This window comes from Gallinula chloropus (assembly GCF_964237585.1).
Source record: "Gallinula chloropus genome assembly, chromosome: 3".
In the NCBI taxonomy this organism is placed as follows: Eukaryota; Metazoa; Chordata; class Aves; order Gruiformes; family Rallidae; genus Gallinula; species Gallinula chloropus.
The window spans coordinates 26,222,706-26,366,884 of record NC_140087.1 but is presented as its reverse complement, the minus strand read 5'-3'; positions in this window follow the sequence as shown (position 1 = coordinate 26,366,884).

Below are 144,179 nucleotides of genomic sequence, written 5' to 3'. Positions count from 1 at the left end.
AATTTAAGCTTATGAAAAACAAGCTTCTAATCGATAAACTGCAGTCTTGACCTATCAAACTGCTACTGTTAGTTGAAGAAGGTGGTTGTTACTGCAAGCTTTCCTCCTCAACATTCATTAGCAATTTTTCTGTCTGATTCCTTATTTATGTTTTAGCTTCCGGCTTTACTGACCTCAGCAGTCTGATTCTGAAGATCTAGCAGAACTAGAGAGGAGGAGGAAGGGAATCTTGTTTACCTTGGAAAGTACTGTTACATCTTTGACAGGTAATGGCTCTAAAATACTTGGCAATTAATATGTGACAATCCCAAAGAAAAGGAACATACACAAAGCTTCTGCTCCTTTTTTATGTCTGCCTCAGAATTTCAGGCAAATCTGAAGAATTAAAAAGCGGATTGGAACCTCATGACCAGTATTTATCTGATGATCACCCAGGTCATTTCTTCTTCAGTCCACTCAGTAATGGTAGTACAGGGTTTCTACCTGTACTACGTGCGAAAGCAAAGCAAAGTATCCCCTGAAAAATACAGCATCCTTGGAGTTCTCTTTCTGTAATAGCCTGTTAAAAATATATCATGTGCTTTCATTTCTCTCTCTCTAAATCTACATGAAACTCCCAAGAAGTGTTTTTCAGGGTTCCTGTCCATGTGATATAACGAAATCATAATACAAATGCCATTAGCCTTGTGGTAATGACCCAGGAGAAAGTTTTCTTGCTTGCTTTACATACTTCATGTCTCTGTGCTGTACAAAACTACATGTCTTATTGAAAAACATCATTAATTTTCATTGGCAACTGTTAGCAATAAAATCAATGCTAGTAGTAATAAATAATAAACACAGAGTAAAGAATGAGATTCAGAAGAACCTCACTTTTTCTTTGGGGGTAGTGAGGAAACAGGTGCCAGGTTTTTCTTAATGGTGTCTCGTCAAAGTGCCAGAGGATATGGGCACAAATTAAAGCAAGTGAAATTTCATCAGAACATTAAGACCCACTTGCTGGGTTTTCATGGACTCTGCAGTTTTGTTTCTACATTCCTAAGCAGAGAAGAGGCCTAACAAATGTGCAGCTCATTTTTTTTAAGGCTAAAAAATAGATATTATCCTTTTCTTATAGTAAGCATGTGAAACCATAAAAGTGTCTGGGCTTTTTTCAGTGGATGACCATTTGGCTCATTGCATCCTTCTGATACTACTTCTTCCTAAAGTTGTATGACCTGTCACTCCACCTCAGTGGTAAATTCATCAAGGCCGCACTTACCCATTATCATCTGTACAGATTAATTTTTAATTTATTTTTTCTTTCCTTGGCATACCTTCAGTCTATGTCATGTGAAACTCTGAGAGAGAGCCTAAGCATGACTTGAGGAGTACCTCAGGCCTGAAACTCCCCCCATTTGCTAGAGTGCACACAGGTCATGCTGTGCCACTTGCTCTTACAGCTAGAGGAGTGGTCTCAGTCAGACCTGTTAAGTTTGCTAATTGAGATATAGCATTAAATCACAGTAGCAACTTGGTGGACCCTTCACACCTATGCAGAAAAGTTTTCCCCTATTGTAGTGCATGGGGCTTTCCAAAGTCTAAACTCTGGCTCAATGGACAAGTAAACCATTGCAGTAGCTGAAGACACTAGTAGCCTGAAGTTGTAATATTAACTGTCTGCTTGCAGTTATGATTCCTCTGGCAGATTTCGTAGAGTGCAATGTGCCCTGGCACTTCAACCAGTTCAGCATGTATCTTGACACTGTTCCCCATTTCCCACTTACCGCTAAACTATTGCACTAACCTTTGGACTGAAACGTCCAGCACATGCATTTTTCTTCTCTCTGCTCTGCTAGAGAGATGCTCGCCTCCAGAAGATATACTGGTGCAGCAAGATCAGCCAGAGTTCATTTGCCAAGGACTTTGAAGGAAATAAGAACCAAGATCCAAGTGGACTCCTTTGGAAAGTGCCATCCAATACCTCTTGGAATTTCTAGTGATCTGTGGTGTAAAAGATACAGTTTATCCTGAAGGAATGGTGATAGCATTTGTTCTAAATGTTTCTTTTTACATGTGACCTGCATATTTTGCACATGGTGTATTGTGCCACCATCAGTCCAAATCATTACATTCACAGTTAAAATAATGGAATAACCCTAACTAATAAAATAGTTTAGGGGAAGGAGAGTTACGAATGTAGAAATTAAGGCTTTATTACAAATGGCTAATACTTGCCTATACACCAGTAGGAAAAAAACATCAAGAAACTTCTCGTGATCTGTTGCAGATGAAGAAAGCAATTAATTCTCAGCAGCAAGTGATTTTGACAGATGCCATAATATGCAGGTAGCATTACAGGTTGGTGAATAATTTAAATGGCAATCTAGACAACCTCTAAATACATTTGAAAATAGAAAATTTATACAGAAAAATGTGCTGCTTATTTCATTTTTCATCATGCATCTTTGAAAATAACAGTAATAGTCCTAACATGACCTTAGCAGGAATAAAAAATTGCTTATGGGAAAAATTGTAATTCACTCATTAATTCTGAAGCCTTGCTGTAATAAATTGAATTACATAACAGACATCAGTTCAGTTTTGCATGGTTTAGTTTCTTAAAGTGTGATGTAATCTATCTTTTTAAGTGTTTTTGAACATGAAAGAGGAAGTTCTTAAGAGTGTAAGGATTTTATACCAGAACAGAGCAAGAGTGTCTCTACTCCAGGAGTCTACTTTGAACAGATGCCACCTAGAAACTTCAATGGGAAAAATAACCTTTATATAATGCATAGAATTGTCCAATTCTGTATCATGAAACGAAATTTCTTCTTGATTCTAAATGGTGATCACTTTATTTCCCAAGGTATTAGGGTTGATTGATGGTTTGCATTGTTTGGCCTTACTTGAAGCCCAATTGAAGAGAGAAAACCCATTTATCCCTATTAATGTTGTTTATATTCTCATCTTAATTACTCTAGCATGATTCGAGGGTAACTCCTTCAAGATGAATTCATTGCTCTGCCTTTCAATTGATGTAAATGCATCTGAAGTCAAGGGTCCATTTTTGAAACTTTCATCAGTATTTAATCTATCTCCCAAGTAAAGGCAAAATTATATGGAAGTTAATTCCAACACAAGTCTACAGTACATTTTATGCTTTATTTAGACAGCACCTCTGATTTAAAGCAGCAGTAAATGATAAATAGTGAGCATACAGAGAACCAGAGTCATACAAGGAAGTAGGAACAAGTTATCAAGAGTATGCATAGGAAGGAAGCAAAAAACTGTCAGGAGGTCATTAAATCTGATTCAAAAGCAGTGGTAAAACAAGGAAAAGAGAAAGGTTTAAAATAAAAGTACAGGATTAAGTTAGGGAAATCACCTGGAAAATATCCTCTTTGGGAAAATATCCCTTTGTGGAGATCAACACTACTCAGAGTGTAACAAATAAGAACATTCATTAAAGAATTGCATTTATTCCGCACTGCCTTTGGTTAGTGAAAGGCAAATCTCATGCTGCCAGAGAGAAATAATTGTCTTGTTCAGGAGGAAAATTTGTAAACTGAATGTTTGCATCTTAAACACTGTTTTTGCATGAAGACATGAGCATTAAATACTGACAAGGCAAGAAAAATACTGAATTTCTTAGAATACTAGAGCAAGAGAATCTGCCATTCTCCATTACCATACCTGCAAGTTATCAACTGCAACTATCAGGGAGAAGTTGTCAATCAACTCTATTGCAAGGATGAAAGAGTAGATGGTACAGTTTAATTTTATTATGGAAATTGATTTGCATCTTTTATATGTCTTGATTGAAATCTTTCCAGGTAATGGCATTGAAGAATACTCATAAAACTGCCATGACTGTGGTAATAACTATTATTATGATGGAATTTAATAATAAAAAAACCTGCCTGCAAGATGGGCAATATGAATAATTCATGTACAGTGTTGCTTAAAATGTGATAGAGAGAAAAAGACTTGTAGGAAAATTCTTAATGTATCCAGACAGGGATGATAATTGGTTTTTGCAACTAAATGAGTACTTCATGTACAAGACAGCACTAACAAGGCAGGAGAAGAAATTTACACATTGGGGAGACAATTTCATTTATCTGGTTACAGCAGGATAAGTGGAATAAATGGTTTTCCTTAAAGGAATTGACAGAAAATGCATATCCTGATAATAATTAGTTTTGTTTACAAGTAGAGAACAACAGAATAGGAGACACAATAGCATCTTTTCAATATGTAATAACATATGTACCATGTGCTTGTGTAGGCCTTACTTGTGCTATTAATCAAATACCTGAAAACAGTTGACCAGATCCTCTTCCAATGCTGTCTTTTAGGTGTAAGCATAAACAGGAGTCCACCATATGGAGAACTGTTTCACAGTTGCACTTTATTTAATTTTGTTTGATTTCTTTTAAGTATACAGTATCAGATAAGCTTGTGTTTCCTGCTTTTATTGCCTACCATCTGGTGGAAAAAGCATGCAATAGCATAAAGAGGGACAGATGACTAAGACAATATTTTAGTGGCAGGATCTGAAGTTACAATGCGTAATTCATCAAGGATGTCAACTTCACGGACAGAAAGCCATGCAAAAACTCATATCTCTGTCTCTGCCCAAAGGCATTGATTAGGTTTGAGAGTTGTCACCTTACTTGTAGACATGCCAAGTAGATTTTCTTATAATGTCTGCAGTGTCTCTCTAGAGCAAGAGAAGCTTGAGAATAAGCCATCCTCACAAGTAGCAGTCTACACTCTCCAGTTTGAAAGTATTCTCTTTGACAAGGTTTCTTCAGTGCTGAACAAACCTCAGGACGATCTGCAAAACCAAAAAAAAAAACAAAAGTAAAAAAGAAACCACAACACCGCAAAATAAACAAAACAAAGGCCATTATAAAAACGATCTGTACATTTTTAGGTGTGAGAAAATAGTTCTGTGCCAAGAATCTTTCTACTGGTATTTTTGTAATGCTTTGATTTTGTCCTTCCTGATGTTCATGCATAGACACTTCAGCATTTGACTTCCAGATAACGGTCCCATTCCTTCTGCTCTCTATTTATAACCAGGGCTAGGCATACATACGTAAAACCAGAAAGCTGTAGGTCCTTGTAAGTAGCAGCATGGAAGGGAACATAAATCCATTTGGAGTGCACCACCTTCCCAAATTATTAAAAACAAATGAAACTAAATGTCCTCCCTCCAAAATGCATGAGACAAGCCACTTGCAATAACATACCAAAATCAGTTAAGTAGACTGAAAAAAAGGCTTGGGAATTGGATTTAGTCAAAATGTGCTTTATCCATTTCTAATTCTCTCTTACTTGAACCTGAAATCAATCCTCTTTGTTCTGGCTTGCCACCAGGGTCTCCGATCAATGTTGATAAAACAAAATGACAATACAGGAGGTTTGAAAGCCACTGTGGAGAACTGTGGGAAAAAAACAAACCAAAACAAAACCGTATTCTATAGTTACGACTATGGTCTGGGCCTCTGTGTGTTTGTTTATGATGGATTACTTGCTATGGTGATAAAATCTAAAGGGAGTTACACTTGAGAAGCTGTACAATAATCTAGCTAAGAGACATCTCATCAAGTACTAAAATACAGTAGCCTCGCTAATATGCCTATGGTTGCTTTGCCAAGATTGAGATCTGGAAATGATAAAGGGCACAGAACCACTTTATCAGTTAAAAAAAATCTGCCCCATGAAGTAGTTTCCAGGATGACGCAGAAAAAAAAGATCAGAGCTTGAAAACTATAAATTGGTTCCTAAGAAACCCTGGGGGCCTGAAGGGAATGTTGTCCAGAACCCAGGGGAGAGATCAAAACACATAACTGACAGCTGCAGACACCCACTGATGTTTGCCTGGCTCTCAAGAGTGAGCTGTGGGCTGGATAGCTGCAAGGAGAGGTGGCACAGCAGGACTGGTTAGGAGTAAGAGTCACTGCAGCTGCCAAGCATGCAGTTGACTAAGATTTGTGGTAGCAACCCACCATCCCAAAGAGAATCTCAGTTCCAGATGTCGCAGTGAGAGCTCCCTATGTACCTGGTCTCAAATCAACAAGTTGCTGTAAGCATGACCAGGCCAGCTAGTAGCCCACTGCAGATTTCCACATGTGATCAGTGCTGCACTGAGCTGCCTCCACATGAATGACAGCTCCTTCCAACTCACATTTTCAGGAGCCTCTCAAAAGTAACAACTTCTCTGTGGGAAGTGTGCAAGTCATGTTGAATACCTTAGGTTTCTGTGTGCATGCTGTGGGTCATTTATGCACAGCTACAAATGAACTTAAGAGTGTTTCATGTTGATAATGAGTAATAAATCTGCCCAGAAGATTGAGTTATCAAATTGAATAATCTTATTAATTTTATTAAGTGGCTCATGTGGGCCAAACGCAGGCATTTCAAGTATGGAGACTGCATTAACTAGAATCAACATAACTTGACAAAAGATATATTTGATGTTAGCTGCTCTTTTCTCTGAGTTTGAAGTCCAGAAGGCACTCCAAACTTGTGTTCAGGATGCAAATATCTGCTATCAAAGCTGTATACTTACTCAGGATTTGGTTTTACTGGAAATAATTTTACATTCTTAGAAGAAAAGAAAGATCTGAGCAACATCAGGTGTGCTGGTTTTGCTGGAGATAATTTTGTTCATAGTAGCTAGTATGGGGCTATGTTTTGGATTTGTGACGAAAACAGTATTGATAACACAGAAATGGCTTAAACGTTACTGCTGAGCAGTGCTGACACAGAGCCAAGGCCTTTTCTTCTTCTCACAACACCACAGCAGCGAGGAGGCTGGCGTGCACAAGAAGTTGGGAGGGGACACAGCCAGGACAGCTGACTACAAATGACCGAAGGGATATCCCATACCATATGATGTCATGCTCAATAACATAAAAAAGATGGTTAAGAAGAAGGAGGGGGGGGGGAATCTAAGTGCTAGAATTTGTCTTCCCAAGTAGCCATTACACTGAACAGCTGCCTGATGATGGAAAGTGGTGATGGAATCCCTTGTTTTCCTTAGAATCATAGAATCACAGAATGGTTTCAGTTGGAAAAGACCTTCAAGATCATCGATTCTAACTGTCTATACAGCCCTACTAGGTCCAACACTAGACCATGTCACCAAGTACAACATCTAGTCTTAAACACCTCCAGGGGTGGTGACTCAACCCCCTCCCTGGGCAGCCTGTTCCAATATCTAACAAACTTTTACTGTCATTTTCAGTATTTTTCCTAATGTCCAGCCTAAACTTCCACTGAAGCAACTTCAGACTGTTTCCCCTAGTCCTGTCACTAGCTACCAGAGAGAAGAGAAGAGAAGAGAAGAGAAGAGAAGAGAAGAGAAGAGAAGAGAAGAGAAGAGAAGAGAAGAGAAGAGAAGAGAAGAGAAGAGAAGAGAAGAGAAGAGAAGAGAAGAGAAGAGAAGAGAAGAGAAGAGAAGAGAGGAGAAGGGGAGAAGAGAGAGAACAACCCCAACCACAACACACAACCAACAACAACCACATTTTAGGCAGTTGTAGAGTGTGATGCGGTCTCCCATGCATCACTTAAGTGCATGGCTTTTGCTTTATCTATTAAACTGTCATTATCTCAACCCATGATTTTTCTGTTTTACTCTTCTGATTCCCCATTCCACCAGGGGTTAGTAAGCAAGCATCTGTGTGGGGCTTAGTCACTGGCTGGCATTAAGCTACAATATCAAGTATTGCATGTTCTGTCATTCAAATACAAAAGTTCTAGGTAACTTTCGTGAGTTAGGTGAACATTCACAGAGAGCTTTATGGACATGCTCAAACTGTTTGAACAGCTCTGTGGGGCTAAAAGCATAAACCATCTGTCTGAGCCAAATCACTTCTGAATTTTGACTCATTGAGTGGCTACTTTTCACTTAAACACATTCTTATAAACAGTGTTTCTGTTACTAACACATGTACAGAACTACAGTTAGAAGTCTGACTCCATCGTCTTGTTCTCCTTTGCCATTTTTAAACAATGCCATCCTTCTGGATCACAAAAAAGTTCTTTACTATAAAGTTGGTGAGACATTGGAACAGGTTGCCCAGAGAGGTGGTGGAGACCCCATCCCTGGAGACATTGAAGGTTAGGCTTGATGAAGCTCTAAGCAATCTGTTCTAGTTAAATGTGTTCCTGCTCACTGCAGGGGGGTTGGACTAGGTGACCTTTAAAGGTCCATTCCGACGTAACGCAGTCTATGATTCTATTCTATGATCCAGATAGGCTTTCCATTCCACTGAGAAACATAAATTTCATTACTTGTGAAACCTCTATAAATTTAGGATCAGTGTGTTCCCTTCTGCTCACAAGAAGTACATTCACATTGCGTTTTGTGACTCAGAGTGAACATGTCCTACCATACCCTTTAAAGCATATTTCCATTACAGATCAAATATGAATCCCACAAAAAATGAGGACAGTTCTTATTGGGAGGCCAAGCTGTGTTATGGGCTCCCCACCATAAAAAGGACATTGAGGTCCTTGACCAAGTGCAGAGAAGGGCAACCAGGCTGGTGAAGTGGCTGGAGGGCAAATCATATGAGGAATGGCTGAGGGAGCTGGGGATGATTAGCCTGGAGAAGAGGAGGCTGAGAGGAGACCTCATCACCACCTACAGCTACCTGAAGGGAGGTTGTAGAGAGGTGGGCGATGGTCTTTTCAGCCAGGTGACAGAAGATAGAACAAGGGGAAATGGCATGAAGCTGTGCCAGGGCAGGTTCAGATGAGATGTTAGAAAAAAAAATTACTGAAAGAGTTGTCAGGGCCTGGAACAGGCTGCCCAGTGAGGTGGTTGAGTCACCATCCCTGGATGTGTTCAAAAAAGGGTAGATGAGATACTTAGGGATATGGTTTAGCATAGGATGGGAATGGTTGGACTCGATGATCTTCAAAGGTCTCTTCCAACCTTGTGTGTGATTCTGTGATTCTGATTCATTATGAGAAATAAATTCCAGGTCATGTGGTATTCTTTGCCATACCAAGGGTTTACAGGAAGGAAAATGTGATGGACTGTCATGCTGTGTTTTTTCAAAGGTCTACAGATGAAGTTCAATACATTTTTCAGTCCTTTTTTTTCAACTTTCAATATTTTTAATATTTCAGAGAAGGCCAGGATGTTCTTTACTGAAGAAGGAGACATGGATGTTAGCTCACATTATATGCACTACAACAGTTTTTCTTTGGCAATGGGTTTATGGTCTCATTTCATACCTCTGGATATGTCCCACATTGAAAGTTACTACACACACATCCCCAGGCTGGGGAAAATAAATTTTTTAAAAAGTGAATCTTTTGCCATTCAGAAATGTCATTTCTCTGAAATCAGTATGTACTGCACAGAGATACAGAACAGATGGAGGAATCCAACATGGAGAGAGGATGGTTTAGTAATTTGTGAATTCAGTAACATGAGACAGAGATCCAAGCACAAGTCCCTGACCTTAAAAGAGGAAGTATCACTTCTGGGTGTTCAAGGAAGAGGTTTGTGAAGGAATATGGGACTGGACAGGAGTGAAAGTATTGTTTTGTTTCTCTCAAAAATCCAGAAGGTCTTATTCTGATCCCAGCTGTGATGAAATAAAAACAAACAACACATAAATTTTCAATGTATCTCACAAATTTTTTTTGGAACAAACTAATTTTTGGCTCTGAGACAATTGACAGTAAAAACTCTAAAAGCAACACAAACGTGTGCTGTAATGCAGCACATTTGGGTGGGTCAGTAGCTACAAGGGACAGAACCTGAAATCTTTTCAACTCAAAAGCACAGGACTGTACTGTCCACTCTAAAAAAAATCTTTCCTCTGTCAGAGTAATCAGGTGCCAAACCCTCTCCTGAATGCCAATAGGAATGAATTTGTTACCTGGAAACACATATAAAATACATGGGTGGTCTGCTTTGAAGTGTCAGAGCCTTAGATTTAATATGCTAATAATTTATGCATAAAACACAGGTTGCATTGAAGGAAAAATCCAATATTTTCAGTTTCCATGACAACCAGTGTGCTACCAGATTACATTGTCTCACATCAGATGGTTGCCAAGGTTGTGACCTATTTCTTAGTTCTAATCATTTTGTTTGAAGAATTTGGAAATGCTACCTGGAACATAAATGATAAAATATTCCACATGGTAAGTATAGTCCTTAAATATAGAAGAATCTGACATGCTAAATTAAGGATTAGGCTCAGAAACTGGGAAAGTATGAAGTAATAATGCAAAAAGTGATGGAAGACTTGGACAGTTGTGTGAACTGGCAGTGGGATGGTGTATGACATTTCAGGATTAAATCAGTGGTTATGTACAGTCCATGCCAGTGTCAGGTACCTGAACATCTCTACCAATTGTTTGTGTGAAAAATACCTCATACTTATGTCTTAGAGGCAGTTGTGCTTAGTGTAAAACCTACCAGTGATACTTCCTTGAAGTGAAATTGGCAATGTAGTCAGCACCACTTGGTGCTCTTACTATCAGCAAAGAAATCAAGAGGGAAAGGATGCAGGAACTGAATCATGCCCCCAGTCACTGACAGTCCTTCATAAACACATCAAGGAAGGCTGCCAGCACTGATGCCCAGGTTGCTTCCTTCTGTGCAGACAGACACATTTTGCCAAGTGTTATCACTCTGAGACTTTTCCCATGTATGACACCAATTATTAAGAACAAACAAAAAACCTGATAGTTGGCATCAACCTTTTCCTAACCTCAACTGCAATATTCTCCAGATAGGTCAAAGGAATGATCAGAACTTTCTGGAGATGATTTTTAAAAATGGGTGAAGAAGAGATCAGAATTTTATAGGTTGTGTGCCAGAGTATAAAAATAAATCAATTACTGTTGTAGTTACATGAAAAGGAGCATTTTCAAATACAAACATGTGCTAGTGTACTAGATGATGTCACATCTTCTGGATTTTTCACTGAACAAAGTTCACTACAGTTTGAATAATATTCTCACTCACTATGGTTTGTGGTTTTGCTTTGGTATTTTTCATGCCCAAGAAAAGTATCAGGTTGCCTTTCTTAAATAAATATGTTGCAGTAGTACCTTGCAGGGACTGACTGTCATTTCAGGTAGCAAACAAATGGTCCTCCACCACTTACGCGTTTTACACAATCCAGGTAGGTAACAGTTTTTTTCACCAGGACTGTTAACTGACATTTCCTAGTTGAGCAAAGAATTTGTCTTTTATTTTTCTCTCTCATCCAGCTACCAGCTTGGAAAGCAATCACTGTCAATCATGATGGTGAGATCAATACCGTAAGCCCCAGTCCATACTACTGAAACCTTCCTTGCTTTCTATGGTCCATAAGACAAATAGTCCATCTGCTTGTTTACTTAATTTGATCTGGCCAGATCAGTTGAGGCAAAATGGAAAAAATCTCAAAACATTCTTTTTTTTTGCAGGATTACTGAAGTCCAATCCAACTGCTATCAAGTGTTAAGAGTTACAGTAACTGCAGCAGAGATATGTAACCTCAGTAATCCACTAGAATTGGACTTCAGTTATCACAATATAATTAGAGAATTGCAAATACTTATAATTTGAAAAAAATGATGCTTCTACACCAGTATTTGTAGACTTGCTTTGTGGTTAATTTTTGTACTTTTTCCTCCACTTATCTCTTAAAAGATTTCCCATCATGGTTAAAGTTATCTTAGAATTGTAGGCTCTTTTCAGGTTTGTTATGCTAGATTTATTTTTTTTTTTTGTAAGAGAGGCAAATAATATGCAAAATGAAACACTATAAAATCCGTTTCATGATGTTCTATTTTTCCTTCAAGTTGTTATTCTTTAACCTATTTTGTTCATGGCACATACATTTATAACAGGCCTTTATTGGGAGGTGAATTAACTCTAATGAATAAATACGATAACGGATGTTCCTGCTTCCTTCTGCCCCAGGCTGGTCAGCTAGTCCAAACAGAAAGATTTGCACAGAACAACTGTTGGCATTGATTTGAGTGATTCCCTCCCTGCCTGCTTTATACAGAAATGCATTTCATGTAAATAAATGTTGTTCAACTTCCTCAGAAAACTCTTGTTTCTCTAGATCACTCTAGTTTATTCATATAACTACATTCCCATTCTTAGGATTGTCTTGCTTAGGGATCTGGAAAAAAAACCCTCATCTGGGGTACTGCCCCCTTTTATTGATATTGTAACTTCTTTAGTGGATTCATTGACTTACTTGAGAGAAGTTAAAGTATAGCATTAATGGAAGTAAGAGGAAATAAAAAATGGGAAAAAATGTGTTTTGCAACATACAAGTAGCATGGCTCCTTTATTTCTACCTGCTTCTTGCTATTTAGTAATAAGTTGGATAAAATAGAAGTGTCCCTGGAGAGACATGGCAGCTCCTAGAACTAGTATCTATGACTTTCTGTCATTTTGTAGAATCAATTCACCAGCTCACTGTGACTCAGCCCACATACACAGGAAAAAGGGGCTCTCAGCAGGAGATATAAGGGAACAGACAAGCATAAAAAAAGACAAAATATCTAGATCATTTAACAGCTGAGCACTTGGCATAGTACTCTGGTGACACATGAACACTTATTTGGTGTGTGGATCAGAAAAGGTGGAATGGTATTTTTTAAAGTTTCTCATGGGTAAATATGAGCTGAAGACAAGATGCTGCTGTTTGCTCCCCTGCTATTACAAGAAAAGACATCTACTTGGCTCTACATTACAGTATCAAATTTCAGTGCTCTGGTCAGCTCCTATGAAGGAGTGATTTGAAAATCCCTCCCCTTACTGTCAACCTGGTTATGAGATGCTAGGAGCCAACTTGGGCTGGCAGGATACCCTGGATGTAAAGTCTACACATCTATTTTTCTATTCTGTCAGAGAAGCCCAAACTGAGCCCAGGCTAAGTGAGCCCAGCAGTGTGGCTCCCATTTCTTTATAACTGTGCTCTCCAACATACTTTGGTGGACCAACATTGTGCTGAACCTCAGCAATTTACAAAGTATTAACAAAGAAGAATATGAATACTCCTCCATCACTGAAAGGACACAGCTAGGTGAAAAACAGGCAGTCAGTAAGGTTGTGGAAAGAGTAAGCAAATTGCTCTTTTCCCATAATCATATGCAAATCACTTCAAGCTACTCAACCTTTTTTGTGGCTGTTTTGTTAATGCATTGTTGCTTTTTTCATTATTCAAAATTATTTTTTAAATAATCCCACAGGACTCGCGTGAATATAGATTTTTTTGCTAGGCAGGAAAATATTTCCAACACTTCTGTTTGCATGGTCCTCTCTTAATAGGGTAGGAACAGAAATATTTACTGCACTTTAACCTCTAATAGCAAGCCTGCTATCCCTGTGAGTGACGGTGGTGTGGGAGGAAATCCATCTGCAATTCCCTTTGTGTCTCTCATGTTTGTACATAAACCAATAAATGAAAAAGTGGAAGACGGTCAGTATGTATGTAGTTAACCATTGCCAAATGGTCAGAGATCCATAGTTTCTACAGATATACACAAATACATATATATACACATATAAGTGTATGCATATCTTATGACAGTTGGGATTTAAAAAGAAAAAATCAATTTGCCTCCAAGATAGTATCAAGATCCAGTATAAATAACTCACTCTTGAATAATTCTGTGGTCATCAGGAAAAAAAAAGAAAGCTTCTACCTAGGACAGACTTATCCCAAGAAGTACAGAACTGAGGAATAAGAATGTCTGGAACCACGGAAGAACCAGAGCAAAACTCATTTTTAAGCAGTAAGGATCAGGAAAGAGACCTGATTTTGTGAAGGTACTAAGTCAGGCCCCAGTGGGAGTATTGTACATGTGTTCAGCTACCATGCAGAGACATGTGCACTTTGTTTTGTCTTGGGGGAAAAAATGCCCTTAGTGCAAACTCTCATACTTTTTGTTTCAGTTGTCATGTGTCTATGAAAGGTGCAACTGCAATGCAGTTGAAGCTTTGGGGAAGGGGACCTGAGCTAGACCTGGAGGTCAGCTGAACACATGAAATCATAATAATGTTTAAAGACTATGCCAAATGTTTATGCCATGAAGAGAGTCTGTCTGGCACTTCGACTCTGGAGAGCTTAGCTCTCAGAGGCGTGGTGAGCTCACGAATGCATCTTACTGTGATATTCATGTATGCTGCATTAGCAACAGTGATAAGAATAAGAAATAAGACATAATGATTTCAGTTTGTTAACACATTGCAGGTAATAATTTATGCATTACTAGAACAGAAAAGAAACCCTAATGGAAGCTATTGGTTTATCCAAAGAATCTATTACATTTTAAGCAGCTGTAAGGTAGAATATTAGGTAGTTCTCAGTGAAGTTATAAGATGAATCTTACTTATTATTTGGAGGCAGACATGTAGTTTCCCGATAATTAAATCTCTGATTTCTTTTTTGAAGTTTTAGACTTGACTAAAAGATTCTTCTGTAGATTAGTGTAAGCAAGAGACTGAGTTTATCAGCTTACTAGGTCCACTAGTGCCAAGTAACTGATGTTGAACACTATCTCTAGCAAGATAGATGTTATTTAGTTATGTGGACAAGAACTATAATGCCTAGAATGAAGCTGATCATTACACTGGGTGCTTTTAAAGCATCAAACGTAGATACTTGAAGAATATGTGAGTATCGGACATACTGTTATGAGGGAAAGTATTTTGAAAGAGCAGACTATGTGATCCAGGCAAGGTTGTTGTGAAGTCTGCCAGTTTGGGAACAAGGAGGACTGAGCCATGCAAGAGTTACAGATAAAGAAGGAAAGATGTGAAGATATGGAGAGCAACATTTGATTGTGCTAAAATAATTTTGATGCAATCGTAACTTTTAATTTTTTTAGTAGAACCTCCATGGACAGTTAGCATTAGGAAGAAGTAAAGCATGTAAAAGGTAAGGATAAAAATGTTTTTTGCTTTTGCAACAGGAGAGCATTCAGCACAAAAGAAAAGCAAGTTTGTGGCACATAGCTACTATAGAGAGGTACACATTTTCATCAACTTGTTTGCTCTTGAACTTTGTATTTTTTTCCCCTACATTTATATTTGCAGAGTTTTGAAAGGTGTATTTATTGACAGGCAAAACATGTAGACAAGGCCATTCAGTTGTTCGTGCCTCTTTCAGTAGCCCATTGCCTAAAATATGACATGCAGACATTTAATTTCCAACTCAAATTCCTCTAGAAAGATTCAGTCAGTAACCATCAGGGAGAAGAGATTATTTTGGAATGGGGAACAGGATGGCAAAGTTGGGAGAATTCTGAGGGTAAAGGGTAACTTTCTTTACACCAATGATTTTGAAGCTGTAATTCTCATTCAGACTACAAAGTTGAAAGAGCTATGGTGTTCTATACATGCTATTTCATTCTTAGTTTTTAAAGAATAAGCCAGGTTTAGTGAAATATTCACCCAGTTTTCTATGAAGTGTGAGTTTCGCTCTGCAGTGGTAGTCACAATTCAGTGTCAGACCTTCTCATGGGATGTCACTAAAACTCAAACCAGGAGAACCAAAGAGTTTGATTTCTTGTGGCATCAGACCCACAGTGAGTAGAAAAACTCACTTTCTTACCGCACACTTCTTATGTAACATGGACAAACAATCTAGGTCTAGATTTTTTAGAGTATCTAATCTGTGTACCATTTTCAGTAAAACCTAGGCACTTACACAGGAGATCACTGTCTTACCTTTGCATTATGGGCCTCATTTTTTCTGTGCCTGAGTTTCTTATCAAGGAAACGGGATAGCAGCGTCTAGCTGAAAACGTTCACTGAAGATTGCAAAGCACTACTGTCACAAGGGCTTGATAAGCTGGCAAAACAGATGAAAGGACAATAAAGGCTTTCTTTTCCTAATATTTATCAAAGAAAATCCAGAGGTCAAAGAAGCACCTCAAGGTTTTTCCAAGCATCCCCACACATCCGTTTCTTTCCTTAAAGCCGGCTTCACGCAGTCTGTGAGATCTGTGAAAATCCTGTTCTTTTGCCTCTGCAGCAGGGAATATAGGGGTAGATCTGGCTGTGAGAAGACTCATGTATTTAGAGGTGTAGAGCCCTTTCCCTTAATAAGGAGGATGACAAAACCAGGTATAACAGGAAGCTTTGTACTATTGGAACAAATTAAACCATTTTTATTAAAACAAACGAGGCTGCTGAGGTCCTTTGATACATCCATAGTGCCTCCATCCTGCAGATGTCTCACTTCAGTCAATTAATCAGCCATTTCCCAGAGCATGGTAATTGTTTATGCAACCCACTTTGATATGTTTTATAGCATTTTGTTTAATAATCCCCAACTTTTCATCCCTGGCAAGAGCTTTATGGTAACATAAACCGTAATTGTGCAGTAAAGAAAATCACCTTATGTTACAGTCTACAACTGCTTTATCACCCTCATCCTGCCATACATAACCTACACTCAAACAGCTAAACATGGTGAGTGAGGCTGGGCAGCATGCTGCTTTAATAGCATGTAAACACAATGAGTTCTTGACAAAGAACTTAACCTCTACCAGGAGATGGAGTCAGAACTGTCTAGAGGATTTTTATATTTCTCAGTCAATGACAAGAAAGGGAATATATTGCCATTATAGCTGGCAGAAATTTTTCTGCATACAAAAACCTTTCTTAAAGACAAAAAGGAAGCTAAAAGTCTTCTCCAAACCTCTTTCTCCTTCCTCAAAAGACTTTTTTTAAGTGTCAGCATTCTGAAATAAATTATTTAATGTTTAAATTAGAAATAATTTGTTCATTAGATTCTTATCTTTTTATTTAATGAAAAACAGAAATCAAATTAAATACTAATGAAAACTTGTACTAATATAAGCAGATTATAAGAAATAGCTCACAATCTTTTGCTAACGTATTCTATTGGAAAAGTAAAAAAAAAATAATTCGCAACTGAAACTACTTTCAACTTTTATTTAAGTAAAAAATGCATTGGGATCAGTCAGGCTCTCTGATCCTTTGTCTTATTCAGAGCTTTATTGTCAGAAAAAAATCCAGAACAGAATAACAAAATGTCTAATCAGAAACTTTTGGCCAACACAACCACAACGCACATCTGTGTATGTCCTTAACAGTTGCGGTCACCAGAGAGGTGGAGAATCGTTGACATTTGTGGTATCCTCTCTCCAGAAGTAGACTTAGAGTATTTCCAGATCCTCATCTGCCTATGTAAGTCTGCCGACAGTAGCTGTCCACCTCTATATAACATGTATGGCTTTAGGACATAGGCTGCATACCTCTCTTTGCTCCTTTTTCCTTTGCCGCCACACTGATAGTTTATCCCTGTGCTCACTGGTGTGAATTTTGGACAAGTCTTGGCTTTTCCCCACCAGCCTTGCGTATCTATATGTGGGTAGGAAGTGAGAATGGCTCAGACTAAAATGGTTTCTCTGCTGACCTTGTGCTGGTTACAGACCGAGTCTTTTTTTATTCTCCAAATAACTCTGAGCAGGAGCATGGCAGTCAATTTGTGACAATGCAGGAAGAGTCTTCCTGGAAAGAAGAAATTATGAGATAGGACACTCATTGACACTACCACTACTTTCTGCCTGTCACACATAGAGCACACTTGTCTTCCTCCCTTTACAGGAGAGAGGGTTAGGAGAAATGGTTTGTTGTCTGCCAAAGCCTGTGTGTCTACCGACAGTGCCTGCAACCATTGCTGATGGCACGTTGCTAAATGCAACTCAGACCTTGAAAGTAGGAAAGCAACTGCAGTGACAAATCAAATTCCATTTCTTCAGTGGCTAGAGATGTAAAGAAACCACTGTGATGAACATGGCAAAATAAAATGTTGGGATTAAGATATAAATACAGGGGACAAAGCAACTCCCCCATCCAATTCCGCTCCCAGATGAGGTCAGTGCCTTTGAAGTTTGTGCCTGCATTACTACAAACATTTTCTGATCTGTTTGGAGGTGCTGCAACTAATCCCTGTGCCACCCACACTGACTCTGGTAAAGAAGGTGTTGGACATGTGAGGGGTGCTTATAGGCATTCAGGAATCTCCTCTAGTGTCATATCATAGAGCATAAACCTCCATGACCACTTCATTTTGTAGCACACCCACCCTCGTCCACGTCATAATTGTTGAAAACTACTGCACTGATTCCCACTGGTCAAGAAATAAACTTTCATCTTAAAACTCAATCTCTTTCCTCACTCCTTTTCCTCCTCTAACACTTGTTGGTTACCACTCATAAAATCTAAGCCTGTGAAAAGATTCTCTAGGATTTATGACTAGGATTTTCATGCAAATTAATCTATGTCAGCAGGTTTGGTTTTGTTTATACTTCTCCTCCCCATCCTGAAGAACAGATGAGCTGTTTCCTCCTCAGCACTTGGCCACAGAGCTTGATGATATATGGCATCTGTAATTCTATTCTTTACCCTAACGCTGCATATTTTTTGGCTATGGTTTTTGTTTAGTTGTTTTGTTTGGATTTTTTTCTTTTTTCTTTCTCTTTAGGTTAGAGAAGTGTTATGTATTACATTTGGATCATTTCCAGACTTACTGTTGTGTGCTGTACTAAGTACCACAATGATCCTTAATTGGCAGTAAATAGAGAAAAAGCAGTCATCCTTAGAAAGCAGCTGTTCTATGAATATATGGTGTGACAGGAGTGTGGAGGCTGTGGTAGGAAGGTTTCAGGTCACAGCTAGCTTAAATGGAGGACTTTGACATACGACACTAATAATAACTCCATTCCAAATCTGAGGACACAGTATGGGCAGGAGCATCAGACAGGCAGTCTCATCCTGGGACAGAGATGAGTCCACTCTATTCTATGAACTAGACTTTGCTCCCTTTGTCCGTCACTGCATTAATTGGATAAAATTTTACTTTTGAGTACTAACCATCATGCTGACTTTGTAGCATTTCATACTGGACTGTTTTAGACATCACCAAAAAGAGTGGAACATTGGGACCTGGATGTTGAATATATTTTGCAGAGCTTTGCATAGGAAGAGTTTGGCCTGTTTTTCCATAGGGGATGCTCTCACTTCATTGTTAACATGATATGAGTGGGTTACCATTTTTCAAAGACAGGAAATAAATGTAATTTACTTGGTAATTTCTTTTTCTTATCACAAGGCAGAACATAAGTTATCTCCAAATTCAATTTGTTTGAATAATACTGTTAAAAGAAACAGAGAGAAGTGTGCTCCTTTAATTCTGAAATACAGCAAACCTGGAGAGCTTTTTTGAGTGAGCAATTGCAACCAGGTGGATGCAAATTCATTGCCCAACAACAAATTAATTTACTTAGGTATGATACATCTTCTTCCTCTTCCCATTATGGTAATTGAATATTCATCACATAACAAGTGCAGTTAATTAGCAGATTACTCATTTACTGGACAAATAATGAACATCTTATTCTGAACAAAGAAAGGGGATAGGAAAGCCAGAGGGAGAGAAAAGAAAACATACATTTTTATAAGGCTATTATTTAAATTTGTCTTCTTTTAAATAAGAAAGGAAAAAGGAATCACCAAAAATATGCAATTAACTTTTTATATTATTATTTAATGATAGCTATGCTGTATCCAGAGATAGTGTAGCTCAGGCTTTGTGCACAATAGGGAGGCTGTTTGCCTCTGTGGTCCCACTGAAAGCCTCCCACAACATCAGTGGGGCTGAGGAGTGAAATCCAAATACTTGAAGAACAGAGTACTACCACCACTTTTTAAAAAAAAGGGTAAACCTCTGTGACATGTCAAAATCAATAGATTCACATTTTCTTTAATTTATTATGCTGTTTCCTGAAGCTTTTTTCTCTGCTTGCCTGTCAGCATCATTCTTTTTTCTTTTGTCTAATGTTTAGATTGTAAAGATCTTTCAAAAGACCATTTTTTCCCCTTCTGTTTGTGCACAGTGCAGTCCTTGCCCATAATTCAGGCTCTTGCATGCTACATTTTAGCTATTCCTAGCCAGAAAGAAATGTTTTATTGGTATAAATTGGCATGGCTCCATTAAGGGGAATGGAGCCAACAAAATTACCTTGATGGGGAAGGATCCTTATTATTGAAGTTTGCTTATTTAGACTTGGGATTATTTTTTTCTTTTCTTCTTCTTCTTTTTTTTTTTTTTAAAGCAGGTGCTGTAAAATAATTCTGTTTTCTTGCTGAGCTACCTATCCATTACCTAGAAATTTACCAGAACCTTAAATGCAGAAGAGGCAAAATGAATCTCTGATATAATTCTGCTAATGTCAGTGGACTCATGCCAGATTTAATTGCATTCAGCATCTTTAAGCTGTGCCAAGTATAAATTCTTGTTGAAAAATTCAGCAGTGAGAAAAAACAATTCAGTTCTCCTGGAGGAAGCTAGAGTGGGATTGTGTGCAGTTACGTGGCACGCACCACTTCTGGGAGGTTTTCTCATGTGATAGTTTATCATTAAAGCACAACCTGTTAGCACCTCCTATGAGAATGTTTCTGATATTGGCTAAATTTCACATGCTCATGACTCTGCTAAAGCAAAGATACTGGACCAGAAAAATCATGTTTGGAGGAAATTTTGACAAATTGAATGACTGAGGCAGAGAGCAAGGAAGGATGAGGGAGCGTGGAGGGGAAGAGGACAGAATAGAACAGAAAACACACAAAGCTTTCAGCTGGGTGGATCAAGAAATACAGGAAAGGGGAAGGAGGCAGGAGATGATAACAACTTTATTTTATCAACTGCCCATTTTCCATTACACTAGCCCAAGAAGTTCCTGCTATCCAAAAAATGAGAATGAATTTTATTGAGCGACTGGAAGTAGTTGCATCAGCCCTAAATTTATATTTAGCATCACTGAATGACTGTATATTAGTACCTCATAATTTACTCAGTAAAAATTGATAATGATTTAGAGCTCTGCTAAGCTTTGCACTAAGTTTATACAAAAAGAACTGAGAGTTATGATGTCTTTAATGTTTGTGAACTTTTAGTGGCACTGCAAGAGGATTCTGACAACTGGTCTGATATCACTGCTGCAGTGGAATGTAATAATTTCTAGATTAAATTGTTACATGTAGCAATTGCTGTGTCTTTTAGTGATTTTTTCCACTTGCAATTTCTCTTGCCATAGACTGGACAAGATCAGCCCACTGTTCAGCTTTCTTTCTGTCCTTGACATTTATTAGTGAAACTCCTTGTTGTGGGCAATGTGCAGAACTGCAGTGAGAGCTGAGGAATGGGGCAAACCACCAAACAACTCACAGTTCAGCCCCATGCTAAACTCCTGGGTTTGAGACTTTCTCTTCCCTTCTGTTTCCTTTCCCACTCCACCACCATGTTGACTGGAGTTGCAGCAGTAGAAATTGAAATTGTCTTCAGTGGTTGTTAAATGTGAAATAACGTAAAAAAAAGTGAGAGACTGTGCCCATTTCTAAGGAGAAGGGAAAAGATAAACATACTTTATGCAAGATTATTTTCTACACTTAATCTTCCACTACGTCTCTAATTATTGATCTTCTCTTTACTGATCACAGAAGACTGCATTAACTAGGTCAGATGCTGCAGCCTCCTACGTATGGGAGGGTAAGTACCATTCCTGAAGGGAAATCTTAGTCTCACCTCAGATAAGAATTGATCCTTGAGGCTATCATAGGCAGACTGTCTGTATTTCAAGGTAAATATATGGTTTTTTTCCCCCACTGAAATCCTAATATTTTACACTAAATAAAGGTCAAAATTAATGTTTGTCCCAGCAACAAAATCAGATGAAAGTTATAACCAGAAACATCTCAGTGTTTATAAATTACACCATGCACATATCTTCCCTTATAATTCATGTTTTTCAAAGATAAATGACAGTTTTTTTCCACATAATCCTGAAGTTCTGTCAGGAAATCAGTCTGTATGTTACTCCTGTCTGGATTACCAGCCACAGAAATTTCCAGAACCGTGGTAAAAGGCTCTGATTTTGAAAAGATTTATTAAAAAAACCCCAACATTTAAAACAAAAACAACCCCACCGCTCTTCATTTGACCTCCTTTGGCTTATGTTCTGTTTTTGAAAAATACTTAATATCGTAATGGGCAATTGTACTGAATGGGAGAATATTGTTTAGGTGCTAGTTCTATGGAATAGTAAAAGAATTGTTTTATTCCTTGAGTGACTTGAATATTTTTCTCCATTAAAATAATCCATAATTCAGAAAATATTGTTATTTACCTGTTCCATATTTAGTTCACCTGGAAAGAATGGAAATTTATCATGGCAAGTCATGGAGCACAGGAGGGAAAATACGGTTTGGAAAGAAATTAAAAATACTTTTGAGCTATGCAAGAAGAGGTATATAAAATTTTATTTAAAACCACTGTTTTAACTCCATGGGCAGATGCTGGATATAACATATCTGAACATGCTTATCCTAAGGGTGATACATGGAAGAACAGGTTGAAAACTGCCCTCAGGACATTCCTTTTTGAGACAATGGTGGTGAGCTTCATCATGCTAGATTTGCACTCTTCATCCCTAGCAGCACTTTTGGCTAAATCAGCTGGTAATAGCTATGTCCTGGCATTCCACTTGCTGGAGTTAGAGTAGACAAATTACAAATGGCTTATAAAGGGGAACAGGCAGTCATGGTGAATGGCTTCATTAGCAAATAAACACGGTGCATATAGCCGACCTTCAGTGAAGAAGTTCCTGTGCTGATGAATGCTGCTAGCTGGCACAGTGCATCAGGGAATGAGCCATTTTGCACTGGCATTGTTTACAAAAGCAGCTGCTTTGAGACCCAGCCAGAGGCAGGCTAGGCAGACTTTTGCTCACTCCTGCCTAGATCAGCAGGGGTTCACCGCTAATACTGTATTATAATATTAATTGACTGAATCACTCAATGGGAACTGTTAATGACTTACTTCAAACTTGCATGGGCATTCACATGCCCAAGCCCTCACTTAGCATGCTGTTTCACCCTGACAAAATGGTCTCCACCCACAGCAAAGAAGGATTGTAGGGAGTTTAAAAAATAGCTTTTTGAGAAATATCCAGAGGAGCCACGTTACAGCCAGAAATTAAATGCCACTAAAAACATGAGACAGAAATATTTCCCAAACTAATGCTTTAGTGTCAATTGTAATCCTCACCATGGTCTGACAAACCCCATGGATTTCAAGATGTAGTTAGTATCCTACATCCATCTGCATCCAGAAAATGTAGGAAACTGTCCTACTGGGATGTAAGTAACTGCTGCACTCTTTCACGTATGGTTCCTTTCCATAAATGGTCAGTTCTGTGTCAAAAATCCCAAAAATGTCCTGGATTTTTTTTTTAAATAAAAGAATAAAGCAAACCAGGTAATTGGTTATGTATTTTACCTACCACCCTAATGGCTGTGTGTTCAATGGCCTTGGAAGAAAGGGAATCACCAAAAATATTACATATACATGTTTGATTCCTAACTGCAGAACAGGAACATAAGCCCAACTCACATGGAAAAAAACCTGTTCTGCTCTCCATGGGTTTGTGGGTCTTCCTCAAGACCAGTTCAGAAATCCCACTAGTTAAGAAACTTTTTCCAACAGAAAGTACAGTTTTGATCAGGAAATATTTTCAGAAAGTTGCATAGGCATGAAAGGGTTCCTGAATTCTCCTTTAATTCATACCCAGAATCTTTTAGTTTGTGACCATGATTTACTAGTGCCGCTTTCTGCTGGTTTTCCACATGGGTTTGCAAGTAGCAGGGAAGTATAGTAGGGGTCCGAGGCAGCTGAAGGAGGTAAAGGTGGAGCCAGTTCAGGGACAGAAGGGTTAAAAATGTAGTGGAATAGTTCACTCAAAGTGTTAACAGCTACTGTGAGCAGGTGAATGGATTTAGTGATCTTGCCAGGTGCTTGGCTGAGGGAGAAAAAAACACCAGAGGTGGAGCCTGAGGGAGAGATTTAATGATAAGGGCTTACCATGAAAATATGTGATTCGTATCTCATCTGTTGAAACTCATACACATGTTGGTTAAAGTTTATATGAAATCCTGCCGTTTTCTCAAAGCCTCAATTATTGCAGAGTCATTTCAGAGGCTGCTACACTGGTTTAATTGCTATCAGATGTGCTATGTGCAACTCTTGCCAGTTCAGCTAGGTGAAAATCTGGGAATGTGGCACATCCTTTAGATGAAAAGAAAATTTTGGCACATAGTGAAATATGTAAACAATGCACCAGCTCGAGTATTTAGAGCAGAGTGCAAATGAGAAATTCAAAGTGAAACATTCAGAACCTCAGGATCCAGTATATGGACTATATGAACAGCATGAAAATCAAAGCTTCTACTCAGCAACACCACTTGTATATGTCCAGGGAAGCTAAACTGTTGGACTAGACACTCTGACTTGGGAGAGAGGCAGCAGAAATATATAATGCAGAGGGTACAGACAGATACCTTAAGAAAGTTGAAAGTAAAGTGGCATGGGTTTCATGACAGCATCAGCCAAGAGGAAAAAAAAGCAATCCAAACAAAGAACTCCCTCCTTTCTAATATTTAAATGATTTTGCTGATGCATATTACTATCTGAAGGATTATTAGTAGGATGTGAAAAGTTCAAGGGCATTTCCTATGCTAGGAATTGTATTTCCTTTCTAAACAATAAATTAAGTTAATAAACAGAGATGACTTGCAAAGAAGAGATTGTGTCAGAATGCAAGCCACGTAGCACAGATGATCAGCCTGTCCTCTATTAATCTTTCTATACTCCATATATCTGAATCTATTATTTTTATAGTGTTTATTCTTTAATAAGATAAAATCCTGTATCCCCAAGAGTTTAGGCAGGTCACCAGTGTGAATTAATCACTAAACAAGTGAAAGAGCTGTACTCCAAGGAAATTGTGATCAATTCTGATCTGCATATTAATTGATGGCTCATTCAGGAAAGTGTTAAAAAGCAATTTTCAGTCAGACAAAATGAATTAATTCAGTGGAAGTGTTCCTATGATAGATACATTACTGTCCAGGCTGGAAAGGAAAATATTAGAAGTCGTATCTATAAATATACTGCCACAGAAGAAAAAAGAAGAAACTGCATGTATGTATGCGCTGCAAAGGGGACTGGTCTGAACATGCATTCCCATCATTATCTCAAAGAAGGCTGGTCCAAAGAACAGAGGACATGGAAAAAGGATGGATGACTCCTGCACAGTACTACCTGGAAAGAATGAATAAACATCAGAAAACTTGCACCATTAAAATCCGCAAAGTAACAGGAGTTGCACTTTAACCGAGCAAGTTTCTATGATCTTATTTGCACAAGTGGACTGATTTTTGAGTCAGACAGTGTAATTCTTTAGAGTAATGCTACTTTCCATTGAATAAACAGACCCACAAAACCCCAATGGTTGTCTGTCCTGGACTGTATCAAACATAATGATATTCAGGAGTAAATCATCAGTACTTGCCAGTCCCTTGCAGGTTCCAGGTCAATGACTTGAGTGCTCCATCAGCCTTCCATCTTGAAAACCTAAGACTCACATTGGGACCAGGGACTGGCAGAATCAGGTGGTTTCAGATGAAGCAAAGTGAGCCTGTCTATGTGTGCATGTGTGTCTGCATGTGCATGTTTCTTCTAAGATAGAACCCCTTGCTAATGCACATCGTGGTGAGTGCTCTGCTTGCTCCGTGCTTCATACTGAAAGAGTTTCAGCTGCAGAGATTTGATAGCAGCAACTGCAGGGCATAAAGGAATTCATAACATCTTCAAGAATATTTGGGTCCGCTCGCATGCCAGCAGGCAGAAAGCGAGAGTGCACTTCAGAGCACCAAGCGCTTCCTTTACAATAGTCTGCTTGGGGAGAGGGATGCTGGGTGCTGCAATAGGCATCAGGCTGAGGGATGGCTGCAGGGAAAATCTCTGGCCCTATATAAAAATTGGAATAAAAATGTCTACTTGGGGTAATAATGTCCACTTGGAATAAAAATGTCCACTGGGTACATCTCTGGTAGTAGTTCGTAGCAAATTCTAGGCAGAAGCTGTAAAGAATATGCATAGTCTTTTTGCTTCCAGCAGTTCATGCTTTTAGGACTTGTTGAACTAAGTGGAGTACATGGTTGTGTTTGATAGATGTTGATTGATCTGCTAATCATACTCCATAAAATTGTCTAATAACTAGCTGATCCAATTTACAGTTTTGGTCTCTACAGTACTGTCTATCAATCAATTCCAGGTCAAGCTATGCTTTTAATGAAAAAAGTATTTTCTTTAAACATAGCCTATATGGTTTTTTCCCTTGTAAATTCATCAAAGAATGTGAAAGACTTCAAAATCTTCTGAAAGCTACATGTACAAAAGAAATGGGATTGCCATAACCTACAGGCTCATTGATGCTTCCAAAGAAATCTAATGGGCTTTTTGGAGATAAGAAATCCCATTTCTAGAGAGGGATTACTTCAATTTACAGAAAATATTTTGACTCTTCCCAGATATATTATGCTTAAGTACAAATCACTTTTAACAAAAAGAAATAATAGCTCAGGTTTCCCAGTAACACTGGAATCCCTTTGTAAACATCAGCATCATATTTTCCATCTTCTGTTCTTCTCCAGTTCTGATCTTGAAATCATATTGCAACATATCTTGTGCTGAGAAGGTCATTATCTGTTTAGCAGTTCAATCATGAAACCCACAAGTCAGAGCCATAGGAACAGAGCAGGGTTTCTGCCCTGTAAAAAGCAGGGCAGAAATAAACATATGCAGATTTTTACAGCAAACACCTGAGTGAGGTGGCAAGATTGGAGAGAGACATCAATGTGTGGTGCAAATGTCAAGCAGAAGGATTTGGCACAAAAATGTAGTTAATAGTAATTATGTTGGAAAGATCAAACATTTACTGTATCTCAAAGAAAAGATTACAATCACTTAACAGTTTTCTTTGAGAGTACTAAAAATACTGTCTCAGCATGCCCATAGGATAGGCATCCTTCTATCTCCATATATTTGTTTTAACCAGCCAGCTTGCAGTCATTTCTCAGTTTCATCCAAACATTACCAAATGGCCATTTATTAAATGGCTAAGCAAGAAAGATATAACTGCAAGGTAGGTAAGGAAGCCTACCAGAACCAGTAGTAGTCTCAGGACTTTGGACAGAGAGTGAGACCACTGTAGACACAAGGAACTCTTTGGGCAGTTAACTGAAGGATGCCAAGTAATTGCCTAACATTAGTATTCTGAAACTTGGATAAAAAAGAGATATTCAATCTACTACCTTCAAACCTTCATGAGTCCGCAGGATTCACAACATTTATTCCTTTTCCTTGGAAGAAAGATGAAATAAATCAGGCTAAGACCATTTTTGACCAGTCTGATTTCCATCTGAAACATTGTTTTAGGATACACTCCATTTTTTATTTTAAGTTTAAAAATAAACAATATTGTAGGGAATAATTAAAATTAATAGAGGATTAATGTCTCTAGTGCAAGGAGGAGTTTATCTGGGAGTGTTGTAGAAGTGTTTATTGCATTGAAACTACCCTACACTAACATAAGTGCAGTTCAGATCAACTGACTTTCATTTGCAAAGAAATCAGAACTACCTTCAGAATAAAAGAGGCTGCTCAGTCACTGAGAGATGACTATACAAGCTGTTTACCTCTTGAAAGAAATCCACTGATCAAAACTTTGTAGATTCTTCAGACATAAAGAACCTGCTGCTAGCTTTCATTTTTGATATTTGTTAGTTCAGCTTGTGTGGCTATAGTACAAAATAATGGGTTGTCATTAACACTGTATTACTTCACTCAGATGAATGACGCAGTCCAATATACACTATTAAGGGTGAGTAAATTTCTTCAAGTACATCTGCTCAAACAACCCTAATTAGAAAGCAACAGATTATAAATTTTTATTTAGGCTGAGGGAGTCTTGTGGGCACAGAGCAATAAAGGAGTACTAGGTTAGAAATGCTTGGTAGTGCTGGGAATGTAGTAATTGTGTGAGTCAGTTTTCCCAGCATTGGTTTTTGCAAATCTAGTTTGGAAACGAGAAGACATTTCAAATGTCTGCCTGTCCCACAAGAGAGCCCTTCCCACAGGGCCTCGACTCTGCTTGGATATATTTCTTCCCTTCCCTTCTCCTGCAGCTTTCCTCTCACCATTCTCCAGAAGAGTGTTGCATATACAACTTGTCAACTCGAGGTTGAGGATGCTCACCAATTCATCTCCAATGCCTGCTGGATATCAGTTACTGCTGTTTGATACTCAACAAATAGAATATTAGTCCTTATGCATCACAGCTCAAGGATCAATCAAGTAGGCTTCTGGGGATTAGAAGAGACAAATTGCAGTCTCAGATCTGAGTTGATATCCATCTAGTCTGGTAACCTGTCACTGACCAGATGTTTCAAAGGAACGAAGGAGAGACCCTGTGGTACATGCACACCCTGAGTCAGAATCAGACAAAGACAATTTAAAAGAATCTATTTTTGTGATTATAAAACACCATTCTCCTCCTCTTCAACCACTGCGAAAATTCAGGATTTCCTTTCTCTCTTGTTGCACAGAAAGGAGAAATGGGAGTTCTATCCGCTTTAGCTTCGCTTGTCTTAGAATTTTCATCAGTTTGTAAAAAATAAGAGTCATTATTTAAAACTGCTTCTTTCAAATTATATTTTAAATTGGTCTGTCTCCCTTCAGCAATTATAGATACTTGAAAAATATTGAGGCTTATTGTAACGGTTTAGATCAAATGAGAAAATTGCACTGATATCACCATGTGTACAGGGATAGGAAGTTCAAACTCAGTGGGAGGCATCTTTCAATTCAAAATGCTTTTTCTCCGAATAGCAAAAGAATGAATAAATGTTCAATTGATAATTATATTTAGCACCCTAAAATATTGAAATATGGTTTTGTTCAAGAAGCAAAACAAAATATGCAGAATTGCACCAAATTTGGATGAATCTGCCTCTGCTGTAGATCTTACTTGCTGATAGGGAAGTATTTTTTTTCCTTTTCCTTATGCTCACATTCAGATTTATTAATAACATCTTGAGATAAGTTAAATATCTCACAAATAAAAAATACAGTTATATTTAACAGAGATATACTATAAAATTTAATTGTATATGTACTGTATCCTTAAGTGCTGAATTATGGGGTATAATGAATGCAAACTATTATTTTAATAGTAATAAGTCTGAGAAAAGCACTTAGTTTACATATACTGTACACATTAGTTAATATACTGTATTACAGGTGAAAAGAGAACGATGTTGTGACTTCCTTATTGTATGGTGCTTGTAAATATTCTTTTCTTTGCATGTCACAAAAAGTCATAGCCAAAACCGGTCATGGGTCAAGCAGAGTACATGTCTCAGATCTGAAGTTTGTCATTCTTCACAGTTTCAAATCTCAGGCGGTACTATGGTTGCGTTCTCACTGCAAGTTTTTGTAAAAGATATAAAAACTTTGTTTCTTAAAGCCACAGCTCCCATATCACATAAGCACTTTCTGGTGAAGTAAAGGCATCTCTAAATGTTAATGGAATCAAGATCACGTAAGGAGGCCAAAAGAGTTCATCAATAAAGATTATTATTGAAAACTCACAAGTGAGGCCAACTTACAGAATTTGAATATTTAGGTTTCAGTACTCATGTTCTTAGTATGATATTTTATAGAAAAGGATACACTGATTCTGATTATATTTCCAGCTGGTTCAATATCCTGTCAATAACAATAGCAACAACAATAACAATAATAATAATAATAATAATAATTATCATGGGAAAAAAAGAGTATTTCTGTTCTTATATAATGCCTGGACATTCACAACTCCAAGATTTTCAAAGCTAGAAGTAGTATCTTTGTTATAAATGCTTTTCACAGATATTTCCTATCTAATTTCTTTGGAGATACTGAATGCCTTCTTCACTTCGGTCTTCACTTCAAAGGCCCCCCAGGACCCATAGACACTGGAAGAAAGTAATAGAGTTTGGGAAAAGAAGAGCTTCCCTCTGGTTGACGTGAGGGTGGTCCAGGAGCATCTCAAAGGGATTAACACACATAAATCCATGGGCCTGGATGGGATGAACCCATGTGTCCTGAGAGAGAGCTGGTGGAAGTCATTGCTGAGCCGCTCTCTATCATCTTCGATAGGTCTTGGAGAACAGAAGTGCCTGAAGACTGGAGGATAGCCAGTGTCACTCTGGTCTTTAAAAAGGGCAAGAAGGAGGATCCCAGCAACTATAGGCCAGTCAGCCTCACTTCTGTCCCTGAAAAGGTGATGGAACAGCTTGTTCTGGATGCCACCTCCAAGCAGTTGGAAGAGAAGAAGGTCATGAGGATTAGTCAGCATGGATTCACTAAGGGGAGATCATGCTCTACCAATCTCATAGCCTTCTGTGATCTCATCACTGACTGGGTAGATGGAGGGAGAGCAGTGGATGTCATTTACCTTGACTTCAGCAAGGCTTTCGATACTGTCTCCCATGACATCCTGGTAGCAAAGCTGAGAGATCATGGGATAGATGAGTGGACAGTGAGGTGGGTTGAGAATCGGCTGCTGGACCGAGCTTAGAGAGTGGTGATCAGTGGGGCAGAATCTGACTGGAGACCTGAGACTAACAGTGTTCCCCAGGGCTCAGTGTTGGGTCCAGTCCTGTTTAATATCTTCATTGACGACCTTGATGAGGGAATAGCATCCACCCTCAGCAAGGACACCGATGATACAAAGCTGGGAGGAGTGGCTGACATGCAGGAACACTGCGCTGCCATCCAGAGAGACCTGGACAGGCTGGAGAGCTGGGCAGGGAGAAACCAGATGAAATTCAACAAAAGCAAGTTTAGAGTCTTGCACCTGGGAAGGAATAACCACTTGTATCGGTAGAGGCTGGTGGATGACCTGCTGGAGAAGAGCTCTGTGGAGAAGGACCTGGGGGTCCTGGTTGATGACAGGTGGGTCATGAGCCAGCAGTGTGCCCTGGTGGCTAAGAGAGCCAATGGGATCCTGGGGTGCATCAGGAGGAGTGTGGCGAACAGATCTAAGGAGGTGATCCTCCCCCTCTACTCTGCCCTGGTCAGGCCCTACCTGGAGTATTGTGTCCAGTTCTGGGCTCCCTGGTATCTGCTGGAGAAAGTCCAGAGAAGGACAACGAAGATGATTAAGGGCCTGGAACATCTCCCCTATGTGAAAAGGCTGAGTGAGCTGGGACTGTTCAGCCTAGAGAAAAGAAGACTAAGGGGGGACCTTATTAATGTTTATAAATATCTTAAGTATGGTATGCAGGGGGAAATGGCCAGCCCCTTTTCAGTGCTCTGTGGTGACAGGACAAGGAGCAATGGCTGCAAGTTGGAGCATAGAAAGTTCTGCACCAACATGTGGAAGAACTTTTTCACAGTGAGGGTGACAGAGCCTTGGGATAGGCTGCCCAGGGAGGTGGTGGAATCTCCATCTCTGGAGATATTCAAGACCCGTCTGGATGCCTATCATCTGTGCAATATGAGCTAGGGAGCTGCTTTGGCAGGGGGGTTGGACCCAATGATCTCTCGAGGTCCCTTCCAACCCCTATGATTCTATGATTCTATGATTCGATGATCTCACTATGTGTTGCAGGTAACAGGAAGTGCTTCTGCTTTTTCTGAAACATGTTGCCTGTTAGTTGTGTTTGGTGCTCCTCTGTTCTTCCCAAAGAGAGTAAAAAAGAAATGTTCCGTGTTCATGTTCTGCATGTTATACATGATCTTATACAGGTTTCAGTAACATCATCCCACAGGTATCTTGTCTAAATCCTAGGCTACATTCCTTATTGGGAAAACCTTTCATATTGGTGAATGGCTTTTGTTCCTTTCTCTGTTCCTTTTAAGTCACAGGTTATATGTCACAATAGTTGAAGCATTTAATCCCAAATTCCTTAAGAAGTCTTACATAAACAATAGCTGGTTAATTCTGTTGATTTTATAGTGTTCATGTTGTAGATTTTTAAGGTGGATTCAACCACTGCTACTTCACTGCAAAATGCTTTTTCTGCCTCATCTGCATCATCTCTTAAAAAAAACCATCCAATTCCCAAATGGGTGAACATGAGTCCAATGTATTTTTCCTACTGCAGCTTTATGCTTTCTAAATGTTTCTTTAATTTGATCCTCTATTGACAATATTAACTCTGTTTCTGGCTTCTGGTCCTGAGATGTTTCTATGCTATTGGCATCACTGGAGCTTTGTTTCTATTATCTCACATGGCCACACTTTTGGCCTTCTGAAGAATGTGTTCCTAACTGCATAGTCTCCATTCTGCCCTTCTACTGAAGCAGAGCGCTTTTGATTTAGCTTTACTTAAGTCTTTTTGTTAAGACCGCTTTAGCATTCTCAAAACTGCTTGTGTACATTTCACTCTTTTGACCTTTTAATTTATTCTTTAAAATTTTTCTTTTAGTAAAAAAAAAATATTTCAGTGCATGTTTTGACTTCTGCTTTTGTAAGAATCACAGACACATTGATAATAGAAGTTTGAACAAAAATCTGCTGTTGGCTGAATTTTTCCTTTCCTTGTAAATTTACCTTTGAGAATATAATACTGCTCCATTTCAGGTGTCTAAAAATCTATTTTTCCTATTGTGTCTTAATGACTCCATCTTAATTTAACACTCTCTGCAACTGAATGCTCCTTTTCTTACATCTTTCTGCACCAATGTGATTTCCCTTAGTATGTTTCAACTATTCTCCTCCTGGCTGGCTGAACTTGTACTGTGTTTTCATTTTTTTCTGTTTGGGATTTGAACCCATAGGGATTCCCTGTTTTCTGTTAAGACAAAAGACTTTTTTGTCTGCTTGGCTCCAGACTTTAGTAGAGTACCACGTCTCCCAAGAAGGGGGATCTTCTTGGTCTGAAACCTTCTCCTCCATATCTTGTATCTGTTAAAAACATCTGACTTCCTGGGGATAACTATCTTCTCGTCTCATTGGCAAGTGACATTCAAAATGAAGAAAACCGAAGAAGGGAAAGACTGCAGGTATGCTGGCACATATTCATCCCTACACTCCCCACAATCCTTGTGAGGGAAAAGTTTGATACTTAACAAAAACATGAGCTACTCTCAATGTGAAGACCAGCCAAGGTTTAAGACAGCCAGCATTTTAAAATTCTAATAAACAAGGGAGAAATTCCTTTGAAATGAAAACATGCCCAAATAACTATTGTTTCTTGTTCATTTTTATAATAAAACAGTTTGACATGGGTCAATATACACCAACTCAGAAATGATGCCCTTACAAGGAGGTTATGGACGCCTCAATTGGACTGGAAGGGAAGCACCTGTATGAGTCAAGATGCCCTAAAGCACTGGGAACAAGAACGCGTCTCTCCAGTTGTTTGCTGGAGTCTCAGCATTATTTGGAAGCTGTTAAGAAACGTTTCAAAACAGGGGATATGTGAGAAGTATTAGAATAGGTCTGTAGTGTGAAGCTCTCTATATTTTTCATCCTGCATCTGCAAAGGGAAAAAAAAAAAAGAAAAGAAAAAGAAAAAAGCAGCACATTTTTATAAAGTGTAATTGTGGTGTGATTTGAATGCCAGAAAGCCAGTGCCTAAGTGAGATGTTTGTTTCAGTTGTCCCAGCTGTATGTTGCCAGTGTAGACTTTAGTTTAATTGCAGGCGTTCTTTAAAGTAAGTCATTATCTATCATTGTCATTCCAAAATGGTAAAACATTAAAATAGATGCAACATTCAGCACTATTTAGACAGATCTGAAAACATTTTAAAAGTACGTATTCTGTAGTCTTTAGATCACAGATTTTTATGCATTTGCTAGAAAGACCTTTCAGATCAAAATATAAGCCAAATTACCCATAAAATATTGTAAGCTGGAAGAGGAAAAGAGACTAAGCCTTCTCACTTCCACATTCGTATGAAATTGGAAATTTTCTAGAGATTTTTAATAATTGTCATTTCATCAGGATGTCTTTTCAGTCAATGAATGGAGCAAGGATGGTGAGATATCATATACCTTCTCTCGAATAGTGGGAAATCCGAAGGTGTCCAACAAGATGTGAGAAAGGAAAAGTGGATGTGACATACAACTTGTCATTTCAAGAGAGTCATATATATTAGATATATATATGAATATATATGAAATATATATGAATATATATATGATATATCTATCTATATATATATAGAAATATATATGAATATATGAATATATATATTTCTAATATATATATTAGAAATATATATATTAGAAATATATATATATTAGAAAAATATTCTCTAATGACCAAACTCAAAATTAAGGAATCTGTATTTTGGCACCCTAGGAAAATTTTAAAGTTCCTTTGTGTAGCACATACTACAAGCATAACATGCCACAGAATTGTTTGTATTTGACTATGTGTTAGCAAAATTTAAGTTTATCTGATAACTCCCGCCCACCCTGTCCCCGAACTTCTTCCCTTTTTTCTGAATCAGTATCATAGTTTCTGTAACAGAAACTATATTCAGTGCAAGTATTGTTTTCCACAGCTTCTTTGCTACATCTACACTTACTATCTGGTTTGGGAGCAGTTAAGGACACAGCATGTTGCAGGCACACAATGGAAGACAGCAGAGTCACTCTGTAGCTGAGAGAGGTGAGGAGCAGCAGGTTGCATATGCTGTGAGCAATAAGTGGATTCCTTCAGTGACCATGGGATCTATATTGAATCTCTGTGTCACTCTGACTTAGTGGTTCTGACATATTGCTCCTTACAGTACCTTATTGTTGATTTAAGCAAGTTTCCTCTGTTGCTGGAACTTTGCCTCAAACTGTTTTCCCTCTTAAAAATCAGAAGAAAAAAGAAAAACCCTGTTTCCCTGGAGGGGATCATTCTTCATCTAACCCACCTGCAGATTAAAATGTAATGCAACTCTGCATAAGGTTTTAGAACCAAGATGTACTAAAATAAATTTTGCAACAAAGGAGCAATACTACCACAGTTTGTAAGACTGTGCAGTAGAAGAAAGTGAAGACCTGAGAAATGTATTCCCCTTTTCCATGTAAACACAATCACTTTCTTGTAGTGAGAAGAAAGGTAATATCCATTATCACTTGGCAACTTAATTTATAGCAACTGCACTCGGGTGGAAATGTTTATGCTTTGCACCAGAAATATATTGGACATCTTCATGCCATATCGTAGTTTCAAAAACATGAAGATGCTTGTGTGGTAGGATTCTACGGATGACCTAATTAAGTCTTTCTAACTGTATCTAGGGACACTTTCTACTGAGATTGCTTTTCCTATAGATACCTGAGACTGGGTGCAATCTGTTCTATTGCAAACACAGAAGTTAAACAGATTACTCGGTGTGTACAGTACCAGTCATGTTAGACCTGATCTGATTAGATACAAGATGTGCTCACATCATGCAAATAGTAATTTACTTTATGAGCCTCAAGGATAAGTTGTTTTAAAGGCAGGAGTGATTTTTTCACAACTAGGACGGGCATAAAATCTGCCAATTAAAGCAGAGAAATCAGGTCTACCTAACTACTCACTGTGTTGGGACAATTGCCCAAGAGGTTTATGCAGAGCACTCTGCAGGAAGAAATACAACCCTTGTTCTTACTCTATGGAGCAGTGTCCCAGTGTGCTCCTCCTTCTGGACTCAACCCAACTTTGCTGTTTAGACTGGTATGCCAAGCCCATCTGGTTTCACTAAGATTGTCTAGGTTTTACAAGGCTCAAGCCACATTCTTTGGCTCCAGCTTGCAGAATCTGCTTCCAGGGTAGAGAATCTTTGTCTGTTATCAGTTTTTGGAAATGGATCTCTATCTATAAAAGCAATACTAAGTCCCCTAAGGGCACCTCTACATTCTTAAGAAGTCTAGCTCCCCGGTTCACTCCCAGGTCCTGACATCCTGGTGTAGAGGTCAGAATAGATAGTTTTGGCGCTCTAGACAAAACCTAAAAATGTGGGAAGGACTGTATGCTTTTTCCTCCACTGTTTGGGACTCCAAATTGTGCAAGTGCATGTTATCTGGAAAATGGACATGCACATTTTTCAAATGACTTCTAAGCCAATGACTCTGAGGTTTAGATGACACAGAAAATAGTGGAAGCAAACTAGTAAGCATCTATTGAATATTTTTTTTTATTTTATTGTTCTCATTCTCTGCCATATGATCAAACTTTAAAAAAAAAAAATAGTAGTGCTCTTTTTTTTTTTTAAAATTTTAAATGGAGTAATGTCTCTTATCTTCCAGATTAGGGTTTTGCTTTAAATACAATTTCCTCTCCGGTCCCTGAAGGCAACATCCCTCTGCACATCTGGGCACAAGACACAAGACACATTCTCCAATTAATTCACCTACACCTAGAAGTTCCCTTTCTTGGCTGTTGTGTTTTCAGACACTTGACTTGGCACACTTATCTGCTTTTATTCTTTCTCTTCCCCCCTCTCTAGGGAATTTTTACTCCCTAAAGAGTGGGTTCCCTACAGAGGAACTAGAGAAAATTGCTTTTGCTGAGGATGCTATTATTGTGCTTCTTTGGGCAAGATATGCTCAGGTGCCGATGGCCATTAGCAGGTGTTCTGAAAGATTCTTCTGTGCCTAATTTATAAGTGCTTAAGTCTTTATTGATTATACCCATGATACATTTGGGATAAAGAAAATTGCTTTTCCCAAATAACTTTTTATTACATATTTGTGCAAAGTAATGACCCAAACAGAAGATAAAATTTAGGTAATCCCCAAGTTACATATACTTTGCAAACCAGAATATTCACTGGGGATATGGGAAGAATACAGGCATTAATATTCCAATCTTTGTAGCTCCAATTCCAGTTAAATCTGTATTTCTGTGACTGACAGGTTTTAATTTCCCTCTCAAATATTTGCTTTACCCCGTGACATAATAGAAACATTTTCAAAACTAACTTCATTTTGTTCCCTGCATGTTTTTGTGTTGAATATCAAATTGGGTTTGAAACCTTTCCCAATTTTCTAAAAGATCTCTATGTAGTTGGAAAATTACACATATTTTTCCACTAAAGCAATAATAACACCAGAGGAACGATATGGGTAAGTAGTTGGAAAAGTCCTTCTACGACAGTAAGTAGAGTAATATACATTGTGCTGAGAATGTAATGTCCAACCTAGATCCATTTCAGAAGTTGATCTTTAGGAATTACCTCAGTCTAGTCCCATTTACTGAGTTTCCATTTGAGAATGAAATGCACTGGGCATATGCCTAGAGTGTTGCCTCCAGCTGATAGAAACGGGTAAGAAATTCAGTTCATTTAGTCCGAAATCGCTCCAAGAGTGCTGCACAAGACCCCTAAGACTAAAAGCACAGATCCAAACCACAGAAAATTATGACAATCCCACTTAGCTTTGGAAGTATGCTTCCAATCCAAAATAAACAGTTATGTAGATGAAAACAAGGACAAACCCTTCCCCACAACAGGTTAAGAGCCACGGGTCACTCTCAAAATATTTTAAAATAGCCTTCCCCTTGGTTGCCTTCATGACAGAATAAAAACCATGAACCTTTTCACCTTTTATCACTCAGCCTTTCCCCAATAAAAATGCACTCAAAAACCAACAAGTGAAAACATTCTTGAACTAACTTCTATGAGTGAGAGGGTAATTTTTGCTTATTTTCTTATATATTCCTAGTATGTCTGACATCATAGAATGGTCAGATAGTGGCTAACCCTGTCTTGACAGATGACCCAAATCAGATATGAAATTAATTTCCTTTATGATTTAAACCCTCTCCCCCAGATTTCAGAGAAATAAGCAGTGTCAAAACTATGAATTTCATTGCATCCAAAAATATCAAAGGGACATTGTTAGACTGTGGTGTCAAATACCCTCTATACATTGATTCCTATGGAAGGAGCAGGAAGGGTCTGATTCTACTGGACCTGAAAGATCAGAGCAGTGGTAATGGCATGAGGACCAGCATAGGAATCAGCCAGAAGAAATATGTTAAATGTCCTAGAATTTTAGTAAGACCTGTAACTATGAGAGACACATACGAGACCATTTTTCCAGTGTTCATCACTTTGACCAGGTGTTATTTTGGTGCAAACATTATATAATATACAGATGTACTATTCACATTTTGTCTTTCTGTAGGATGCCACTTACAGTCAGTGTACAGAATGCATGATGCTCTCTTAGACAACATTTCCAACCTTTTCCTATTCACTGCTCAGTGTATAATTCTGTAGGTTACCAATTACAGCACATTACTTTGAACTGTTCCTCATGTAAGTTTTTCTATGGTGTTTACCACTGATATATATGAGTGTTTCATAAACAATTCCTTTATCTTCACAACACCTCTGCGAGAGTGCTACCACTTTTTTATACACAGAGAACTGAGACATGGGGAGACAAATGTGAAAAGTGTACGCTAATGTGGAAAGGTTAATCTGAGATGTTTTGAACCCGATTATTTGCATCTTAAGGTATGAAATAGGATTCTATTAACTCAAACCGCAGCTTTTGTTGTCTACGAGAGTGTCTAGTAACAAAACAGACCCCAAGGAGGAGATGAGCACTAAGAAGAGTGTCTAACACTGTGGGGACACGTGAGCCCTTTGGCTGTTCTTTGGCTCTGTGGCAAGAGCTTTCTTTCCCTCCTTGAGTCATTGTCTTGGCCAGTCTTGGGAGGCCACTCAGGGGAAGGCTGTCTGGAAAGAAACTGTGTCACATTCAAACCAGGCAACTTTCTGGGCAACCTGGGTGTTCATGACCGTATGGAGCAGAGCAGATTTTACTAACCCCCTGGATAACATCAGCGACTCACTGTGAAATTTTTGGGAAGGACAGTAGTAATATTCCTTACAGTAAGAAGCCACATTTGCAGAATAAATTTCACAATTTTTAACAGGTCCTTGGACATACCACCCTGGGTATAAAAAAAAATATGTCTGGATGGAGATTATGTCAGAGTAATTCCTGATGGTTTAATATTAAAACCTGAAACTTTAATTTACATTCACTATGATACATTTAAATGAATATATATAAGTATAAATGTACTGGAGCATTTCACTGGAACACTTGAAAAAGGATGTAAATTGTAAGGTTTTCGCATGCACAGTTGAAAATAATAGTTGATGTTTTCCTCATTGTGCACGTTGTGGAGGAATGTTCAGATTCACTTAAAGGAATCCTTGAGAGCCTACATCCTCTCACTTATGTCAGCAAGTAGTGTCAATGATGTACATTTTAATTTAGCAACACCATCCCAATTAAGAAAAATGACCTTGAGAGCTTTGAAATGGAAAAGCTTTGAAAAGGCAAGACTGGAAAAAAGACCTTAATTTCCAAACAGTCAAATTTTGGTCTGCTCTGTAATGTCTTAATGTCTATGGCAATAGGAAAATATTTCTGGTTTTCATTTTCAGCCCATGAAGCTCAGGCTGAAAACGGGTATCATGGAGAAACTGGCTAACTGACGCATGATCACCTGTCATTTCACAGGAACAAGATTACCTAAATTATAATTGCAGGAGAGGGAGAAGCAAAATCTTGCAGAAGTGCTCAAGACCCAAATCATTTCTGCTTCTGCTTCGCGACAGCCGCAGAGGCACCCGCTCTCTCTGCTTTCTTTGAAAACCCCCTCCCTACATCTGTGCATGCAAAACATTTTTTGTTTTCAGACACACATTAGCCCTGTTTGAATGCCGTTTTGGGTTTTTTTTTTTTTCTGTGCTTCACATCATTTCAAGCGGTTTCTCGAAGTCTCACTTGCCTTACCACCGGCTCTGATACAGAACTACCCCACGCGAAAGCGGGTTAGAATCGGTGACAGAGGAGAAGAGAGCGGTATGCAGATAAGCCCGGCATCCATGCAGGCAGGCTGGGGAAGGTCATTTGCTCTCCAGCGCTAGGGACACGGGAATGCCAAATTCACAAAGGGATGCTGCTGGCTGCTACGGGAGGACGGGCGTCACTAGGTGGCAGAAGCGCTCCTTCTGCTGCTCCCCCTACTCCATGTGGTGTGGGCTGTAATTAGGTCAGTGTATGGTAAAGTAGGACTGGGTGATAAATAAAGTCGTTTTTTCTCTTCTAGTACACGCTGCAGCTTAATTTTGGTTCTTTTTAGGTAGTGTTACAAGGTGGATTAAAACTTTTAAAACACACACACACACACAAAAAAAAAAAAGCACACCTCTTGCCAAAGTAAATGAAATTTAAACTCACTGAGGAGTAACGGCAGAAAAGGAAGAAGGGAAAAAAAGGAAAGATGATTCCTCTTTGGTGACATTGATATTCTGTTCAGAAGAACACTGAGGAGGGGGAGGGCTGTGCAGAGATGTGTGTTAAATCTCAAATCCAAACAGGCAAAATGTGCAGTTTTGCCAGCTCTGGTGCAAAGCAATAACAGGCACTTTTTCCTTGAGATATTTTTGTAATTTTGTTATGAAAAAAGGCTGTTTTAGTCAGCAAAACATGACTGATTTGCCATTCCAGAGATCAGAGTAATGTATCTCACTATGGAGGTGGTATTGAAGGTCAAAGATGAGATAACATCTCCTGCATCGCTTAATCTCCATCTAACTGGGAGCCCTTACCCCAGAGCTAAGTGTCAGCCCAGTGGAAAGGAAGGTACAAGTTGTCGGAACAATTATTACAGAATGTGCTTAATCAGATTCACAAAGCTGTTCTTTCTGGGTTAAATCATGTTAAGGACTTGATTCTATTTCCAGTGAAGTCAATGCAAACCTCCCTTTGGTTTCAATAAGAACATATTTTGCCCTCAGTGCAGCATTTGACTTTCCAAAAGGCATGAGAGAGATAAGGTGTTTTGAGGAAGAGGAAGACAGAGGGCAGGAATAATCCTCTTCACCTCTCGAGGCTTTGCACCCCTAAACATGCCAGGAGAAAAATAGATACACTAAAACAGAAGATGACCTGGCTCAAAGGAACAGTTGCAAAAATATAAAGAAAATACACAACAACATAGGTACTAAAACATGATTTAGGCAGAATTTCAGATCTACCTGTAATCCTTAAATATGGTATTGCAGAGGTCAGGAACTCTGCAAGCTCAGATCACTTCTCTGTTCGGTTCTCCAGTTGCTTACCAGTGCTGTTTTGGCTTGGGGGCTTAGATAAGAAACTTCTGCCTAAAACCCACTGGGAACTTAAGATAGGTAGAGCGCTGCATTAAACCCCCAGAAAGTCCTGATTTGTTCAAAATCTTCAAGTATGGACAACTTACATTGACAGGATCAGATCTTAACAATGCACTTTTATTTACTTTGAGTTTTAAGCATAGTAAAGGACAGTGCCTCTATCCACTGTTAACACAACATCGTACTGATGGGTAACCATGATGGAAGAAGAATTTTACTGGCATCACATTAAACGTGCATGAGGATTTCTGGAATATATCTCAGATATGGTCAGTTGGAACTGCTGGAGCCAGGTCTGTCTGACAGTGGGACAGTGTCTTCCCTTGGAGAGTTCTTGCTATCTCCTGTTTATAATCACTCCTGGAGTGGCTTCCTCTAAGGTATTGCATAGGATTTATTTTTTTATGAAAGCTGAGTGGGTTGGTCATTCCTGGCTTAGCTGTTTGCAAATTCACTTAGAAAGGAGGAGCTTTAAATCCCACACTGAAGAGAGTGTGATACCTACTGTAACACAGAATTATCCTTTTTATCCCATTTCTTCACAGTGCTTGTAGGGATCAGCCTATATCTTAGGGCATTTAAGCGAGGAAAACCTCATTCTTCTCACCTTTTGTTACCTGAGCCTGAGCAGGTCTCGCAGTTTCCAAGTGAATTCTCTAACAACTAAACAGTTCTATAAATGGTGGGCATGGGTTCTATAAATCACCTGACTTCTAAAAGCAGTGCAGTGAACTCTGGTCCTTGCAAGGGTACATGAAAGCAAACATTTCATGGACTCAGGTTTCCCTTGTTCAAGTGAAGTGTGGGAGCTGAGATTTCCCTTGCCTACTGTTTTTCAATGAAATCCGGTAATTTGGGGAGGGATCACATTGCATGGTATACTGTGTAAATCTTTGTGTATACCAGATTGGATGGCGGTGCCTAAAAGACACTGCTGGCTCTCTTTTTATAGACACTTAAGTCCTGTATTGGACCTAAGGCTATAACTTTGTTTATTACAGTTAATGAATTTAAGTAGGACACCAGCTACATTAGCATATAGATTCTGCTGTGAATTTTAGAGGTCTGAATAAGTTTCAGAGAGGAAGCGAAAAGAGGGAAAAACCCAATGTATTCCTCATATCCATAACACCATTCTCTCCTTCTAGATGTGGGTAGGCGTGCTATGGCGGGATTAATAGTTATCACAGTGCAAAGATGCTGTGTACCTGAAAGGCTAAATGAGTTAATATTAACCACATCATTCAGTTGGAGACAACTATGAAAGAGCAGTTAAAATAGTATAGTCCCTCAGTCCCCTTCTATCATCTGTATTTCTCATGTACTTTTTACTACACAAGTATAAACTATAACTGCCCGTCTCAGAGAAAATAAAAGTAAAGACACAGTGCAGACTAACACGCTTTCTCAAAGAGGTTTCCATATTGGTTTTGGTTTTGTGTGGCTCACCATCAAACATCTAACAGCATCACAGCAAAATATTTTTTTTACCTAAATATTTTGTCAGGCATAGGAGAGATTTCACCAGTGTCTTTAGTTTCCCATCTCCAGCAACAGCTGATATTACCACTGACTTCATCTACAACTTGCTGTCCTTGTGTTTAACCTGGAAACCATAAAAAGGTAATTGACTGGTTTGACTAATTTAGTCAACTTGCTTGAAAATAAGCTATGTTGAGGACTTGATTTATTCCAACAGGAGTGCTTTTGCCACCACCTCTAGAAGACTAAAGAAAAGGTGAAAGATGATGGTGGCAATAGTTGTGTCTAGTGGACTCTTGCCTAAATGTGGTCACTCAATGATGACAGTACCAGAAGAAGAGAATCATAGAGATTTCTTTCTTAGAAAACCTCAGCATAAACAAGACCTGACTGTAGATTTTGAATGCTAAACTTATTATTTGTCAAGTTAAAGTCCAAAAGGATTATTTTTGTTACTACTAGGCTTGAATTTGATGTACAATGAGGATTGGATTATTTTTTCTTGATATTTTTAACTGCTCTTGAAAACATTTTGTTGAATAGTAGGAGTGGTTGGTACTTTTCCAATTTGGAATTGCTTAGCTTGTGAGCTCATAAAATAACAGCTACAACTGAAAAGTACTGCAGCATCAAAAAAAAAAAAAAAAAGAGAGAGAGAAAGGAGAACTCTGCAGACTTATAAACACATTATTTTCTCTTTCTAATTGAGGTCCAGATGCTGAAAAGAAAACACAAGGAAAGAAAACAATTTTGGTTTTACTTTTAAACAAAACCAATGCATCTTGTTTCTTTAACTTGAAGAATTTTATAAAGCTTAGAATTTCTAATTCACAGTTGTGTTATGGTGATGCACACTGAATGTTTTGTTTGAAGTTACAAAATCAGTGGGACAAAATAAGATGCACTTAGCTTCATCATCTCTACTATTTTCTCATAAGAATAAAATCATTGTGGTAAGGGAAGGATTTGTGCATTGTCTATTTAGTGCTCTGCTTCCCTGTGAGAATCAACTCAAAAAAGAGCTGCTTAATCTTTTAGACAGTTCTAGCCACAGAGTCTATGATAGGACCATGTCAGTCCCTCATGATGTAACTTCTACTCAGCAATATGTCATAGCTTTGCCTCATGATCTGGTATACACATGTACATTCCAGACATATCATGAATAGAAATGCAATACCTTCCTTCTTGCATGAATTATCATATGACCAGCTGTGCCTGCAATGTTCCTGTGTCACTGCTGGATGTGTAGGCTTATGGCAGAGCATTCTGAAAACTATATACAACAGCGAGCAGGCACCAGCTGACATGCCAGACCTGAGCTACTCCTGACTCAAGATGTGCAGGAAAACTGCCCAGTGCACAAACATTTAGGGACAGCATGTTGTGGCTGGTACATCATTTTAAGCAGGTGTATTAGTTTCCATTTGTAGAACAAATGGACTTTTCTGATAAAAGATAGTTACTTGATTTCATAATCAATGTTATTGTGTGCTGAACAGGTGAATATTGGTCCACTCATTCATGAACTGCTGCATGGGAATTAGATTGTTTGTTCAGCAGAGATATCAAACTGCGGTGAACAGGTTGCTGCAGTTTTAGTGATGAACTTAATTGGCGTCCAGTGACAATAAAATAACAGAGGGTACTGCAGGTCAAACTTCAACTCCATCAGCGGAGCTCTATGGGGAAGCTTCCATAGTACCTGCTGCACTATTGTTTCCTCTATTCAGTACTATCAGCATCTCTCTTTCTCGTGAACACTAGGCTTTTTACTTTACACCAAAAAAAAAAAATATGCACAGGGGGTTCTGTGTGCCAGGATGGTGTAATATACGATTTGCATAAGAAAAGGGTGAATAGACTCAAAATACCCCCTTGAAAGACAAGGAGTTGAGTTTTCCTTTTTAATGATAAAGTCTCATGTCATACTCAGTATCTCATTGTGAGCCTTCTACAAAATCATTTGATTAGAAAAGCAGAGGATAATTGGCATGACAAAAACAAGGACACAAGAAGTGAGGCATTATGTGCTGTTTCCACAAATATTACTGCTAATTGTGTCAATTAAATTATCTAATTAGTCTACAGTAAATCATTTGAACACACACTACCACAAATTCAAAGCATATGTCTCTATAGAGAAACTAATAGTTCCTAAAGGGTCAGAGTTTATGAAAAGTCATCAGACATGGCATAAGCAAAGAGTAACTGATTTGAATTTTGTTAATAATCAAACGTACCTGAATTGTATGCAGGTCATCCTGCTGCCTGAGAAATAATCTGATAATAAGCATTATATGTGGCATGCCAAAATCGGACCTGGACACATCTGACCTTTTTTAAGAAACAGTCCACAGCCAAGGCTTTATCATGGAAAAGCTGAGGCCACATTAAAAAGCCTTTATGAAAGCCAGTATATGTGTGCTGACCTGTGCTGGGTATGCCCACCTGCAACGTGCTGCATAGGCAGATCAGTGGAGGCAAAAGTGAAAACTAGTCAATTAAATGTTCCCAGGACCATGGTCTCATCCACTGAGACCAGCTGCAAGGGAACAGCCCATGCCCATACTGCTAAATTCTCTTGCAGCCCCAGGCAGTGTGCCCCCCATTGGAGTACCTGTTGGGAATGGTCCCTGGCCCATGCTGATTCCCAAATGTGCCCAGGATATGCTCCCACAAGCCAAATCTGCCTTGGGTTACTCTTTCACTTGGACAGTTCAGGCAGCCCCTGGATTCTCCAGCACTTTTAATTTGACAGTGCACGAGTAATCATGAGGGTTATTTTATGCTCTTCATGATACACTCTTACAGGATCACCAGCATTTTTACACAGACACCATAAGTACATTGCAGGCATTGGGATCATCAATTTGACTAACTAAGAACCAACAAACTTAATCCTTTATATACATAACGATCATTATTTGTAACTAAAAATAGAAACCTTGAGCTGACACTACTCTCATATTCTTCCTACTCACATACCTGCCTCAAACTGTCAGGCCAATAATCAACTTCATTAACAAAATCTCACTTTAATCTGTGACAACATCCATAGTAAGATGAGGTTCCACGTGTGAAGAAAAAGAATGGCCTTGGAAAATTAAGGGGGCTAAAAACGTTGCATTCTGATATTTGATAGTATCTGGAAATAATTCTTTTGAAATATTGATGCGATGTATAAAATAAACAAGGAGTGTCTAAAAAGTAGTCAGCTACAAAATGTTTGGAGAAATCAGTGTTTGGAGAAAGCTTCTGCAAAGTAATGAACAGGAGGCTGTCATTTTTCATTTGGCATTGTTTGATGTCATTGTTCATTGATGGTTCATTTGTCACATTTCACATGTTTAATATGAAATAAATGAAATTCTTATTTAGTTGTGGTGTGATAAAGCCACCTGAAAAACATAAGCACACTGATATATTTTAAAGCTGGACAAATTAACCCTTTCATCTGTCAAGGCGACTGAGTACGATATGGTCTGTTTTTAATTGTATTTAATCTTTTGTATAAGAGTCTCTGAATATAAACTGAAAACCTGAATCTTCATAGAAGGGTACTTTGTTTGTATCAAGAGGAATTTTTAAGTGTAAAAGTGGGATATGAGGCCAAAAATAATTTAGATTACTCAGTTGCAAATATGAAAGAAAAATGTTAAAATTAGTGAAAAGCAGCACTGAAAACAGATTTTGGATGACAGGAACTTTTGTCTTCTGTTCAATAACTTGCCATTCCCCTCTAAAAATTGTTACATACACACTGTACAGAGAGTATCTGACCTTCATAACTGAAATTACTTCCTCATTTGGCATCCTTAGTAGATGCACCAAAATTTTGGAATCAAATTTAATCTCTTTTTTTTTTTTCTTTCTTCTGAGACAATCAGATTTCCCTTTCCCTCCACCAGACAGGGATATTTACAGTCAATAGAGATTCATGGCAATTTTGCAAATTGTGCAAGGGGTTTTTGTAATTTTTCCAGAAAGCTATAATAACTTTGTATATAAGTTTGTCTGTCTGTAAGTGTGGGAAGGTAGTTCACAAAAGTGTAAGTTTCTAAATTAAGTACTTATCTAACTTCTCATTATCTAAATGTCATAAAATTATATAAACTAAACAGTTATCAGGTTCTAGTTCATGTTACCTTTCTTCTTTCAAACTGAAGATATTGTCTTATTTAATGACACAGTTGCTCACAAACAAGACATTTACTAAAATAATATTTGTAGAGGTGCTTCCAAGGATTGGGTGTGTCTTGTAGCAAGAAAAGAATAAAACTTCAGCAACTCTATGGATAGGGAAACATCCTACACCTTCATCATGGTCAGTTCTTTCTGAGTAGGAATTGTAATGTTCTGTTTTCCTCTCAGCTATATAATTTATGGACAATGATTAATTTTTAATTTATTATTTTTATCTTGTTTTAGGAATTTGTAATTGTAACTGTGGAGAAGTGCATGCATATTGACTGTCCAGAACAGAGGAAAGTGGGTGTTTTATGGGTGAATAGATACTGAGAGTATCAGTTTTAGAAAGTAAGCCAAACCTGTGTTGAAATGAGTAGCTTAGCTGTGTGCTGGTCAGTCAAAAGTAGGGATGGGCATGGGACACTGCTTGGAATGATAGCCTGGCAACATTTGTTTTTCTGCTACATCACCTTCCTCAAGCAAGGTCCACTAAGATAATTGAGGCTGGAGCACTCACCTGATGAGAGGCTGAAGGATGGGAACTGGTTCATCCTAGTGCAGAGGCAGTTTTGAAAGAACCCAGCAGCAGCCCCCCACTACCCGTGGGGGGAAGGGTCAGAAAAAAAGACAGCTCTGGCCTCTTCACAGTGAGTCTTGGTGGGAGGATGACGGACAACATACAGAGGTTGTAATAGGGAGCTTGACTGGGTATTAGGAAAGATGAAGGCAGTCCAGAGTGGAACAAGATGTGCAGTCCCCACCCTCAGGGCATTCAAAATCTGACTGGATGAAGACCTGAGCAACCTGAACACCCAGTCTTGCTTTGAACATGAGATTGGAAAAGAGATCTCTCAAGTTCCTTTCCAGCCTTAATGACTCTGTGACCTTGTGATCATAGAATTGGAAATAAAAATGGTTGACACATATTATTCTGCCAAAAATTGACCAGAAGAACCATTTGGTTTAATAATCACCAGTTAATTCTTCATTCTTAACAGCTTAGGAGTTCTGCACACTATTCTTCAGTATGGAACATTGTTTATAAGAAATAACTATCTCTTAAAAATAATCGGCACCACTGTACCATAGCAAGGCAATGCTATCATAAACAAAAGGGAATACATTTTATACTGTGGTATCTTAATGGAACATATTCTTACAAAAAAAAAAAAACAAATACATTTTTTTGTCTTGATGTAGTTAACTACCTTTGATGCTACAATTAATTTGGGCTGGGCTAGCTGCTTTATAATAATATACAAGACCTCAGGGTTTATATTATTGTAAGAATCCTTCTTGTGCCAGGAAGCATGTAATGTTCCAGGCTATCTTTCCACTGAGGGACAGGAAGATGTTTCCTTCTCTCCTAGTTTCCCATATATGTACCTTACCCACTATTCACTGTATAATGAGTTATTTCAACAATGACCATATTTCCTTTACATTGTGAAACTGGTGTCGTATCTCCAAAGCATGGGTGATCCCAGCTACACAATAAAGGAAGTTACACTTGTTTTTTGGGACTACACTACCTCTCCCCATCCAATAGTGCTCTGTCTCTTCTTATACAGCAGCAGTTGTACAGTTGTAGAAGCAAGCCATCATGTGCTGAAAGATGAGCTGGCAGTGGAAAGACCAGTGTGACTGAATAGAGAGCTTTGGCTGGAACTCAGGGGAAAAAAGCACATCTAGAACTTAATCTAGCCGCTGTCATAAAAGACAGTAAAAAAATGTTTCTATAAGTACATTAGCTATGAAATGAGGACCAGGGAGAATATCCATCCTATTCAAGGGGAAACAGCAAATGCTGAGGCTTTCTTTGCCTCAGACTTCAATAGTTTTTCCCCAGGGTATACTCATACAGGGATGAGGAGCAGAATGAAGCTCCCATACTTCATTGGAAAATGGTTAGTAACGTGTTACACCACTTAGACACACATAGGTCTATGGGACCGGATGTGATCCTGCCAAGGTTACCGAGGGAGTGGGCAGAAGTGCTTACCAAGGCACTTCCTGTCATTTATCAGCTGTCCTGAAAGACAGATACTGCTTAACTAACCTGATCTTTTTCTATGACAGGGACCCACTTAGTGGATGAGGCTGTGGATGTTGTTTACCTGGACTTTAATAGAGCCTTTGACACTATTTCTCTCAGAATTCTCCTGGAGAAACTGGCCGCTCGGGGGCTTGGACTGTTTGTTGAGACCAGGCTCAAAGAATTGTGGTGAATGGAGTTAAATCAAACTGATAGCTGGAAACAAGCTGCCTTCCCCAGGGGTCAGCACTCTTTAATATCTTTATCAATGATCTGGAAGAAGGGACTGAGTGCACTCTCAGTAAGTTTGTTGATGACACCAAGTTGTGTGGGAATGTTGATCTGCATGAGGATAGGATGGCTCTACAGAGGAATCTGGACAGGCTGGACTGATGGGCCAAGGCCAACTGGATGAGGTTCAACAAGGAGAGACAAATTCTGGGTCCTGCACTTGGGTCACAACAACCTCAAGTAAGAGTGGGTGGAAAGCTGCCCAGCAGAAAAGGATGTGGGGGTGTTGGTCAAGACCCAGCTGAGTATGAGTCAGCAGCATGTGCAGGTGAGGAGGTATAGTTCAGATACTAGGAAAAAAATTCTTCACTGGAAGGGTTGTCAATCATTGGAACCGGCTGCCTAGGGAAGCGGTTTTGTCATCAACCCTGAAGGTATTTAAAAGATGTGTAGATGTGGCATTTAGGGACATTGTTTAATGGTCGACATGGCTGTACTAGCTTTGCGGTGGACTCGATAATCTTAAAGGCCTTTTGCAACCTAAATTATGCTGAGGTTCTGTGATGTCCCACAGGGAGATGTGGTAGGCAGAAGGCAGTGCTTTGCTGTTTCAGCAGCATCTGCTAATCCAGAAAATGGAGAAAAAATAATTGGGAAAAAATATAACTATAGGTAATTCTGGTATCCTGAGTGCAAAACAGAGGTACTGAAAAGAGGTAAGCCTTGATATCACAAGCAAATGCATGTGGCTGTCTTTTAGAGGCAGATAAGCAACACCTAAAAATCCTGCATGTTTGTGGTGCTGTGCAGAAACTTCCTGAAGCACAACTGAACTGCGTATTATGTAAAGAAAAAGAGCATCAAGGTCAACAAAGACAGTGAAAGGAAGACAATGTATAAAAGAAGAAACAGATCTCTATTTTTCTTCTACGAGACTGACTTTCCTTCTTTTCTAGTGTTTTAAGATATTGAATGCCCCTGGCACATGACCAGGTACATCATGAATACATTTTGACTTTCTATTTTATTTAAAGGTAGATGTCATTGATTTTATTGACTACTCTCCTTCACAGCCAGTGCAGGTGTTCTAATGAAACTTAGCACAAGTGTTGCAGTCTTTTAAAATTTGCTTTCTTTTCTAACTACTGGCTTGCATAATTCAGTAATAATTAAGCATTCATGTAAAGGCATTTTACAAAGCAAGCTCAAATATAGTCATAAATATACATACAGGGCATTTTTTCCTCTTGGAAGGAAACAAATAGACTTAGTGATGGATTTAATTTATTCATAATAATCATCAGAAATTTGCATATGATAAGCAAATTTTCCAAATGCAACATGTTGCATGAATTGCACTATTTTTAAAAATGAAATTGCTGGAGCTTTTAAACAAAAGAATTTCTGAATGGCAACTAAGAGGTATTTACTTAAAAAACCCTGTGGTTTTAATGAAAATCAGAAATGTGTCCATTTTCTGAGAAGAAAAGGCCTTGTTTGCTACGAACACTTTTTTAATATGGATCAAGGGATTGTATTGTCTTTACTTGCCATTTAGCATAAAGGTCTAAAATTAATTTGGATGTCTCAAGTTTCACTCTTTAATGAGCTAAAATTTTTCCATTACAGGTGAAAGAAATCCTACTGATGAATAAAATGTACACTTCAGAAAATGCCTAAAAAGCTGTAGGAAAAGTTTAGAACTATAAATTTAATCTAGACAAAAGTTAATTGTCTTCCTGAATGGTACTGGATTTATTCAAGGAAGAGCTATCCAAAGGACTGCCTTCTAAAACGGTGATTGATCACGAAAGGTGCAAAAGCAGCTGATTGCACGTATGTGTTTGTTCTTATGGTGCATATGTACCACAGTTCATGGTTTGCATTGCCATTGTTCAGGGCTAACCCTGTTTCACTAGATTTTGTGGAAGGATTAGAGACTCCTCGCAGCTTCATGCATGCTTCAGTTATGTCCAGATATCAGTGTCCAGTACTGCTTCTCACCTCAGAGATCTGTGTGTGAGATTGTATATGCTTTGGAAGAGGATGACTAGAAGGGTAGTGGTAGGACAATAAATTAAAAAACTTAGCTGATACAGCTCAGTATACATGTGCTAGGTGTAACTTAAAAGGAAAACAAACAAACCAAAACCAAAATTCCTTCCCAAAGAGCTTATAGTCCAAACATGGGACAGAAATAGAAAGGCGGGCAAGTAGGAGGTAAGGGAAGATGATCACTATTAGGTGGAACTAATGTTTTGGGGCTTTAAGTTAACTTCCTTCCTTAGCAATAGCTAAATATTTTAAACATAAGTATAATACCACATTGCCTACTCAAGTCTAGGGAAAAGGAATCATTTCAATACTTTTCAATACTGTCTTCTGTAGAGTATTTGTTGTAAAGTTGGATTATATGAGGTTGGGTGAAACGTGAAATCTCATTAAGAAATAAGAGAGAAAAGATTTAACTAATGAGTACAGTGAATGATGAAATGACTAAGAGGGAAAAGAAAAAGGAGAACAGAACACCTGGATAAACTGGTAGGAATAAAATACCTTTTGTGACTGGAACTTTCCTTTTTCCATCCTGTTTACTAAGGATTGTTTCTGGAGCAGGATTTGCAATGCTACCCAGTATGTGAGAACTCCAGCTCCAAAACCTGGTATCTTCCTGTATCAGGGAGTTTGTGGCAACGTACTGGTTACGTTTGGACCACACTGATAAAATAGTAAATTACACACCTTTAATAATAATAATAATAATTATAACAACAACAACAATGAAGAATGTAATGAGGTTATGTCATTATTCCTGGCTGTATTACCGACTTGAAGTGACACTCTTTTTTGCAAGGCTGATTGCATTCTACCAAGGTAACTTCTGCCTGCAGCATATTTAGCCAGTAGCAGAAAACTGCATGTTGGAAAGCAAATACAATGCTTGTCATTGTTGGTAGAAGACACAGCTGTAGCTTCCCACTTATTAGACTGAAAATGTATCCTGTACTGTATTGCTTTGGGCTTTGTCAGCACACACAGTGTGCGTTTTTGATACAACACAGGCTGATCTAACCAGACACAATGTGACCCATGTAACAAACGGCACTAAAGAGGGATTTGCTTCTTTAATGGATAAAAACAGGCAATTCCTTTGACAACAGCATTTGCAGCTGCCCTTTCATATTAAAGATAACTATGCTTATTAATAAGTACTTGACACTACATTCATATTGAATTTCTGCTTGTTTGTTCATTCAGAAAGCAGAAACATCACCAACATGATGTTTCGGAGACATTTGCAAGCTTCATAGAACACCACATGTAGATCATACTCTGTCTATTGGGACCTACTGAAACATCACAGTAGTTTTCAGCCATGCAGTTACAATTTGTCCATTTCACTCTTGGTAACAGCAGCGTATTGTAAACATGGGCAGCCATTAAAATTAGGAACTGCTTTCTGCATATTGGAAAAAATGTTTATGCAGCTCTTTTTGTGTGCAGGGAAAGAATGTCCTGACCTAGTCAGTGCACTTCTCTGGCATCAGCTGTGCTAGTTACAGACCTGGCAGTACAAAACCCAGTACGGTGCTTGTTGGACAATTGTTGCCAATCTGGCCATCCACTGAGTCAGCGTTTCTCCTCTTGCAGAATAATCATGAGACTGGAAATGAGGACTTGGTCTCCTAGCCATTCTCATTTGAGGTATTTGGGAAAAGATTCTGCAGTGGCTCAGAGGTAGATGAATATCCCTGACAACACCTCATCTAAAGACAACTACTTTTAGATTTGCTTAGTCACCAGCAAAATTCTCAGTGCCTGCAGGAGTGAACAGAAACAAGGGGCTAAAGTCTCAGTGAGCCATCTGCAAGCCATATAGCTGCTGCTGTCGAACAGAGTCAAGAGCTAAAGGAATGCTTATTATGCATAGAAGCATAATGGGAGACAGCAAGAGAAAAGCAAGAAAAAAAAAGTGAAGGCATTTGATTCATGCACTGGTCCAGCTCCCAGGAGTTTGCTGCTGGCACAACCCACCCAGCTCAAGGTACTCCAAGTACAGCTTGCACTTTGTAGTAAGTGTTGCGTCCAGTTCTCCCATGACCCAGCCTTTCTCTTGGTTAGCCTACAGAGACATTGTCCAAAGCCACTTAAATGAAAGAAAATTTTATTATTGTGATAAATCACACTGGAAACAGAAGTTAGAAGCAATATTTTTCTTCTTGTCCAGGAGAAGCTGTTGACTGTCTTGCTTTTGACCATCTCATGTGAATCAGGGAAACTTCTGAATTTTATCAGAATCTTGGGTGCCTGATTCTGAAAAAGAAGATTGCCCTATTATGAAGAAAATGTCAAAAGGCAGTCCATTTTAGAACCAGGCCCAGTCTTCAGTGACATGTTTTCATTTTATGGAAATTTATCATCTATAAAAGGGGGATTAATAAGTCAATACAGATGGTACACAACTTATAGACAAACTTTTCTTAAGACAGGTTTGCAAAAAGCACACAACGCAGACAGGCAGCGAGGCAGACACATTTCATGATGAGCGTCAGTGCTTCCTCCTTCCTCTCCTTCTTTGGAGAAGGACAGTTTACATGGACATGTAGTGATAGGATAAGAGGTAATGGTTTTAGACTAAATTAGGGTAGACTCAGATTAGATATAAGGAAAACAATTCTTTATGAGCAGAGTGGTTAAGCAATGGAACAGTCTGCCCAGAGGAGCTGTGGCTGCCCCCTTCCTGGCATTGTCCAAGGCCAGGCTGGATGGGGGTTTGGGCAACCTGGTCTAGTGGAGGGTGTCCCAGCCCATGGCAGAGGAGTTAGAACTAGATGAGCTTTGAGGTCCATTCCAACCTAAAGCATTCTGCGATCATATGAAATCTTGCCATTAGCTGTGGTCACATGCTGTAAGCCTTCTTCTATAGTTCTTCAAATAATGCACATATAACCTGTTACTTAACAGAAATTAAGATTGTTGCATTCATTGTTATAATCAGTATTGCTGATTCTAGAATGTGAAATATTATCCATGGTAGAAGCACAAAGTGGTAATGTTCCAATAAACTGCTTAGAGGAAAATGCTGTGTTTAAGGAAGATAAAGGGTCAGATTTAGGTCTGGAGTGCTGTGTGGTTGAACAGCTTCTTGAAACTGTCACAGTAGCTTTAGTCAGTGAGCCACAGTTTAATACTGTCTGAGTGAAAGGGAAGTTTTCTTGCATGGTCAGGGAGAAAAACACGTTGTTTTGGGTAGAACATGGACTGCTTCCATACACTTTGCCCCTGAAGACAAAGTCATGAATTAACTGTATGATAAAACTCCAACAGAATGTGCAAAGGTCATATTTAATGGACTGAGAAAAAAACCATGGAATGTAAATGACTGGGACTAGAGAAATAGGATTAGAAGCCACTGATGTCTGTATATAGACTTGCAGGTCTGTGCAGGCAAGAGGAAGCACTATATGTTGGGGCTTGGATAATGTTTAGTCCTTCTGAACTTGGCCAGCACTATGGGAATGGAATAAGTGGTGGAGAACATATACGTAAAGGAAATATTTATGCAGAGAAAAATAGCTGTGTTCTCAAATGCTTTGTATAGCTTATGTTTTTCAACCCTCAGCACTTCCTATGAACCAGAACATTTCTTATTTATTGAACTTCTAGTTGGAAAACACTGTAAGGTAGTAACATTTAGTTGCCCATTTGCAAACCACATTACTGTGTCTGTGAATTTCAGAGTTGGGAAGCCAATTTGGAAGCCACATAACTATCACCATTTATCCCATTCTCACTAACTGGAAACAGAGTTCTTGAGGCCTTTTAGAACTTTCTTGTTGTGTTTACAGTTTTAAAGTTTCCACTGTAGGTTATGCTTTCCAGTTTTAGATGTTTCTGCATTAGGATTGTGGTTTTAGTTGCATTCTTACCAAAGGGTAAGTACATAAGCCTGTATTTCAAGCAATGCTAATGTTTTCAAAAAGTGCACCTATTTGGTAGTCCAGGCACAGGAAGTTACTATTTGCTTAAAATACAATGTCTGGACCTATTTTCTGCAATAGATCCATCTGCTCAAAATACATAGCCACAGGTTAGGCTTCTGGTTACAAGATGCATGTGCAAAAATTATACAGTTATTTCAAACATGATAAAATCACTAAACACAATAAACCACACAGAAGTTACAATAACAGGATAATGCTGTTACTTGACTGAAGTTTAGCATATGTTTTCAGCCAACATTTGTGGTTACATTAGGTTTTGTTGATGAAGTTAAAGTAACTTTTCTGCACTGGATGGCAATGCAGTGCACAAGTTTATGAGAAAGTTCTAAAAACTTTTGAGTTAGTGGTATGGGGGGAGAGGTAAGAAGAAAGAGAGGGCAGTGTTGGGATTGATTTATTTGGAAAAAAGAAGGGAAGGGAGTGGTAAGAGACAACCAGGTGACAGGCCCAGTCCTTTTTCTTCTCATTACTCTGGAGTTACGTGGTGACATTCTGCATCTTAAAAAGTAAAAAGACCCCACCATATAATTAAAAATACCATTTACATATGTGTACATGCATATATACTTATCTATGCATATAGTTGAAATCTATTTACATTTCTTTTTAATGAAGAGTCATTTGGTATTAGATAAGCAGGCAGATTGAACTGCAAAATGATGTAAATATAACACTGTTTAAGATTTAAAAAGAAAATTTTAATATGTCAGAAACTACCGTGATTTTTAGCCATTCATGCTTTTGCACAGATATTTCTACAGAAGTATGAGAGTAGTGCTCAGGCTAGTCTCCCCTCTCTCAGCTATTTGTACCACAGCAATCATAATATCTAGGTGCCAGTTTTGACAAAGTTTCACCAAGAACGAAACTGTTATTACAGGTTTCATTGTGAAATAACTGGTTATGTGTCAGCAGCTGCCGTAGAGAACTGCAAATACATCAGTGACTGTACTGAATGAGTGTTAGAGAGATTTGGATACACATTAACAGCGTACTGGAGAGATTACAGGCACTGTGGAAGACCATACTGTATTCCTAGAATACTGCAGATGTATTGCCCCAGGAAACACCTTTAAGAGAGATCCTCAAAGGGCAAAGACCTATAAAAAGAGAACAGATTCCGGTAAACTAGAATCTCAGCAGGCTTTTACGTCCTTCAGAATTCATGAGAATAAAATATACCTCATGCAATTATCGCTGAAGGGTGTTATGGTATTATAATTGGTTCCCTAATTCTAGGAAAGACTCAAATTGGGATGACAATGTTCACTTGGCAAAAAAAACCCTGGTGATAGTAATAGTTTGATGCAGCAATTAATATTTTAATAGATTTTATATATGTTAATAGTTGCATTATACTGTAGCTACCACTAATGTATATGTTTGTTATTGGAACCATTAGCTAAAGTAGGTAGTCATCAGATATTTGTTTGGGATCTTATGAAAATGGATCATTGAATCAGTTACCAAGTAGTACATAGCACAACACTTGCAACTACAAGCTACATGGGTATGTGTATTTTCTGTAGTACCTCTGTACTTTAATTCCTCCCTGGTAATTTATGATGCTAGAATTTTGCTGCTAAAAGATTTGTTAGAAAAGTAAGATCTACATTTCTTCATGTTGTGTTATGTGGAGAATATTATCCATAGTAATTATAAATTGTGAATCGACGTATGTCTTTAACATCCAGGACTCTTTCTACTGATGGACTCATTGAGAAAATAGTATGTTATCCTACATATTTTTTCAAAATGTGATATTTAATTATTCTAATAAAAAAAATACACATTCTAACATAAAGTGCAAACAGGCAAAACAGAAAGGTTTTATTCTTATCTGAAACATCAGCTTGTATCATACTTGCATAGGCAGAATGCCATTGTCTCTGTAGCCATTATCCTCAAGAATACTTTAGCTGTTTTCTGTCATGGGGTGATTTTCTGAGTGAAAAAACCCAAAATCCATTAAAGTCTAAAGCAAAGCTTCCGCAGATAATTTGAAAAGTCTAAGGAACAACAGCAGCGAAGATGTTCATGCTATAGAATACCCTTGCAGCTGGGCACATATTACAAGCTTGATAATCAAGAAGTCTGACTGATTAAGGCCTGAAGGTATCATTATGTCATTCAGATAGTCCTGCAAAAACTGTGTTGATGCAATTTTGCTTATATTCAGAATAGTGTTGCGTAGCTTATCAAGTACCATGTGTTGCTTTTCACTCTCCTGACTACTTAGAGTTTTTAAACACAAATGTCTGGATCACAGTGTGATGTGGCTTTGGGAGGTTTGAGTTTTTGTTAGCGTGTTTGTTTGGACTCTGGTTATTTGTTTGGTTGGAGTTGGGTATTTTTTTTTTGGTTTTGGGTTGGGATTTTTATATCCAGACGATTTAAGGGACATTTTTACTGTTGCTCTGGTATTAATTACATACGTCTGAACAATATCCAGGAAAACACTTGCAGTTTCTAAGATGTACCTAGTGATGTCAATTACATTTTGTGAATGTTCTTTATACTAGATACAATGTGAAAGTCAAGAAGAATTTTTTAGCATGGGACTTCAGCTATACATGCTAATTGTAATTTTGAATGAAACATTAATTCAAAACATGCAAAACCACTAAAAACACTTTATCTACAATAAATGTCTCCATGTTATTATACATTGTTAGCATTCACACTCATAAAAGGAGAGATTTAGTGAAGTTTGGTTTTCCAGTTCATAAATACCAAAGGAAAAAAAAAAGAAAAAAAAAAGAGAGAGAAAGAAAGAAAGGAAAAAAAGAATAAAAGTAGCATAGAGGAAAAGTTAACTTTAACAATCATTTTTCTCTTCTATTCACTTCAAATGTAGTTTCATTTTAAGTTTTGGGCACATGTTGGGGTCATTTCTTATTTTATCAAAACAGTTTTCCCATCTTAATTAAAATCAGTGGACTATGCAATTCTGTTAGATTGGAGGAAAGGAGAGTTTGTTAATTTACATTTAAATAAAACTGATTTTCTGAACTTCTGATATAGTTGCATTTTTAATATCTTATGCTTCATATTATATTTATAAGTGGTACAATGGAATTATGGGCAGTCTTGGCTCACATATCTGACTCTTATCCTTCAGTAATAGTAGTGCTTTTGTAGCCATGGTAGTCTAAGAACTGAATCAAGCAAAGTTTATAGGTGGAGCTAATTTTTTTTTTATTAATTCCATTGGTATAACTGGAAGAAGAGGCAATTTGAAGAAGAAATTTTCCACCAAAATATTGCCCATCATTTCCAGCTGTTCCATTTGGTCTTATTGAAAATATTTTTCATTACAGCTCAGAATATATTAATTATATTGTGGGATCTTGAGTGACAACTTCCATGTCTTGAGTGGCTACTTTCCTGCCTTCTTATTTAATGATCTCCAAAAAGCATGAAGTTTAACTTCCTATTGACAGATTCCATAGTTTTCAATAATTGAAGGGACCAGGAACACTTTTTATTTAAGCCTTTCTTTTTCTCTTTTTTCCTTTGTTTATCTTTTTCTTTTCTCTGGGGTTCTATCTAGAAAGTAAGAAAAAGCAGGATTTTAAAAAAAATAATAATTCTGAAATATTTATTCAACACAATTTAATATCCATTATTATACCAGAGATTCTAAGCAAAAAATTGTTTTGAAATGAAAAAATCAGAATTCTTCTAAAAACTGTCAGAAAGAAGTTTTTTGACAATTAAAAAGTAGTTTCTGAATCTTTAGGGCTATGAGGCATATATTTTTACCTGATGTCCTGGAATATTTATCCAACAAAGGATATCGGTATTTGTTTTTCACAGAAATTCAAGTTAACTGCATACTTCTGTAACTTTGTTATGGCAAGAGCTTATCAGACTTGACTATCTTTCCAGTACATACTCCATTTCTTGGGACTATTTCTCTAGACAAATATAGAAGAATTTTTGCTTTTCCATTGAAAAAAAATTTCATTTGTTCAAATTTTTATTTCTGTTTGGTGACAGATTGGTGGTATTAGATTAGCTAATGCTACTGGAAGTGCCTTTACTTTTCCATTCACATGCTCCTTTGAATCAATTAACTAGTCTAGGGGACTTGGTTGCTTGATTTTCTCATTTTTTACAGTTAATGTGACTCTGAAGTCAGGTAGAAAAAAAGAGATGATGAGTGCTTCATTTAATGCTATCAACATCAATTATACATGAGTTCCCTTTACTTAGGAAAACTGAATGCTCAGACTTGATCTTAAACTCTGGTCCCAAGGGAACAGGCAAACAGTTGTTCTGCCTGGGATAATGATGTTCTGTGTAAAGCAACAAAATGCTACCTGGATTTTCCTAATACTGTATTGTAAAAGTTTAAATATTGTTTAGGTTCAGGGAGGTTATTCCACCATATGGAAACACTTGAAGGTATGGTTAGATACTTAGACTCCCGATGTCATGCCTTAGATTTAATTGGCAACTCCTACTAGCTTAGTGGCAGTTCTGTTTCTAAATCTTGTATCATGCCCAAACAATGTCTTGTGAAAGATGATATACATTAAAAAAAGGAAAATAACAATAAAAAAAGACACCATTTTTTAAAAAAAAAAGAAATAGAAAGGAAAATAAGGACCTTCTAACTGCTTTAGCTCTAGGAAAAAAAAAAAAAAAAAACCCTGAACAATATAGTTTTAATTATTTTGATGCAAAAGAAGGAAATCTGTTTTAAATATATTTTTTGCCAGAAATCTAGACATTAAGATCTTTTCTGAAGCTTCTAAACCACTACAGATGCAGACACCCATACTCAAAATAAACTCAGAGACAGCTTTTTATATTATGAGAATTATGGTCTTAGAAAAGGTTGATTTTGATTTTTCTCTTTTTTTCTGCAAAATAATTTGTAGTAAATTTAAATTTACTCAACTTGAAACTTATAAGAACATTTTGTCTTGACCAGTTACCAACTGATTTAATTATGCTCTGTAACAGAACTTGCCAATAACACAAGGTGTGAGGTACAGTTACTGCAATTGTTGCTTCGAAATTTCAGAGGGAAATGCAATGTACTTTAAGTTTCTAGTTCCCACACACTGACTGCCCATTAGTATAGGATTAAAATCCTTCACAAATGTCATGAACAATTTGTTCCATGGCTGTAATATTTAGCAGGTTTGCCTAATATGTTGTTAATATTTAGCTATTAAAAGTATTGTGCTAACTTAAAATTCATTCACATTTCTGTGTTGCAATTGTATAGGTATCTAACACCCTGCTGAATTTATCTATGCATTCATGTTTACAGAAAACCACATTTTTGTTCCTTTAAATAAATTTTAAGTTTTGGAGTTTTATTTTTTTCCCCAATTTCTCAATGTACCATGGGAAAAAAAAAAAGCGCAGGGGAGGGGGAAGGGGAGTGTGTGTATGTGTATTAAATTCTGAGTCTTGCTATGTGTATATTTCAAAAAGGTGCAGAGCATGGCAGGGCAGCAAAGCTAAGAGCAGAACAAGGTGAAGTGAAGCAAAGAGCAACATCTGAAGTTTATTTATAATTGCAAACAGGAAATAAATGAATAAGGTTGAAAATAGATAAATTATCTGCTCAGCTACACAGAAAATTATTGACAGTGGAGTATAGACACTTTATGTCAAGTATACTTCATTTTCCTCTGTCAAATCTAATCAGTCATTTGTCAGAATCTGTGATACCACATTTCAGAAATGCAAACTGAATGTAGATAAATGCAGTATATACAAGAACACCATGCATCAAATGGTGCACCTACCTAGCATGTTTAGAAAAATCATCAAAGCAGTGTCCTTCAGCTGGAAGGAGACTGACAAATATTAAAAATGTACCAAGACAGAAATAAGAATACTTGAGCTCGTAATAGGCAAAATAGCCAAAAAATGCCCTGTGTCATAGTATGAGAATTTCACTCATTTCTTGAAGGTGTGAGTCCTGGTCTTGCAGAGACTTAAATAAAACCTCAGAGAAGTCCCACTGGGTAGTCAGATAGAGCTAATTGTCATTGAGTGTATCCTTTTTAGAAGTTATGAATAAATACGGCTGTGATAAGAACATTATATCTATTATTGGTTTATTTTGATATCTCTAGTCAGTACAAAAGATGTCTACCTAAGGATGAAGGTATCTAATGAAGTAGGATCAAAGACCCTGTGAAGGCTTATATACTCCCTTTATAACATACAAGAGACATTATATTCCTTGAAACAGGATTGGGAAGATCAGGCTGCTGACCAGAAGGCAAGCTAGGGTTCTCCTAGGAGAAACAGCTATAAGAAGAAACGTCTGAGACTTTCATCGCTTCAGTTCCTGGAACAACAGTTTCTTTCTCAGCTTCTCAGTTTAAACTTGTCAGAAATGTAGAAAAAATTGAAATTTGCTACTTCAGGATGAAAAGCCAAGTTGGGGTGGATATCACTACAGAAATCAAAAGGGAAAGAACAGCTGGGATTGAGGGGTCACACAGGGCAGGTTTCCCTTCACATTGGTTCCTGTTGTTTCTGCCAATGGGCAGTGGGAGATTCCTGGAACAGAGAAGAGAGACCATCCTTCCTAGGATGACTCCTCTCTGTCCTCCTCCAGTCCACTGCTTCTACAGTGGCAGCCACTTTCCCACACCCTCCAGCCACCCAAAATGGCAGAAGCAATGCCCAGCCTAACTTTAAGGACTGGTGAAGTCAAAGCACACAGAACTGGAACTATTTGTTGCCCCCAAAGTTAGAAATGAGGTAATGGCTTATTGCTTTTCCCCTAGGATCCATGCAGTCAGCATCCTCCAGGCGTTCTCTTATGAAAGGGGCTATAATCAAAATGTTTCTACGTTTAATTGAAGAAAAAAAAATACATATCAAATTTGGTATATCTATTTGTGATGGAAATAAAACTTTCCTCAATTTTTCAAGTCCTCTGTTATTTGGCTACAGAATTGTGATTTGAAGGCAAAAAATTCAGTCACTTTGTTTTACAAACTTGACTTGAAACAGGTAAAAATTAAGTGACTTTTGGGCTTTCATTTGATGACCAAAGAAGCAGTTTCAGGACAACTATAACTATTTTAACCAGTTCTGGTTAGTCCATATATACTAGTAAATCTACCAATGAAAATAATTATCTAAATGTTGTGGTTTGTCTCCTTCACCTTTTAGTTTACTACCATTTTCTCAAAGTTACAGGACTATTAATGAGCGATTATAGTTACATTTTATGATTAATAGTACAACTACCACTGCTATAGCTTACTTTATTTTTCAGATGTGGAACCTTTACAAGAATGAGAGAACATGACAGACTTTAGAACAATGTGAAAGCCCAGACATTTTCTTTCACACACGTGTGTCTTTGTACAAGTTCACTGTGTATCAAATTTCACTGTAGTAGAAAATACAAGTACTTGCTGGCTCAGAAAATAATTTAAAATATGCACTTATTGAACTTTTAAACAGCAATAATTTGTTGAAACAATCCTGCTGAAGATAAGCAAAGTAAATCTTTGTGCCGCGGTTCTCTTTTCTCCAAAAGAAAGGAATGACACTGTAGGAGAAGTGTCTGTATTAAAATATAATGCTTACTTTCTTAAAAAAACAGATAAAGGACTAAATATTTGTAGTTACCTATCATGTTAAAGAAAAAGAGATGTTTCCTTAAATATTTGCTTTTTTCAAATTACTCTGACTTTATTTTATTCTTTAGTTCATAAATAGAAGAAATGCTCAAAAACATGCTTCCACAACAGGAAATATTCCTTTTCTTTGTTAGGTAACTGTAATGTAAAAGATCCCCATGACTCAAGTATATCATAAAGATTTATAATGTATCTTTAATGTTTTCTTCTTGAAATTGAGTTTATAAAAATTTACCACAAATACTGCAATAATATTGCGTGCTTGTTATTGACAGTTTAATACAGTTTTGCAGAAAAAATATTACAAACTGAAAGACTGAAATAGAAGTGGTGGGTTTTGGTGGTTTGGGGTTTTTTTCTTTTTTCTTTTTCAAAAACATATGTTAGGCTTAATTAAATAAATTCAGACAAGATGTACTGTTCTATATACTGTTCTGCAGTACAGTTATACCATATTATGTTTTCACAGAGACAAAATTCCTTGCTTTCAATTTCATGAGGACTGTTGTAATGCCCACTAGTTCTTTTTCATCTGAAGTGTGATTTTATTCTCAGTAAAGAAAACAGGAAAACGCTAAAATAAACAAATATATCAGAGCGAATGCCAAGAGAAAGGAAGGGATCACAGTTTTTGTGCTTTTGAAAATTACCAGATTATAAAGACTGGCAAACAGAATTATCATTTGCATAGGTAGCTGACATATGATTATGCCTCAGATGATTTATGTAAGGCCTTGACAGGCTACAGTGATGAGCATGCTAGAAATACGATAGATGGATGAATGGAAGGTACTCAGTGAGGTGAATGTGAATTGGAAAGTCGATATCAATTTGAAAATCAATCAGCAAGAGTAAGACTGCTCAGTCTGTGTGCACAAAATACTGGGCTAAGGGCTGTCTATAAAGGAGAAGCATAGATTTCCAAGCCCTACAGAAAATATTTTCTCCAGCACTGTTCAAACGTCTGCAGTAAAACATGTGTAATTCAATTGTTCATAGCTCAGGAAATCACAATCTTTTCTGTACCAGAACCTTCTCTCCCATTGTCAGGAGCCTGCCCGTCTATCTAGGATTTAGAAGAGACTCATTTCCCTTTCAGCAACATGAGAAGGGCAGGGTGGCTGTAACTCCCTGACCTCTGGCTGAGAACCCTACCATAAGCCAATTCTTTAGTTAGCTGCTTTGGTGGCGACACTTGGCTGCCCTCATCTCTGTGCCACTTCGAAAGGGTTAGCAGGAGAAAAAGGCCCATTGTTCTAATTCCAAACAGCCCAAAACATACACAGCCCTCTCAAAAAACTGCACCTATTTATACAGAAAATTATTCACGGGCAGTCATTGTCTCTCAGTAATTTTCTACAGCATCGTACGATAGGACCCTACTGACTGCAACTTTTAAGATCACCTTTAATAGAATGCATCCATAAATATATTAAAGAGCATTAGGGTTAAAAGCCAAGAACTCTAAAGTTTGGAAATACCAGAATTAGTTCTGATAATTTAGGATATACACCAGCCATTCATTAAACACTGTGCTTTTTCTGATCGACTCCTAGCTTTGCTTGGGAAGGCTTTTGCTCAGCAAATAAGAAACAACTCTACTCCCTTTGCTCAGGGTTTGACACCATACTTTGTTTACTGCATGACATTAAATTTGGCTTCTGAATACAGAATTATTAATATTCTCATGAGTTTTTCTATGTCATCTACTGCTATAATATTTGAAGGTGCCAAAGGAATAATTTATTCACCTTCTTGGTATCATTGTACATATGAATTGTTGTTATTCCCATTAATAGGCAACAATTCATATGTACAACGATACCAAGAAGGTATCCATGTCCATGTTTTTCCATATTAACAGGAATTTTGGATGCCTAACTAAAGATGGCCTGATTTGTTGGAAAATTTATTGCTTCACAACATTATTTATCCAGAGCAAATCTTGTGTGTAGTTCAATAACAGATGTAGTAACATAGTATTTCTGAGAATCAGATATGAAATCTTCATGGACACCAAAAAAACATTCACTTGAGAGTCAAGTTCTAGGTGACTTATCTAATACTACTTTATGACATTCTCATGGAGATGTGGGTAAATCCATTTCTCCTAGGCAGTTTTAACTGTCTAAACATCAAATCATACTTTCTTTTCCTAGTATTCTTTTGCTTCATGTTTACACAATAAGTATGGGAAGAGTTCCTGTGACAAAACCTTAGTCAGAGAAGTTCTAGCATATTACAGGGCACAGAGGAAAGGCTGAGGAAAAGTGGATGAGAAAATGAGAAATTGCAAATACCATACTTCCAAGACAAACTTCATGAACCTCAAGATGCAGCAAAAAGTGTAATAAAAAAGGAAATGTCTTGCTTACAAGGTCCATTATGTTTGTTGTCATAAATGGTAAGTAAACAGAACTGGAATGAGAAACATGCAGAATGAAGCTATTTCACACACAGTCACAAAAGTAAAAGGCTTCCTTCTTTTCCTACAAAAAACACAAGGAATGGATTCTTCATATCTTTAGTATGGAAAACGTGCTGTTTACCACTTCACATCTCCTGAACATCCATCCAGCAATGTTTGTATACTAAAATGGAATCTCCTCCCTAGGGACTTTCCAGTATCAAACACCTTTCCTAGTGTAATTATCATTAACTTACTGTCTATGCTGTGTAGCCAGGGTTCTTTGCATGCTGAACAGCAGATACACAGAAGTCTCTAACACCTATTGATGTCAGTTGCAAAAACATATAATGAGTAGCTACGTGCTCTGTTTCATTTTCGTTCAGCTGAGCCAGATACAACCCTAGTCTGGGCAGGAGGAGAAAGTGTGTTGACCAACCAGTTTACTTTATAGCATTGACAATAAAGCTGATGGTATAAACTGGGAGATACTGTTAAGGGTTCCGTAGGACCTCTCTCCTTGGTAGACAGGAATTCTCATCTGGCTTCCCAATTTTAAGATACATTTGCCATCTTTTATTCATTTTCTGTTTGTACTTTAGATTTTTTCCTAAATCAAAATATTCCCAAAACATAAAGGCTTCCAAATGGAAATAACATACGTCTCAAAATGTCAGCTTATTTTTCATCTATCCTGCCAGGCTCCAAAACTTTGAGTTATATCAATATTATGCAATTCATAAAGCATATGTATAACTATTTCACCAAAGCCACTGTAATTTGCACTGGGGGATTATTTCTAATGAGGTCACCAGATTCACTTGTATCTTCTATAATTTTAGTAGAGTTGCCAACATTTACATTTTCCCTTGCTTGAAATTTTTAATGTAGGTGCTAAAACTGCAATTTCTTTAAGGCTGGAAACAGTTTTAATATAGTTGATACTATAAATTACAAGTGGTCTATGCTAAAATTGTTAGTATAGGTAACTAATCCATATAACATAAGAAGGGTCTTGCTTGTTTGAGCATTAATCTCTTCCTTAAAATTCAGTGTAACCTGAAGACAAAATACTGTACAGACTATCTCCAGGATATTCTTCAAAGCTGCCTAGGGACATTAGTTTTTATGGGAGTTGGTTTTAAAAATTTTTAGGCATTTTTGGAATTGTAGTAAGCTATTATGAAGGCTCTGCTCTCCTAAATTTGCAATGCACCTAGCTCAAGAAATGATCGTCATTGCTTGATATTACTAACATTTCCATGTCAAATAATAGATAGATAGAACACAGAATCCGGACCTGTTAGCTTCCTTCCTCTAGGTTATACTTCTGAAGGCCATCTAAAGATATTCTATCTAATGCAGCCCCTGAAAAGCATTTTAACATCTATAATGAAAAAGATGCTTTCTTGCTTTAATTAATACATGTGCATAATTTCAAAAATTACTTAGTTGTTGCTTTCATTAGTCTAATTTTTTTCTGGTCATAGTGAACACTGGCTATGCAATTTTCCAGTTAAAATTACAATTCTGTGACTGTAATTGAAGCTTTATCTACTGATCCATCAATTCAGTACAGAAAATTATCTGAATGTTACAGCTTGATTATTTTTTCCTAAATAGCAATTGAGGTTATATGTTCTATGCTAAATATATCAGCAAAAACCTATGTAAAAGAGATTTCTTAATTATTTTGACAAAATGTAAGCCAATTACTCAAGAGCACATGTACAGTACCTCTCAAAAACTAAACCCATTTTACATCTTTAGCATGAAAAAATCTTCAAGTCAGCCTCTCAAATATGCCTTAGGGGGCAGTCCATGTTATTTTTTTCCTTTTTTTTACTCAGGAGACTGTACACTGAAAAAAAGAGTACAATTACTTAGCTTTCCAAACCCCCAAAATTTATTAATAAATCTAGTTAGTCTAATCAGTGCCATTCTTTACTGTTCTGAAAACTGGTAAGGAAACATAAGGAATAATTATGTGGCTGAGAGGAATACGTAAAAGCAATATTCATTGCAAGGTAGATCTAAAAAAATGTTAATAACATTGATAACTGAATAGTAAATGAAAAAAAGAAAATGTCCATTATGTAGCCTTGTTTAGTATACCAATCAAGAAAAAAATGAAATGAGAACAGGAAGTATAAACTAGCTCTGTAGTGACTGAGAAAGATGTCAGGCACTGCCTATTATCAACTCACAAAGAGCAAAGCAGGGAAAGAGAGTGAGATTATGGTTCCAAACTCAGCAAAATGGCAATACTGAAACAAGATACTGTTGAAAAACTGAGACTCCCTGTTGTTTCCAGACATTCTTCCAGAGTAACTTAAAACTGCTGTCTTACACAAGTCCAAGTTAAATTCTCGTCTTTGTGGCAGTAACAGAGCCTGGCTCCTGCTGAGAGGACCTGATGCCTATATCTTGTCTCCCTGTGAGGTAGTGACTTCATTTCTTGGAAAAACAAAGTGAGAGCATATTTTACATTTTAGGGTATAAAACTGATGGAAAATCACAGCACTGCAGACTGCTAAACTTCAAGCATCATCTACCGTGAATAAATATATTCAATTAAGATAATATTCAAGAGCCCTTAAAAATTGGCTGAGGAAATGTCTGTTCCTCTGATGTTCATTTTAATAAATCTCCAAACAAGAAAAATCCAACAGCTTGAAGAAATGTTAATCTGCCATATTCAGTAGCTGGTAAGCCTTATATCACTCCCAAGCAATAATGGAAGTGCTGGTATAAAATTCACTGATAAGAAATTCAATGATAGGAATACAATTAATGCAAGCCAAAATGGTTTTACATAAATTAGATCTAGTCAAATAAACCTGATTCTAAGGTTTGATTAGATAAAATTTTGGCTGAAAAGGTAAATGTGCAGCTGTATACTTGGACCATGATAGGCATATGACACAGTGTAGTCCAGAGCTCTGATTAAAATTGTACAATGCTAATAGATCACATAAGAAATTGATCCAACAGATGGATCTCAAGGAACTACATGTCAACTGGGAACAAGTACTGAATATATGTTTTCAGGGGAGCTCCATGGGGATTAGTTTATTTGACTTCCACCTTTTATGTAGCATTTTTAACAATGGTCCAGAAATAAACAAAAATCATAGAATCATAGAATCACTGAATTGTTTGGGTAGGAAGGGACCTCAAAGATGATCTAGTTCCAACCCCCCTACTATGGACAGGGACATCCTTCACTAGATCAAGTCGTCCAAAGCCTCATCATGATGATGAACAGTAATGAAGATGAAGACATTAAAATGGGGTTGATGCATGATTTCTGAGTATGATGGGCCCACTTATGTACAACTATACTGAACAGTATCAAATAAGAAGTCAAATGTTTGTCTTGTAGCAAGCAGTGCAGGAAATTTATACAGAAGGCAGGGCTGTACAGTGAAAATCAAGACACCACAGAGGATATAAGAGCCATAGTGAACAAACAGCTTAATGCGTCTTGTCAGTGAGATGCTGAAGCAAAAGGAGTAATGGAAAAAGCAGAAGTGAGACATTGAATTTCTCTCTGTTATGAGATTTAGACACATTCAATATTGGAATGCCATCCACAATTCTTACGCACCCACTTTTTAAAACAGTAGTGCAAAATTTAACTGCTTGCACAGAATTCAACAAAGGGCCACAAAAAACCTGTGTGAATGATGGAATTCCTAAAGCTTTTGAAAATGAACTGTAAGTGGGTGTAGGTACAAGGTGGAGATGTGAGTTGATTACAGTGTAGCTGTATTTCTAAGGGAAACAACCAGCAGGGATCAACAGGTTCCTTAATGTAGTAGGTGAAGGCATTGGATTTTGTTATATCCAGAGCCAGCAACTAGAAGTTGAAACCAGCTGGATTCAAATGAGAAAGGCAAAATATTTAACAGCTGGTGTTGGAACGATAGTTATAGATAGATTCTAAGTAGGAATCTTCTTACTATGAATAACCTCTTCCTTTCTTGGTCCAGTTCCAACTATTTTTCTTCCTTTTCTCCCTCCTCATCATTTCCTTGAAATGGTGAAATATTCCATCTGGGTAGATATTAAAGTACTTCTATCCTTATTAACATCACAGAAAATAATTTACCAAATCAAGCTAATTTTAAGGTAAATTGCTGTAACTCAGATGTAAATGTTGCAGTTAATGATGACAAACTTTTAAAAGGAACAAGCAGTTTTAAATATATGGAAAAATATCAACATGTGGATTCCAAAGAGAATTAAGCAAGCAGATGAATACTTGATGGACATTTTGGAATAGCAAGAGGGTAAAACCCTCAGCTTTTTATTCATTTTATGTTTAAAAGGTAAGACAAAAGGGTATTCTTTGGCACTATGAATAGTTTTAAAAGTGCTGGTGGAAATACTCCTTTTCCAGCTCCATTTTAGCTGCATTTCCTGGCTTTTCCTCTCTGTCAAAGAGATTCCTAAATCTAACCTCATCCTTTAACACCAAACATGGACTGAACCTTAGACGAGGTCACCAGGCAAAGTGTCTCCCAACAAAGTTCCCTGCACCTTTACTTTCTTTTCCTAGATCCTTTCCCAGCCTCACCTGAGTCACACTTATGTTTTTGTCTCTCTGTTAATCCCAATCCCAACCTAACTCAAACCTTAAATCAAAGGTATCCAAAAACAAAGTCGGTACTAGGTGACACAAAATAACTCCTGAAAACTCCTCGTAGTTAAACTTTTTTTCGTATTTGAAAAACTTGCTTGATGTATTATTTTAGTATTGATGTTATTTTATATCAACAGCTCTACACATCCTCAGGAAAAGAAAAATAAATAAATAAAATTGTTATAAATAAATTGAAAAATAAATAAATAAATTGTTATTGCTTAGAGAATATGATGAGGGTTTCAAACACACTGTGACAGTCTTTTTCCATTCTTAGAAGTGGCAATTGCACATATAGGTCATCCTTATATCTTGTGAATATTTAATCTTAGGTTACAAATCCGTAGTGAAACATTGTGACTTCATGTGGAACAACAGTCACTAGAAGCAACTCCTAGCATAACATTTGTCGTAAAACAGAGGTAATGCTTATCTAAGTGTTTACTAGTAAAACTCCAGAAATCCCTTTTAGTTTTGGAGAAATTCTATTCTGGAAATCTTCTTTTATCTTTTCTGGTCTTATCTTTAAACATTGACTCCTAAAAATTGCTGACAAAAATGAAGAGACCTGTACTTTTTTGAGAGCAAAGTCAGACCAGTGTCGGGTAAGGAAGGTTAGAGAATTTTCCAACAAAAGTTGTCTACACTGAATCCTCTTACCAAAGTATTCAGGTTTCATTCTGGTATTCAGGTTTTTAGCTGGAAATGTTCTCTCACATTGCATATGTAACTTCTGCTTGGAATGTCTATCCATCTCAAAAATTTTGTGGTGAGAGGAATCAGACTTGTGAAAACAAAGCTGCAGATCTCAGATCCTCATCTAATTAATTAAAAGAAGGAACTTGTGTTTGTACATATTAATGCATATTGGTGTCTATTCTGTGGTTCACTGTACCTTTCTGTGTAGTTTAGTTGTCTTGATTTGATTTTTTAAGCCTGCGATATGTATGATTTCTGAGATCTTCAGAATAAGATGCACCTTGAAATCATTAGAATTTAGTGGCATGAAAAGACCATCTTCGTCTCATTTTCATTATAAATTACATTTTAAAATCACTCAAATTATTGCAGAACAAAAAATAATCACTTATAAACCTGTATTTATTTTATCTGCAAGTAGGGTGTTTTCTGCTCTGTGTTTCGATTTCTTTTCCCTTTGCATGCTGTTGAATTCATTCTTCCTAGAAATTGTAAGCTGGCTCTTTTCCATTTATTGTCTCTTATCCTACATTTTTGGCCTATGTTTGACATGATCAGCAATTGAATGAGGCATAATTATAAAGTATTTTATGCCTGTTGTTTAAAATAGAATTATTTGCATGACAATGCAAGGAGAAGTAGAAACCAAGAATGAGTTTAAACTGGACACCGCTTGGTGCCTCCTTTAGGATGGACTGACTCACTCTTATTGCTCTGACACACATAAAGACCATAGGCACCACTCAATTGGCCTCTGAAATTCCCTACAATATTTGATATGGGATTGACAGAGATAGCATAGGAGTTAAAAAGAGTTTCATAGCTCTGTGTCTGTAGGATTTGGATGCTTGTTTGGATACCCTGAACTTCCTCTATTGGTACTAGATGACTGTGTTTAAGTAACTGAACTGAGCCCTAGATCTCCATTAATTCCACTAACTGAAGGTCAATCATTTAATGGGCATTTGGATACTTATTTTAAGACACCTATATTTAAGAGTTAGTTTGAAAATGAATGCTGAATCACCAGCCTGTATAGATTAAATGTGTGAAAGGTGATTTTTTTTTGATACATGCAATTGATTCAATGAGTCCCAAAATCTTTTATGTATGGAGTCAGAGACAGAAAGGTGGACCAAAGATTGACTGACTGAGATACATCTGTAGGTAAACTCTTATCCAGGTCTTGCAGTCTTGAGATTGAGCTTCTGACAAAAAAACAGAAAGCTCATGGCATAAGCCTGCCTATTTGTGTCAAGGCCCTAATAAGCATTCACAAGTAGATATTTCAGAAGAAAAAGCTCTTCCTGTTTGGGGACATGTGAAATATCTGATAAGATTCTCAGCAGGTATGCTATTAGTATTCTCACCAACAAACAGCAAGTCTTTGCTTCTAAAATGGGTGCTTTAGTGAAATTTCTGTACACACTCACAAAATTTTTCATTTGGTTTACTCCATTTTCATTTGGAGGCCTCCCCAACCCCCAGGAAGAAGTCAGTGTAAGCCAACTTTTATGGAAAACTCCTGGTCCAAAACTGATGATTACAGTTTGGCAAAAGAGTAAGTTAAAATAGAGTTGTACAGTGACAAGTTTTAAAGAAGTATAATTATATACATATATGTACTTCATAAAGAGAGCACAATGCATTAAAAGGTACTGGGAGAGGGAATGTCTTGTAGGTATCTCTCATTCTGAAGTTACTGTACAAAAGAAAAACCCATTGACGTGAATTCTTATTTGCTGTTCTGGTGTTAGCACATTTGCAGAATTATATTTAAAAATCATTATTTTCTATTCCACACAGATAATTATAAAATACATTTGCTTTTTTAAGCATCTCAACTATAAACAAGCTTCAGTTCTGCTGCACAATTCACTATTTCATAGTTCTTCTTGAGACATCAACTCATGAAGTTAGGCATTTGTAAAAATTGCCATTACCTTTGAATCAGCATCATACCCTTTATAAAAATAGAGTAGTGGACAGAACTTTCCACTAGCTAAACTATCATTGTTGATTAGAATGGTTTGAAAAGCTTCCTAGCAATTGCAAGACTGTAATTTGTAAAAGCTAAGACTATAAAACAGGCTGGGATTGTTTAAGGCTGAGACTTGAATTGGGAGATATGAGACCTCTAGTTATTGCAGAAGTTGTGCTTGAGACTTGCAATACTGAGTTTTTAATAGTCTTTTCTGTAGATTTAAGAATTCTAAATTAATTAATTAGGTGTATCATAGATCAATTCATAGAAGTCTATTGAACATCAAGCAAATTCTTTATGGATTCAGACTGGGAAAGCGTACACACATATTTAAGAGGAATTTTCAAATATAATCCAGTTCTTTTGTGCACGTAAATCTCAGAATAATTCGACATTGACAATGAAAACTTCTGTGAAGACTTTATGTATTGGAACACTATAACAAGTGTGTGAAAAACCTCTTTTTAGAATTATGTTGTCTTTCTGGAAAAGAGCGAAAACTGACCATACAAAACAAATTTTAAATTGTAGTATAAGAATGTGACAAAATAAGTTTCGATAGTAATGATGAAAGCACAAGAATTTTAGATGACTTCTCCTGATTCAAAATTGACTGGAAAGGAATGTATACTTTGCCTTATTTGTTGTTCTTTTTAGCAAGGTTGAGAGGAAGCAAACATATTTTAAAACATTAAAAACAGAAGAGGCAGAAGAAGCTTTGAGGTTTATGTACAGAGTAAAGAGAAACAAAGGACCCAACAGAGGAATTCTTCAGAAAAATGTTTCTACCATAAGTACCCATCACAGGATGCACAAAAAAGCAAAATTACTTGGGATGACACATCTGTGGAAGTAACATTTCTGAGATATCATTACTCATGTCAGCTGTATTTTTATTAAAATCTTAGCTTGAATGCATTTGTGAAAACTATGAAATAAAGTTAATATTCTGGCAGCTCTAAAACAACCACCTAATGTCTAGTTTCTAGTAATTTAAGAATACCAGCATAAGAAACAGATGGTAAAATAGCTCAATATCCTTTGGAAAATCTTCCATTAGTGTTAAAAGCTACACCTGCTGAAATGTGTGATCTTACTTTAAATGCAGAAAAACATTAATAGGGATGTACAGCAGTGTGGTTATATCTCTTAATTTGTATACCCTAGTGGAAACAAACATGCTAATTAAGCGATCATCCTGATTATAAGAGCCTGATAGGAATACACAGTGCTGGGAGACATTCGTTTCTATTTCAGCAATTGCTTTAAAAATAATCATAGTAAGATGCTTGAAATATTTAAATTATATAAAGGTAAGTGACTCATTACAGAGCACAGAATGAGCATGAAGGGAAAAGGATTGCTGGAGAAAAATTTGTGACACAGAATAAATTTACAGCTTCAGTTTCTTCTAGACAGTATTGTGGACAATACAAAATCCTCTGTTTGATTTGACTCGGTTTTTAATATTTATACTCATTAGACAGTGAAATTCTTTACATTTGAATGTATTTTATAAAGTCTTTTGTTTTAAGGTTTTAATTTAACACAGGTGCCAGTCTAGTTCTTGTCCAAAACTCCTACTGCAAAATCAATCTGAAACTCTTGGTTCAAATATTTATTGTGCTTCTTTGGGACTTTGCAGTAGCATTCAATTAAATCTGGCTCCATACACAAAAATGCTCCTCACAGTGAAAACATCTCTTTAATTTTAGATGGCTGGTACTAACAGACTCCAGGCAGCTGGCGGGTACAAGCAGAATGAGACCAGCATTGCAGCATCCAAACTCCTGGTCTTCAGACACAGCTGATCCTGACAACCAAAGAAGTGTTAGAGTCCTTGACACCTTCTTGATACCTTGAAACCTGGTCTACTTGTGACTCCAAACAGAAGGCAGTAAAAAGAAAAAATAAATCAACTGGAAGTAACAAATGGGGATAGAAACCAAAATACTAAGGATCTTCTCAGGGAAAAGCCCTGTCATGGAACTATAGACCACTTCTTCCCATGAAATCCAATGAGGGCTAACAACAACAAATTTTTCCCTTGACTGAAGTGCGTACTTTGATTTGAACCATACGGTTGAGGATAACAAGATCAACATTTGTCTGGTTCTTACAATGGCATGTCTAGATGTACTGAATAAAGGACAGAAGCCTACAGGAAATTACAAGTGCTGTCACAGGATCATATAACATATGGAATGAGGACTGGAACAGAGGATTACTTTACATGATGCATTAGGAACTGCATTTGAAGATATGCTTGTTCCTAAAAGAAAAATGAAAGACAGTCAAACAAAACATATAGTTATTGCTAATTTTTAATTGAGAGGCTAATAAATCCCGTATCTTGTATGAGTGAGCATACTACCAAAAAATGTCTTAAACTCACACAGAACCAAGAGAAATAAGAAGTTTCTGCAATATTATTAACAATATTAATCACCTTCTATTAAAAAATCAGCCAGAGCAACATAACATTTCTGATAACAGTTTTATTCCTTACTGTAAGCAGAGGAAAATAAGTACAGCTTAGCTTAGCTTTTTCTCTGTTATGTTTCAACAAATAATAATTAAAAAAAAATGTATCTATATCCAATACCTCATGAAACCCTTAGTACATACCTTTGTGGTCACAAGCAATAGAATTTCTCATTAGCCTGCAAAAAATATACGTTTTTTTTATAAAGTTGAATGAATAGAGTAAGGCTCTAAGAATCCCAACACTTTGGCAGCTCCTACTCTGGCTGCACCCCGGGCTTTGTAACTGTGTCTCAACCCTCACCTCAATGTTCTCCTGAACTATAGGAAATCCACTCAATACAGCATGAGCTTTCAAGAATCTGCTGAAATCTTCTATTTTAAGGTTTCAGGTATACTATAAAAGGAGGTATGAGCCTTTATATTTCCATTTAATTAGCCTGCTATTTGTATTTAATTTAAAGGAAGTAGCAATAGATGAAAACACAAAATGTTACTGTTTGGACTCCAGGACTAAAGTATAGAATATAAGATACACTGTGTGAAAGACTCTCTACTTGAGTAGAAGGGTGAAAGATCTCTGAGCACAAAACAGTTGCTGAATCACCAGAATTAAAGGCAGTCAGCTAGTAAAAATGCAGAACAGAAAAGAAGCAAGCAACCCACCGTTCTACCCTTGTTTTTAGTCGGATATAAGACATGAAGAAGTACATAACAGCTTTGAGGTTCCTTTTCTGCTCTGACTTGTCCTGTCCTGTCTACAGTCAGGAGTTGGTCTTGATGATCCTCGTGGGTCCCTTCCAACTCAGGATATTCTATGATTCTATGATTCTGAACTGTCTGGAAATCCCCCTGCCATTTTTTTGTACGTTTTTCATGAAAAGCTATTCAGAACAGTGAGTAATCAGATTCTGTCAGTCATCCTGAATGTAATTTGTGACCCCCTGACTTTACAGCATATATAGGTAGAAATGCACGTCCCTCTAAATATACATATACACGTCATATCCGCATGTATGCCTATGTATAGATGTATGCATTTAATTAAATTTGAAGCTCTGAGAAGTTAAAGAATATACCACACCTACAATTTAGGAGCACTAAGCCAGACAGTGTAGGAAAAAAAAAAAAGCTTGTACTTTTCATTCCAGCTTGTTGCAATGTAAAATGTCCGAGTCTTTCAGCACACCTTAAAGACAGAGTTTGCAATAAAAGCACCACAGACCTTTGTTACATGTGTCAGTAGCAGAACAACAGGGCACTTGCTGTAATAAGAATACCAATTGAAGAGACTCCTTATACAGCTGAGTGGCGGCTTGAGAATTTTCAGTGTTCAGATGTAATTAGAAAACAGCTGTGAAGGAAAATCAATTGTGCCCGGTCGTCAATGGCTAATTTTCCACAATGAGAATAAAGAATGCAATATGACATCTTTGAAATGAGCGAGTAATTGTTTCTCTTTTGTTTATTGTTTTAACATTTCTCCATTTATTTGTGGTAGCTATCTTCTATTTACTTCAGGACTACTCTTAAAATTCTTAGATTCTCCTAATTATACTTAAAACCCATTTTCCTTTTAAAAACTCTCCTACAGAGTTCTCTAAGGTGATGATTTGTGATTCATACAGGAAGAGTTGAATAAATGCTTATATATTACTCTTGTGATGGTTTCATAAAAGAAGACTTGCTAAATGAAAAAAGTTGAATCCCATCAATGAAATTGCATAGTTATTAATATTAATAAGTATTTGACCTATAAAAGGACTAAAGTCTTCAGATTCTTTGTCCTGATCTTCAAAGTACCATAGAGATACACCTGTACTCTAATATGTTCATTTTCTTTTTGTTGACATTACTGTGAAAAGGGTAGGAGGTGAAGAGAATTGTGTCCCTCACGTAGTGTGAGCAACAGATTGCAGAAGGAACCTCTGTGATCCAAATCATGAGATCAAATTACGACAAGTTTGAATTCTGGCAGAAAAAAATGAGGTCTAAGTTATTATTATTTGTATACCAGTGCTGTTAATATTGATTTAATCTTGCACAGTGACAGAAATTGAAATGCCAGGAGTGATAGCTGTGCTGAACAGTTTTGAGCATGTAAAATGGTGTAGTGTTCGATTAAATCCCCCTCATTTCATTTGTTTATCTTGCAAATTTAATCTCTCATTACATGATTTGGATCCTAATTTACACGGGGTTTGAGGCAGGAAAGCAAGACATATTCACAGCAATATTCCCCATGACCCCTTGTTAGTTTAAGGGAATGGTCATTCACAGAAAGAAACTGTCTCAAAAGTGTGTGTTCCAGGAGCCTACAGAGCTCTTCAGGGCAAAAAACAACCCTGTTCTTGTTGTGTGTTTGTATGGTGCTCAGCCCAATGAGGACCTGATCAATAATTTGAACCCTGAGGAGGTACTTCTGTGCAGTTGACAACCACGTTAACAGCTCTTTGGGAGCAGTCCAGGAGCAATACTATGCCCACTGTGCTGTCGCTGCGGCAGGGGTAGCATTGGCTGTTGGGGCTAACATCCAAATGCATGCTCTAAAACTGTGCTCAGCTTTGAGGGGTGAGTTGAGGCACAGTCTTGTGTAGCAAATAGGTCTTAATCACATTTTTAACCTTTCTTCCTCATTAACTAGTTCTGGTGTACAAACTGAAGGCTGTGATTCTGCCTTTGGCCCTGAAGTCAGATGCCAGGGCCCCAGACTCAGACCTGTTTTGTATCACCTTTTAAATTATCTTGTTCATTTAATGGCTGTAAACATGATTCCGCTAAACACAAACAGCATGAAACAGATATTTAACTACAGAGGTGCTAAACCACTTTGAATAATAATAATAATAATAATAATAATAATAATAATAATAATAATAATAATAATAGAAAATAATGAACTGCAGCTCCTGTATTTCTTTGGGAAAAAAGCAAAATGTTTTGACAATTTCCTAACTAGTCTGCCTGAAAGTTTCCCATTCACAGCTTTGGGCTTCATATAGGAAATATTATTGTAATAGCATTAATTTAAAAAGAGTGTATTCCTTCAGAACTTTGGGATAGCAAAATCTAGAGACATGCTTAGAATCCAGGCAAAGCTGTGACATATTCCCAGAGTATTACTGAGGACCGATATACTGCTGTACCTAAGTTTCTACCTGGGAGTTTAAAGAGACTAACTTTTCTTGGCAGGATGCATAGAAATCAACGAAATAAATCTGAGGCATGATCTATTCATTTACTCAGAATAGTCGGACTGACATTAGAGAGCACATTAAACACTGGCAGCAGAGTTACTTTTTGGATGAAAGATCTAAATGTCGACTCTCCTACTTATTGCAATTTTACATCACTGGTCTTTCTGTAACTGTGATGAAGTTTCTCTTAATATACACCACATAGATGAAATTAAAATAAGGGTCAAACGGTTTCACAGGAGGAATTTATTTCCACATGGCAGCTTCAGAGTCAGACCAGGCAGACAGGGACCAAAGGTTGTATCATCCAACAGTTCAGCAACCTCACTTAAACAAATCTGATTATCTCAATCCTGTTCCCAGGGGGTAAATGTTTCCTGACAATAGGCAAACAAGCAAATAAATAAGTGCCATCACAACTGGCACTTTTGCTGAGAAGTCTCTATAAAGAAATCAAAGAGTAAGGCCAAGGGCTGAGGGGACATGGAGAACAAGCTGTTGTACCTTCTAGGGAGTTTCTCAAGTTTAGGATAGATAATGAGACAGCTGTGGGGCAGGTAAGGTGCTGGAACTACCCACACTTCTGCCTCTATGACCAACAAGCTGATATGGACATTGAATTTCGAGCTGGAAACTGAACAGAAAGGATTTTTCTAAATAAGTGAAAAGAGCTGTTTGAAATGTTCAGTATGAAATGAATGGTTTACCTGATTCATAAACTATGGACTACTGTGGAGATTAAAAACCCAGAGAGAGCTTCATATGTAGAAGAAACGTTACTTTGGGAGTGTGAACAGGTGATGAGCAGAGGCCAAAAGTGTTTCTCATCTGTAGAATTTGAAAGGTAATTTACTAAGACTGTGTTTTGCAATTAAAAAAAAAAATCCTATATAATAAAGTTACAACAGAAGAGGCTAAAAAAAGAGAAATGCTGTCCTAATGGTTTTCAGTGAGAGGTGCAAAGAGAAAGCTTTCAACCAGGTCCGATACTGAATGAGGTCTTTAGAATAGAAAGAACAAGACAAGGAAGATCTAAGAAACAAAAAGAGACCTGGAGACATAAAAGTTTGGATGGGTTAAATAAAAGGAAGGCTATTAAGCCAAGCAAAGATTTTAAGTGATATGAAGGATCTTTTAACTTTAATATTTTCTGTGATTCTTACATTCCACAGCTCTGCTTTGTTTCCAACATCAGCACAGCTAATGTATCTAACTAAAAAGACATGCTACCACTCATCATGTGATTAGTAGTGCATGGGGGGGGAATGAGTAGCAAAGTAGTAGTAGTACAGGGAGGTTGAGTAGTACATACTAGAACAGAGATCTAGCCTCCAACTTCTCCAAATTCATCCATGCTAATTCTTTCTCATTCTTGCTGGGTGTTTGCAACCTCTGAGACTTTTGCAGGTGACAGCATTAAGATTCCAGAAGGTACTGAAATCCCTGTAGGCTCTGAATCCTTCTCCATTGATTGGTGTGTCAGTCCATGATGCAGTCATGCACAGATGTTGTACAATAGAAGCAGCTCTAAAAATATTTTGATTTAATTGGAAAAAAAGTAAATGGTTTTAGCCCCTTATTTAATGCCACAACTTTATCTTTGGCATAAAGCAACGGCTGTAGTAGCTAGAAGGTGGCCTATTCCTTTTGCAGACTACAGGTGATTCACAGAGAATTTGAAAGGGGCAAAAAAAAGAAACAGAAAACATGGCATCTGAAAAACAGTGCAGACAGAAGAAGAAGGGGGAAAGCAGACACTTGAGAAATTTTTCAAGCATGATTCTTTGTCTTCTTGAACTCTGATTTAAAGGTTGCTTAGCAACAGTGGCAGTAACAGCTGGGACACCCTTGATCTTGTTGTGTAAACTATTAAAAATAGGTGATGGAAAGTGGCACCATGGAAACAATGACAATTCCGAAGCAGGTGTCTGCAGTGCTGCTTTTCAGCTTAATGTCAGAGGTGTAAATTACAGAATTACTTTCTCCCTTTAATCTGAATTTTTAGGAAGGAAGGAATCTTCATACTCCCCAAATTAAATAAGACTGAAGATAGCATTATCCTATTCTGTGGCGCTGACTGTTGATTACTGCTATATGTATTTTCTTGCCAGAACCTTTAGAGGATCTTCATTTCCAGAGACTGAGGTCATTTCACTCCAGTGAATTACTGAAGCAGTCCTTCAGTAAGGGGCATAACTGGTATTTACAGTATTAACCTCAGCTATGAAAGGATCATAACCTTGATTTCAGTTGGACAGTTTAGCTAAAGCCTCGCCCCGAATTACTATTATTAAAAATAATAATCTGAAAATGCTTACCTTTTACGGGGCTAATAATCACAGCTAGGATTAATAAACATAGACAACGGAGTCAGCAATGCTCATTCTAAAAACATTCAGAGACCCAGGGTCAAGATTTTTTTAATACGACTAGTAAATCTGGGCCATGCACAGGAGGACCAGTTCTAAGAAATAGTAACTGCCTGCCCTTTGAAACAGGCTCCTTTTAAGGTCCTTATATTCAATGTCCATGTTAAAGCAGGCAAAATTCTTTACAAACATGGAACAATATATTTTCTTATGGCTAAGAATATTGAATGTGAAAAACCCACGCTGTATTATTAATGACATTTTAATGTATTAATAACTTAAAATATTAAAAAAGAGAAAAATTATTCCTGGCCCAGGGCATAGCTGCATTTTATGTGGTTTTGGGTTGTTGGTTGCGTTTTTTTCAATTTTAATGAGAGGTGAAGAGAGTCAAATATTCAAAACAGACTCAGAGATCTATGTAATTTTGACATCTCTGTCCTTATTCTATCATGGGGATACTTGTATTCTGATTGACTAATAATGACCGAATCCACAATTTAAGCAAAGAGCTATCTGGTAAAATAGCATAAGGAGTTGCCTATCGGGCCAATAAAACTGTATCTATGGATCTAAAAACTAATTATGTAGGATATTCTGACTGACTGAAACATCTCCATCTCTTTACTGCAATAACTTTGAAGAATTCCGATCGATATTTTAACACTGCGTATGAAGTTGAAAACCATTGTCTCTTCTGAGCATCTTGTCTGCTGCTGAGATTGGTACATTGCTAAAGTGGTATCTTGTATCAGCCTTGCTTTTGTTTATTTTGGAATAGAGAAATTAGGGACTGGAATGCATAATTTCAGTATTATGTTGTAGTACACTGTACTATTATTAGAAAATATTCTGAATCCCACACTGAGGCAGGCTAGAGCTGACATGTAATGGCATTGTTTACCAAGAAATTAACTTCTACTACAACCTGTCTTGAACATAAATTGTGGGTATAAACCTTATGCTTTTAGATTTACATTAAATTTGATAGAAACCTTTACCACGTTCTTGGTTGGGTGGGCAAACCTACATCATAGGGTAGCATTAAAGTTACAGAGTGTTTCTTCTAATCTAAATTAGTCTTACATGCTTTCATATATTGTTAGACAGAACAATTACACACAGAGGCACACTCAAATAGTCAAACTGACACTGGGCTGTATTTGAAAGAATATAATAGTATTAAACCTTTGTGCTCAGCACACATTTCTTCAAAGTCGTGTGCAAGTATGATGTACTAGATGGGCTTGTCTTCCCGACCTCCATGAATTAAGTTAAGTGCCAGAACTGACTTCATGGAAGTCTCTTCTTGACAATAGTTACATAGGAGCCATTCTGCAATAATCTAGTAACACTGAATTATTTATTTTACTCAAATTATTTTGTGAAATAATGTATTTGATTTCATTTGTTCTGCCCTGTATGAAATCATTCTGTCCTCCTCTGCAATTTAGATGAATGGGGACCTGTGTAAAAATGTAGGATTTATTTTCAGAGCTCTGTCATTTGATTGTTATTGGTAGCAGCTGATTCACAAAGAAAGCCACTTTAAAAAGTTTTATTGGGGAGTAATGGGTCTTATTTCAATATGTGGCATATCCAAAGGCTGGGCTGGCAGCTACCAGATGGCGGTGGGGGTGCAATAGAGATTTATCATTTTTAACCTGAACATTACTCTACTTTAAAAATCATCTGAAGTCAATGGAGCTACCTACAGAATAAAATAATATCTATAATATCTCTTACACATTAAGAAAGCATTTCAAACCCTACATTTGATAGTGAGAAAGCCTCATGGAAATTATTAAAGATTTTCTTTAAGGAATTTTGGGAAAATACCACAGATATGACTAATCTATGCCTTTGTGTATCTGTTATTTCAAAGCATTCCTTGATTTATGCCAAGAGCTATTCCAGTTTAAAGTCTGTACAATATCAAGGTGTTACAAATTACCTTTGCTATTTGCTAGCATCCTACATTTTTTGAGATTCTTGAATCTCTGTATATACGGATACATTTTACTCTAATGACAACCAAAGCCATTAGGGTAGTATTTAACAGTCAATGAAGTCCATTTTACAGAGAGATTATCAGTTAGGCGAATGTTGTAGAACTACACTACTAGTGGAACAAAGCACTAGAAATCACTAAGCATATAATAGTAACCTTTTAAGTTATGTTCTTTAGTAAAGGAAACTTTTGAGCTGTCATTTTTTCATAAATGTATCCTCTCCATTGGAGGACTTTGAGGGATAAATCCAAGGGAGAGATAATCCTGGTGCTTTTATTATTAACTAAACACTTCTTTAGATTCTTTTGTTAACGTTGTGTTTTTCTGGGGATTTCTATTTTAGATAGATATTTTTCCATAGCTTTTTATAGGTCTCTAAAAAACCTGTTTTCTTCCTTTTTCCCTATTTACCTCTTGCACAGAAAGCCCATGTATTTAGGAGATAAAATTTTTCTGGACTCAGTCCAAAATCAGTAATAAAACCTCTTAGGAGTTTAGGACTATCACAGATCTACTAGTAGACTCTACCAATCCATTCAACGTATACCTGGCTTCTTCTCTAACACATATATTAAAAAGCTCTGCCACAACAACACACACCATTGAACAAGGTTTTCTTTATTTGAAGGCGCTGAGGAGAACAACTAAAGCTACAGAGGTCTGTCATGTTGCTCAATGTACTACTGCAGTGGTCTACGGTATTCAGTAAGGGAAAAATAAGAGCAGTGTAATCCTAGGCTACCTGGTGGGGACTGAAACACTCTAATTGATCACCTTGTCTGGCAGGAGAGCTGCTGGGAGGCTTTTCAGGTGTGTTCTGAGACTGAAAACTCTTTAGCTCAGCTGCTTTTTTCTGTGTTTGTACAACATCAAGCATTAAGTTGCTGATTTAACAAGGGGAACCCCCTGAAGCTGCCCCCCACAAATGAAATAAACCCAAAATAGTCAGTTTACACAGTATTACAAATCTTCCCATATGCCTCCTCCACTTTGGTGTTGCTCTTGTCACCAACTGTCTTTTTCTCTCTCTTGTACTGATAAAACCGATGACTGAGGCAGAACAGAAAGGGAATGAGGAGTCCTAGGAAGAACACTAGTCATCTTGTCAAGCAAAATACCTCATACCTTCACCTGATCCTACTGAGTAGTTTGAGAAGCAGGGGAAGAGGGGTTGCTCTGGATGCTGGGGTGTTAGAGAAGGCTGCACAGCTGACTTGTCTCTGCATGCTACCACCTCAGTTTTCTGTAGGGTTTGGAGATCAGTCCAGAGCTGTGGGAGAGACCAAGGGCCAAACCCCAGCCAGGGCTTGAATGGCATCCATGTGCCACAAGGAGAGGGGACCTGGGAGATGCTCTCAGGTGGGGCTGGTCCAGTAATGTCTATGGATACCCTCAAGACTCTGATGCCTTCCTCCTTTGTCAGGAGAGAAATCTCCCATTCACATTGCACTTTTCTCTCCCCATCCTCCACTCCCTCTCTTCCAGCCTGTCTATATTTGCTCGGTTCAGCATTTTCAGGATCTGTGTGTGAAGCTGTTTTCTGTACTTGCTAGCAAATAAACATATGGAGCAGCCCAACAAGCCCATGCTCTTGCTGATTTCACTGCCTGCTGGGCAGTATAATGAACTACCAAATAAACTGTTTGCCAGCAATATTTTGAGATTAATGCTTCTTAAAAAAATAAGACTGAGAATGGTAATACAAGAGTTGAACACTGGACTAGCCATACTTCATGGTTCTCAGAAGAGATGCATTTTGTTCTTACTTTGTCTTGACAGGTATCTTCCCACCAGGACTGCTGTTCGCAATGATGAAATTAATCAGATGTTCAAGATAATTAAAAACACATTTCTAAGTGCTTTTGGGAAAGAGAGATATGGAATGAAGGGACAAGTTCTTAAATGGACTTACAGACAATGATTTTACAGTTCAGTTCCCCTCAGCATCCCTATTAAAATGTATCTTAAAGTTACTTTCAGCCTGTTTGCAGATTTACAATATCAGCAAAACTGTTATGGACACATTTTTCTCAAATGGAATGCACATTAAAAGGTTGTTTTCTTTGGATTCTTCTCCCCCCCCTCCCCCTCCCCCCCCCACCCCAGTATCAGCATATTTTTATTCACAAGAAAAAGAAAAGCATAGAGGAAAATTAGGGGGTTCATAAGGATGCATTGAACATCTTGATGTAAATGTGCAGTCACAATGCTTATTCCAGAGGGATGCTGGGACTACTAACCGTCTCAGAAAACTGAACTCAGTAGGAGTCCAACAATATATCTGTGACCTAGAGCCCGTGAACTGGCAGAGTCCAGCAGATATTTGTCGAGATTGAGCTGGCTTCCCCTTCACATTTGCACAAACTGTGAAACTTATTAATACACTGTGGGGTTTGCCTGACAACTTTATCCTCCCAAAAGATAAGAGGCATTTCCTTTGCCTTCTACTTCTCTTGTGTTTTTTTCCCAGTGGAAGGACTATTGGAAACATTAGAAGGATTTTTTTTTAAAACCTTCCCAAGATTCATGTGACTATTTTAGGAAAAATATCCATCCCTTGATAGATTTTCCACTGAGAATATGATGCCTTTTTAGTGCCCTCACATATGAAATCAAAATATATGCCTCCCTGATTAGCCCAAGAAAGGAAAAAGAAGTGGGATCTTTCAAACCCAGTGGAGCAAATTACGCTTTCGGTAACATTATGCAATTTTGGCTACATGTAACATATTTATTGAAAAGATTGCTTATTTGTCTGCCTGAGGTTTTTTTGTTTGTTTTTTAAATTTTTTTTAGAATATCTTACTCTTTTCAAGGCTCACTGTCCCTTCTGGCACTGGAACTACATAATACTGAATATGTGTGACACCACATTAATTTCCATAGCAGAGGATTAGGATATTACAAACATGGGATTAGGTCCACTTGAAGGATCAAAGCAAAAAGAGAAGTGAGATGTGAAGTATAAATCTTTTTTTTTTCCCTAAGGAAACAAATATCCAGGATAATAGGCTAAAAAGAAAGTAACTGGCCAAGAGAATGTTTGTAATGTAACCTGAACTCCTGATGCATGAGACTATTAGATTTTACCTGATACATGTTTTACCAGTAGAAAAATTCTATGTTGTTTGTTTTCTTTTACTTTCCACTGCAGCAGTGTTATTCATACAGAAACAGATACAGAATCTAAAACAATATCCTGAGGCCGTTTCATACAATTTAGCATCTTGTATTCATGTGCATCGGAGAACAGCTACACTTCCCATTCACGTTGCTAAGTTATTGCAGTACATTTGTGGTTGATTTTTCCATTGATGCTAGAGCAGCGTATAATTAGGAGTGAATAACTTATTCCATGATTTCAACCTCATTTTCCTCTTTGTGGAATGTCCACAAACAGATACAAACATATCCCTTATTCCATTTCATTGTAGAATGCAGAGAAGCTTTCCGGTTTAAACTTTGTGAGTTTCTGAGTATTTTGCTGTAATTATTCACCACCTGAATTTGGATATTAAATGAGTGTTTGAGAATATATTTTCTCACTGAATTACCATAACTTTTTTATCATTTAATAAAAAAGAGTAAATTACAATTTCAGGATGAGATAGCAATCTGATACATTCTGTCATAAATTTGTTGAATATACAAGCAGCTTTGTGAAGTTGAAGGAAAAAAACCCTGAGTCAGCTTATTACATGTAAAGGTGTTCTGGACAAACCAGAAAACCATAAAAGAAGTAAAGTCCACTAGGTCCAAAATATCCACCTTATTTCTCTGAAAAAAAATGTTTAGAATATCCCTAAATTTCCTTAAAAGACATTATGACTTCCTGCTTAATGGAATAACTGGTTCATTAATCAGGAGCATTGACAAAGTTGAAGAACCCTAATTCATTCAGAAAAGGTAGGAAGAGATACATGATTTTCAAATTTTTTTCACTTTGTTGTCTAAAAAATCATAATTTTTTCTTCCACATTTGAACACAATAAATATTACATGAAACAATGTCTTATTTCATAGGAAATGTCAATAGCAGGTCAGAAAATGCATGCATTTAAATTTAAAAGTATCATTTATGATCGACCTCCCTATGTAAATACTGCTTTCCTTGAAGGTGAATAAAGATGCCTGTCTACGACATACTCAGAGAAAGTAAATGTGATTAATCAATGTTAACCACCTTTTAATTTTCTGTCCAGCTGTAGACATTACCAAGAATACTCAGGCACTCTATGTTTAACCAGTGGACAAGGAAGTCTTCTGTCAGGGAAAGTGAGATGAACAACAGAAGTGTTTACCCTGACTTTGTAAGGTTATATATCAGTCCATTGTAAGGGACCATGCATGTGTGGAAAATTATTTTGGAAGATAGTAATGATGCAGTATACACCATAAAGTATCCACTTATTATAGTCAAGCAATCAGCTTAGAGAAAAACAAAGCAAGTGAAGAGCAAATTAAATTTCCTATTTTGTTCAAGACTGAGCACCAATCCCTAAAACAATCAAACCATCTCCCCCACTTCCCTGAAAACTTGCAAAACAAAACTTGCCTTTGAATGAACTTTCAAATCAGGCTTGCAATTTTGACTCATAAGTTGAAAGTAGATATACAGTGCAAATGCATGAGTGACAGAACCACCAGCATATCTAATTGCATGTGGAACTTGCAGATCCCACTGGAGAGTTCTTCATTGACAATACTTATGTGCACTCTAGGCTGTGCACTTTAGGCTGTAGAGTCTGGAGAGCTTAAAAGTTGGGTTTTTTTAAAAAATAAATAAAGGGAAAGAAAAGAAAGCAAGAAAGAGCAAGTGAAAGCATTTTCTTGCCAGGCATATTTATCCAAGCTCACAGCTCAAGATTAATCCACAAGGGCATAGAGACAAAAGATTAAGGAACTAAAGACAGTCTTCATTCCTTGCTGAATTTTATTTTTACTTTGAAGCTATCTGAAGGAGTATGTCCATAATATTGCATTCTGTCAAGCACAAGACATTGTTCACGAAACAGATGTCCAATACATTTGTATCATCCCTGTAGTGGCACATACGTACAATTGCACAGTGGAAGCTGTATTCTCACAGAAGCTGCAGAGGAATTTATCATACATGAATAAGACATCCAAAAAAAAATCCCATTTGCCTTGTTTTCAAGGAGCATTGGAATTAAGGCTATATTTACACTTCAGAGTGTATGGGAATTTTGATGGAACATAGCATCTGCAAGGGGTTATGAAGCAACAAGATAAATTCCTCATCTAAATTTGGAAGATTCAGGAGTCATACAAAGCATGGGCAGTCTAAGTACACACTACAGAATAAGAACAGATAATTTAAAATTTACTAATTGTTAGTGTTTGGCCTTAAAATATGAGAGGCATTCAGTCAGTCAGACAGCAGAAATCTGCTCCAAAGGCATTAATACCAAAAATTTCTCAGAATAAAATAGAATATCCATGTGTATACATAGGCAACTGAAGGGTTCAATCTAAAACACAACATGTTAAAATATTTGCAGTGTAACAGAAATTATTTTCTTAGTTCTAATATTTTACTGGTGGATTTCCATATATGAAAGTTCATTTTTTTGCCATAATATTGTATGGCTAAATGCACTAAAAAAATAAACAGCTATTTTTGTTTGAAATAAAAGTGATATTATAGTATACAGAAAGCATCTTATGTACATAGCCAAAATTACTATATACAAGACACTTCGCAATTGCTTTTGGAGGAGGAAACATGTAAGAAGTCTATGCTATATTTTTTGCCCAGATGTCAAACATCATGAACCCTTAGACAAAAAGAATTTATTGCTATTATCTGGAACCAAACCCAGAAAACCTCTGAAATTATTTCCATTCCAAACACTGCAAACCTTTCTAATTCAGTAGAAACAGAAGACAAATGATGATGTATTTGGAGTGCTATATATTGGTCTTAACATCATATGTTCTTCCCAGGCCTTGGAGCTGCATTGTCAGAGTGTGATCTGTCTACGATTGTCCCTGAATCAGAAGCAGGCAGCCAAGCAATGTTTGTCTAGACCCTGATGAGAATTTTAGTATCTAAAGCAAAAGTAAGAGCATAAAATTATTTCATTGCCTCACATGAACTGGGTACATACTACTGAATTACCAGTATTTTTGTGTTGCCAATATCTCTTCTTTGAACCATATACACATATAAATGGCCTCCGCAATTCAGAAGATTGATATTTAGGACTTGGAATGTCTCTACAAGTACATCTGGCTTCTGCAGTGCCATCTCATTTCATCTTCTTTACAACTTCAGGATCTCATGCAATGTTTCTTAATAGCTGTAATAAAGTGGCTCCGTACAAGAAAGTGACAAAAGTGCATTCTGCCTGCAAAGAGAAGGCAACTTTTGCCTGTGTTACCTTTGATGTACTCTGTACACTGAGGAACTGATAATTTTCTTGGCCATGTACTTTACAGTCTTCTGACAACTTTGGATTTTCATGTCAGACCACAGTAAAAAGTCCATTATTATGGCTTACAAGCTGTATAGGAAGTACTGCAATGAGAGTATATATGAGAGGAACAAAGAAAAATGGCACAGTGAGTTTAACAAGGCAGACTGATTCAATAGAAGTCAAAACAGTCCTTACCTAAATATGTAAAACACAAGATCTGCATTAAGCAGTAGATATTTTCTCTCTTATTTCAGGCTTTACATAACCTTTACTATGGTTGTGATACAGTGTTCTTTTTGTTGATTTATTTTTCTGGTCTTTTTTTCTTCTGAAAATAAATTAATGCACTGGCATTTACTTCTAAGGTTGTGCAAATTCCACCCAGTTAACTAGGAATAGGTAGTTTGGTATTTTTATAGAAGCTTGAACATATGCAAATCCTTTGGGCATTACAAAGACAGGAAAGGTTCTAACTCACTTTAAAAGTACTGTATATATGATGGGCACACTTGCAGAACTAACTTTGATGTCAAAACTTCTGTTCCTCTGTTGGTCTCAGACACTTGCTTTGCAAGTAACTTCCTAGATTAGAGAAGGTAGAGAAGGAGCTTTTTGAAAGATCACTCCATACATGGCCAAAATGTTACATACCATTTAGATACCACCTGGGCAAGCTTTTAGCTCTGTGAACTCTGTTCAAGGGCTTCCTAAAGATACAATTCTCACCTGCTCCCTGTATTATTCTTAGTTTGCTTGATAAGTTTTAGCTTTTTCCTGCCTACCCCGTGAATTCAGTCACAGTTTTTTAGCAGAGTTTGTTCACCTGTCAATAATAAGGTTGTCACTTAACAGTAACAACAACTCAAATGGGATATAATTCACCACCAGACTAAAAGTGTGATGGCTGTAGCTATTAGCTGCCAATGTTACATTATACAGAAGAAAAACATGCACAACAGAAGGCTTCCTAAGGATACCAGCAACTGGAAAACTAAACTTAAATTTGCTTGACTATGAATTAAATCCAAAAAGACAAAGGAAGTCGATTTTTATACACTGGATGTGGCAACAAAATCTTGCTTATTAGGCAAATGAATTCTTTATGAGCTTCTCAAAGGAAGCAAGGGCAGGTTTCTTAGAATGGAATTAATGCTGGGGATTTCAGGTTACAGTTCTGAAGTTTGGGAATCTCCTTTGTGCTGGAACCTTCCCAAATGTCTGAGCACCTGTATGCCCAAACATGAGTGGACTTCACTTCTTGTATCTGTAACTGAGCCTGTGCAAATATGCTAATTGATACATTTCCTGAGGCAGGTAGTAATGCTTTGAGGTTTCCCCACTTATATTTTTTCTGTATAGAAACCATTTCAGAAACTGAGTATCTATGTGATCTTTTATTTTGCAAGCGTTTAAGAAGAAAAGGTTCTATTTATTCCAGGAGCACTGGCATTTGGATGTGGAGAAATGCTTGAAGGAAACTAAGCACTCTCTCTGTGTCCACTTAAAATAAAGTTAATATATACTTACAATTTTATTGTCATTGCACAAAATTCAGTTTTAGAGTAGCAATTCTCCAGGCTACTGCGACCATCTGAATCCCTACACCTAATTTTACATTACTAAGTTCATTTTGTTTAAGCAGGCCCTTGATACCTGTCATTTATTCTGTTACTAGATCTCATTGGGGATCCACAAAGAGAAACTTAAAAATTGTGAATTTGAGAAGATACAGATATAGTTAGTTCTTATCACGATATAACGTCAAGCTGAAGACTGATAATATCATGAAATGTGTTTCATCTCCTCAGGGGGTTTCACGCACCAGACCCCTGTAATACCACTGCGGTTTGCTGTAGAGAGATGTCTTGAGAAAACAAGTGACGCTTTTCACTACAGCAGCGGTCATGAACAACTTTCCAAGCTGAAGTACTATGTCAAGTTTTCTAGGCCTTAGGCTTGTCAAAGACCAGTTTTCAGACCGTCACATCCAGGTATTGAGCCCTCTGGAAAAAGAGTGGATGGAGAAGGAGCTTCCCATTCTGATAACACATTAGGCTCTTGTTGATAAATTCTGATACGACTGACAATTCACCATAAAATGACTGTACATAAAGCATATGGAGAAAGAATCTTAAGGGTCCATAACTCTCTGCTGCAGAACTAGATGCCAGAGGTAGTTTACAGTCTAACAATTAGACTAGATCAGAATTTCTTAGAAAAGGACTAGAGAGACACATTCTAAGACTCATACAAGGATAAGATTTTTCACACACTTGTAATTGCAAACAGACAGTGTTGTTCTTCTCAAAACAACAGTGAATCAGACGTAGGATGACAGGTAAAATCAACAGTGAAATTAATTAAACAAAGAGATAATATACGCAGTGATTGGAAAGAGGAAATTGAAAAACTAAAAAAAAACCCTCTGCTTAGTAATGAACTAGACATGGCTCTGGCAGAAAGTACTTTATTTCCTAATTCTTTACTGCATGAATTTTTTTTTTCAGAAGGAGAAACTTTGCAAAGCAAGATTCTAGTAAAAAATCCCCAAAACACAACAAAAACATCGCATTGCAGAATTTAGCATTATTTTTACAGGATATTTTCTTGCATATGTGGCAGCACCATGAAGGTTGCAAAATACTGACCAATTTAAATTATTGTAGATATTCTGTCACAAAATCTCACATGTTTTCACTGAGGATGAGTTTCAGGAAAACAAGCAATTTATAGTGAAATAATGATAAATACAATATTTTAATTTTTAAAATAGTTTTCAAACAACGACATAAAATTTCATTTGAAGTAAGAATATCATGTCATTTTTTAAGTAAAAAGTAAATTTCAGGGTTTCAGGTGAGTTTGTTTATTTAATATGGCTAAGAAAACATTTTTTGGAGAAATTTCCAAAAATAGTCAGACGAGATGTACTATTAGTGGAGAAAATGTTGTGGTTAAAAATGAAAATATTCAGAGAGCAGATATATGAAAGCTAATGCCAGCTATGTCTACTGCAGACATCTTAAAATTAGTTTTAAATGTACTGGTTCAACCGGATTATTTTTGCAAAGCGTAAGTATTTAGTAAGGATTAAAAGGCTTTATAAACAAAAACTAGCGCAAATTCTTCAAAGACAACTAAATAAACTTTACTGTCATAGTCTAACACACCACTAAATATCTTTATATGCCAAAATGCTCCACTTTGAATAGTTTACTGATTCTTTTAACAGTTGTGCTACACACATGATACTGTACATATTAAAATTGAATTTTAAAAGTTAACTAGATGAAGCAGCACTGATACTTTGGAAACTGTCACCTGTTTAGTCTTCTGGAAATCCCAGAGAAATAACTGATGAAATTTGAGTTTATTGCCACAAGAAACAGAAGGAAGTGTCCCTTAGTGCCAAGAGACAAAACTTCACTTATGACATGTCTGAGCTCCGTATTAAAATTATTTTCTCTTTTGTATCAACAAAGGTGCCTTTCACCTTGAAAATTAGGGGATAATCCTACGAGATTCTGAACAGTATGGAGGGCTACTAGGGCTACTAACAACCGTGAGTTTTCCATGGAATTGAAGGCAAACATCAACTTTTAGTCTTATGCCTAAAATAAAAATATATATTAAATGTTTAGATATCTATACACATAATCAAAAACTGGTATACACAGTTAATACACTGTGTTTGTGCTCACTCATCTTAGAGGAAAGACACAGATGAGTACCTTGATTTCCTTCATTTAACAATGACCACTGAAGACAACTAGAGCATAGCATGCTGCAATATCAACTTGCATCTACCTGAATAGGCACAGCAGTTTCATTCACTCTTCCATGCTGTATCTGGCAACCTTTTGAGTGCTCAATGTACATACCAGTCCATGCAGTATAATAAGATTGTAAGATTAAATCTGACAAGGGAGTGATTTTTTGTTCAAGAAAAAAATATCTGCAGAGAAAAGTTGTCTTATGAAAATTATCATGAAGAAAGTTGCAACTATCTTCTTTGTAAAAAGCAAGAAATCATCCAAAATATCTGTGGATTTCAAAATAGTTGTAGCAAAACATCCACATTTTTATATATTAGAAATTTGTCCTCTAGTAATGCTGTATAGAATGGGACTGATTGCACGTGCCACCCACACAGAGTGCCAGAACACTATGCAGCATTTCTTCCTTAAATATTTTTTAAACTGTTTTAATATTGCACACACTTTTATAGAATTTGCAAGCACTATAGTGAAAGTAAACAAACATCAACTGGTACTGGGACATTTTAATGAGTTTGCATAAAATAAACAAAGTGCCCATTCAAAGATAAAGATGTGAAAAATCTCCACCCTGGAATTGATCTGCACAGGATTGTCATTTTAAATTTTGAACTACTATGATAAAAGAGATTTCACAAGTTAAAAATATCTCATGGAGTCATCTGTCACTTATTTGTATCATGTTTTTATAGTGATTTTTTTCAAAATTTGTCTAATCAATTGCATTCTACCAGAAAAAGTCTTCGATATTAAAATATACAGGTTCTATGGACTAGACACTTTTCAGGAAACAAGTGAAAGCAATAGAACACATGAGTCTCTTTCCCAGGAAGAAAATAGAAATCATTGGGTATTGATCATAGGCATAGGATAGTTTATTAGCATCTATTAATTAATAAACTGTGTTTTCTGAAAGTGTACTTAAAGAAAAAGGATTCTACAACCAGATAGTTGTAGAATTTAAAGACATAATAAGAAATTTATTCACTACACGGGGACTATGCTTTTTGGGTAATGTTAAAACCATGAAATAATTCTCTGAATTTGTGCTATGGTGGATTATGGATTAGGAGATTCATGATTAATTTGAAAGTAAACCACACGTGTATAATAATTGACATTTTTGATACCAGCTATTTATGATATTTTTCAGTTCTGGAAATTTTAGTGAGTAATTTAAAACACCCTTACCCACCTGAGCCTAAGACATTGAGTATGAGTCCTCTAGTAGACTAAATATGTCAGCCAAACTTGAAATGGGTATAAACTTGAAAGATATATACACACAAAAAATAAATACTTCACGGTCTTTAATGCATAATTTATGCAACCAAGATTTTTAAGTCTCTTTCCTGGAGTCAGAATGCAAAAAATCTCCTGTAGTGACAGGACAAGGAGCAATATATTTAAATGGAAAGAAGGTAGATAGAGATTGGACATGTCAGACAATTTTTGTGATAAACATAGTGAGACATTGGAACCTGTTGCCCAGAGAAGCTGTGGATGCCTCATCAATGCAACTGTTCAAAGTCGGGTTGGCCAGCGCTTTTGAGCATCCTCATCTAGGGAAAGGTGTTCCTGCCCACAGCAGAAGGATTGGACTAGATGAGCTTTGAAGGTCCTTTCTGATGTCAACCATTCCGTGGTTCTATAATTCGAGTTGTGGTTCTTCAGCCTGGAGGAGGCAAGGCTCTGGCTCTTGTAGCAACCTTCCAGTACCTAAAGGAGGCCCCCCAAAAAAGTTGGAGAGGCACTGTTTATAAGGGTATTGTGACTGGAAAAGGGGTAATGGCTTTAAGCTGAAGGATGGCAGATTTAGCTTAGGTATAAGGAAAACATTCTTTACTGTGAAAGTGGTGAGAAACTGGAACAGGTTGCCCAAAGAAGCTGTGACTGTCCCCCTGTCTACTCCCTGGCAGTGTTCACATCCAGGTTGAATGGGACTTGGGGCAACCAGGCCTAGTGGAGGATGTTCCTGCCCATGGCAGGAGGGTTGGACCTAGATGATCTTTAGAGTCCTTTCTGACCCAGGCTATTCCATGATTCTACAATTCTATGAAATCTTTTTGCTATCATCAATTATTTCTGTGATTTCTTCTCTAATGTGCTTCCAAAAATTTGGATAACAGCATTTACCTGGAATAAACGTAGGTCTAAACACTATAAAGATCATGAAAAACTCACCTTCATGGACAGTGAGGCTATGTCATATACTTTATACAGTATTTCTATCATAATGGCACTTCACGAAAACATTAATAAGAAAAGATCAAAGGATGAAAGCTATGTAAACAGATAAAAATTATCTGGTTCTGGATATATGATTGTTTTAGCAGGAATGCCTTACAGCCTGACCCTCCATTTGAAAAGGGCTTGGGCTAAATTTGATTTAAATTAAAAACAAGCAAACAAAACCAAAACAGTAAAGGATGAAAGTTCAAGGGCAAGGCATAGCTATGTTGCTATCTGGAACGATTTAACAACCGCTAGCAGGCTTGCTGCAATAGATAGATTTTTCCAACTTTAGTCCAGGGCTTTCAACACTCTCCCATCTCCCACATTCGATTGCTTTCTATGAGATGAGGGAGGGTGTTCCTGACAGCACTTCTTGATTTAATTTTGTACTGTTGGGCAACAACATATCAGCCTTAGTGCACCCCTGGTGGATTTGTACAAGCTGGGGGATATAGCAATATCCTATTGGATTTTTTGCTATCTTAGGCAGGATGCCAGACACAACAGAGAGAATTATTAACAGCACTGCTATCTTTCTAACGTAGCTTCAAGGCACTATTGTGTTTGCTCTCACTGATGGTGATCATTTCTCAACTGTTCCGTGTATAATGAACTGCATATGCCTCTCAGATTTCAGCCCTTAATCTAGCAGGTTATCTGTTGTAACCACAGATCCTGTCATTCCTTCAGTATTTGTGGGTATTGGAGTTTGTGATTTAAACTGCAAACCTCTCTGGCGTGCCCATAGCGTGTACAGGATTTCACTGAAGAACACGTTCCAGCACATACACGTGACGATGGACAAATTCACGGAAATTGTCTGTTGGGTGACTTTATGCTCATATATTCCAAAATATCCAGCTACATTCTGTACTGTATGCAGAGAAATGTGAATGCGTCGTATGTACTCATCTGCAGGTGACAACTGTCATTGCTTCGATAAGGAGGTGACAATTCTCTTTCAAGTCTACAAATACCCTAAAATTTAAATTATTGTGGAGCTCAAGGGTGTACTGAAAAACACTTTTGGGGTTTTCTTTAGGGGGTTTGAAAATTGCCATTTCAAATGTCTTCAAAATTTAGCACTCTGGTATTTTTTCATAGTAACATCTGCTTAGTGTCCTATATATACAATTAAAAACTAACAAATCCTTGTCAATATATATGACTGTCTTTGTGTGTTGAGGAATGCGTATACTACCAATATTGCACTCTTAAATCAGACTATGAGCAGCCAGAGGCAAATTAAGTGTGAAAATGAAGAAACAGATCAGGAAGCAGATCTTCAAAATCACCATAGAATCAGCAAACACTCATTTTTTCACTAAAACTGATATGTACTGAACCAAAGGCAAGTCATGAATGTGGACAAATAAGCAAGAAAGGGGCAAACAATTGTTCTTTAAGTGTTCTACTTAATTACCAGGGGATGGGTTTCATGATTCTTGATATAAGGAGTGTCTAGTTGAGGCCCCTGTTTATGCAAAAATTGAAAGCTGTTTAGAAAATTTCTTCTCAGAAGTTAAATTTTAAAAATGTCAGTTAATAAGTCTTCCTCTGAAGAAAAAAATATCGCTTAGCATAAAATGATTTTTTTCATTTGAGAATTTCAATAGAGTTATTTTATGTGTATATATATAAATAAATATATTTATTTATTGGTTTATATATTTTATATTAATTCTTAAAACATAATTGTTCAAATACTATACAACTTTAAAACAAAATAATACTGAAGCATGTGCTGTAACTGTTGTGGTTTTTCAAAATCACCATAACTAATCTTTCAAATCAAATTCACGAAAAAATCCACGAAAACTTCCCACAGATAGAGACGATGAGACATCAATCAAGTCGTATTTTCATGGGGAAGGTCATCACCTGTCAAAAATATTTGTCATCTCTTGAAAGACTTCTGAGAGTATCTCAGAGTAACCTTTTTCTTTAGATTAATATTAATATTTAAGTGTTTGCAAAGAGAGTCTAGGGGAACACCTTCATGGAAGAAATATAAAGAGGGGTTTTTCGTTGTTTTACTCTGGGATTTTTTGCATTTGCATTGTCCATTTCTTGATCTTTTCTTGGGTAGCTAGATCTGTATTATGCATCCTATATTTGCATTTGAAAAGTGTTATAATGTAGGGCTTTTTTTTTTCTTGTTTGAAGTTAATAACAGAGAAGTTTAAGGTTTCGCTGACTATGACCTAGACTGCATTTTTACCAACACTGAATTAAATTATTGCCCTCGTTTAATAGAAAATTCAGTCACCACTTTTCTTACTTATTTAGAATGGAACTTAAATATCTTTATGGAGTGTTATTTAAATCATAGTTCAATGAGCTATACTTTTTATGCTTATTTGTATATACAGCAAGTGAAACAGATAACCAAATTAGGTTTTCAAAGTCACTTTGAAAGCTGTAATAAATTTAATATGGTGTCACAATAGATTGTTTGGCCTTCTCTAATCAAAAGATTATAAGTTATAAGCTTTTGTTATTTCCAAAACCTGATAATATCTCAGGTGAAAAGATGAAAAGAAAGAACAAGAGAAAAGTAACAATAAAGATATTTATTTGTCAAATCGTGATACTCCCTTCATTCAAGGTATGATTTGACAGCTTGATATCATGCCCTTTGCATAGTTTCTGTTACATAAAACAGAATTATGTGGCTAGGGAAAATGTAACTTCAGGTCCCAATAACTCAGGCTGAATGCATTGTATATATTCATCAGGTAATCAAGGATGAAGCTTACAGTTGAAGAGATAAGAAAACTAACAAAAAGTCTAAAAATTCATTTAGTTGAAGAGACTTGCAAATAATGAGGTGCTCTGTTGGGGATTGTTATTTTATATGCAATATATGAAATCATTATTATATCTGCAGGGGTTTTTTGTGGGGGGATCATTTGGGGTTTTTTTGGAGGGGTTGTTTGTGAATTTTTTTTGGGGGGGGGTCTTTTTTTTGATGCACAAATTTTGAAATGACTAGTATTCCTAGAAGTCATGCAAATTTAGGTTGAGTACGTAGAAATGAAGAAGTGTGGAGTTCAAGCCTAGCTTTGATGACAAATAATAAACATTTCCTACCTCATGAATAGCTTGACAAAAACAAATTTATCCCGAAGCACTTAAATTGAACTTCTGGAGAAGATTCCAGATGCTGATTTCACCAAATGTCGTACATAATGTTTATAACAGCTAGGTTACTTCAATTTCAGCTAGTGATTTTTTCTTTTCATCTGTGCTTTAAATCCTGTTTTGAATTGCTGAGGATTTCTAGGACAGTTCATGAAAGTTACAATACACTATTCAATTCAGCAAAATATAAAAACCACCAAAATGTAAAAATTATAAATACGGAATTAGAGTAAAAAGGAAAACATGGAAAAGTTGTACCAGGACTGCAACATGCAAGAATTCTGATCTACTACTATTTTCTTTTAGCAAGGAGTTCCCTTGGAACTTCAATATGAAAGGTTTTTTCCAAGATTCTAGTAATATTTGAAGCTGGGATACATCAGAAGTATGTCTCAATTAAGCAGTGTGACTGAAGTCAAAGTTTAACTGTATGGGGTGTTGTGGGGACCTTGGAAAAGATGTTTGCGTAACTATAGTCACCAGCTGTTCCATGAGGGGCACAGTCCTGGTGCAGGAGTGACAAGCATAAATGTACTTGGGAGGTTTGATGGGACAATGCCTTCCTCTTTGCAGAGCCCAGCACGCTCTATTGATTGCCTGCCCTCCTCTTACATTCCCACTACTTTGAGACCACCACTGCTGGACTTCCAAAGGTGAGCAGAAATAGAGAAATTCAGACCTTAGGAATTTTGAGGTCCCAGTTTAGAAGAATACTGCTAAAAAAGAGGAAGATTGAATTAATTCAAATATAATTGGTACTTTTGCAAAAATATTGTGTCTTGCCAAATAGGAAGGATACATATACATACCAAAGATATTTTACTGAAATAGGCACAGTAGAGCTTTTGTACTGAAAAGGCACAGTAGAGCTTTTGAAGGAAAGTACTATCTAAAACTTTGATATTTTCTGAGGAGAAGTAATGGATAGCCTTTTTTTCACTTCCATCTTTGTTGAACAAGCTTTGAGTGTTGTCATGTGGCTTTACACCTCACTCACTTACCTATTCATTTGTTTTCATGGCACAATCCCCACAGAGTAATACAGAGAAAAGTGAAATGTATGAGCAATACTATCTGTTCTCAAATGTCCATACAGAAAGAAATGGAAATTGTAATTATTCACTGTGTTAAATAACATCCTTTTAATGTCTAACATTTGAATTTTTGAATGTTAGAATCCAATTACCATGTAAGAATAAAGACCTTTACAGAACAATATCTTTCAGCACAGAGGGCTTATGTAGCTAGTTTCCATCCATTATTTGTACATTTCCAATTTGTTTAATAAAAGTATAATTAGGGAGAAATACAGGAGAACAGAGAACAGTTCAATTTTGTCAGAAATGTATACAAATCCAGCATGATACAAGAGAGCAAAGGCAACAATATTAAAAAGAAAGGGCAAAGCATTTAACAGAAAGAAAACTGTCTGGAGAAAACACAATTGGCACATGAATAAGATGGTTGACTAACTCAGTTATATATGACCCTGTTAAAGATGATCAGAATCAACACCAGATATAAATGTCAATATGGTCCAAAATACCCCCAAGGGATACCAGAACTAAGACAATTGACAAGTTAGTGTGCATCTCTCCTAAAAAAAAAAAAGATGTCCCTGTAGTTATTGCTAGACATAATATCACCTAGGACAGAGAAGCTTCTCAAAACAAAAAACCCATATGCTTGCACCAAAAAAAAAGTAAGTATAATCACATTGTTTTTAAGCTTTGAAATGGGAAAACATTCACACACATAAGGTAACACACAAAAGAAAAAAATCTGTTATACCTGTAAGGAGAGAAGGGCAAATAATTGACAAGTTTACAAGAGTGACTGAAACATTATGAAACATTCTATAGCTTAGAGTATAAGAAAAGAAGAATTACATAGGATGTGGATCCAGCAGATAGAAACTTCTGAGAGCTCAGAGGAAACAGTTTCCTAATTATGAGCAAGAAGAACCTTAATTAGCTACAGGTCAAATAAAGAATTGCATACTTTTCTCCATTTTAGCCTCTACATGCCAAATGATAAAACACTTGGGCTATGAAAAGAAATATTGTTGGCTTTGTGATATTTTTTTTTCCAAGAATGTTCCCACAATGATAAAATTTTGTTGTTGGATATCATAGTAGTATCTCAAAACCAAACAACCAAAATGGTATTCATTTTACTGTGCAAAAAATATCACATTTATTGGGGTGTTTGTTTATCATGATCAGCTGTCAAATAAAAGATTTCATGGACTGTATATTTGCCTACCTACAGTTCAGAATGTCTACTAAACTTTAGCATATATGATTCTAGAAAATACAAGCCTCTATTTTCAAACGTGGGTAGATTAGTCAAAATCCTTTTGTTCAAGTAAAATGTCATCTGAGACAAGGGCTTAAATCAAGGTTTGGGTAACAAGTATCCCACACCCACATAGACCAAATCCTCCAAAAAAGTTTTATTGTAAAAAATTATGTGTATGTATATACACACACGCACCGTCCCATAATAAGCTACAGTGAATGTTTGAAAGATCAAAAGAAGAAAAATTTATGTTTAGATGCATGGGACCCACAGTTCAGATTTTCTGTTGTTCTGGTGTTCGTGCGTAGCCTCAAAATCTTTGGTAAATGAGGTCTTTTGCAGATAATGTATTATAAAATTAGTACAACCCTAAAAATCTCTAGAAGTTCTATTGCTACTGCAATTTGCTTTGCATAGGTTTGCAAAGTAGAAAATAATTTTATACTAAAATGCAAATTCTAATACTTTTTTCTCTTTACTACTCTGTTGGTTATTGATTAGGTTTACAGGCAAATACAGATACCTGAAAATCACTCATCTTCAATGTCCTCCCTTTAAAAATACTGTTCATACAGCTTGTGAGAAACTATAAAGTTACTAAAATAGGCACAGTGCATTTTTTATTTTCTCAAGATAGCATGCTTGAGTCCTGTGCATATTCCTATATTGTTCTGGATGCATTGTGTATAAAGGAATTATGCGTATTTTGAGGAATAGTTCACATTAGCAGAGTGTTTCTACAGAACAAAATCAGCAATGTTAGTGAACTAGTAAATCTACACTTACTGTTGCCTTTCATCACATTGTCATCTTCTCTCTTTATGTGTGCTATGTATGTTCCTTTTCTCAATAAAAAACCCCCCAAAAAATCAATATGGCCAAAACAGAAAAAAGGAAAGTTATGATGACCTTTGTCCCTGGAGCTGCATGGCTACAAATTCGGGCAGTTACACTTGCAAGGATTTCTCCTAGCCTGGCTGGAGCAATCCCAGTCTAGTCTTGATGTGATACTGTTTCAGAAAAATACATCTTAACTGCACTGTTTTCTCTGGGTAGTGAAATGAGTTTGAGATGGGGAATGTGAGCTTTGTATGTGGCCCTATTTATGTTAGAATGGAAAGCGCTGGGTCCCACTTTCGCCCATTATCACATGTTCAGTGTTTATTGTAATTTGTTTAATATTTGACTACAAACATTTTTGTGCATTTTAGTTTGATATATTATTTCAGCATTCGGGAGAGGAATACATAGACAGATCGCATACATATTCTTAATAACTAGTTTTTTGCTTAGTCCCAACAGATATTTTGCTGGTTTAGTTAGTATCAAGGTTGGGCAAATCAGTTTTGAATGAAGTAAGAAATAAATCAAAGTTTTCTCTTGAGGTTTATGTGAATAAAGACATTGAAATATTTTTACATTTCATGTTTTTCTACCCTTTCTGGATGAAAAGGAGTTGAAGATGAAAAACAAAGACTATAATAGTAAGTGTTTAAGTGGGAACATCATTTGCAGTATTCATTTTTATCCTATATGAGTTCAACACCTCCATCACTGGACTGAGAATCAAGCTTGTTTCTGTCCCTGAAGAACTGTTTGAATTATGACACACATTAACTTTCAGAAAACCCACTATCATGATTCTTGAATTCTCAAACAAATTTTCTTTCAGTGTACAACATACAAAGTACACAAACTCAATAAGTAAAGAATGCTTCTTTATAGCTTATAGAGACTTGTAGTGGTCTTTGCAAATGTTGTGAACTGTGCTGTAGTTCTTGAATATCAAACTCGAGTAATCTTCGTTTAAGGTATACTTCCAAACTGTGTATAGGACACAACATGTTTCCCACAGACCTCACACAATCCAGCCAAACTAAAAAGCAATTTTAATCCAATAGCACATTATTTTAGTGACAGGGTTTTTTGTCCTTATGCTCTAACACTTTTGCAATCAACAAGGATTAGTTACAAAAATGATTTTTATAGTGACTGAATATCTCTCTCTCTTCTCAAGATTTCTAGAACAGTTTCCTTGTGGACAGAGACAAAACTTGGGAATTTTAAGACAGAAGAAAAAAAACAGAAGTGGATTTAGAATGGGAACCTGTATTCAAAATAGAAACATGAATGCATAAGCTTGGAGGCCTCTCTAGCATTCTTAGTACAATTTTTTACTTACACACGAAATCGCACTCTTTGTGTTGCACATTTTCACACTACAAACATTTGAGTCAAATAGTATGTGAGTTACAGGAATGTGAATCATTTACCATATAGTATAATTTTAGAGTTGAGAGTCAATTATTTGGGAAGACAAGATAAAGCCAGCACTACAAATCCAGCAGTCACAAGATCACAGAATTGTAGGGGTTGGAAGCGACCTCCAGAGATCACCAAGTCCAACCCCCCCGCCAAAGCAGGGTCCCTAGGACAAGTAAAAAAACTTCATTGCACTATGTGGATACAAACCTTTTCCTTTCTCAAAAGCTTATGAGCAGCTATTTTATATGAACTTCAAGATGACTGACTAACAATTAAACTTAATGTATAGTTGCCTAGATTACTTTGAAGCATACACCATTATATTGATAGTTTGTCACAGATAATGAATAATCCAATGTGACTTTATATTAAGTTGTTTGGGAAATAGTAGATATCTTTCAACTAGCAGACCTATGCTGCTCTATAGAGACTGAGATTTTGTTTAAAGAAAAACACCTTAAATGGCAAACTGTTTGAGCTAATGAACTTAAAAGCATCATGGAAATGTCAATATTCTCTTCTCTTCTCTTCTCTTCTCTTCTCTTCTCTTCTCTTCTCTTCTCTTCTCTTCTCTTCTCTTCTCTTCTCTTCTCTTCTCTTCTCTTCTCTTCTCTTCTCTTCTCTTCTCTTCTCTTCTCTTCTCTTCTCTTCTCTTCTCTTCTCTTCTCTTCTCTTCTCTTCTCTTCTCTCCTCTCCTCTCCTCTCCTCTCCTCTCCTCTCCTCTCCTCTCCTCTCCTCTCCTCTCCTCTCCTCTCCTCTCCTCTCCTCTCCTCTCCTCTCCTCTCCTCTCCTCTCCTCTCCTCTCCTCTCCTCTCCTCTCCTCTCCTCTCCTCTCCTCTCCTCTCCTCTCCTCTCCTCTCCTCTCCTCTCCTCTCCTCTCCTCTCCTCTCCTCTCCTCTCCTCTCCTCTCCTCTCCTCTCCTCTCCTCTCCTCTCCTCTCCTCTCCTCTCCTCTCCTCTCCTCTCCTCTCCTCTCCTCTCCTCTTCCATTTTATTCTACTCTAAATGTGTGTTAGACAAAGGTCAGAATGTTTTGTAAAACCTGCACACCAAAAGGCTTTTTAAAGAGTTTTCATTTTCTTTTTTTTTACTCTGATAAAATTTGGAAGGAGACATCAGAATTCTAACACTTCCTACTTCAAGGATAACGTCTTTCTGAGTGTAGGTATTTCCTAGATTGCAAAGGATAGAAGTAACAGGTGTTTTGAGTCTAGAAAATCACTGTGGCTCAATTTACTACGGTATCTCGACAAAGAATAATGTGACTTTATTCACTTCACTAAGTATTATTTACTGTAGGAGGAACTACAGCTGAAAAGAGGGAATCAAAGACTTTAAGACAGTGATCATCTTAATCTTTCTTTAGCTAAAAAAGTACTAATCTTATATGAATGTGTGGGGGAAATATGCATTAAGAAGTCACTTTGTAGAGAGGTTAAAGCAATTGCAAAATATCAGTTCCAGGAATTGCTCAGAAAATTGTGCAAGAAATCCTTTATGCTGGTAAATCCAGTGGTGGGAGGATGACAGCTCAGGGATTATTTTTTTTTTTAAATGGAAAGCAGTTTTCTCTGCTAGGAAACTGCACTAACCACAAAGATTCACTCTGAAAATATGAACTCAGTTCTATTACATTACTAGCTTCATGATAGAAGGAGTATCTCTTAAAGCCCTGGCTGCTGAAATCAAGAGATTAGAGAAATACCTCAGTTTTCACTTTAAAAATTAGCATGCATTGATCTCTCCTGCTTGCAAGGGAAGCCAGAAAAATGTTCCAGTTCAAAAATAAGAATGGAAGTTTAGCATTTGCTATTTCAAACCTGATTAATATAAAAATCAGCTCCTGGATTCAAGAGGTCCAGGATCAGGGTTTGAAAGAGGTAGGAACTGGTAACACTGTACGCTTCCACCCATGATAAATTTACAGGTAGTCAGGAAGATGTTTCAGCATGCTAAAATGTAGATCAGACTGAGACAGTGAAATGGGGACAATTTTACTGGGACAAGGAAATATTTCTCTGTATTGGGAATAGGGAAGATGGCAATTTCTCTCCCAACACACGACCCAGCAAATGACTTCTGTGCCATCTAATAGTTCTCTTTCAAAGGGGCCTGAGAATCAGATTTCAAACATCAGGCAAGGGAAGAAATGGGCCATTAAATATCATGGCAGAAAACTGAAGTCAGTGCAGGTGAAACAGGGTTTTATTATGCCAAGAAATCCTAGAAGTAACTACTTTAGGACATGTCCACTTAAGCATGCAGACTAAAAGTCATCATAAAACATCTTGTCAGCACAGGTAGATTGGAGCACAAATGTGGTTTATGCAGCTTTCAGCTCTAATCTCCCTCTGCTGCAACAGTTAAAAATAGTATTATGTTAAACAAAGTTCATTCTCCTTACTAAAGGGAACCATTGGTATGGGGAGAAGCAATAACATTCCATATCTAGGCCTTACTGTGACCTACTTTTGATTAGAGAATGCAGATGTGGTTGATGAATCGTGCAGAGAGAAGTTAGAAGCTTCAGCAAAATGTAAAGGTATGTTGAATGCATTTCAGCAGAGATCAAGCCTAGGTCTTGCTCTTCCAAGGTGTACTCCTACTATCAAATTGGTCAGGGGGGGAAAGTGATGCAGGCAGCAAACATCCATTCAGATGGAATTTTGCAAAAAGAAGAAAGGAAAATATTTAACATCATAAAGAAAACCTAGAAAATTCGCTAAAAATTATTAATAACTTGGGTCTGTCAAAAATCATTTTTCCAACAAATTTACAACTTGCCACAGATGTTGTCCAAAAGGTCTGATTTTTTTTTTTTTTTACTCTAAAAAATGTTGTGTTAATGTTTGAAATAGTATGCTTCAATAATGACTGGTATACACAATATGATAACTGATGAGTAAAACCCCAGCATATATTACATTAACACATGTTCCATGTTTTCTGTATCCTAAAGCAAAATAGTGGCATGAGGATTCATTTCTGTTCTCACATACTTCTCTATAGTGACTAGAGTGGAATTGGTATACTATTCACAGACATTTCAAAGTCCAAGATATTCATAGTCATATCTTTCATTGCTAGCTATAAATAATTTACCACACTGATTCTGCGAGGTAGATTTTAAATGTTCAAATATTTTAAAATGTGACTCATGTATTAGATAATTAAAGTAATTTGTTCCCATCCAGTAAACAATTAAAGAAAAAAAAAAAAAGTATCTCTTGATTCTCTCCCCCTAACAAGTATGACAAGTGCGTTTTGGCAAATGATTTCTTTTTGTCTTGATTTAAATTATGGCCATTTAATGATTGAAAACTAGAAAGAGAGGTAAACTTAGTGGTTACAAATTCTATTTATTGTGCCATAAGAAAATAATTTAGGCTGAATCACTTCTTTCTATATGCAATAATCCCGAGAATAATTTGTAACTTTTAGAGACACTACAGAAGGGAAAACTGCTTAGTGAAGAAGAAACTGCTTAGGAAAAATCTTCCGAATTTTAGATGGATTTTCATTCATGTGAGTTGGAAGATTCCTTCTACAAGAAATAGGTTTTCCTTTTAATTTTCAGATTTTGTCTGAACCATGTGGTTCTAGACATTCATATGCATGGAGTGGTAGAGAGACGTGAGAAAGGACTGGTGTACCATGATTCAGATATGATAAACTTCTCTTAGGAGTACACACAGCCTGATTGCTGTTGGTGAAGGAAGGTTACCATCTTGATGTATGATGCTCACCTTCAGTTAGTTATGTAATATATAAATATTAAGGAATGCACTTGTAAATCAAGTAAGGGATCTTACTCAAGACATTTTCAGGAATTGTGCATATAGTCTGTATTGTTTTTTTCTCACTTGCAATAAAATAAAGAAGTAGTATCTTTCTAAAAGTGGAACTTCTTCCTGGAATGTGTGCATGCGAAAAACCTTTGGGCTAAAGTGAGCTCACAGTTAGAAGTCTTCCCCCTGGGGAAATGGGCAGAACAAACTTTACACAACTGAATATATACGTGTCCAAATTGGAACACCCCCAAGAGAACAGATACACATCTATACCCTAACTCTTCAAACCAGTTTCAGAAGAGATAATCCATTCACATTCTTCAAACTCTGGCAGGGTGCTTTCACAGAGGAAAAAAAAAAAAAAAACAAAAAACCAAAACAAAAAACAAGCCAAGAGTTTGCTTTCTTTTTTCCCCTAAATGTTAAGTATACTCCATAAAAGCTTTATTATGCTTTATAAGTAAGTTAGCCAGAGAATATGCACTTTATAAATCCCAATGGATTTTGAGTAAATATGTCAGGCTTCCAGGTGACATCAAGAACTAGGCAGCAATGGAACATAAATGCTAGTACTTCCTTACCCATTTCTAACTTCTACTTAGATAAGTGAGATTTTTTTGTGAGTTCTTTGGCAATCAAGACCAGGGTCCTCCAAATACTGCAGTGAAACCTTTTTGAGTCTAACCAGGGAATCTAATGCAAGTGTCTTGATAAAAAAGCAAAAGCTTCCTCAGACCATCTTAAAATACGCTGTTGTACTTCTCTGGTTGAGGTTAAAAGCTGCAGTGCTAGTGAAGGGACTTAAATGGCAAATTCCACCCTTTTCTCTTTCTTTGTATACCACCTTGCCAGCTCTAGGTGGTTGAGATGCCTTGGCTGACACTCACAGAATGGCACTATTTCAATGCCAGGGGGAAGGCTCCTTCTCAGCAACAAATCTCTGCCTCGAATTCAAAGCAAGCTGTCTGTTTCTGAGGGGATCTGTTAGACAGAGACTGTGATTTTAGTATATGCTCATTTTACTAATTTCAATTACTTTATGCTCTGTACCTGGCACAAATACATGAGGAAGATATAAGTGATACTACAAGTTAGAAGGCTACTGTTTATGAGTCGCTTAATTAACATATGTAGTCTTTAATTTTTTTCTGTATTTAAGCACCTAGCCAAAAAATGGTTACACACAGACCTACTACTATCTTCATGTGTGCATTAAACATGCAATTGGATTCTTTTTTTTTTACCTGTACTTTCATACACCTGTGGTGTGTTTAATAGCTACAATTGAAAATCTGTTTGTCCTATCATTCACAGGTCTTATTTTAATGCAGTTTATTTATGCAATGGCATATTTAAAATTCCAACTACTCATCTAGGAACGATTCTTAGGATTGTATATTGGTGTAATTAAGGTAATTGATTCATTGAATGTTCAGAGAAGCAAAGTGCCTTAACTAAAAAGGATCCCATTTAAAGGAAACAGAAAGTTTGAGACAGAATACAAGAGAATATAAGCTTATTATCAAGATGCCATGAAATATCTTTATTTATGTGATTATATTTTGGATCTTGATAAAGATTATTTCAACTCTATTCCAGCTTAATGAAATATTCATTAAACAGTTCTTGCATTTGTTGCTCTGTACACAAATACAGAGAAGAGAATAGATAGAAATGAGAAAAACATATATATATATGTACATGAAAATAATAGAAAGGAAACCATTTCTCTCTCACAGGAACCCAGACAGTCACTATGGTGCTTCCTGACAGAGTAAAGCAGCAGGAGACAGCTAATGAGGCAAGTCATCCGTTATCATTGCAGTGCTTAGCCTGATTTAGTTATCTGAATCAAAATGACAGATTCAGGAGGAAGGCTCCTGGGAACTTGACTGAAAATGTTATGTTGATGTTACCATGCATTGATCAATCTAGTGGAGTGCCTCTTCGTCTCCATGCCAACAACGAATAGAAACAAAAAAGCAGGGGTTAAGGGGCATGCTTTCGGAAAACTGATATTGGGGAAGATATTTTCTTTATAAATAGGTTTTGTTAAACACTGAAATAAGCTTCATGCCTAGGACGACTCATGGCTCTTCAAAATATGGGAGATTTTATAATGTAATTTCAGCTTGTCAGGAACAATTTTCCTCCTTCCTTTTAGGATTACTTGGTAGTTTAGCTTTAGCAGCTACAGTCCATGTCACTGGTTGCTTATTAACTTTATTCTAACATGAAGAAGGAGAAATGGATGTTAACTATTTAAATACCAACAAAATGCCACTCAGTAATTATTTAATTTTATTTTAAAGTGTGATTATATATTTATAGAATATTTGTTAGATGGGCAAATTGAATCTTTGCAGTGTTGTTAATTTTTTAAAAAGATGGAATCTAGAAGACAAAAAGTAGGTATTTTCTGAAAAATGTAGAAGCAAATGGTAACTATTTTGACCATGAGTTCAGGGCAGAGCTAAGCATTTTTGAATGAGAGATCTAGACTGGTCTTTCTTGCAAAATCCATCGTGATCATTTAAAAAGAAAACAAAGAAGTTCTGCAAGTCCTTGAGAATAAAACTGAGTTGTTAAAAAATACAGCAGGTCATTGTTGAAGCTTTCAATATTCTTTGATGCAAGACTGAAAAACATGTTAGGAGAAAAAGAGCCAGCTTCAGTTTATTAACTGCAAGGAATACTCACATTGAGTCCCAAAAGTTGTATAGCTCTTCATCGTAAGTAAACCTCTTCTCAAACTGGTGAGGAGTTCTGTGTTCAATACTGAAAAGTTCTTTCAGAGGAAAATTTACTGGCTCCTGATTTTCAGATAGGATTTACAACCTGGATTAGAAATATATTTTAAAATTTTTGCTATTTCTGAGGAACTATACCCATTCATCTCTGAGGTCACAGAGCTCCATGCTAAAAGTAGTTCTCAGACGCAATGAAAAGTCAGTGTCTTCTGAAAAGGATGTCTATACCTGTTACATTCTATTCCCGAATCTGGAAATTTGTGATTTTACTGAAAACTGGCTGACTTTAATCTGTCTCGGTTCATAGCAATCTAATCTGATCAGACTGTTTAAAATACTTCATATGCCTCCTAATATGGATATACACTGCTTTGTGTGGGAGGTTGTAACTATTCCCCTTATGTGACAGTGAAGTGATATAGAATAATCTTGTACCAGCATTTAAAGAAATAAAAGACAAAAAAGGCGATTTGCTGCTACATAACTCAAGGTCTCTTCTTCAGAGCTACAGCTTTATGTTCAAAGTCACTGAAGTAGATCTAACGCCCCTTCCCAGTATTCAAATGACAAGATCTCTCCAGAAATCTGGAGTTCTCACTACTAGAAATCAAAAATAAATCAGATTTTAAATACTATTTTACTGAATAAAAGGAAAAGACTAGTTTTACAAATGGTATTTATGACTCACTGTCCTGTTGGCTTAACTGAAAAATATGTGCGTAAAGAGATTTTGCTCTCCTGGTATGTCATGCATCAATTTTTGTTTTGTTCTACACATAACTCAACCATAGATCCAGTGTCGAGCTTGCAGCAAGTTAACCTTGATGCATTTTCATGTATTTATTATTATTTGTAAGGTTCTGTCAAGTTATAATACTTGAAAAATGTAGGATTTCTACAAATATGGAGCATTTAAACAAATGTGAATTTATTTAGAAAATTAACTTCTTCGTTAATTTTCATTAAACTTCCTCATCTTTCCTGGGAGCACAACATGTATTTCCATCAGTACTGCCATGTGCGTGCTCTGTCACATATATGGAAAAGTTGTTTTGATGAGTAAGCAAAACCCCCTATTTGTTTCCATTTTGTACTACCGCGAGTCTTGCCCATGTTGGCTGCTCTAGTAGGCCTCCTTAAAAAAATGCAGGAAAGAAGCTGCTCAAAGAACTCTAGAAGATCACTGCCTTAGGTTAGATTATAGAGGCTAAATAGTCACTTTCATAAAATATGATTCAAGACCAGTTAAGGATTAAAGATGAAAGACAGTCTTAACTAAGAACTTAATTTCCCCAGTTTTAGAGATGGCTATTTGTTATTTCACCCTTAAATTAATCTAAGGCTAAAATTGTGCCCAAGTAACCTCGTATCCCATAGAAGCACTGCTCATTTAGGCACAAACATTATAAAGGAGTGGCTTGAAAACTGTTATGACAATTTCCGCTCAAGCTGAATGCATGTACTGTAACATTTTGCCAAGCAATTCATTGGGAGTTTCAAGCAACCAGAGGCAAGTAATGTAAGTTTCATTCTGTGTGAAACACTTTAATTAATATAATTTTCCTCTTTACCTGGATGACAAAGACAGAGCTGGATATCTGAGAATCACCATGCTCCTAATGTAGTGGTATTATGCATAATACTCCAATGGAACACCAAGTACAAGTAATGCTTGCAAAAATAGAAAAAACCCAAAAGCTAAAACTTCACAGAAATCTGGGGAGTTTGATCATGTTAAAAAAAAACCTGAAAACAGTGATCTAGGTTTATGGATTGGAAAATACTTTTTCCAGAAAAGAAGGAGCTTTAACTTTTTTCTTTTAAATCCTGTTGAACTCAAGAGAATAGGATGCTGGGTTGTTTGGGGGATTTTTAAGCAAAAAATTACAATAAAGAAATACCTGGCTCTACCATTAACTACTCTATCTAATTAAATCCATCTGCATGTCTAAATTTTGGCTATCTGGCTGGATCAATTGCCATGATTAATGTGTGTCCCATATTGTGATGTGAAGAGGTTTGCAGAGATACAATAACCTTCCAGAGGATGGCAAAGCAAAAATGAATTTGAACATCTGAGTGTCGATCCAGTACTATTCCCCTGGATCAGGTTTTTTTTATATTGAAACACACTATTTTTAATAGAAAAAAACCCCACTTTCTGAAACAGGTTACTCAAGACAAATAACTTCTTACTTAAGAATCGTTTTATCTGCTTACCAGATAAAATAAACACATACGAGTTTATAAAAAAAGAGGAGAGCTATTTCTGAAGAGCAAAGCAGCATTTAACTACTTTTTTAGTGCTAGTAGGGTTATTGCTGGAATTAATAATGCAGTCTACAGACACAGATAACTCAGTCTTGTGTGAGTTGATTAAATCTATTGTTTTAATAGTCTAAGCCATTGTAAATGTGATGGATGGAATGGAGACCTGTCAAATGGACAATCCATTACCAGAAGGAATATGAGTGAAAATATCTTAGATGATCATATATCACTGTAAAAATTGTTATATTTTAGGGGTTTTTTTCAATTAAACAGCAGATGAGATACAGAGAACAAATGATTTTTGTCCATCGCCATTAGTTGCAGATACACTTAACAGAGTAAGGTGATAATACAGCTTCACTTCCTGTCTTTCTAGGATATTTCACTATATTTTATACAATGCTAATGCCAGTCTGTCAAATTCTTATATACTCTAATGGAACAATACCTATATGTATGACTAAAGAGTTACAGAAATACCATTAAGTAAGCTCAATAATGATGCGAGTTTTACATTAAGTGGGCTCAGTGTATAAAAAGCAGAGTGAGAACTATGGCACATAAAGAAAGCAAACTCTGCGTAACAGGAATTGTGATGAAATGCAAAATTCAAGATTGCACATATTAAAGATACTTGGGGCCTAGTTTTGTATTCTTTAATTACTTATTTTCATTAGTTTTCTTCTCATGCTATTTTTAATTTCTGAGATCTCACAAAAGTTATGCAAATGGAGTGACCTAAAGTCGTTTAATAAACAAGTCTAATCCCACTTACTTGAATGTTGTTAAAGTAAATGGTCTTTTCAATGGTGAACTTGAAATCAGAATGTCATCCTTAAAAACAGTTACTTTCCTTATTCCCATGTAATAGCTGAAGGATATCCTTCATAGCTTGCATTTAAATTAGGAATCATATACAAGCACTAAGCTCCCTGTTGCATTCAAAAATGGAAAACAGACCAGTTTGAGTATTATCAAAGGAGATAGCTTCTGCTGTAAGCCAGTCCCAGAGAAAAGCTGTATCTAAAATGAATTATATTAGATCCAATGGTTTATTTTATAAATCCTGAAAGTGCATACCCACTTACTTCTTATCTCCTCATTGGGGAAAAAAAACAGTTAAATATATCCCTTCCTCATTTAAAGATATTTCCAGATTGTCTGCTAAATTGATTGTTATTACATTCCACTTATCTCTGTTGCTGAGTCAGCAGTTTATTGACTATTCCAGCCACCTGCAATGCAAAGAGAGTTTTGTTCATATTGCTTAGTACATAATAGTCAAATGCCACTTAGGCAGTCTTGTTTTCATATTAGGCAGTACTGTATATTAAAAATGGCCTGGAATCAATCAGTTTCTTTTATTCTAGGAATTTCTATGTAATAAGGATTAAAGATAAATGCTTACACAGAAAAGCACACAGGATTATTGACAGCTGAGAAGTGAAAGACATTTCTTCTTCAAGTGTCTCAGTACAGGAAATAGCAGATAGCATACTGCGTGCATTACACACTCTCCTTGAAACCTGGGAGGAGTTCAGAGACTCCAGAAACTCTCTGTAATGGTTTTGCAGAGGAAGTCACAAGGACTTTTTTTCTTTGATTTTTCTCTGTGATTTGAGGTAGGTCAGGTGTACCTATGGCAGTGGAATAGATGGCAGGCTTCCAAACTGCTTACTATTAGCTAGTGCCAAACAGGACAGATGACCAGAATCCAGAAATAAAAAGCTTTTCAGTGTCTAATACAAAAGCACCAGACCACTGCTCTTCTGCTTCTTTGTGGTAAAATAAATAAATAAATATGTTTAGGATGATTTAAGCTTTGGTAACAGAATCATAGAATGTGTTAGGTTGGAAGGGACCTATAAAGGTTGTCTATTCCAACTTCTTCGTTCTTATCTCCAAGTAGTCCATCCAACCTCCTGTGCTGCAGTTTGATTCTTTAGTATTGTAGCAATTGTTTTATTTCCCATTTTTCTTCATATTCTTAGATTCAGTTTACGGAATTCACTCATTCTTTCCCTGTGAATGAATTCCTAGAAAGAAAACACCATACTAGATCTTGGACAGGTCAAAAAGTAGCAGTTTAGAAGATCTGTTCGTCTGTGATACAGCCCTCAAAAGGGAGGTGTCACATCTATAAAAATCAGAAATTTACTTCAAGATGCATCAAGTTAAACTTGGCAGTGTTTCCAAATGCAGAGATTTATAAACATCCCCTTTGTATCATTTTTTAATTAATTATTTTGTTCATCCATTGTTTATCCAGGAGTTCAGTTCAAGGTAGAGATAGGTCATCCTGGTGAGTAGCTAGTGGGGAAAATCTGAGATTTTTTAACTTATCTCTTTTTTTTTTTCATTTTATTTTTTTAAATAATCCACAGCAGCTTCATGAATGCCTGAATCTCATCCATTAATTTAATTCAAAGTGTTTTTTTAAGGCACCTGGAAAAAAATTAAAAATGTTACCATTTTATGCTATATACTTTCAATGCAACCAATGTTTCTTTTCTGACTCAGAACAGTCATCATCTATTTTATAAGGATTCTATGCCCTAATTTTTTTTTTCATAAACAAATGATGTTACAACCAAAAGAATGCAGATTTTCTTCCCCTGAGGAATTTTTTTTTTACGTTAATGCAACTTATGTTTTCTCAAGTGTTTTTTTTTTCTGGTTCCATCAAGAAACTGAGAAATCCATCCATTGTATGCACAATTTTGTCTTTGTAATCCTTGGAACATGGTTATTTCCTTTGTCTATATTAATACAGTGATAAAGATTCAGCAGTGCAAAAATATTCAGTGATTACAACATGTGTGACCTCACAGTTTTCAAATTAAGTTGGCATTTTTGCACATCTGTAATTGAGGGTAGTGTTTGTCCTGCAAACCTTTATTATCAGAATGTGAGAGAAGGCAAGAATAATTTGTCTCAGAATCCAGTCAACAGAAGCACAAATAGCATTTACGGAAAAAAAAAATTGTTTGTAAATTTAAAAAGTACAGGCTGAAATTGTGAAACTTAAACCATTTAAAAGTCATTTTACGCACTGTCTTGTCTACATATCTTCACTTCTTCCTTTTAGCCATAGGCAAGGAAGGAAAAGGGAATGAATAAACAGCCTGAATCTGTTTTGTAAGAGATCATGTCAGTTGTTATTAAGTGTTATATTATGTTCCATTGGGCTGGTTGAAGGCAAACAGAAGGTCACAATATTTGGCTTTCCTATTTGGCTTTCTTATCTTTGAAAGAAGACTCAGTTAAAGTATTTCGGTTGACTTCAGTAATTTTAAATGCATTTTATTAGAATCACTCACCATTTAATGCTTTGGGGAGAAACATATGGATGCAATACCTTTGGGGGTGGGCCCAAAGTACCTGTACAGTGGTACAAAAACCTAATGCCTATAAGACCTAACATGAAGAATGTGAAATCATGTTAACTTCACCTTGTAAGCGAAATAAGATTGTTATGAATTGAACCAATAAACTTTAGGAGGATACCTCACTCATAAGTATGACTTTCCATTAGTGGACCAAAATAACTTTTTTTTTCTATCTCTTTTTTTTTTTTTTTCCACTGACAGTGTACAAGTTATGCAAGGTAAAGAGCCAATTAAAAAACTGTCAGCCAGTAAAAAACTGACTTGCCTGACAACCAGCTCAAGGCTTTTTCCACCGGGCAATGTATTGTTAGTTATTTTGTAATCTTACTTTTAACTGTACTGACAAATACAGTTGTCATATCATCCACTGTAATTTTTCAGTTACAGTCACAGACTTCTGCATTTATTCCCATGCTGAGCTTTATATATATTATTGCACATTATAATTGTCAAAGCTGTTTTCAGTATTTTCAGGATTTCAGTCTACACTAGCAAGTTCTTCACATAGGTGGACTTTTTCTCCACAAAATTTTGTACCAAACAATGCTTTCATATTAAGTAAATGCTTGTCTTCATCCATTCAGTGCTGTATGATATTATAAGCTCTGGCAACAACATGATTTCCCACAGCAGTAATGTCACGCATATGGAAGCTCAGCACTACATAGATTTGAAGAAACCTGCCTTTCCCCACTATTGAATGGGAAGATGCATGAAACCAGATTGATGTTGTATTCACTAAAATATAAGTTTTCACTGTATGGCATGACAGACAAGCAAAAGCCCCTGCTAAAAACGAGGGCTCTGAAATTCCATGTTCCAAAATATCCTGGATATACAGCCAAGACCCTTTTATTCCACCTTGCTTTCATGAGGAAGAGATCAGTTTTGTGCTTACTCATGTGTGGGAAGGTTCTCGTATGAAAATACTGTTTTGTGAAGTGACTGACTGGGTAAATGTACTATATGAAGTAATTTTTTAAGAACTCAGAATTTGTGGACACTTTTTTCAATTTCAATAAAACCAAAAATAAATTGTAGCAATGCTTTTGACAGGGTTCCTGTCAAATAAAATACAAAATATTATATTAAGAAAGCCATGTTCAGTTGGATGATGCCACACAGAGTTCTCTGAGTCATCGCATTCCAAATGCCCCTAATAGTTCAGCTGTTAAAAGAAACTTCTCAGGTAATTGCTTTCAGAAAATCAGCAAGTCCTTGTAGTTCCCACACAGTAATATTTTAGATTACTATTGTGATAGATGAATAAAGTGGGGCAGACCATTACTAAATAACGCATGAGTCATACTTAGTGTACAGCAGATCAGGTGCTGAGAATTGTCTTGGTCTTGAAAGCTAATCAACACCAGAAAAGCTGGGCCACATTTACATGTGTTGTAGAACACCTCCTTGGAAGACAAATTTCTTTCTGGAATTTTAAAAATGTTCCTGTAAAATGTCATTCATTAGTCTGCAATGACTGGCAAGACAGGAAAAGAAAACTAAATTTTCGAATCAGTCTACATTTATTGAGTACCACCAGTCATAACTGTGTAGTAGATACTTTCACTCAGTACAAATAGCTGCTGGAAGGCATAAGGGGCTATATGAGTCAATAATTGCTTATAATTATGCCATTTTTTCCTTGAATTATCCATCTGTACTGTTGTTGTACAGATAGCCCTTCAAACAGTTGGGAGCCGAATAGGTATGCCAGTGAATTAATCTGACAGCGAAGAGGCACAACACACTAGTAACAAAAAAACAGGTAGCAGAGGCTCTAGGAAGCACCATTCAAGTTTTAAGATGTTTCTGGTATGTCAGTAATGAGACAAATCAAAGAAGATAGACTGATAAACAAAATTTTGTACAAAGTGCAATAATAGGCAGTGAGAGCTCTCTATCTGACAAGGTGTGGGCCATTCAACAAAGGATGAATTAGGCCAGAAATGTTAAAATATTCAGATTTTTTTTTTCCAACACGAACAAAAAGACACATGCTTTTATTTAAGACAATCTCAAAAATGGTGATTTGAAAACATGAAAGCCACTTAAAAGATAAAACAGTTTCACTGCAGTATTATGAAAGAATTGGTTCTACTACAAGAACCATTATAAAAATGAACCATGAACACAACATTAAATATTGGTAGATGTATTCCTATTAGGTAGCCTGTAATTCAGCAATTAACATTTTAGTATCTTATATGGATCAAAGCAATATGATCTGGATGAAGGGACCAAGGGCACCCTCAGTAAGTCTGCATATGACACCAAAATGTATGGGAATGTTCATCTGCATGACGGTAGGAAGGCTCTACAGGGGGATCTGGATAGAATGTATTGATGGGCTGAGGCCAATTGTATGAAGTCTAACAAGGTCAAGTCCTAAGTCACAACATTTGGTTCACAACAATCCCTTGCAATGCTACAGGATTGGGGAAGAGTGGCTGGACAGCGGCCAGGCAGAAAAGGATTTGGGGATGTTGGTTGAGACCTAGAAGAATATGAGCCAGCATTGTGCCCAGGTGGCCAAGAAGGTTTGCAACATCCTGACTTGCATCAGGACTTGGAAAATGAGCCTCCTCCTGTACTTGGAAATGATGAGGCAGCACCTCAAGTACTGTTGTCAGTTATGGACCTCTCACTACAAGAAAGATACTGAGGTTGTTTAGTCTGGAGGCTCAGTGGAGACCTGATCACACTCTACAACTTGAAAGGAGGTTGTAGTCACTTGGTTCTTCTCCCAACTCAAAATGATAGGACAAGAGGAAATGGGCTCAAGTTGTTCCAGGGGAAGTTTAGACTGGATATTAGGAAAAATTTCTTCTCCAAAAGGGTTGTCAATCATTGGAATAAACTTACCAAGGACGACTGTTGAGTTACCATCCCTGGAGGCATTTAAAAGATGCGTAAATGTGGTGCTGAGGGACATGCTTTAGTGGTGGATTTGGGAGTTCTAGATTAATGCTTGGTTGGATTTGATAATCTCAAAAAGTCTTTTCCAAGCTAAACAGTCAGTGATTCTATAAAATAACAACACTGAAATAATTCATTTAGACTGTTTCCATATAACTGAACTAAACCTATTCCAAGGTTTTGCACTTCTAGGATTAGGGAGGATTCATGGCAAGTTAGTTTTGTATACTAGAGAAAGTTTATTTATGTTTAAGATACTTTGCACAGGATGCAAAGCTTGTTCATGATTCAATATGGATCAGATTGTTTAAGAGGAAGCTTGTTTGGCATATGTCTGATTTCTGAGGAACATGAGATTGGAGTGAAAGATTGCTTGAGGAAAAGGTACTAAAGGGATAGTTCCATGGTTAATGAGATTGAATATAATCCTGAAAAATTATTCTTATATTTGATAAAAGATTCCTGCATGAATTCAAGGAACCTCTCATGAGTAGTCATCATACTCTGGCTTGACCTGGGATCATGGGCCCTGTTCTGCAGAAGTGTTTAGCTTTCATGGATCTGAAAAAAGTGCTTTGAACCTTTAAAATGCTCTGTGGCGCATGCTGGAGAATCAGATTCTATGCCCTCAACTTGGACTCTAAAAATCCATGAGTGCACTTGACCTCTTTGTCTCTCTCTAGTATCTATAAAGCAGGGAATTACACCATCTCTTCCTATCACTAGAGTGCTGGGAAGGTTAAATAATTTTTTTGAAGCACTCTAATATTTCTATTTGGGTATCATAGAGAAGTGCATGAGAAAATTAATCACCCTGTCTTCAGAGTAAGTGTGCACGACATAAATCCTAAGGCTACACTTTTGACAATGAGAATAAAATTTACTGAACAGCTAGTTTCTAACTTCTCTGTTATTGTTCTTTCTTCAACCATTATGATTTTTTTCTTTCCCACAGCCCCTAGAGGTTTATGTCTTACGCTTGCCAGATTCCTGGTGATAACCACCTGTGGGCTCTCCAAAATTCATCCCTCTATTGCCTTCCTGATATACAGTCACGTTTATCGTCTTTCCTTACTGTCTGTCTAAACCACCATCCCAAAAGTAAACAAACAAAAAAAGCTCAATATTTACTGATTGATGTCTTATTCCACCTTTTACATTTCATTTATTTTGTATAGGCTACCATTTCTTTCAATTTGTTGCAAAGCAGAAGAAATAATAATTTTTCCTGGTGCAATGAATTCTGATCTTCATCACAGACTGTTGGTGATGTTATAAAATAAACATAAAATATAAAATAATAAAATACCTTTACTGACATCACTGGGTCACATTTTATTACTGGGATCTTACATCACAGAAGCTTAGTTTAACTGTGGCCTCATTGATTTCCTGGCATATGAGAATTAAGAGAAAAAAGAGAGTGAGAACTGAGAATCCTGTTGTGCATTTTCTTATTTTCTAGTAAGTTTAATAAATTCAGTTTTTTAACAGATGTCTAGAAGACCAATTTGTAGATTTTCTTTTGAATTTACATAATCTGTTTACAAATATATAACACACTAAATATTTCAGGAACCATCTGCCTGTATTGTTTTGTTTTATAAATTCTGTCCAAGCACTTTGCTTGCCATTTTTTATTGAGAAACAGTCCTGCAGCTCAAAATACATCATGAAATATCAATCTGACACACTAGCTTTGGTTAATGACTTCTCTTAGATAGAAAATGTTAGCTGCTCCATACTAAAATGGATTTTTAAGCTTGTAGGGTCAGAAATACAGATTACGTAGTGCTCTGAATTTAACAGAGTTAGCAAAGTACATGAACTGAGAATCGGGTTCATAAAAAAGGTTTAAAATAGCTTTGATTAGTGGTTTTCATATTTCCCAAGGAAATAATTATTTTATAGCACAGCTATAACTGTCTTTCATCAGCACATATTCGAGTGTTTCAGAAAAGCACCAGAAGAGGGATTGATGACTTATGCATATTTAACTTTTGTCAATTCAATTTGCCCTGATATTAAAAGTGAAACAACCTCTTTAATGGAAATATACTTCAGTAGGTTAGCTGATTTGTAGAAGTTTTTAAGTACAAAATTCAACACAAATGTTAAAAACAAAACATTTTTACCTGTGTTACAACTAACTTTCAGGAAACCTGTATGTATTGATGGGAGTATTTAAAGGACTGATAAATCAGACTTCAAGACAACTCTGTACTGGATTGATACTTCTTAGCAATGCACAATGTGTTGTCAATGACTATTTCTTATTCACTGGCAATCATTATCACTGCATAGGCAAATCAACTAGTCCTTACAAGCTTAACGTAAAACAGCTTGGAACGTGCCGTACTCAGGAACTGAGGCAGTTTTAGTTGGCACTGTGGGCTGTGCTCCATCACCAAGGTCAAGATCTGTCAAAGATATTCCCTAGGGAAGGCAGATGCAGGTTGGACTCTCTTCTTTCTTCACCATCTTTCTTCTCTCAGCTGGCATTTCATGCTTTCTGTGCTCTCCCCCAAAATAAGAGGTGATGTCATCTGGTCTTGAAACCCTATTTTTGGGATCAGGATTAAGGCTGTCTTAGCTTATTTTGCAGAATTCTGCTTTTAACAGACACCCTTCCTTCCTGTTTTACAGCCTTAGCTCTCTGCCAGATTTTACTGCTTGCACACATTTTCCTCCTGCCTGCTTGTGCAACTATAGTGAAGACCTTTGTTTGCCCTTTGAAGGCAATGGCTATTACTATAATATTTAAGCTTATGTGTCTTACAAAATGTTATTAATCATGTTAAAATGTTACAAAATGCTTGGACATTTTGGCAGTCATACAATTTTAATTTTGTTTATTTTGGATTCAAAGCAAGAAAATATTAATTACATCTTCCTTAGTGTGCATGGACCTTTATGGATTCAACCGAGTTCTAATTTGTCTACAGCTGAGGTGTGGTGAATCTGGCTTTTATTAAGCCAACTAGCAATTTTTCATACTTTGTTCAGTAACTTTATTCTTTCTTCATATTTTCATGGCCAAAATTTAGTATATTCGGGTAAACACTGTCAGATGAGCACCCTAAAATATTTTTTAACCTTACTTGTATGTGGATTCCCACCCATGTAGCTTCTGATCCTAAGACCTCTACTGAAAATGTGCTTCAGGGCTGCCAGAAATTTCCTGAGCAAGTGCTCATTCCATTAACTATAGTATGGAACAAAATCTGCAGTACTTGATCTTAAACATAATTAGGTTTCTGTAAGGTCCCGCAGAAAGATTGTTGTAAAACTTCAGTCCTCTGAAAGCCTCTAATATTTAGACCCAATATATCCACTGATGATCTACATACCTGTATTCTTGTGGAGTAATAATGTTGCACATCTTTTCTAGCCTTGAGTCATTCACCTTAATTTCCTAACTCTTCTAACCCCTGTAGTAGAAGTTTCCACTTTCCTGGCCATGAACACACTATATATTGTCTGGAAAATACATAGAATCATAGAATCAAATAAGTTGGAAGAGACCTTTAAGATCACCTAGTCCAACCACAGCCTAACTTTGCTTAGTCCACCTCTAGACCATGTCCCCAGCACATCATCTACATGCCTTTTAAATATTTCCAGGGATGGTGACTCCACCACTTCCTTGGACAGCCTGTTCCAATACTTGGCTACCCTTTCAGTAAATAAATACTTCCTGATATCTAACCTAAATCTCCCCTGGTGCAATTTGTAACCATTTCATCTCATCCTGTCACTTGTTACCTGAGAGAAGAGACTGGCCCCCACCTGTACATACCCTCCTTGCAGGTAGTTGTAAGAGAGTGATGAGGTCTCCCCTCAGCCTCAAGACTAAAAAGCCCCATTCCCTCAGCTGCTCCTTATAGGACTCATGGTTCTCAGGAAAGCCATGCAGTTGTCCTTTTGTGTAAGGACCTTATGTCAACAGCTGTGTTGCTGAGTCACAGGATGTAGCAGAGCAAACTCATACCTTTTGGTTATGTGCAATTTCTGAACAGTGGCACTAACAGTCTCCAGTCCTTGCTAGAAATATCTCACCTGGAGGTAGACCTGTGACAGGAAAGTGCCATTAGAATGGTTTTCTGATGAAAATGCCTTTTTCTGAAAATCAAATTTTTCCACTGAAAAATTATATTCTCTTAACTGTAATGGTTACAAAAAATCTGCAACTGTTCATTTATCAATCTGCCTTGCACAGTAATCAGGAGGCACTCTGATTGTCTAAGGATGCCAAGAAGATTGTTCTGCCAATCCGTCTATCACATTTCTTCAGATATAATTTTACAGTAGATGACTACTGAAATCTCTCTTAATCCTGACATGTCTAGAAGGACTCTTTAACACTAAGTGACACTCTCCTGACTATACACTTTTATTGAAGTCAAACCCACATGCCTTTTAAGTTGAAGGCTGGAATGTAATTGTTACTTCCCCCTCTCCCCCCAGTGCAGTAAAAATGCTAAAAGTCAAATCACTATCAGTAATTTCAATCATGTTTATATGACTTTAGGTAAGATGTGAATTTGTGTCCAAAAATAGAATTGCAGCTTTAAAATATGACAAATGATTGAGCCTGCTGTCTGAGTCAGAAATTTTAGAAAAAGAAAAAAAAATCTTTTGGGATGGTCCTTCCTGCTTCCACAAGCACTAAAAATACTTTTAGGGAAGGACCTGTCATTATATTTTAGTTCTTCCATTTTGATGCCTGCCAGAAACTATGCAGTATTTCCATTAATGAAAACTAAAGAGAGAAAAAAAGTTGGAATTATTAAAAGCAGAATAAAAAGCTTACTTTAGATACTGTGATTTACAAGCAAAAAAATACGGTGGGTTTTGTTTTGTTTGGTTTTTTATTAATTGATTTAAATAGTTACAGCAGCAGATTTGAGTACTGGTGCAATATTTTATAGGTAATATAAACTGGTGAATAAATCCCTCAGTGTTTGTTCCTATGCAAAAGGAGCCTACAAACTTCAGAAAACTGGAAGATAAATCTTTCTCAATTTATGAGTGAAATAGAGTTCCTTTCCAATAGCTAGGAAATGTTTTATTTATTTGAATTTCAATCTTTAAAGCATTTTGCAGTAAATCAGCTTAATTTCCAAATACAATTGTTCAAACAATACAACAAAAAATGAAATAATGCCTTTTGAAAAATGTCAAATGGGCACTTCAGTAACAGTAAGAAGTCACGATTCCTTTATGCAAAATACATTTGTCAGAAATGACCTTTTCTCAGTTACCGTCTCAGTTTCAATAAATCGTACTTTCCCAATATAAGAGTTTATGTACTGCTGGAGATCCCTTGGCCTTCCTTATGCTATACTGATATTTGGAAGATAACTACCACTCTCTACTTTTGAAATCCTGGGCAACTCACAATAATGAACAGTCCTTGGAGAACCATGTTTTATGTATTTTTTCAGTATCTTCCTTCCAGTATATCATGGCCTTGGCTAGTCTGTGCAAATTAATTAAGATTATCATCCATGATTCCTTTCCTCTCTGGTAAAACTCAAGCAATTACAGTTCCTTGATTCCAAACTCATCTGTCTATGTGAGCACATGATTACTTGGGCCCATGCATGTCATACTTTTCTACTTCCTCATATGGTAGTAGCCTGGTTGCTACTAAACAATACTAATTATGACTATTATTTCAAGGAAAGAAAAACAGAAAAAAAGTTATAAAATTTAGCTACTTGAAAAGCAGTTATGGAAATCACAGATAAAACTTTATCAAAATAAATAATAGCAGTAGTTCAACTCAGCTGTCATTAGTCTTTTTTATATAAAAACTGATAGGTATAGGGAATTTTTTTCCTCCATGGAGATATCATTACTTTTCTTGGCTATAAGCAGGCTGCCACAGCAAACAGTGCACATTTGTCTAACATTCTAGAGGATAACTTTGTCTATGGTGAAATACATCATTTTACTCGGCAGCCTTGAGTCAAACGAATGCTTCAATTGATCCGAAGTCTTTTATTCTCTGGCTCTCTGAACAGCATAACCTAAAACCAGGAACACAAAAACCCACTCTTCTCCATTTTAAGGTTTGGAGTGTTTTTTAAACCTATATAATAGTGAAGGATTTTATACCTACACTTAGATATGGTTAATTTCCAGTGCCCTGAAAAGCAGCGTAATAACTGAAACACACAAGCAGTGCCAATGACTCATTTTTTTCTTTCATGATCTCTGAGCTGCAGTATGAAACATGGATTAATAAACACAGCAGTTTTCCAGTAAACAGTATTTTTTAGCTTTCTGCAATGTGCAGCATGGCAAGCTGGAACATCAATATGTCTTCAAAATCACTTAAGTGCTTGTCATCAAACCAAGGATTAATTGCTTCACAGTAAACTTGCACACAATGTATAGGTTCCAATTCTTTGCAAAACATAATGATCCTGGAGCTTTGAAATGTGCCAAGCCTGACATCTCAGGAGACTGAAAAACTGTACTTAGCCATAAAACATAGAGATCACAGAGAGCCAGCTTGAGCGTGACTCATATCCTTCCATCAAGTCACCTCTCCTCCAAATGGCAAGTACCACTTCTAAAGCCAAGAGGCCTTTTTGCCTGCCTTAGGCATGCACTCTTTATCCCTGGCTGTGGGAAACTGGCAACTAATACTTGTGGTGGTGATGGTGTTCTGGAAAAAAAGGTCTTCCTGACAGACTTCCTAGCAATGTGTGGTTGTTCATTTGTTGTTTTAATTACTTCAGTAAAGCTGTCTGATAGATCGACAACGAAGATAACTTCTCCTGTTTCAGCCAATACCAATGCCCTACACACCTCTCCAGCCAAATGTGGTGGTTTTCTCCAGAATCAGTATATTGATATCTTCTTTTTCACAGCTGTTTTCTGCACATTGCAATTTCACTGTGGGTCCTCTCTTGCTCTGTTACAGGTGAAATAAGTAAGATGAAATTATAATAAATATGTTTGTGTAACAACATAAGAAAAGGAGCAAGATGACTATTCTGATTTACATCAGAAAAGAAAAAGTTGTTGCTTTTGCTCCACACCTCTTCTTAAGATACAGGCCCAATCTGAACAATCAAAGAGCACTTACTGAAATCAGATGCCTGCCTTTGCTAGTGTAATGTATGACCATCAATTATCTTAGCTTTTATCTTTTATCTTTTCTTCTTTTTCTTTCTTTCTTTCTTTCCCCACTCTTTAAATTCACTGAAATGACAAGTTAATTAAACATGGGAACATGTTTATCCTACAAAGAATTGTCAGGAACTCCCCACCACTCCCTGAAAATTCCATGAAATCCAGGTTTTCCTTTAAAAATTCTTGGACACAGTAAATGTGGACTGATAAGAAACTGATCTTTTTTGTACAGCTTCATTATGTTTTACCACCTGCATGTAAATAAAGTAATTGCAAATTTGTTAAAAATACTTGAAAAGGAAACCACTTCAGGCCTGGAACGTGACAGGCAATACTTGAGATTCCCGGGTCATGTCTTGTCCTGTATGAGTGATAAATGTAATGACTTTTTCAAGCTTGTCTAGATTTACCAGTATGATACTTGAAATATGTAGACAATCTGCACGTGATCGTTCAGGCAAAAAATCCCCCTCTAACTCATTTTAGTAAGCATTTCTAACCCTTAAGTAGTGCAGTTTCTCTAAACTGTTTATTCTCCCCAGTCCTACAGGAACTGCTTGCACTAAACCTCTAACTGCCTAGTCACTGCCACAGACCACTGAGCCCTGCCTGCATGTGGCTGATGAAGTATTTCAATCTGCTTCAGGATTAACCTGTTCTTCTTATGGCACAACACCTACTGTATGTCGACTGGAAAAGGCGATTAACTAATTTTCAATTTGTTTGTGGACAGACTCCCATTTATAAAACAAACAGGCAAATCACTTCAAACAGGGAGAACACTCAAAGCTAAGTGGTATATTTCTTCAGCCGATACCCAACGACCTTTCAAGATGAAAGGATAATAGTCGATACAGAAAAGGAAGAAAAGAAGCCCTGTGTGCTGTTTGCAAGGTTTAGAGGTCACTTGGCTACAGAGAGAGAAGGATACAATGAAGGCTGCAGAAAACACTGCAGAGGCAAACATGGCCGTTCGTTTAGATTTTTTTCTTCTGAGCCTCACCATTCACCACTGGCCTTCTTCATTTAACAAGAGCCTCTGTTCCCCTAACTAAGGATATGTTCTGTTTATTGTGTGGCTGAGGCTCCACTTATGTATCAGCTGTCTATCTGCGCTCCTCTTTGGAGAGCAAGTAATTGGTCAAACCCAAAAGCAAAATGGCATGCTTATCCCATTCAGCTGTCTGGTGATCATATGACAGGGCTGAGAGAGTATGATGGGGGTCTCACAAGACAAAGTAAGATATTATTCCCAGTGAAATCCTGTGGCTACATGCACCTCTGTCTGCAAGTACAATCGGGGTCTTTGTTCTGCTGTGGATCCTGGGAGTCAGCTTGCTTCTCCCATTGAAAAAACTCAAAGTGATTTCCCACACTTGCAGCAAGGCATGCTGCGGCCATAAAGATTGTTCTGTCCTCTGAGCACACAACAATGTTTAGACAGAAATAGAAAATTAAAAACAAATTCCCTTTTCATTTTAGTGACCTTCAGAAGCTATACCCTTAAAAGTGGATGCAGCAAAAAGTATTTGCAGCAACGGAACCTGAGTATTGACTACACAGAATATGCTTTCAGAAAAACTTTTTCCCATTCCCAGTTTTGTTTAAAACTTTATATACTGCTTCTCTTGAAAGAAATAAGTGTTTGTCAGCAAAAGTGCCTGAGATACCAGTTACCTCCCACACATTTTGCTTCCTCACACTTTCACTCTTGCCCGTACACACATCCACCCTCACACAGCCACCAAATTAACTACTCTTCTCCCACATGCAGGCTGAGAGACAACCCTGATAACTGCTGAGATATGTTAACCTTTTTTGATGGTAGTTGCTACATAGATAAATGTTGAACTGACCACCATTTTAAAAGACAGAGGGTCAGCATTCCAAAGTCACCTTGGACACTATCATCAGAAATTATCTTTTACCCCTAAGCTATTCTGTCTGCATTTTTTTAAAAAACAGTTGAAAGAATCAAAAAAAGCTGATGAAGCATGGTTCAGTCTAAAATTAGTTTCTGCATGGGACCAGCATGTTTCCTTCCATATCTTACTATCGCCTGAAATATTACTTTTTTATTGTAAGCACTTATTTACTTTTTATTGTAACTGTTTTTTTACTTTTCATTGCACTACTTCCAAAAATTTTAGAGATTATTTAAATTTTTACTCTGAGACTTGTCTCCAGATTTGGGCTCTCTTTTGGTATGCATGTAAAGACTTTAGATAGAGAAGCAATATTGTGATGATATGAAGGTTAGTTACCTATTTAACAGGAGATTAGAAAAATTCTGTTTAGTGTAGTGGAACAAAGCCTGAGAAGGAATAGAAGCAAGTCTATAAATACATCAACAGGGTAAACATCAGGAGAGAATAGAACCATTTAAGTGAAATGCCACTGTTGTCACAGGAACAAATGGATGTGAACAGCTTGAAATAAATTTAGCGGGAAATTAGAAGAAACGTCCCCACTCTTAGAGCAGTCAGGTTCTGGAACAGAGCCCTCCAATAGTTAAAGATAGGGCAAAAAATATGCCCAAATATTAGTTTTGAAGATGGAGATTATTAATGAATGAGTTTTATAAAAGATGATGAAATATATTCAAAATGTCTAAGACTCCCTCCAGCCTTATGTTCCTGGTATTATTTTTTTTTACAGCTTTATTTATTTATTTTGATTTGCCATAGCTGAAAATCCTGAATGGCAGGTTAAAGGAACTAGGTGTGGAAAAGAAATAAATTAAGACTCTAATTTCTGTCTGGTCTGACTAAAAGGCAAATAAAGTGGTTTTAAGTATCCTTTTCTTCCCATAATCTGATCTCAAACATTAATAGTTATAAATGTCTACTTGTTGTAACCCTCAATCCAGGTGTCAAGATATCTGCATTCCAAGGCTCAGCTCTCTGACATACACCTATATGACCTTGGCTTGGTTTTACTGTAAAAATTGCTGCTGAGCTGTGGGGGTTCCTATGCTGAAGAGGTGTATGATAAGAAAATTAAAGACAGAGGAGAAATTTTTGAGACAATACTAGATACCAGCTCAGGGAATAAAGGGAAAAAATAGCAATGTGAAATAACATAAAATATTGAGGAAAAAGGTAGAGAATTAGAAGATAGAACTCAGCGAGAGCCTTGTTCAAAGGCTGACGCTCCTACCTCTGCCTGAAGGCTGTCTGGGCAGCAGGGCTGTCAACCACCTTCATGCTAGAGATTGGTGTAGTACCACATTAGTCTCAGGTATTAGCCAACATATCTAATAAGCATATTAATCAACTAACAATTGCTCTGCATGGGTTGGTAGAAGGCCCAAACCCAAAGGTTATTCATCAGAGGAAGGGTAACATTATATGAACAGGAATTCATAACATCATTTTAGGATTCAGTGTCAAGACATGCATCAACAAATGCAGTTTGATGGGTTTAGATATATGGACTTTTAAAAATGCTATCCTGCTGAACACCCTGGTGCAAATTCTTGCCACCACGAAGGACCTGACAAGTTTTATGGGCAACATGTAAAGCTTTGTGTTCACTGTCACCTTGATTGTGAGCTGGAAGGACTCTAGAGATTGTGACAGAAGAGAGGGCTTAAAGGATTTCTCCATCCACCACAGGCCATGTCATGGCCTTCCACTATATCCATACATGTCAAAACTGTTTCCTGTCAGGTCACATTGGCTCCACGCTCCTTAAAATCATTGGCATTGATGAGAAAGATGAGAACTTTTCCATCTAATTGGTGTTAGATCTGTGTTGCAAACTTTGCTTTTTCCATGACAAATGCTATAAAGAGGCTTCTGTAAAAAGCAACAAGATGGTACAACACAGAGCAATTTTCCTGGAGACTGTAACTTACGCAGTTGCTAAGAGAAATATCTAATAAATATGATTTGAATAGAAATGCTAATGAAATAGAGCTGGGTGCTTGTTATGTCATTTAACACTACTGCATATACAGCAGTTAATCCTTTTCTCTGTATTGTCACTGAGGTCTGTATCTGTTTTTACTGCAAATCAGATAAATGCTGTCACATGGCAGGAAACAGTGAACAAATGTAGTGGTGTAAGGTTACATTCAGCTGGACACCACCTACCTGAATGATTAATTGAAGGTGTATGCAAAAAGCCACTGAAACTCAGCAGTTCTGTCAAACAGTAAAAAAATCAATAAGAACACCACTGTCTTGGTCTGTTGTACTTTTGTAAGAAACACAAAGACAAATCAAGGATATATTTTCAAACCTGCCAGGAAGTCGCTGCAAGATGAAAGCCTTTTATTTTTTTCCCACTGAATTATAGCTTCTATTAATACAATGGCATCTGCAGTAAGGACAGAATCTAATATGCAACACTCTTCCCATCCCTTTCATCATCCCTGAGGTTTTCAATGTATTCTTGTTCAACCTTTAGTTAAAGATCATTGCTACTACGCAATCAATTTTTGCTGTTCTCCTGGGTAAATGCTTAAGAAAGATTTAACTGCAGTTACAACAAAAAGAGTGGCATTTTGGCACAAAGTATTTGCACGCATGTGATATGTGGCATGTTCAGTTAGCATATCCTACTGGGATATCCTGACGAAGGAACCCTAATTTCTATAGGGAATTGGCCACATGCAAAACCAGTTTGTTTATAGCTCATGTCCAGCTGTGTGGGACTTTACTGCTGGAACACTAGTAGGGAAGGAACTTTTGTCTTGAGACTCCTAACCAGAACCAATGGACAATTCAGGAGATGTAGAGAAGTGTCTAAATTAGCCAGTCACTATGTCCAATCTATTTTCAGCAAACAAACAAATCAAGAGACTGAGTTTCAAGCCAAGGAGCTCAAACTATGTTGGAAGTACCAAAGATAGCGAGCTTCTAATCCTGAGAGTAAATGTCAACAGCTTCAGTACTGGCTATATCAGAGAATGAAGAAAACACTATTTGTGATTTTTTTTTTCCCCAAATAAAAGCTCCCAGTCCAATATGTTGTGAGATTTGTAAGATCAAATGAATGTTTTCTGAGAACTCTTGAAAGCATTCACAACGCAAGAAGCTTCCTGAGTACCATATGAACTCATTCTGAGGCCAATGTATTTACCAGAAAGACATAATGGATTTGTTCTTTAATCTTCTCTTTGAAATATTGCAGTCATAAAATTAGAGAAAATAGTATAATGTCTTTTTGCTGACAAGCAGTATATGAATAAGCACAGCTTACAGTCTGAATTCCTGTTCAGTTTTTAATGTCATTCAGAAGTAAATAAGGGTCAAATGCAGAATGATTCACTACTTCACAGACATAATGAATGCCTGCATAGTTCAATGAACTCTAATGCATGCAGGTTCCAGTGGCATCCTTTACTAAAATAACATGCCTAACATTAAAAAAATTACATTGAGAGTAATATATCAGTATAAATACCAGAAGACTTTTCATCCAAAATCTGAAACTGGATTTGAACTACAGATTTCTACTTCTGAACGCATTCAGACATACAGTGTAGCTCCTGGAAACTGAAGAGGACAAAAGCTCTTTGAAGAACTCTGTATGAATGCTTCTGACCTAGAAAGAAAGAATAGGTGAGGAGAAAAGAAGGTTCTGCAGGGTCATGATTTGATTCAAGAAGAAGAAATTAGATGTAAATTGTGCTTACTGTACTTGAAGCAGACTATACCTGCATTGGTCTGCTGCCAGTGTTAACTGACTGCTAATGACTTTTCCAGAAACCCTGTTGACAAAGGTGGCCACAGGGCAGAATTAAAAACTATTGAGATGCATATTGTAAACCCAGTGGCTTCTGTGTACAAAATTCTCAATCTCCTTGGCAGACTGTTGACGGTTAAAGATAAAATGGAGTTCACATATCTTCATAAAATTTATCTAGTAAGATTAGATAACTTTTCTAAACTGATATAATCAGCAAAGAATATAGTCTTAATTGCAAGTGGAGAGAGATGGAAATCTCCAAGGGGTGATATATTCTATACTAAAATAATAATTCTTAGGTGGAATGAATTGCTGTCTGGAGATACCCACTTCTCTCCATCATTTACAGTCCCAGCTAAAGTAATGTTTCTGGGAGATCTCTTCCACATCTCATATGTTTAATTATGTGAATAAGGCCTCAAGATGAAGACAGCTGATCATTACATTGCGGTGATGCCATAACCATATATCATTGTAGATCTTATAAAGGCTGTTTTGCTTTCATTTCTAGAAGAATGTTTAAGATGTCTCACAGATGAGAGAGAAATACTGTGAGTAGTAAATAATAATCAATTAATAACATTAATAACCTTGATGACTATTCCGGAAAATGTGTATGGTTTTTGATCCAAGATAAGAAGATAACAACCTAGTTTGAAACTTAACCTTGCTGACAAAAAAGCAAAGGGAAAATTAAGAAAAAAAATATTTCTGTATTCCTTTTTGATTATGCAAGCCTGTATGTTTGGCCAAATATGAAAAAAGGACCTTTTGTTAGTCAAACTCCTCATCAAAGAATAACATTGTATTTTGCCTTAGGAAGGATTTTTTTTTAACACTTATGTTGGCAGAATATTTCCCTACTGATTCATGAAATAGTCATCAGATCACAGAACCTCAGAGTTGCTGAGGTCAAAATAACCCATCAGGTATTTTTATAGACTGATAAAGTGTCTCTGAGACTTTTCTCCAGACTGAATCGTCCCAGTTCCCTCAACTCCTTTTTGTATGACAGATGCTCCATAACTTGACAGCTTTTGTGGCTTATCAGTTGACTTGCACCAATATGTCCAGCATGCTCTGAGAAGCCCAGAATTAAACAAAGCACTCCAGGTGTTCATCACCAGGGAAGATTATCTTCCCTGGCCTGCTTTACTCTGACAATGCCAACTTTTAATATATATTATTATGCATATACTGCAAGAAGGATTGGTTGTGACAAATACTGTATTTTTAATAGTGTGAGAAAAAATGTTTAATGAAGTTTGAAGTGTACTACTTGGAATTTCTTTAAAGTTCATAATTAATTAGAAAATTATTTTTTCATGAAGAAATTTTATTTATTATTTTAAAAATAACAAAATAAAAAGGAACATTTGAAATAAAATATATTGATTTACCTGACCAGAGTATTTTGAACATTTTTTTTCTTTATTCAATACATGAAACTTATTTGGAATTTTGTAAATTATAACAAGACCAAAAAAAAAGGATTTTCCTGACAGTGTATAAAATATAGTAAGTAAAAAAGCTTTAATTATATGATAGAAACCAGTTGGCTACTCAGAAACCACATAGTGCATATGTGCAGGTCAGCAGGGCAAATGAAAATGCTAATACTAGTAGGAACCATATCCAAGGGACGTCCTCTAGTCTCGCAAATCCCCAAAAGCCCAGGATTTCTGTCTAGCTAAAGGCCATGACCTCAGTATACTTATTTTGAACTTAACTTTCCACACAGATTCATGTATGACTGAGCTATTGGAGTCAGTACTGTTTGCTGGAGATTGTTTATTGACATAATGCAGAAAGCTGCTCTCTCTGATGTTAAAAGGTTATCATGAAAAAAAGAAAAGAAATACAGATACTTCACCAATATAGAAAGGAAAAAAAAAAAAGCAAGATATTACCTCTCTCAATACATCTGTAAGAAAAAACACCTGCTACATTCACACAAATGAATGATCATTTACAAATTGTCAGTTCGGTATGTCTTGTTTTACTATAAAATATTCAAGCTTTATAAAATGGTGCATAAATTCAAACTGCTGTCTAATTTTTTTCCTTTTTTTAAACAAATCCTACTTTTAAGAGTTTCTTTTATTCAGTGAGCGAAATTTCCAATCTACAATAAAACTACTGAAATGACAATAAAAATATTATTACAACGTTCTGGCTTTGTGGTATAATAAAGGGAGAATAATATGGCTTTTAATGTACCCAGTGTATTGCCTAGCACTGGATAACAATTGAACTGATTTACTCTCTTAGAGAGACTGCTCATTAGTTCTGAAGTCAACCTGCTGAAAAAGCTGTCAGCAACATGATTTTATAAATCAACTTGCATTGCTTGCCAGTATTCTCTCATGTGGTCTGTATTCAGGAAGATCATCATCTATTCACAAAAACTTCACAATGATTTCCCTACTTGCTCATTCCTTTTGTAGTTTATCAAAACTGATTTTACTATGTGACATACAGGTTTGTCATGTCTTTCACAACAAACCTGCCATCTCTCTTATGCTTCTAGAGAGTTTACTGAAATGGCTGAACAGATGCTTATATTTAGGGGACACTTTCTCCAACTTTCCTTCAACTCTTGAGACTTTCTCTAATAAAAATTCATTCATAAACATTTCTAACATTAACCAAATTCAGTGAGAGTCTTTATTTTACCAGACTAGAATACAGGGTAATTGTGATGAAACATCAGTGACATCACAAATGGAAAGGATTTGAGGTTTTGTAGATGTATTCCTCTATTGAAAACGGAAGCCTTTCTGAAGATCTGTTGTACTCCCAGAATAAGACTCATTTATTTTTTTTGTTATTACACTTCCAACTGCCACCTCATTTCTCAAATAAGAAGACTTAATAGATGTCAGTGTTGGGGATTTAAAATTCACTGAGGATTAATGAATCTCACTTACAGGGTGAAGGATGGTCACAAAAGCCAAAATGACAAACACCTCCCACCCCAATTCAGGGATGAAGCAAAATTTGACAGAGAGCAAGTATTAGCCTCCTTTTAACCCTAATATCAGAGAAAAGTTAGAGATGTTAATACAATACATATATCATATTGTTTAAAGTTTGTCTATTTTTTTGAAATTACAATTTATGTTCTGGGATTTTGTTTGGGGTTTTATTCTGGGTCTAAGGAACATTGTAAACAGATCAATTTCTTTCGTTGCTTTAGTTATGGACTCTGCATACTATAGCCAACGGTCTGTTCAGTGCACTATATTCCAGGTATTTCTTAACAATATGAAAATAAAATAGGAAGTAGTAGAGTTCTTTTTTGCATATAGAATGAGCATTAGATTTGGGGAAGGAAGAAAGTCTCCTACAATTTATTTCAACATGATTAAACTAGTACAGTATTTCATTTAAACAGCACTCAGAGATGTGAAAAGGTTTGCTCCCTTAAAAAAATGAGAATTTTCTTCATATGACTGGCTGTCCAATGACTGAGACTGCTACTGAAGTGTGTGTCATTGTGAGGGAAGATGTAAGCAATGCATCAGCTCTGACCTCACTGAAACAAAGCTGCCTAGTGAAAAATAAACTCCACGTCTCTCTTCACAAAATTCTGTTTTAAATGAAGACAAACAAACTGTGTGGGCTGCAGATTTTTTTTCTTTTAAATTGAAATTTGCATATAGCATGCAAATTGATTTTCTATGTTTGAGTAGGTATGGTTTTATTCTCCAAAATTACTTTGATTTTACAGATATTCAAGAAAGGAGTGGAAAAGCTTTCTTAGGGGGCAGCTGGTCTGGGACCTGCTGTCTAGAAACCATTACACCACCTTTGGACATCAGACCCCAATGAGGGATCAGGGCAAGGTGGGAGCAGCAAAGAACCCCTTGTATCTTACATACCATAGTTAAAGAACTACCTATGTTTGAAGAACGCTTGAACTGAACTACATTAAAAAATGCATTACACAAGCATTTAAACATAGATTGTCTTCTGAACTTACTATATAACTAAAGGGAATTATACAGTAAATAATAGCTGCTGCCTTTTATCAAGTAGACAATACCATATTTAGAATGTATAAATTAACAACAGCAATTGGTATATACTACAGGCAAAGGAATGACAAAAGCTAAATGAAAAATAAGCAAGACTTCTAAAAAGGTTCAGTATATACAAAAATAATTTTCTCTGATATCTAATTAATAGGTAATGCTGTATAGAACATATGGGTAAGAAACAGACAGCAACTCACTTTTAATAATTGACTTGAATTCCAGCCATAGGCAGAAATTAATCTTAATTCAAGAATGTTTTACCTCCAGGGCCCAAGGATATCTCTGTTGAAAGGTCATGTACTGGTAAAACGGTAAGAGATCTTATTCTCTGTCCTTTTTTTTCCACCCATTTTTTGTCTTTGGCCATGATCATCGTGTTGGACCCACCTTCATTACCAGTCTGCGGTCATTGGGGCAGCCAGACTTTCCATAGGAAAGTATGGGAGTGCAACAGGGAAGAAAGAGTGACTGGCATCAGCTGAACAAAAAACAAAGAAAGAGAAAGGGCAGTTGTACTGTCAAGACAATTTTATGAGGAGGTATAAGTTCTGTAGCAATTCAACTCCCAGGTCATTTTAGATGAAACTATTTTTGTTCTTTTATTTGGATTCCTGTGAGGAGCAGAGAGAACCATGCATGTTCTAAAAGAATGGGTAAAGATTGGAGAACCATAATCATTGGAATTAAGTTGATAAAGGCAGGGAAGATTACTTTCACATTTGTGAACTGGTACTTTGTGAGCAAGCGATAATTCCAAAGTTGTAGATATGTGAAGTTAACTTCTTGCTGTACTGTTAAGCAGTGAGCTAAGAGGAAAAGGGCTTTCTACAGTCAACACAGCAGGCCTTTGTCAACAAAAATTCCAAAACAGGCTGCCTGATTGGCAAGAACTCCAGTTTATGAGGACTGAGCAAGTCTCTGCATTCTCACCAAAGTGGAGATGAAACTAAGTTCCTGAAGTAGTGGGTCTCAGGAGAAGGTCATGTAAAGCAGAACGACTGTCAGCAGTCCGCTTGATTATTCCTCTCATCTAGGTTTATCACTTCCATAACATCATAACTAGCTCACTGTTTATGTAAAGAACTTCTAAGACATCAAGTTCCCAATTTAGCTCAAAATTCTCTTGAAATACTTTATATTTATAGTAGTAAACAAAGAAACAAAAAACCCCAAACCAATGTTTGAGGCTGTAATTATACACAAAACTCAATATAAGTAACTCCTGAAGTGTCTTCGTTACCAGAATGCAATACACTGACTGTGCCACAAATCAGCTCCGAAGTGGTGCAAAGATCTTTGACCAGTACCAGATGTCAGGGAAAATGCCTGATTCATTTCTCCTTTTTACAAGGTTTATTTTTTGAATTGGAAATTCCCTGAGAGGACCATGTCTTTTTCCACTTTATGTGAGGTTAAAAATAGTGTTGTTAATGTGAATTTCTTCTTTGAAAGAAAAGAAAAAAAAATATGGAAAATACTATTAGAAGCGTAGGGGTTTAGTTACAGGCTAAGACACCTGCTTAACATTTGCCGTATGGCATTTTCTATCACGTTAGTCATATACAGGAAGCTTAAAGTGCACAAGTTTAACATCCTGTGGGAATGGAATCACAGTAACTTTTCTTTAATAGTTTATCTAGTACTATTATTTATACTTCATGTAAAGATATTTTTGAAAATTATGCTGCCATTATTCTTATCCAGTCTTACGCATTTTTCCTTTTTTATTATCTTTATTTTGTATGGGATATTCATCATTATTTTAAAGTGGAATTTTCCATGAATGGATTTAACTCACTTTTCCCCAAATAGGTCCTAATTTGACATGGAGAAAGGTAATTTTAAAACAAAATTGCCAACAGGATAGTATTCTGTTTTATTATGAAGATTAAGATATCATCATTAGAGTTGAAGAGAATATAGTTTTTCCATTCCATGAATAGTCTCAGTATAAGTAAAAATCTTACACACACTCAATAAAACCCAAAGCATTTCCCCCATCAGCAAGAAAATTGTTCATTGCTCAAAAGCATGATGATCTGTAGCAGTGAGATTCAGTACAGATCCTGCCATAATAACTACCTAGTTACACATACAAAAAATTCAAATGCAAAATACTCAGAATGGTTTACCTCTCTGGAGCCAAATCAGGAATAAGTCATCAGTACTATAATTTACATTTCCATGCAGAATTAGAGATTTGACTCATATATCCTATGCGCAGAGACCTCTAGGCTATTAACAATTTTGTTAAAAGAGAAATTTAATTCATGCTGAATTTAGTCGACTTCCTAAAAGCTTTCAGTTTAAGTGGAATTTTGGACTAAAAATAATGAAATACAACGCAATGGAGACTCTCCAACTTTAGCTGCCACATAATGTTCTAGATGACAATTTGTAGGTGTGTATGTATCAAAGATGTCAGAAAATACTTTAAATATGTAAACTTACAGATTTCTGAATCTTACGTTCCATAAACAGGAAATATCCAGAGTTTTCCTCCAAGATGTTTCAAATTAGTATTCCAAATTCAACAGGCTGAAGAAGGGTAGTTTGCATAAACTTATCCAAACAATTTATTGAACTAGAAATCTGGGATTTCTATTTTTGTTTTTTATTTCCTTGAAGCAAGGCCTATTTTAGGATTAAAGGCAGGGGAAAGAAACAAAGTTTACATTGAAAACATATACACATTCAAAGTATAAAGTATTTACAAACAATCTGGATACAGTAAAAGACTCCAAGTTTTCTAGCAGGTTTAATTAATAAGATTATTGCAACAAAGAGTCAATTTATCCCCTGAAGCATAGCATAATGCTCCCAAGTCACTTAATCAGAGCCATAAAAAGATTATGGAGAAGATCAGACAATTTTAATGATCTTCTTCATTACCTCTGAAAAGCTGATCTAAGTAAGACAGATATCTGTATAGATCAAATGATACCACCAGTTTACAAATTTACTCTCTGCTGGTGACTAAGACCCTGAAATGGTTCTTTGCATTGCACTAAAAAATTGAGCTGTAAGGCATAAATTCATTTGTGATTTCAGTTCTAGTCCAAGCTCAATTCCACTGTAGAGTGTACAAAAAAGTCAGTTGTATGGCTTCCTGAATAGATTCATGCCATATCAGCATTCAGAATCATCACTGTAACTTTTTATGGTAGTTACAAATATATAGTCAATTATTTTTTAATCTTGTTTACGCTTTAAAGAGAACATAGCTGAGACCAATAGAGTAGTTTAATCCATTTTATTTTCTTTCTTGCGTACTGTTTAGGAAATTGAACTGAATTATAGAACAAAGCAACTAATGATTTAATACCTTCACTTTGAGTGACTAACTTGAAACAACTCTTAAAGCTCTGATTTTCAAAGTCAGAAAATCAACATTTTTATCCAATACAAGTGCCTGCAAGGAAAGTTTGTTGACAACCCAGATATTGAGACACTGAATAATTCCTAATCATAGATTTTTATTTTTTCTTTCTTGTAGAAGAGGATTTGTTTGCTAGATTTTTGCAGATTCTAAATGCGTAAGTATATCTAAACCAATGATCTTGAAAAGGTGACCTGAGATCAAGATCTGGAGTGGCAGAGATTTGCAGACATAAGTTAAGATCTAATTTATCAATGTGAATGTTAAATAAACTCATAAAGAAATGGAGTATGGTGAGCCAGTGGTGATAAATGATCCATAAGACTGTATATCCACAAAGACATCAGTTCATGCACTGATTGAAGGGAGATGGGAAGGAAGGAGGGAAGGGAAGAAGGAGGGAAGGATTTAAAAACTTGAAGAGCTGTGTATGTATTGGATATAGTAATCACAGATCTGAAGCTTTTATATATAACATAATCTAGTACTCATTGGAGTAACATCACAACATAGATTCAATACGCAGTAGGTTAAACACTATAGCACAAATCTTCAATGCTCTCAGGCACTACAACAGCACCTAGGTATTACAGTGATTGGCATTCTGTGTGTCCAAAGCAGATTAAATACTCTGTTCAATGTGTCAAGTCAGTTTGCAATGCAAAGCAGATATATATTTGCTTTGGCTTCTGCAACCAATATTTAAAATAGAAACTGGGAAGCTGATGCAGAGAATAGCATTTTACTGCTTTGTTTGTATTTAAGCCTTCATTTCAGTAGCAATGAATACACATAGGTTGGGGTTTTTTTTAGTGTCTCCTTTCTTTAGCACAGAATTAAAATGTGTTCCTGTTGGAGCAGAACAAATATAAATTAAAAAATTAGGAAACGAAGAGTTCTTTGGCCTCTCATATCTATAAACCATAACACTTCATTAAAAGCCTCATTTACTTTAATAAAAAGCATTTTGTAAAATTTAGATCTTAAAATATTAGAAATCACAAGGATCTCATAAAAAATTGGTATTACAATACTGTACACAATGCCTATATCTAAATCATGGAATTTTTTTGGACAGATTCATAAAACTAATGAAGGTGGACAAATCTTTTACAGATTCAATTTTTAATCACTTCAAATTGACAACTATTTTCTCTCTGGGTTCCACATCCAACTTTAACATATGTAAAAGTTGTTGAGTCTCACAAAGGGGCAAATTTAAATAATAACCCGTCTTGACAAAACCTCTAGACTTCAAGAGGATGTATTTTCACTCTTTCATCTTCTCTGGTTTGATAATATTCAATTGCTATTAAATTCTACAGCAAAACACCCTCATCCTGACATCAGTGGATTTTAGTTTTATAAGACGTAATATAAACAAAAGTGGGCCAGAAATTTTCTGTGAAACACCTGCACACACAGTAGCTGCAGTCCCTTCCAGTCATTTTATAATAGGAAGCAAGAAGTTGTTTTCTTAACTTTTTTCCTCTCTTTGCACTGAAACCAGCAAACTAGCTGGAGGGATACTTCTGACTGCATTATGAAACAAGATCATAAAAATATTAAAAATATAAATTTTTATCAAGAACATATATTTAGAGACATTCTGAAGCCTCTGAGAAATCTTTTTAAAACTTTCCACGTTAAGTATTCTGTGAGAAGGCTTTTATTTTTTTTAATTTAGTCAACTCTTGCTAAGAATACTGTCAGAAAAGTAATATCTTCCTTATCAATCAGGAGAACTTGTTCTTTATTCCTGATCAAAAGTCAGATGCCTTGCTCTTCCTTCTCTCACTGAAACAACCAGGATGTAAATAAGAGAAAGACATACACTAGGCTATCCAGATGCAAAATGATAATTTATCAAACACGTAACCACTCAAATATAAGATTGTTGGAGTAGAAGTAACTTTTTTACAGAAAGTAGTCATTTTATATTTTTGCTGTGTAGATAGCAAACTTTAAGAACATCAGCTTCTGTTTTAAACATTTCCTACTGTACATCATGCTAGCTACAATGAAGTTAGTTCTTCCTAATGGCTAGATGTGTTGATTGTCAGACACAAACCTATACAGGTTTTTCTCATGTGGCCTTAGGAATGCTAATATTAACTTCAATACCTACTCTGCCATTATGTGTTGACCAGTGTTTTCTGTGTCTTATAGCCATAGTGGTCACATACAATTTTGTGTGTCAGAATTTCTCCAAATATCTTGAACAACTCTGAAGAAGCAAGATGTTCTCTGGGTAAAATTTTTTTAGATTTTTTTCTTCTTTTTCACTCTGGATTGTAAAAGCTACTTTTAATGTTCCGCCCAAGTTTATCTTTTATTAAGGTACTTTATTCAATACAGACTTACAAAATCCCTCATAATATCCAAGTATCTCAGCTTCTTTAGAAAAGATGCTGTGTATAAGTGATCTCAGACAGCTATCAGTAAGCTTTTAAAAGCCTTCAGTAGAATGGGAACTTCACATTTCTAGGTCTAGTCTAAAACTTTAGTATTTATTTAAGACAAAGTAGCATTATATTAAAAGCAATCAGTGGAAGGCAACAGGATAGAAATCCTGTGGTATGTGCAGGTAATGTTGGCATCATATGGTGACAACTGAACAGGGAGTAACAGACTGCAAAGGATGGAAGTCATTGATAGGTAGCAAAGAGGAATATATGAAAGATTAACAAAGTTCTTGACGTTTACAGGTATGTTGAATAGAACCCAGTAATTAACAAAATATTGAAGTTTGAGTACATGGCAGGTTGAGAAATGGGTTAAACTGACCACACTATTATTACCACTTCAATCTTTAGACAAAAAGCAATTTGTGATTTCTGCATTACACTTCACTGCTGATGTAGCCAAAGTGATGGTGTATTAAAAAGTATTAAAAAGAAAGGTGCTATGCCAAACTATGAATTCATGTCATCATGTTACTAGGCCGAAACAGTATTCACTAAGGAGCACTTATGACTGAAAATTAGGAGTTTTCCAGAGAAGCTCTGGGAGCACAATGCACATTTTTCACTAAATGTTAATGGGATTTGGTTACCTAACTGCATTAGTGACCTTTGAAAATCCCTATCAAAGTAACTGAATTGCAAACAAAAAATAGAGAATTTCTCATTAATTTCCACTATTGTGCTAGTAGACTGGAGGGTAGCCAGTATTGTAGCCATCTTTAAATGATGTGTTAGGGGTGAGCCTGAAAATTATAGACCAGTGAACATGACTTTAGTATTAGGTAAATTAGCTGCAAACACATTTAAAGAGACTTATAAAACACACAAATGAGCATATTACAATAGAAATCACCAGAGCTTCTGTAAAAGGAAATTGTACTGCTTAAGCCTCATTTTATTCAAAAGAATTGAAACAATAATGCATAAAGAATTGTTAAATGTAATTTACTTGGACTTCTGAAAGGCCCTCTGGAAAAAAGTCTGGACCAAAGATGCTAGCTGGAGGAGCAGTTAGTCTTGAGGAAAAGTGTAATGCTTAATATGCTGCTGACATGAAAGCATAAATTTGAAAGACCTAGTGGCTATTAAAAGCAAATATTTTCAAATATAAAAAATTATATAAATCAGTATTTGAAATACTGTTATGCTATTATCTAAGGAGTTAATATGTCCCTGTCTCAGCATTTATGTTTAGTTTTGGTCAATCAGCTTTAAAATTGCCCAGAAAATGTCTGCAAACATAGAAACATGCTAACAAAATAACAGGCCTCATGATTGTCACAACATCTGCATGATATAAGATAAATTTTAAAAGGCAATGAATTTAAAAGTGCCAAAATATATGAATGATCAGCAGCAAAAGGATAATTACATTGTACTTTTAGCTATTTTTTCCAATTTCTGTACTAGCAAATTTCTTGAAAGCACTCACTGTCATTAACGCCATGACCTGTGTGGTGGTTCAGCCCCAACCAGTGGCTGAGCACCACACTCCTCCCTCACTCTCAGATGAGAAACAAACAGAGCTTCTGTGGGTGGGGATAAGGACAGTTTACTGACAAAATCACTGTGAAAAGGGAACAATAACAGCAGCCTGCAAGTTTCACTTACACCGAGTGATAACACAGAATAGTTTATTGACCCAACAATAATGCAGAGTACTGCACACAAGGACCAACCTGTTGCCCCAGCCACACTGGACTGTCCTGGAGGCACCAAAGAGCACTTGTCCCCAAACAGCTCCTTTTATGGGGGAGTGATGTCTAGTGGTGTGGAAAACAGCCTGGGCTGACTCAGCTCACCTGGGCTGGCTGCTTGGGGAAGTTAACTCTGGCCTGGCTAGAACCAGGACAACCTGCCAAGCACTTATGTCATTCCCTATAAAGTTTCACAGATTCCATAAAATAACAGCCTCTAAAACTTCTATTGAATATTCTCTGCTAAATTTCAAAACATGCATAATAATTATTTCAGAGTTCTGGTTATTATACACTAAAAAAAAAAAAAAAAAACAAAAAACCCCCCAAAACTTTCCTAACAGTTTGATACCCAAGTTTCAGTTCCCAGGAACATTCCTTAATGCATCTTATTTGACTAGTATAGAAGTAACCATTTTGTATGACTGAGGTTCAGATTCGTTATTAAGGAGGGGAAAGAAAATCTAAACCCCCAAACCAAAAGACAAACAAACAAACAAAACTCCACACCCCAAAAAATAAACGCCAAAAAAACCCTACCCCCTAAAAAAAACCCTCAACCTCAACTAACCAACCGACCAATCAAATGTTGACCAGAGTTAACTACCTGATTTGCTACTTGCCTGTGTCATTAGTGATGATTCAAGCAAACATCACATGGTCACAAAGTTTTTACCAAGACAGAACAAAATGCCAAGCTTGCATTCCCCTAGAACAGGTGCAAAGTAATATAAAATACTTACATCCAAGACAAGGCAAGATTTACACCTAGATTAAAAATTCCATCTTCCAGTATACTAATCAGAATACAATTATAAGGCTATCAGACACCTCTGATTGGATAGCAATTGATCGTTCATTATTTGTATTTAGAAACAAGTTTGTCAATTACTAATTATATAAGCCAAAAACTGTGTAGACAAGGGTTGCAGCTCCTTCTAGCCATGCTGACTCAGAAATGGGAGTCACTTGAAGATTCAACGTATCTAAACCGGACTGGTACAATGTATATGTGCATTTGGAAATGCATATTTAGCTGAAATCCATGAAGTCTGTAAGTTTTGTAATGAACCAGAAATGCCAGTCAAAAAGACCAAAACTGCTTTCCTGCACAGAGAGAGTTTCATCTTGTGTACCACCCACATCTGGATCTGAGGACATACAGACAGTTTAACCTCTGGAAGGGCCCATTACACAGGACTTAATCTCAGTCCCTGGAAAAGCAGCAGCAAAACAAAGCTTGATTCAGTTTCCCAGAGATTGCTTTACAGACACTGTAGTGTGAATGAGACATTTAGCAAGGGAAGCAGATGTGACACTGAAGTAAGCAGAGATCTGCACTTTTCTGAAGCAAGTAGAGTATTCTATTAAATTTTGTCTGGCACTAGAAGGAATAAACAACAAAATCATGTCTACATGTTTGAACTGAGCCCTAGAAATCAGTACAGCAGCAGCAGGACTGTGACCACAATCACTTTCTCAGCAGACTAAATACACTTGCACAAATAATATAAAAGGCTTTTGTGAATTGGACCTTCCATTTTCAAACCTAAGCACTTTTTTCCGTTTACAAATCCCATTCATTTATTGCCAAGAGAAAAAGACACACATGCTCTTACATAATTTAGCATCTTCATTTGCTTGAGTGAATAATTTAAAAAACAAATTTAATTTCACATTTTATTTTGCCCTGAAATAAATTTTTGAGCACAGTATATCATACAAAGCTACATTTCCTTTGTCAGTGAAAAAACACATCATCATATTAAATGCCAGAATCTTTCAAAGCACATCTTTCTTCCAACAGAAGAACTTTTAATTAACTCAGACATAATGATACATCACCTTACAGATGTAAAATATCCCATCTGTCAGCCTCTTTTTTTTTCTTTCCCCAGCACTGAAACCTATGAGTCCAAGAAACCCCCCACATTGCCAGCTGACAAATTGCTGAAGTTGCAGCAATGTGATTTCTGTGAAGGTGCTACTCTACCTTTGTACCTCAAATCC